The sequence below is a fragment of the Triplophysa dalaica genome, chromosome 22 (assembly GCF_015846415.1).
Source record: "Triplophysa dalaica isolate WHDGS20190420 chromosome 22, ASM1584641v1, whole genome shotgun sequence".
In the NCBI taxonomy this organism is placed as follows: domain Eukaryota; kingdom Metazoa; phylum Chordata; class Actinopteri; order Cypriniformes; family Nemacheilidae; genus Triplophysa; species Triplophysa dalaica.
Genome location: NC_079563.1, coordinates 8,774,700 through 8,898,276, shown reverse-complemented (window position 1 = coordinate 8,898,276; position 123,577 = coordinate 8,774,700). Strand labels below are relative to the sequence as shown.

At 38.5% G+C, this 123,577-nt stretch overlaps 4 protein-coding genes across 9 annotated transcripts; 2 read left to right on the top strand and 2 right to left on the bottom strand.

Moving 5' to 3' along the window:
• Positions 1-6,822: 6,822 nt before the first annotated feature.
• Positions 6,823-30,633, bottom strand: dmtn (dematin actin binding protein). Of its 5 annotated transcripts, none has more exons than XM_056737511.1 (15): positions 29,937-30,632; positions 22,406-22,464; positions 22,076-22,138; positions 21,700-21,849; positions 21,390-21,434; positions 20,490-20,622; positions 20,362-20,406; positions 20,093-20,236; positions 12,857-12,966; positions 10,682-10,787; positions 10,089-10,153; positions 9,648-9,709; positions 9,105-9,153; positions 8,159-8,239; positions 6,823-7,875 (listed from the first exon to the last, which is right to left on the bottom strand). In XM_056737511.1, exons 2-15 carry the CDS (start codon positions 22,412-22,414, stop codon positions 7,762-7,764), a joined length of 1,176 nt encoding a protein of 391 aa, XP_056593489.1. In that variant the 5' UTR covers positions 22,415-22,464; positions 29,937-30,632; the 3' UTR covers positions 6,823-7,761. The 5 variants fall into 5 exon arrangements, 1 of the variants encoding a protein (XP_056593489.1); XR_008905182.1 differs by having other exon boundaries at positions 7,818-7,875; positions 9,105-9,170; positions 9,661-9,709; XR_008905181.1 differs by having other exon boundaries at positions 7,808-7,875; positions 8,159-9,536; positions 9,661-9,709.
• Positions 30,634-30,670: 37 nt separating this feature from the next.
• On the top strand, positions 30,671-32,374 carry pbdc1 (polysaccharide biosynthesis domain containing 1). The gene is made up of 6 exons (XM_056737513.1): positions 30,671-30,768; positions 31,238-31,303; positions 31,390-31,449; positions 31,535-31,675; positions 31,753-31,864; positions 31,994-32,374. Exons 1-6 carry the CDS (start codon positions 30,700-30,702, stop codon positions 32,104-32,106), a joined length of 561 nt encoding a protein of 186 aa, XP_056593491.1. The 5' UTR covers positions 30,671-30,699; the 3' UTR covers positions 32,107-32,374.
• Positions 32,375-32,735: 361 nt separating this feature from the next.
• Positions 32,736-46,487, bottom strand: xpo7 (exportin 7). Of its 2 annotated transcripts, none has more exons than XM_056737509.1 (28): positions 46,366-46,487; positions 43,259-43,405; positions 42,978-43,071; positions 42,591-42,757; positions 42,045-42,110; positions 41,660-41,779; positions 41,382-41,547; positions 41,173-41,246; positions 40,958-41,077; positions 40,291-40,437; positions 39,932-40,104; positions 39,554-39,747; positions 39,371-39,476; positions 39,156-39,291; positions 38,621-38,694; positions 38,439-38,519; positions 38,261-38,324; positions 38,073-38,181; positions 37,789-37,895; positions 37,621-37,709; positions 37,206-37,313; positions 37,034-37,116; positions 36,590-36,804; positions 36,363-36,501; positions 36,082-36,242; positions 34,853-34,951; positions 34,609-34,736; positions 32,736-34,504 (listed from the first exon to the last, which is right to left on the bottom strand). In XM_056737509.1, the coding sequence occupies exons 1-28, from the start codon at positions 46,381-46,383 to the stop codon at positions 34,411-34,413; spliced, it is 3,279 nt and encodes a 1,092-aa protein (XP_056593487.1). In that variant the 5' UTR covers positions 46,384-46,487; the 3' UTR covers positions 32,736-34,410. The 2 variants fall into 2 exon arrangements, with proteins under 2 accessions (XP_056593487.1, XP_056593488.1); XM_056737510.1 differs by having other exon boundaries at positions 41,660-41,764; positions 46,366-46,486.
• Positions 46,488-48,550: 2,063 nt separating this feature from the next.
• LOC130411279 (docking protein 3) lies at positions 48,551-65,390 on the top strand. The gene is made up of 5 exons (XM_056735765.1): positions 48,551-48,828; positions 50,253-50,549; positions 50,643-50,751; positions 62,698-62,870; positions 63,108-65,390. Exons 1-5 carry the CDS (start codon positions 48,769-48,771, stop codon positions 63,969-63,971), a joined length of 1,503 nt encoding a protein of 500 aa, XP_056591743.1. The 5' UTR covers positions 48,551-48,768; the 3' UTR covers positions 63,972-65,390.
• Positions 65,391-123,577: the final 58,187 nt, after the last annotated feature.

Sequence of the window (123,577 nt, the reverse complement as noted above, 5' to 3'; positions counted from 1 at the left end):
CTGTCAGCCTGAACTAGAAAAACAACTACAAAGATGACAGGATCATGACAGCTTGGATTTTACATCTTGACAACCATTTTACGTCATTATTTCTGAAATGTGTTAAAGAAAGCTAAAACGTGTCTGAGCATGCTGGCTGGTTTAAACTGGTTTTGACAACATTTGTTGCTGGTTAGGCTGGACTTAAACACTAGCTTGGCCATGCTGGGAGGACCATCTTAAAACCAGCTGACCAGCCAACTTTTCTAACAGACTAGCAATGAAATGGGCATCTCATAGACTGAGAGGATGAATGTGATAAATAAAATATTTAAAAATGTGAAAAAAATGATTTTTTAAAGGGATAGTTCACCCAAAAATTAAAATTCTGTCGCCATTTACGCACTTACTTTTGTAATGTCATACCTGTATAAAGTACTTTGTTCCGTTGAAAGCGGAGAAAGATTTTTGGAAGAATGTTAGTAATTTCAGTTCCGGGGTATAATTGACTACCATAATAGGAAGAATTAAATGGTAGTCAAAGAAAAAAAGAAAAGAAAACTCTTTCTTTTCCTAAATTCCTTAAAATATCTCACCATGTGTTCAACAGAACAAATAAATACAATATTTTTTTACTATGGTAGTGGATGATGTCCCACAACTGAAAATTGCTAACATTCTTCCAAATATATCTTTCTCTGTGTTCATTGGAACAAACAAATGTATGTAAGTTTGAATAAACCTATAGGAGTGAGTAAATTATGACAGATTTATCATTTTCGGATGAACTATAAATTTAATCTGCATTATGCATGAGGTTGAAATTATAGGGGAGACCGTAGCTTGTCATCAGATGTTTACTTCATTTGTCATTGTTAGATTGTGAAGTCAATACTTGAAAGTCTTGGCTATGTAAATGGTTCCACCATTATTGACCAGGAGCAAAGGTTGATATTGTTGTCAAAATTATTAAAACAAACATGAGTATTGGTAATGATAACATGCACAAATATCACATCATTGTATTGGTTAATATAAATTAGAATCAGGGCTAGAAATCTGGGAATGTGGGGTACAGGGAGAAAAAATCAAAGGGGGTGGGGGCATGGGGCCCCCCTCAAAATGTATGATTTCAAAACCTCTAAGAATAAGAAATATGTCCCGCCATTGTTTTCAGCCATTTACAGTATTATTATCATCAATACTAATAATAAATATGTAAATACATATACGCAAAATGTCCTCTTGTTTAAACAAGAGTTTAAGCTAAAATGCTTAATATTTTGATTAGGAGGCTAGCAGTCGTTCAACAACTCTTTTTACCGAGATAGTCCCGCTTCCCTTTGTGACAGCTAGCCCCGCTATACCCTATAAACCACAGCATAATTACAACATGCATAATTATGAAGGAAATCAACACACACTAATTAAGTATGTCTAGATTGCCCAAACTCTTCAATTTCTAGGAAATATTATGCACGCTAGATGATAAACAAACTAAGAAGTGCACGCACCCAAACACAGTTTTCCCAATGGAGAAATGCGTTCAGAAGAACATCAACCACATTCAGTGTAAACAAGCTGGAGCTCTGGAGCTGTGGACGTAACAGCTACACCACCCAGCAAGTGATGGGCAAGGTCAGAGGTCCAGAAAACGCACATACTGATAAATGTACAAGTTGCTTTGAATAAAAGCATCTGGATAATACATAAATTCAAGTCACTGGCTTAAATGTAAAGAAACACACCATAGACGGTGTATAATTTACATGAGTTTAATTCCGCATCGCTTAGCAATAAGGAAAGAACAGCCTCCCAAATAATCAAGTTACTTTTTTGAGTGCTGCTCAAGGCCCTCTGCGGCCACTTCAGCCGGTCAGAACGTTGCCTTCCAAAACTAGATGTATGAATTCAAGTTTCTCACTTAAGGGTTTACCATCTGCTCTTCTGTCTGTATTCTACAACACTGCTCCATCGAAGTGACAGCTTCTACCTTCTGCTATATCCCTCCTGGGCGCTGATGACACCCTTAACTTTGCTTATCCTCAATCTAACAGCAGGAAGTCGAGATTTACAGGGGTTTTCTGCTTTCTGCTTGAATCATCCGAGCTATCGAGCTTTCACGCTAAATATGTTCACATTGCTCATTGCCTCCGAGCTGTGAATACTCAGATATTCCCGAACACCAGCTGAAGTTATCAGAAGAGGCGAAAGGCTTCCTGCTTTTTGGGTTTCGCAACATCATCAACATTTGCCTGGTGATGCAGTACTCAGTCGGGGTCATTTATGAAACAAAATTTCAGTGTAAATGATAGGTTACAAATTAAGTTTGGTTCCAAAATGAGATATCTCTGTTTTCATTCTTTTAATAAAAATCTTTTTCAAAAAGTTTGTATTATGTTAACATCTCTTTATTGTTTTATTGGTTTAGTTAGCTGTATTTTTAGTTTGTATGTCTTACATTAAAACAAACCAACTGCAGTTTGATTGATATTAATTGGACAAACAATAAAAAACATGATTTTTGATTTTTTTTTTGGAGTTATCTCATTTTGGAACCAAACTCTTCAAATCATCTCTAAGACTTTTGTATCCACAGATTTCGAAATGAATCAAGACCTGCCACCCGGATCACATGACCGTAAAAGGCAAAATTACGTTCTTAAATTGACCATATTATGTATAGTTATTATAGCTATAGTAGTATAGTTTTCCCTTTGTTAAGGGATTTGCATTGAGACATCCCCACAAAAAGAGTTTTGGAAAGAGTTTTAACTTTTTTTGTGTAAAAAAATCACTGAATACGTAACGGACAGATTTCTGGGAGTTGGGTCACACTCAGAGTAACATTACATGCACACATGCACTCACAAGTGAAGCTATTAGACTAATTGAAATGAGATCAAAGCAGAGGAGGATGAAACTTCAAAGTGGCATAGTACATGCTGCTTGGTGGAAAAGTACATTAGTCCTTGCTTCTGATATATTTGCATTGCTTGGGATCAAAGGGGCTCATATGGCCAGCTGAAGGTTTGTTAATTGTCATTCATTTTCAAAACTAATATAGTTTAGGTCCTGCAAAAACATGAATTGGAAATGTACGGATTGACAAACAGATCATCAGAAGGATTGTCAAACTAATTTAAAAAAAACTAAAATTTCGAGCATACTTAATGGAAATAAGATTGTTCAAATGAATTGCTGTAGCTTAAATCAATTAATAATTTTCAGTTTTTCTGAATTTACTGTTGAATATCTGGTAACAAAAAAACAGTTTCACGTTCTTAAATGAGCTGAATGTAGTTTATGAAAAAGAAACACATCTCAACGGCCTTGTCCTCCACTAATTTGAATGCAAGATATGTGTTGTAAGTGCAGTTAGTCCGTTTACATTTCACAGGTGTTACTGTAAATCATTTATAGATCGCCGTCTGCCTTAATACATCATCAGAGTAACATGTACTAAAAATAAATATATGTCGGCCTACAGCAAAATAACTGAAGATAGATATCCGACCTTGATCTGAATTCAATTTGTACATGTAACCTCACTGATATATAAATATAAAAAGGAATAAATTGTTTTAATTAGTCACTTACTCACCCTCATGTCATTCAAAATCTTTATGACATTCTTTCTTCTGCAGAACACAAAATAAGATATTTTGAAGAATGTTGGTAACCAAACAACCACTATTGACTTACATTGTATTAACACAAAACCATGTATTAACACAAAACCAATGAGGAGGGTGAATTAATGATGACAGAACAGTATTTTCATAGTACTTTATCTAGAATAAACGGTATATTTTATTCAGTCACAGAAAAAAATAAGGAGTAGTTCACTGAAAAATTTGCCCCCATTGACTTTAAATTGTAGGAATTTCAATGGGGGCAAATTTTTCAGTGAACTACTCCTTTATTTCAGAGACTGTTATTCTGATTTTAAAATGTACTATTTGTAGATATGTGTTTAGGTAAAATTATCATTTTTGTTTCATTCTGTGAACTAACAATTTTTTTACCAAATTTCTGATAAACAAATATTTGTATGTGATACCTTTGGTTTTTCAACACATACTGAAATGGCCACAATACATCTAGAAATACTGATCAGAAAATTTGTTCTGGTCTCTTATTTTTCTATAAGGCCATATATAAATTCAACCAAGGATGTCCACAATACCTGAAAATCATTTCCTTTGATCTTAGAGTCAGCTGCTCAGCTAGCATAGGAAGTACACTGGAATGTTAAAAACCAATGACAAAACTGACTGGATGATGAATACCCAAGTCCCCCACAAAGTCTGTAGAGCCCTTTTATAAGCCAAACTAAAAAAAAATGTGACAAAGCTATACCTGTGGACCTATAGAAATATTTGCGATGAAAAAAACATGTCTTATGCAAGGTATCAATGGAGAAAAATGCATTTTTGGTCCAGATGGTGTGGTTACACCATTCATCCACAAGGACCAGTGCAGCCTCTTCTAAAAGCAAAGTCCTTAAAATGATTCTGAAACAATGTATAAATATATCATGAATAACATACATCTCAAGCATTTCTGAAGGTACAGTGACCATAATGGATTACTGAGTGAAACAAGGCTCGAATGAAACAGGCTCACTGCCAGGTGTATAGACAAGGTGTTGCTGTTGCCGCACACTTTCATTCCCTGCGGTTATCTTTTGTCTTGAGATGAGTCATCGGCAGCCACATGACCCGTTTCCAGTAATTCTATTGTGGGAGTAAAACTACCAGAAGCCCATTTAGACCTCCAGAAAGTGAAAGACATGGCAGCAAAATCTAATGACCTGATGGACCACCTGAGGGTTTGCCACTCTTATCACACAATGGAGATCAGCAGTTGCACTCCTGCAAATTCAATTCAGTGTGACATTAAGGACAGGGTGTTTCATGAGGTGGGCACTTTGTGTGGAAGAAATAAGTAGAAGTAAAAGCGTGGTTGAAATGAACATATTTTATGTATGTGGAAATCTGGGACTCCTATGATACTGCAAGTTATTTATTTGTCAAGGCTTTTAATTCACAAATATTTAATTTTCTTTATTGTCTATTTGAACTGTTGTTCAGCTGCTAAAAGTGCTATATAGTATTAAAGATGACTTCACTTTTTAATTATTATAGAAGGCTATATTTGTAATATCACCAAACTTCATACCACTACAAATGCTACCTAATACCCATTTTAATTTTATCATAAAAGCAAGTGCATTCAAAAAAATGATACCTAACATTAACTCCAAAAAAAGGCCACATAACAGAAACATGTTATCTCTCCTTAAAAACGTAATGTATGATGAACTAAACTAAATTGAGTAAACTTGACCAGAAACTCTTTTACGAAAACACAAACATAAAAGAGTATTAAACATGAACAAATATATCTGTTTCATCGTTTTGATAAAAGATACTTAAAATAAAATTGCATTGCCACTTTTCCTTGATTTATTTAAGTAAATTGAACATGCATTAAATGCTTTTTTGATTTACTTGACTGAAACATGGTATTTTAAAATGTAAGCATTTATTTAAGGCAAAGCATTACTGTTTTAAGTTCATTTAACACAATTAAATTGTGTTTGAACATAAAACCTAATAAAATGGTGTTAAAACACAATTAACTGTTTAAATAGTGTACAGTATCGTAAAATATATATTTTTATAAATATGCTGAAGTATAGCCTACTGTTGTGTGGTCATGTGAAAGTAAGTAACAGCCTTAATATTTTAACCTATAGGCTTGTCATAACAATAAAGTCCTTATTATAATTACACTGCAAATTCAACAAGTGATTTTCAGTTATCATGATAGACATAAAAATATGTATAAAATGTTCGTTCAAATCAAATATTGAATGTTAAAATCACATAAAAATAACTTAACATCGCGTTAAAGAGAACATTAAAAGAATGTTAAAATCGCAACTCCAATCACAAATTTTAAACAGGATGGTGTATACAATACACCCAGTTCACCCAAAAATGATTTTTTTTCAGATGAACGCAGACGAATACATTTAAATTCGTATGACATAATTATAATATGTATCATTTTATCATATGCATAATAAGTTACCCTAACACCAGTCGGTTAATTGATGACCTCTGAAGCAAAACAATGGTTTTAGTTCTCTTTGCTTCTGAATTTTTTTTTTCCCCTTAGCCCCTCCATATTTGTATACATCAATACATTACAGAGAGATTTGTGCAGACAAAACCATACAATTTTTTTTTTTACAAAATACCGCAGCGATGATGTTTTCCTCTTTTATATTTGATCCATATCATGACATCCTGCATTTATTTAATATTTTGCGGTATCTACAATTTTAAAAAACGCTGATTAAAATCTTCTACGCGGTCTGACAGCATTATTGAGCACTACTGGCATCTTGTGTTGGACTATTGGAAAAACAGATCAGACAGGCAATATATCACAAAGCACAAACCTACCTGCCAGTGCTTGTTGTTATCTTAATAATGCAATTTGTGAAAGATAAATAGATCTGCATTAAAGTTCATCAATCTACTAAATAGCCTGTCTACAGTTTTTTAAAAAGAACTTTACAAATTGTCCTTAAATACTCCTACATTAAATACATCTTTTTCCAGAAACATGCACAGAAAAATAACTTACATTTACACTTTGTCATTTAATACATATGGTATCTCATGTTTGTGCCTACATGACATATATGATATATATATACAGCAATGAGTTATATAATAAACAACCACTCAATAAAGTTCTGGCACCTACTTACTTTTACCTGTAAGGTTTTTTTATATTTGCTTTCATATACAGTATGACACAAACTGCAACATGAAGGTTTTATTGTCAACATTGCAGAATAATGTTACAGAAAAATGTGGTGAGAAACACGGCCTGAACATACAGATGGCTGGACAGTCTCTGTTGTAAGCGTGTGATGTATTATTTGATAACCCAAGTAAATAGATTTGCTATTGGCTGCGTGTGGAACAAAGATCTTCTAATGTTGTTTTCAATATGCCAGTTAGTTACATCCTACAGTGTCAAGCGCCAACAGTGTACAAAGACCCAAAGCCTAAGTTTAGCACCAAGCCTGAGCTTAGATATTTCATACTATTTCACAATATAAACACTGTAGCTATGTGCACGAATATGTGTCATAGATCATAACTGAATAAATAATAGTGTCTAGACTCAGTGTCCATGCATTTTTTTTAATGAATGGTCAGGAAAGTTGTCCCCGAACATTTTGTAATTGTTAGAAATGTTATCGGAATGATTGCTGAAGCAAATTTTGTACATATAAACACCAATAAATAAAAACATGATATATGTACATCGCCCTTCGTACATTAGTAACACATTTAAGTGTGATATCAGTGACCATGTAAAAAAAAAAAAAAGATGGTTTAGAATTAAAACTTTGTGTTAATAAATATAGAGGCCTTTATTATAAATTTCTATGGGCACTTTGAGAATTGGAATAGTGATGTACGGCGTAAAAGCGAGTTTGCGTAGTTCATCACGGAATTCATATAAAATTCCATAACTATCCAACTTTTGCTGTGATTGTAGGGATGGCAAGAATCCTCATCCTGCTTTTTATGTACGCCAGCTACTGTTGTGAATATGATTGAAATAACATTTGGTATGTGGAATCATCTCGCTTGCTTATCTTTACATGTCTGCATAGCATCCGTATTAGATTAGCATGGATAGTATCGGTCTCTCCGTGGGGAGAGTTCGAGTGTCCGAGTCCAAATGTTAGAAAAGGGACACTTTTTTCTTCAGGTCGTTCCGTTTCCATAGTGACAGACGATCGAATTCTGAGATGGACATTCCGAATAAGTTCTGGAATTCCTCTGGAGACAGATGTCTCTTTAAAAGGAGGAAGGACAAATAAAACAACCAATGGGTTTTTATGTACAATAAGATTATGTATACAGTTTGTTAAAGTTTAAAATCATTATTATTATAAACAATGTACATTATATAACATTAAAGTGTAAACACTGTGGCATTCAATACATAGTTTTGTTTGTCAACTGTAAATTTCAGTTGAGGTTTCAATAAAAACGTTTGATAAAGCTAGTATCTCAGACGTTTAATTTTTAAAAAACGTCTCAAACACAACAAACTTTGTGCTTTTAAGTGGGTTTACCTCTAATCTGGTCCTGTCAACACCTGGTGGAAGCTTACTGCGCCCTCTGTGGGTCACTATCAGCATTTCATAAGGATATATCTGAAGTCAGAGACAACATTTTGTTATGTTTTAGGGTCATCGTATGCAAAATCATGTATTGTTTTGTTGTGCATGACACTAGACACTAAAAACAAGCTGGGCAATTCCATGCAAATGTCAACCTTAAAGTTTCAACCAAAGGTTTTCACCATACTGATAGGTCCATATTTGGTAGTTAAAACACCCATGTGTAAAGCACTTTTCATTTTGTTTTTAAAGCATGATTGTACATAGTCAAGTTAGTCTTTGTCACATCCATAACGGTCCATATTCCTCATAAATGGGCACATGTTTTGTGTTCTCTGAAGAGACATCCCTTGGTTATTTGTTTGGTATTATTGCTTCTGGTTTGTGCATTTTAATTGACAGAAATCCTAAAAATGTATGTTTTCGCTCAAAAACATATTTTTTTTGTCACATACATAAAGCGTTTTCACTCTTGTAAAATAGAAAAATCCTTTTTGGACTGATATTTTTCGGATGTGTGGACTCTATCATCGGGGGTTTAGAAAAACATATACAGACGATTGGGTATATTGGTAATAAATATATTCTCTGAGTATTTACATTTCCAGTTTTGATTGAAAGAGTCACATCCGTAACCTTGGAATTGCCCAGCTGCGCTCACATCAATTCCATGCTTACGGAAGAATACTTGAAACTAAACACAACAAATTCTACCTCCAGAGTTTCCATGTACATTTTAGTGACATTGCTTGATTCTACATTCAATGGATGCAAGGCTTTGAAGCAATATGGAATATGAGGGCATGTATGACATGGGGTTAGAACGGTGAGAGCATGAAAACTTTGGAGGAGCTTTAATTGTGAGAGTAACAGAATCACGTCACTACATCTACCTCACCTTCTGCTCCAGAATACTAGGAAGAGAGTTTCCTCGGTCCATTCGGCCACTCTCTGTTACACCGTTCTATGAACAGACATAACCCCAGTCCCAAAAAATCCCCACGGGGACAAAGGAGACAGTACATTTAAAGAGAGGGGCCTCCATTGCATCCATAATAATGAAAGTCATTTGATTCATTATTAATAATTTTACTCATTATGAATACATATGCAAACAGCGTGTGGAAATCAAATGAGTCGAAAGCCATGAAACAAGGGAGGGTAAGCTATTATCTGCCACTCAGGGCAAAGATACATTAGCAGGAAGTGGCAAACAGGAAAGGGTGTGGTTTCTATATAAAAGGCTTATAACAGAACTATCTGTTGTCATATTAGGATCAAACAGCCATGCTTGTTAAATGAAATAAGCAAAAGCATCTTACCTGTATGCCTGCAGAACATCCAAAAAAAAGACATAGTAATGTGTTTTAAAGTAGAAAATTATTTTGGTCGTATATTCTTAAATGTATGTGGGAAGACTTTGACTTTTATAAACGAGAACATTTTAATCTTACCTGTTTTTGCTTTTCCATTGTCTGTCAAGGTGAAGTCTGCTGACTGCAGCTTTAGGCGTGAAAACAAAATACAAATGAATTATAGCCACTCAATATTGCCAGAAAACGACAGGTGATCATCATGTTCCTCGAATTACTAAAACTTTCACGACTTCAAAGTTTCACTGTGAAAATGTCTTGACAGGTTGTGCTTTTGTGTTATCAGAGTCATGAACACATGAACAGATTGCCACCCACATGCACACACATTAACAGATGTCCACCCACACCACTGCAACCATTCTAAACCCAAAAACAAAACCCTGTTACTCATTTCACTTGAAAAGAGGTGAGCCAATCATATAAGAGCTTATTTGCAAATGGTCTGAATGGTGCTGCGGCACAAAAGGGGCTGTTATAAAGACATATACCCCAAGGCTGTCTCTTACCCTTGTGAGGCCTGTTCGACTGCACGGAGGTAAAGATGCTGATTTAGTCGCACTGGCTGATGAACCTGCAATGGACAAAAATTACACAAAAATTGTAACGACAAGCTTACACAACACACACAAGGATGGCTACGAATTGCAAGGAGATTGTGTCTGACACTGTGAAAAATTTTGTAACGTTTTAAGAAAAATAATGTAAAAATGCTACAGTGAACTGTATAAAACCTCCACATACAGTAAAAAAATAATACAGTAAAATGTGTTATTTAACGTATGAATTATACATTTTATGGTTACAAGTAATATCTATTTATATATAATTATAAATATTCTATATAATATATTGCATATAATTTCTAAGATGATGGTAAACAGTATATTATCTGTAATAACGCAATGCAAACATAATGACAATATGTTGATCATGCAATACCAGTCAACCTAAAGGACTTATTGAAGGTGTGAATTATTTCATTAAAACAAATAATATCTATTTTAAAAAAATGTATCTTACAGCTTTCTCTAACCACTTATTATGTAGTGTACGAAATTTCAAACACGCATACACACCCACATGTTCAAGAATCACATACCCAAGTTTATGTTGGTCCCATCTGGAAGTGAACGTGTTTTTCTGCGGATGAGCACTGATTTCTCGAGTTCCTCCTTCAGGATTATTTTGCCCATGTTGGACTGTATCTGTATAACAAACAGCGCAGTCATGATTATTAAGCTCCATTCGGCCTTGCCTTGCACGCCTCCATATTCATCCAGCACTTACTGAAATGTAATGGCTATAAAACGAAACACTTAATTATAAAAAATATTCCTGAGTCATTCAAGACAAACTGCAGACAGTGAATGATTTTAATCTTACCAGGGTGTATTGATGTGGGACTGTGATGCTGCTGTCAGGTGAAAGTATATTACAGTATATTTATTTTATGTGGATTGCTTCATCCCATTTGTATGATTGGTCTTGAGTTTTTGATATAGATATAGATTGTTATTCATTCTCATTAATAAAGTATTCAAAATATTCGGTGTATTTTGGACATTTTTGGTTCATTTTGTAGCTCTTAATTATGAATTATCACAACATTGTAAAGTACCATGATACTACTTGGTTTCGTGATGCTTTAGCGTGTATAGCATCGTAAAATGTTTATGGTATGGAGTGGCTCATCATTGGCCTATTTTTGTAGGCTAACCCAGAAGTAAGTTCCCTCAACCGAAACTATATAGATTTTTCCCATATAGGCTTTTTGACAATGATTTTAGACAGTGGTGCCAATTTTGCATTATTTGTGAGATTTAAATGCGCGATGACGTCTAACGTCCCCGCCAAAGGAAGTACTCTTTTAAAAACTTGTTGGCAACTGCTGTTTTTAAGGCAAAAAAAAGCTTAAAAAATTATGAGCGAGTTATGGTGTGTTTTATGCCATAGATTAAAACATGAAAATAATAACACGTTTTGTTAGCTGCAGACCTTATTTCAGGCGACTTACAAAAAAAACTTTCAAAAATCCATTTACTGGGACGATGGAACTGGGTATAATAGATTAGAAATAGATTATTCTTTTTAATCTAGATTAATCTAGATTAATTCCAAGATTAATCTAGATTAATCTAGATTAAAATGGCTCATTTGAATTCTGCCGAAGGCATTCAGAATATGTGTGCTACCCAAATAATGACTAAAAGTAAGTCTTTGAGAACGGGTTTCTCAAGCCAGGTGGCGCATTAGACCAGGGGCTCATCTCCTGTTTCCAAAATGCATCACAAACTGCTTGAGAAAGCTGTTCTACTATGATAATTGGTGATGAAAATTAAATTATGTTCAATAAGATGTACTTGTGTTTACTTCCGCATTAGCTAAGGGATGATTTGCGTTTAGGTGGTACTTGAGACTGGAAGAGCTCCTACAGTACATTTACATTTAGTCATTTAGCAGACGCTTTTATCCAAAGCGATTTACAAAGAGTGAGGGAGCAACAAGCGATATGTCATACAGGAGCCATAATACATTAGATCTCAATACAAAGTTACTGGTTTCAACTAAAGCTAGACCACTACCTGTTGAGAGAAAGTGTTTTTTTAAACCAATTCCGCATTGCACAAGGTGCAAACAACCTTCGTCTTGTCGATGTTTCTATTGGGAAGGTTCTTAAAAATTAATATTCCCTGAAGCAAACCCGGCGGCTTCATAGCTGCATCCATGTTAGTACGTCACGTTTGATGCGGTAATTTCACAGTAACGTTATGTTGTGTTCAGACCAAACGCGAATGGCGTGTCAAGCGCGATTGATTTATATGTTAATGCAAAGAGCCAATAGACCTACTTGCTGCGCGAATCGCGCGAATGAAGCCCTGGTTATGCGATGATGAGGCGGCGCTAAGGACGCGAATGAAGCCCTGGTTATGAGATGATGAGGCGGCTTCTGCTTCCGCGAATGACGCGAATCACACGAGTTGAAAAATCGCGTTCTCGCCCCGTACAGTGCAGTTAAGCTGGTATACATCCGCGCTAAAATATCAAGGTGAAAGTCATCATAGCTTGCGTAGTATAGACCCAGCTCCCAACCCAACTTTGAGAATAGATTAACGGCGACATTTTTGTAATCGCGCGATAAGAGTCTCACTGCGTTAACGGCATTAACGGCCCACCACTACTTAAAATGCTAACTCGCTTCCAGGGATAGCATGCAAAAATTCATCATCTCTGATACTCCATTGTGCGACAACCTGCGATACTCCATTGTGACAACCTTATGAAGTTCCTGCTCCTGGAGTTTCTTTGCTTCTTCTGTCAGGTCCTCAAAGTCCTCTTCCTCGATTGATTTTCCCTGCTCGACTGCTTTCTTCCTCCATTCGATTTCTGAGTGGAATAAACTGGTGTTAGTTACGAACGACAGGTTCCCTTTCTGTCGGTCTCTCGACGTTGTGTCGAGAACGACAGATGGGGTTCGCCCTTGAGAACCAATCAACTCTGACTACTATAGAAAAGGCCAATGAAATTTGGCGAATGCAATTTGCATGCCGGGCTCCGCCCCCGGAAATCCGGTATAAAAGGAGGCCGGCGTGCAGCATTCACTTACCTTTTGTTCTTCAGAGCCATCGCTCATGAGTACAACTCAGGATTCAATCCTCTACAACTACACGCTGGTGCTACGACGTGTTACAGCGGATCGTCCCTTCCTGCAGCGACCTTCCCTTGGGCGTCTCGGCGGTTCCGGAGGTGTTAGAGATTTTTTCTAAAAGTCCTTTTCAGGACTGACTGAGCATTCTCCAGCGCGGCATGTCCCGCTGTTCTCTTGGGTGCGGCACCCTCATCGAGGAGGGGGATGGACACGATCGCTGCATTAGGTGTCTGGGCGTCCAGCACACTGAAGCAGCGTTCGTTGACACATCTGCCTGCACTGCGGGCAGATTGTCATTCAGAAGTTGCGGTCACGGGTGGCTGTCTTCCTACGGGAACCAGCCACCATTTCGTCTGCTACCCGGGCTGTGACATCTGTGGCTACGGCCCCGATGACCACCCACGTTAGCAGCGTTAGTGATACGGGGAACTCTGCGAACGTAAACCCGCCAGCCAAGTGCTCACGGGCCGATCGCACCCCGATTCGCTCTTCTGAACGTTCCCCAACCGGCGGTGGCATACCGTCCGGATCCTCACGCACACACTCGGAAACGATGTGTGACGTAGATGAGATGTCGCTCGCAGCATCGGAGGGAGACTGGCATCCGACTCTGCCGAATCCAAACTCCACCCCCAGCGGTCGAGTTCAGGAGGAAGCAGAAGTGATGTCATCCGTGCTAACCCGGGGATACGTGGTTCCCGAGGTCGGTGCGCGGTGCAAACCGTGCCCACTCCGGGTGCCATGTTTTTCCCGGAGGTGCATGAGGAGCTGTGTAAAACTTGGAACGCTCCACTCACGGACCGTTCCAGTGAAACCAGCTCCGGCTCCCTTACTTCCCTCGATGGTGAGGCAGCCAAGGACTGCGTCGAGATCCCCCTGGTGGAACGTCCGCCTGCGGTGCGGGGGGATCGACCACTCCTACCGTCCAAAGCACGTAAGACTTCGGCATCACTGGTGTCGAAAGCTTGCGATGTTGCGGGCCAGGCTGCCTCCTCTCTCTATGCCTTGGCCATCCTGCAGGTCCGCCAGGCCAGGGCGTTGAGAGGGCTCCACGAGGGTAAGGCCGACCCGGGTATAATGCAGGATCTCCGTGCCACCGCTGACAGCGCTCTACGGGCGACTAAGGCGGCGGCACGGGCCCTGGGTCGGACGATGTCCACGGTAGTGGTCCAGGAGAGACACCCCCGGCTATACCTTGTGCAGAAGAGTGACAGCAAGGAAGTCCGCTTTCTTGATGCACTCATCTCGCAGGGTGGGTTGTTGGTAACACCGTCGAGGACTGCGCTCAGCAGTTTTTTGACGGCGAATCAGACAGTGGCAATTAACCACATTTTTTTTTCACGCCGCGACTCGGCCGCCTACAGGCCTCCGAGATCTCACGTGACGTCTGCTTCCCTGCAACCCAGGACCCTTTCGACATCGGCTCCGGTTCCTGTGCCCCCACAGGCGGCACCCCGGAAGCAGAGGTCGAGGGGGAAACCTCCACCCCGTCAGCAACCTCCTCGCGAGAAGGGACACTGACGGGAAGACCCCAGGAAGAACAACATCGGGCCCGAACCTTCACAGCCACGGCTCTGATCGGTCGGTACGGGACGACTCCTGCCTCGTCACCAAAGCCGGGCCCTTGTTAGGGCTTGGCGCCCACTTACTCACTGAGTTTTCTGTTCTCCCCGGGTTTACTTGCAGCCGATCGCACACTCCACTGGACTGTGCTCGGCGAACCGACCTCACACCCTGGCGAGGCGTGAGGTCGTACACATACGACAGCCGTCACCACTCTCAAACCGACAGTGCGTGCCGTTGTCCCGCCAGGCAGGTAAGCAGGCGGAGCAAAAACCTTCCCTCCGGGGACTCCCAGCGACATGGTTAGCTCCGCCAGCCGACGAACCACCCCCCGTGGGAATGATGAAGCAGACCGTCCCCTTGGTCACCCTGTCACAGTCCCTGGGAGCTCGAGAGCTGCCCACACTGTCTCGCTGGCTAATGAGGGCGGTCCGTCTTGGTTACTCGATCCAGTTCGCCAGAGACTCACCCAAGTTTCGGGGCATCATCTCTCCCTCTGTCAGAGGCAGGGACGCCTCCGTACTTCGGGTAGAGGTCACCACCCTTCTGGCAAAACAGGCATCGAGTTCGTCCCTCAAAACCAAGATGTTCAGTGGGTCACCACCCGCACTTCATCGTTCCCAAGAAAGACGGCGGGTTGCCCCCAAAGGCTGCGTACCCTGAACAGAGCACCTTCACAAGCTGCCATTCAGGGTGCTCACACAGAGGCTCGTCCTGACATCTATGAGGTGTCAGGATTGGTTCGTGGCAATCGACCTGAAGGACGCTTACTTTCATGTCTCGATCCTCCTCGACACCGGCCGTTCCCACGGTTCGCGTGCGAGAGGCGGGCATATCAGTACAGAGTCCTCCCTTTCGGTCTGTCCCTGACCGCCCTTTCTCCCTGAGAGGAGGAAGGCGAGCGGGTACTAAACTATCTCAGCGACTGGCCTATCTTGGCACACTCGCGAGATCTGTTATGTACACAAAGGGACCTGGTGCTCCGGCACCTAGGTCGATTGGGACTCCAGGTCAACCAAGAGAGGGGCAAGCTCTCCCCAGTGCAGAGCATCCTCTTTCTCGGTATGGAACTCAGCTCTGTCACCATGTCGGTACACCTGTCCGCAGTTGTGCCCAACCAGTGTTGAACTGTCTGAAATGAACATTTTAGGCAGACAGCGGTCCCCCTGAAACAATTCAGAGGCTCCTGGGACACATGGCGTCCTCGCGGGTTAATACCCCTCGAGTTGATGCACATGACACCGCTCCAACACTGGTTTCAGAGTCGAGTTCCGAGGAGAGCGTGGCACACCGGCAGCAGGCGCATGGTGATGCCGCCCTGCTGCCGACGCACCATAACCCCTAGTCTTTATGACTTTTTCGACGGACTCAGGTCCCTTTGAGCAGGTTATGAGGCAGGTCGTGGTGACGACTGAAGTCTCCCTGCAGGGGTGCGGTGTAGTGTGCGGTGTTGGACGAACCCCCGCCTGCGCTGGCATATCAATTGCCAAGAGTTGTGGGCTATGCTACTTGCACTGAGCAGGCTACGGCCTCTCGTGCGAGACATGCACGTGCTGTTCCGAGGACAGCACTATAGCTGTAGCGAATACAGATCGTCAGGGTGGCGTTCGCACACAGCAGCTAAACACAACTTGCTCGACGCCTCCTCCGGTGGAGTCAACAGGTGACTCGTTCCCTGCAGGCCACACACCCCGGGCAAACTGAACTAGACAGCCGACGTGCTTTCTCGCCAGTTTATGCCTCGTGGAGAGTGGCGACTCCACCCCCGTGCAGTCCAGCTCATTTGGAGGCTGTTCGGGTAGGCCCAGGTAAAACCTGTTCACCTCCCGTAACACCACCATTTGCCCGCTTGATAGTCCCTGCCCTCGGCACGGATATCCTTGCGCACAGCTGGCCGCGGGATGGGCGGAAGCACACCTTCCCCCCCCAGGAGCCTTCTTGTACAGACTCTGTGCAAGGTCAGGGAGCAGGAGCACCAAGTGTTATTGGTTACACCACACCGGTCTAACCGCACTTGGCCTCAGAGCCGATGCTCTGGACAGCGACTCCCCCTGAACCATTCCCCTGACAGAGGACCTGCTCTCTCAGGGGAAGGACACGTTCTGGCATCCCAGATCAGACCTCTGGAACACCCATGTCTGGTCTCTAGACGGGACGAGAAGATCCTAAGATGGCTACTCCCCCTATACGGCTGAGACCATCACCCAGGCTAGGGCCCCATCTACTAGGCGGTTACACGCCTCTAGACGGTGCCTCTTCTCGTCCTGGTGTCTTTCTCAACGAGAAAGACCCACTGAGGTGCTTGATCAGGATTGTGTTCCCCTTCTCACGAGACTGGAGACTAACATCTCCCTTCCACACTGAAAGTGTATGTAGTCGCTATTGCCACTCATCACGACTCAGTCGGTGGAAAGTTTCTAGGGCAACACGACCTGGTCACCAGGTTCCTAAGCAGCGAGAGGGCGGAATCCGCCTCATCTCCGCTCCATACCCTCTTGGGACCCTAAGTGGTCCTGGGGGGCCTCAGGGCCCCCCAAAGAGCCCCTCGGAGGTTCCGATCTTCCTCATAGAGTAAGACGGCCCTCCTGACGGCGCTCACTTCCTTCAAGAGGGTAGGGGACCACCGAGCATCCTCCGTGTCCCTGGATTGCCTTAAACTCGGCCCTGGAAACTCTCACGTTATCTTGACACCCAGGCCCCGATGCGTGCCCAAGAAGTTCCCACTACTCCCTCCGGGGCCAAGTGGTGAACTTGCAGGCGCTCCCCATAGGGGAGGAAGACCCAACCCGACTAGTGTTGTGTCCAGTACGTACTGGACCGCACGCAGAGCTCTGAAGCTCTGACCAGCTCCGTGTCTGTTGGAGGACAGCAGAAGGGGAAGGCTGTCTCCAAACAGAGGCTGGCGCACTGGGTCGTGGACGCCGTTACGACGGCATTCCGATCTCAGAATCTCCCATGCCCATTGGCAGTGAGGGCTCACTCCACACGGAGTTTAGCCACCTCCTGGACACTGGTAGAAGCGCCTCTCTAGCAGACATCTGTAGAGCTGCGGGTTGGGCTATGCCCAAACACCTTCGCAAGGGTTAACAACCTTCGCGTAAACCCGGTGTCAGCCCACGTCCTGCGTGGCGACATGTAGGACTGGCATCCGGGGGGGCGTATGCCTGCGAAAGCACCTTTCCACCCTCTAACAGGTTGGGTCAGTGTGCTATTTACCTTTTCTTCTTACCCGAACACATCGCTAAGAAACTGGTACCTCACCAGCCTCCCTTCTTACCCAGACACTGGTTAAGAATAGGCATTCCATCCATCACCAAACAAGCACCCCCTGGGGGCTGGCTGGGCAGAGCAGCCTTCCCCCTTAGGCCGGGATACCATGTGAGCTATCACAGATAGCTCTAACCGGACCTAGTGCTACCGGACGTCTGTAACACCCCCTCCGTGGGCTGTTCCGTCTGATGTATCCTCATGAGAATGGTTCCCACTCCTGGTAACCCATGAGCTTCCCCAGGTGGGCCTCCACCTCGCGGTTAACTACTCAGTCCGCACGTTCCATGCGTTCTCCTCCAAGGACGAGACCATACCTATATCCACCATATTCCTCCCCACGGGTAGGAGGTGGCCTCTGTAGCGCTTCCCTGATTAAGAGTCGCGCTTACCCGGTGTAAACTGATCTGGACGGCCTCTCGCCTATAGAGAGCTAAGGCCCCGTCCGTGAAAGTTACCGGTCAGGGCTGTACCCATCTTTCTCCAAGAAAGCTCTGGAACCCCCCGACCACCACACTGGAAGGTTACAGTCTCACGAAAGCTTCGAGATGACACGCCCAGGCTTGTTACCGTCGCTTCGCTAGAGATTGTGACGCGATACAGCGTTGTGGCGTTTTCCATAGGCAACCCCATCTGTCGTTCTCGACACAACGTCGAGAGACCGACAGAAAGGGAACGTCTTGGTTACGTATGTAACCTCAGTTCCCTGATGGAGGGAACGAGACGTTGTGTCCCTTATGCCACGAACACGTATCGTATTCTGCTGCAGTTTGAGAGGTCTCAGGCTCTTCAGAACAAAGGTAAGTGAATGCTGCACGCCGGCCTCCTTTTATACCGGATTTCCGGGGGCGGAGCCCGGCATGCAAATTGCATTCGCCAAATTTCATTGGCCTTTTCTATAGTAGTCAGAGTTGATTGGTTCTCAAGGGCGAACCCCATCTGTCGTTCTCGACACAACGTCTCGTTCCCTCCATCAGGGAACTGAGGTTACATACGTAACCAAGACGTTTTCTTCTCCGAGAAGAATATATACTAATATGCAGCCACAGAAAAAATTAAGAGACCATTTGTTTAAGAGACCAAATGTATATTTTATAGGCATTTCTAGATATATTGTGGCCATTCCAGTCCAGTGTCTGTTGAATTTCAATCAAATCAAACCTCAGGAGTGAGATAATGTCGTCCAACAGCTATGTGGAAGACGGACAGCATGACAAGACACATGAAAACTGTGGTAAAAATCGAGGTTATCACATAAAACATTATTTAAAAAATGTTCCCAAATACTGTACAAATATTCAAATATTATTGTTGTATTGCTTGAAAATGTTTCTAAACTCTGTTTTCTATGCAGTATTTGGGGTCTACAATAATACAAGCATCTTTCTGTTATGTTGAACTGCTTTTCCAGTTTTCATTCTCCGCAAATAAATGCAAATAGAAACAATATTTATATTTGAAATTAGAGAGAGATATTTTTAGTAGTTCACAGAATGAAAAAAAATATATAATTTTAACTCAACACACGTATGAAAAGTACATTTAAAATTCAGAAAAACTGATTTTGAAATGGTCTCATAATTTTTCTGCGGCTGTACACGGTGTCATTGCCAGACTAAAACTTTCTAAAAGTCGAAAGGTTTCTAGCGTTTAGTTTTGGGAGATGCAGAAAAGGTTATCTCACAATACAAATGTTGATTATAAATAAACTATAAACAATTAAAACCTTAACGTGTTACTAAAAAATTGTTCAAACAGATTCGTTATTGAATGTTTTTCCCAAAATTTGTGTATGCTTATGCTGTGTATTTGTGTAAGTTAATGGTTATGAGTACTACATTCCATTTATAACATGTATCAGTTCAAATAAATTGTTGGTCACTCGTCTACTTAATATGGTACATAGGCTGTCAGTTTCTAAGGCAAGTCACAAGATTTCAAAGCGAGCTTGAAGATTCATCTCCGTGTTAGGTGTGCAGACATGGTATAAAAAACAGAAACTGGACTTGTAAAAGCTGGTAAGTGTTCATTTACCCATAGAAGCTAGAGAAGGTGGACACGGCCAGTACTCAGTTTCTATCTTTGAGGGCAGGTTGGGATCAGGAGGTTGGGCTGCTGGGAATTTGGACGACTCGATGATGCTGCCATGTTTATTATGGGACGCTCCGGTATGTGTGTCTGAGGATCGACAAGAACCAACAAAACAATGTTAATTCATAATCTTTCTGTCTTCCTTTTAAAATCAATTGAATTTTGATGTACGCCTCTAAATAAAGGCTTTAGGAAACTAAGAGAACAATTACCATGCTTGTAATTTGGAGGCTTCTTATAGATGTTCATGCCAATGTCTAAAAAAACAACATGTGAACGATTATGTTCAAACGCATATCATTTTGTGATAGAAAAGACTAATTGTGAATTATATAATAACCTGGCCTGTGGAAATGCTGCATGGGGCCTTTGGAGGCGGGACTTATCTTGCGAGGCTGCGCCGTGGAGCCCATGTTGGACCCTCCTGGAGACCCATGCTCTGACGGTTCCTTGGACTCTTTTGAAGCAAATATCTGAAGAAAGATGTAAGAAGTCACGTACTATATAATATTATTAGGAAACGCTAATGCTTAACACTGCAGCTTAATGCTTTGACCCCGATTATAAAGAGTGGGAGTTCTGACAACTTAGCACATTTCAGCCTGTAATGGAAGCCAGACCATCGTATTTCAGCACCTGCATCAATAATATGACACTGCAAACCAATGCCTTACTGTAAACTATGCTAAAAGCTGCCAGGAGCAAAGAACATAATGTGATATTTATGGTCCATATCAGGTTTTGTTAAGTTTTGTTCATTTCGATCCAAACACTATTAATTATGATAAAGTTCTTGCAAAACTGCTTTAAAAACCTGTTATGTTCCATATAAAAATAATAACATTTAATCACAAACCCTTTTTCCTTAGATTAATTAATTTAACTCTTAATTGTTCTGTTTATCTAAAAATGACGTTAAAGAGAACGAAAGTTCATCCAAAAATGAAAAACTCTGACATATTAAGTCATTCCAAACCTGTATGATATTCTCTCTTCTGCGGAACACTAAATATGATATTTTTGAAGAAGGTTGAAAACAAAACATCAATGGAACCCATTGACGTCTAGACCACTGAGACATTTCTCAAAATATCTTCTTTTGTGTTCCACAGAAGAAAGGAACTCATACTGTTTTTGAACAACATGCGGGTGAATAAATCATTACAGAAATCAATTTTTGGGTGAACTATCTATCACTAATAATGAAAGTCCCATGATTGACAACGGCTTGATGTCTCACCTCAGGGGAAGGAGGAGGCGAGATTGAATGAGGTGACATTGATCTCTGGGGGAGACGGAAAGAGAAAACAGAAGACACACATTGAAATGCATCTTGTTTATGGCCTGTCATTTAAATGGCTCACATTTCCCACACACACAGAAACAGATTATCAATCATGCATAACAAAGTTCTGTATGAAAGAATAATACTATAGTGATTTCATTCAAAAAGAGCTATTGTAAAACATGCAATAAATAAATGTATCCTGATGGAACAATAAAAACAAAGAGCAATCTAAAGACAGACTCAATGTTTTTGGCTTTCTAACCTCTCTGCTTCTCGAGAGCAGATCCAGGGCTGAGATATTGAAATGTGGCTCGTACACCATCAGATCAGGCCGTTCCACCTCAAGTATAGCTTTGTCTTTGGGAATGGCTGCCAAGTCCTTATATCCAATAACCTGATTGTCCATTCTTGCCTTGGGGAGTGAGAAAAAGTGTGTAAAAAGTAAGTTCAGATTGTGGAGAAAGAAACAGTTGTCCTCTATTGCCTCATGGGGTTCCTGGGAACTGGGATATTAGGCATGTGCTTTATGACTGAATGGAACTTGTTTTCGTTGAAACTAATAGCTGTTAACCATTTAAATTTAGACTAGATCATAATTTAGTGCTCTCAAACAAATACAAATATATCTGGAGACTTACCACAATAGAGGTGGCTGGAGAGCTAGGTGTACTAGGACCCCGGGAAGACGGGGCCGTCCCTGTCTGCAGGCAGCAGGCCAAATCAAAGAGGTCATAGGTTATAACCTAACTGGTTGGATTTTATGACATCTTGTTAATGAAAAATAAAATCTGTATGCGATATCATCAATCAAGCTGATGAAATCTGTCACTCAGCCACGCCCCCTTTCAATTCCTTTTCATGCAGATCGAACAACACTTTATGGGTTTATTTTCGCAGGAAAATTTTGTAGAAAAGTTGAAAAAATGTCAAGGTATTGCATGACAAATTTTTACAAATGCATACATTACCTTCTGCATGGCTGGAGCAAACTATAAACCAAGGCTTTCGTTATTCCAGCTATACAGTTCTGAAATAAAGCACAAAAAGGCCGTGAAAGAATGAGGGGAAATAGGGTTATGGATCATAAGATGCACCAGTAAATTAATTGCAACCAGGACTTTTAGGTATTTCATGACAAGTTTAGGGTAAAAGCAATACTCAAGAATTAAATATTAAACTTTTAAAAAGTGATGTGCTCAATAAGTCATATTAACACCTTTTTTCAATACTTTACTCGTCAAAATAATCTTACCAATTTCAACTTCAACTTGAATTGCAATTGGTGAGTCAATTTAGTATCATTTACATTTATGTGCTTTGTAAAGCCAACTTGATTTAACCTCTAAAACTCTGACACCCCCCATATTGTCCAATATTGCATCATCAAATCTACAAGTTGTGGAGCACAAAACTAGACATATGAATCTTACATTTATTCTTAAGAACATAATAAAAGTAAAACACCAACCCCCCATCATAAATCATACGACTAATAGTTAGTTTCACATATCGCAGAAACTTACAAAAGATGTGTCGTAACATAACATAGAAAAGCAGTCACATTGTTTCAACTCGGAGGGTTTTTAAGTGGATTTTTTCACAGGGAGCATATAAATTGCCCACAGATATGAACATATGTATGTGTATTTAATATTGTAATATGCAATATTATATATAATAATGTGATTTCTTTTAAACAGTAACCAACCTTCCACTCTTTTATTCCACAAATAAAAATTTAAAACACTGTCCACTTCAAAACGTTAATTTCACCAAAAACTAGCGGTTTCTACATAAAACATCCCATCTCCCCACATTACATAAAGAGACTGTATCACCGGTCCAGAAATCCATTTAATTACACATCAAGTGTTTGACACCCCCGCTCATATCAAACACATCTATCTGTTATGTGAATAACAAGGTTGCGTGTTGTACTGCAGTCACTGTTATTACACCGTATTCAGAATTTTATATTCTTTGTTTACCCTTAAAAAGATTATAAGATATCCAGATAATTCCTTTTACCAGCTGCTGTCTGCTGGAAAAGCATGAGGTGCAGCAAAATTGCTTCCACTAAGGGGATAATGTCTTTCTTAACCAAGCAGTTAATTCATTGGATGCAGGGACATCCTGACATCCTGTTAGTGTGGGGGAGGAGAAGGGACATCACGATCGCTCACCTTCTTTTACCTTAAACAGCTTTTCAGTTCAATAGAAATATCTCATTTCAAATGTTAAAAGAGCAAGGGAACGTCCCATCCACTACAGCTCCATTCAAGGGACAGTTCATCCAAAAATCTAAAATTTTTCATCGCTTGTCATTTCAGCCCTGTATAATTTTCTTTCTTCCGCAGAACATAAAAGAAGATATTTTGAAGAACGTTGGTAACCAAACAACATTGGCCCCCCGCATTGACTTCCACTGCATGGAAACAAAACCAATGAGACGTTCCTAAAAATATCTTCTTTTGTGTTCCACAGAATGAAATCATCCACATGTTTGAATGAAATGAGGGTGAATAGATGATGACAGAATTGAGGTTTTTGGGCGGACTCTACCTAACATCAGAAAACAGTGTGATAAGTGTAGCACGGGTTATCAGATGGTTTTGGGTTGTAGTTCAAAACTGTGCTAACTAGCTTGAAAAGTAATTTCCATTGCATATAATTATGAGCCTTGAATATTTCATGACACGCTCACTATCCTACGAAACTGAGTACGTTATGAAAGCCTCGAGGCATTTTGAATCCATTTCCACTAAAACTGTGCACAAATATGCTCTTTTTGAAAGAAACAGCTTTTTGATTTGTCTCTGGGCTTTGATCTTTTCTCGCTCTGGCTTGTTTTGACCCCTCATGACTCTTACACATAAGGTGTCAGCTACGCTCTGCAATTTTTTTTCATTAGGTTTAGGGACAATTCACACAAAAATAAAAATCATGTCATCGGTTATTCACCCTCATGTTGTTCAAAACCTGTATTTGTCTCTCTTTCCTTCTTTCATTCATGAATGAATGAATGAGGTTATCCATATGGCTGCTGGTTCTTCTGTGGAACATAAAAAATATATATTTTGAGAAAATGTCTCGGTGGCTTTGTCTCCATAAAGTGGAGGTCAATGGGGTCAATGTTGTTTGGTTACTAAAGTTCTTCAAATTATATTTTCGTGTTTACCTGAAGAAAGAAAGTCATAAAGGTTTGAAGTGATGACAGAATTTGAGTGGACAAAATAATGTTGGCCTCAAAACAACATAAAAAATTCCCTCAATAGTTTAGCCAAGAACTAGCCAGCTGAAGCTTGACTTTCTTAAGAGTATTATACCAAAGGTAACAGGAACCCCGGTAGACCTTGGAGACAAAAGGCAACAGATCAGATTTCTATTTAAGCCCCTAACATCACTTTCCTCCTCTGTCTGATATCTGTCACACAAGGCTTTCTGTGCTGTTTAGAAAGGTTAGTGATCAACTCGGGTCGGGTCTACTCTGGCGTGAAGGACATTGTACCGAGACCATGTGTGCTGAAGAACCTCAAACCTCTTTACTGACATGATTAATCACGTGAGGCACAATGCAAAGGGTCTTTCATTTGTGAAGAGGGACCCATCTGCATCAAGCTGTCTTTAATTCAAGTTCAATCTGCTTAAAAACGCGTCCCTGAGCACAAAGCGCAAATAAAGTTTGATTTAGTGGTCATTTCACATGATTGAATTCCATTTAATACTTCACAAAATACTTAATGTATATGGGCTGCCCACATTTTCATTTGAAAGATAGGTTTCTTAATACCAGACAGGATTTTACTAAAGAACATTTTGCAAGACGTAAACAATGCTGGTCCAGAAGCACTTCCTGTTTCAGTTTTTTTTATCACTAGCGTACACAGGTGTTAAAATAAAATACAACAAAAAGTACATTTAAAACTGAACAATGTTATCTTCAAGACTTGTTTTTCATGTGAAATAAAAGAAAGAAAAAACACACTGAAAGAGGAAGTGTTTCTGGATCAGTGTTGTTTACATCTTGCCACATGGTCTCTTTAGAAATTCACAGACATTGAGAGACCCCTGACATTCAAATAAGTAAACGGTTACATCAAATTCCATAAAAATGCATGAAATTGAACTTTTGGACCCTCTGGTTAGGAAAACGTGTTTGCATATTTATGTGGAAATGCCTGAGTACGATTTCTTTTCTAATGCTGTAGTTTGCAAAAAACTGGAACATTCTGCTGGTGCACATTTCAGATAATCTCAAAACTGAACCATTACAGTTTCCTGCTGTCCAAGCTGCAACATGAACAAACAAAAATCGTTTCAAAAAGAAAATATGAGAAAAATAGAACACTAATACAGTCGCAATAATACAATGTCATCTAAATGTCTGTATCTGAATCAAATATAAAGGCAGAGCTTTAGACAGAATTTTAAGATTCAACTAACTTCAAACATATAACTAGAGACATTTAAATACAAATCAGATGGATCAAACTTAGAAAAGCAACATTTTCCCACCAAAGCACGGTATTGTTCCATGATGATATTTAATAGGCCTGTTTCGTTTGTTAATATGGAAGCAGGACAGACACTCATGAGATGAAAAGCATGCCTCTTATCTTCCATCTGAGAGGGACTCTTAGCGTGCATGAGTAAGCAATGAGGGAATAGGATTGTGATTCACTTCAAATATCATTTTCTGAATCAATATATTAAGTGTGGTGCGAATGTTAGATTAACTCTGTTTAAAACATAAACATCAGATTATCATTTATTCATTCAACATTCAAATTCTTTGAAACGTCTATTATATTTTCTTTCACAAATAAACAGATAAAATAGTAAATACGTAAAAAGATACATGTTTAACAGACTTATCGAGTAAAAGCACCATTTAAGAACCTCATCACTGACACACATCCAAGCATACCCCAATGTTTCAAGTTTCAAGCATCATTTGAGTTTTAAATCATATTTTATTTTTGTAGCTACAGACAATATCGCATTTTCCGTTGAAAAACATCTAGATCAGCCCCAAATGCAACGGTTTGATTCTGCACAGAAACTATTGATTTCATGGTATAAAATAACTCAAATCCTTAAAGGACTGAAAAGGTTTTAAGAAAGGGATAGATTTAGAACGACCAGAATAATTGAAAGAGCAAAGGGTCATATCTGGAGACGAAACAAACCACGATACACACCAGGATTTCAGCTTGGCTCCAGTTCTGTGACGAAGAGGAAATCCTATTCTGACAGATCCAGACTTCCTGTCATCTTTCTCCTGTTCTCCTCAGTTCTCAGTGTCTCTCTCGCTCTCGGCACGCTGCTCAGAACACCCCACCCACTTCTCTCTCCACCCAAACTGAAATGCACTTATCTCAGCAGAGCAAGAGGAGCCAACGCCCAATCAGACCCGTCGGTTGCGTCACCGGGGCAACGCTCCGCTCTGTCTTGAGAGACGTCTCCAAGCAGTGCTGATGGATACAGGATACATTACCACGGTAAGACCTTTCAGCCCCACTGGGAGAGCATGTGAGGAGCTGGGGAGCATCTGTGCCACCTTATTAGTGTTTCTATCTGGACATTAACAGCCCTCGTCTTTAATGTCACTGTCATATAGAGCAATAAAACCACAATAAAACAGCTAACTCCACCCCTTCTGAGCAGGTCCAGGATGCCTTTGTGTTTTCATGAATGTGATGTTTAGGCTAAAAGCTACAAGCCACAGCTGGGACTTAGGGATATAGATGGTCTTGTCAGTGTTGCTTAGTTTATTTAGCATATTGGTTTAGCCGTAACACACCAGAGAGCAGCGAGACTGACTGCTGGATTCGCAGATTACTGTTCTATTGATTAAACCAGTGATGAATCCCAGTTTCCTCCTGTAGTGAAGCACTTCACTGTGATCATGAGAGGAAGTGGCAACTGGCTAGTATCACATCACAACTCTATTAAGAATTGATCTCCAGGCAAAATTTAAGACAGCATTTCAGTTTCTTAAAGGGGTCATATGGAGCGAATACGTTTTTTTCTGTGTGGTGTGTTATAAGCTGCCCATGTGTGTATTAGACACGTAAAATTGCAAAAATACGTGTTGGAAATAAGATGCAGTCTATCGAAAAGCGAATGCTCACCCAGACCTGTCTGAAACACCTCGTTTAACCACACCCACACAAATCTAAGTCAGTTCATGGTATGATTTGACTGAGATCGACCAAATGTATGCGCAAGTGAGGCGGGCGTACCTTACAGTACAATTGCTCTGGAACCTGATGTTCCAAATATGGTAAGAGGCCGTTACATTTCCATCACACGTTTGCAGTATACGACCAATCACTATGCACCGGTTATCAGGCCAATTATAGCACACCTCGCTTTTCAGTGCGATGGGCTTTGTAAAAAAATCTGCAAAGCATTCAAACATGATCGGTGTGTGGAAAAAACAGCGTTTTTTAACCTTAAATCGTGTATACACATTGCATTACATCTAAAACAAATGATAATATTGTCATTTCACCCCTTTAAAGATTAAAATCTAGCCAATCTGGCAACAAATGCTGTAAAAACATATTCTTTATTATTTATTTCATGTTAATGCATCTGTAAAGTGTGACTATTTTTCCTTTCTGAATGACTGGAGACTGTCTGCTACTGTATATTGCAGGTAAACTTAATCTGTAATGCACTCTTCTTATGTGTTTCACAAAACAGATTATTTAAATTAAGCACTGATTTGTTATTTCATTTCGGCTCTAATCTTCTATGCAAATCTAGTCTTTATGAAACAGGTCACCTGCTGTCTTATTGAATTTATATCAAACAGTTGTTCAGCCAATAAAGTGCGTGCGCGTTCCATCTGCTTTAATGTTTCATTACGCTCCATCACTACATATCTTCACCGTTACATTAAAGGGACAATTCACCCGAAAACTGAAAATTCCTGTAATCATTTCCTTACCCTCAAGTTGTTCCAAATCTGTGTCAATTACTTTGTTCTGATGAACACAGAGAAGATGTTTGGAAGAACATTCGTCACCAAACAGTTCTTGGCCACCATTGACTACCATTGCAGGATAAAATACTTTTAATTCGATATTTTAAAGAATGTAGGAAAGCAAACAGTTCTGGGGAACTTTTGACTACTTTCATTTTTCCTACTAGTCAATGTTGGTGAATGAACTGTTTGGTAAAAAGCATTCTTTTAAATATCTTTCTCTGTGTTGATCACAACAACAACAAATTACACAGATTTGGAACAACTTGCGGGTGAGTACATGATGACAGAATGTTTATTTTAGGGTGAATTGTGCCTTTAACTGCTCTTCAATATAATGGATAATATGACAATATAATGCATAGCATATTTCAGCCGGCTCTCACTAAATCCATGTTTCGAGTCAGATCCGTGGGCGTTGCTTGTTGGTTTTGGCTAAATCCTTGGTGTATCAAGTCTTACAAAACCTTTACCATAAACCACAATCTAACCATCTAAACTACCTATGATTGTTAAACTTGCCAAAAAACTCAGTTGCGTGATGACGTCAGAGATCGACGAATGACAAGCGTGCAAAGGGTTACGTCGTTGTTAAAATGAAAATCACTGCAGCTGTCAATATGCAATAAAGTATCTGCTTGTGTCATTTGAACTGTTTGTTTAGTTCTTTATTTCATGTATAATTTTGCAAATGTGAATCAGAGAAATATCACATTTTCAAAAACCTTCAAACTTTTGTGCATTTAAGCAGGTAACCCCAACCTTTCAAAAAGTGTAATGCATATACAAATATATTAAAAATAAAATGTTGCACAAAATAAACATCAAGTAAAAGAAATCCAACAATGAAGAATTGCTGAAAGGAAGCAGCAGTTTCCTGTTGCTTTTGACAGGAAAGTGAACCAGCGGGTAACGCGCAGCTGGACGGGTCTTTTAAGTGCTTTAAAGTGTCGTATTTATTTATTTATTTGCTTGTTATTTCGTGACACTGCTAAAAAGGACGAGTACAAAAATAACTTATAAATTTAAAATCAGGTAATAATAAATACAGAAGAGACAACTGAAAGGCCTGCATAGAGCAAATTCTTCATAAGCTCCATAAACGTTGAAGGTTATTGCCGTACGCATGGCCTAACCATAAGACATTTGATTTTATATTATACCTCTTATACTATACTACTGAAATCCTTATTTCCATTATTTCCCCAAAATCCTAAATGTAAAGTTTGATTCTAGTGATGCTCTTATGTGTACATTGATGGCAGCTTGTGATAATGCGTTTGCACCAACCATTCGCATCAATACTGAGAGCGATGAATGTCATACAATGTTTGACTCATTTGAATGGTAACAAAAACACCCTCTCAGCACAACAAACCAAACACAATTCCCTTTATACCATAACGGCACGGAGTCCAAATCTGAGCATTTATAGATCGCAACATATTTCCATCCAATGCATCCCCAGTGGTATGATGAAGACATAAACGTATAGCTTATCTTACCTCTTAGATCCTTTAACAGTGATTTATATCCGTCCTTTGCGTCCTAAGATGCAGAATGTCAAATTTAGGCTACCCTAAACACTCACTCATAAATATCGCGTGTAGTGCGCGTCGATTAGCGCTTGCCACAACGGTTGTGTCTTAAAACCTCCCTTAAAGGCTCCCTATCTAGACAACACTATAGGCGTCACAGGCGCTATCTGAGTCACCTGATTTAGAAAGCGTCGAAGATGCCCCAAAATGCTGTCCGGGTATGGAGACACAGCCATTATGGGGGGAAATCTGTAGCATATTTTGCTGTAATGTTAGATGTGTATCAAATGAGCGAAATTAAAGGTAAATGAAGGGCAAATATTCTTCCCTCCCTCCCTATTTTCCCCATCTTGTATACGCCTTTAATAGATATCAGTTAAAAAAATGAGTTATAATATGTTATAAAAAGACCCTAAATTGAAATGTTCAGTTTGTGTTTCTTTACATATAGCAAATTTAAGGAAACTATACTAAACATCTGTATATAACGCATATTAAACTGAGTATTAACAGGTCTTGACCTAGAGAGCGCAGTGAAACAAACAGTCTACTTAATATTGGGGACTTTATTTAAAGGTATCTTTATAATATTAAATGAATGTATTGTTCGCAGATTATTCGAGATTTCTAGAATGTTCCTATTCTTGAGAAAATGAACGTCATCACATGTAAGGAAAAGAGGAAATAACGGACAACAACATGCCGCACTTAAATCACATGATTGTTTATCATGACGTGCTCGTGCACGTCCGGGTCAAACGGCGTCAGCATGGACACGGGGGATGTTCTTGCATCTCTGGTAGGCAGTTAGTTATTATGTTTATGGATTAAAACATCACTATTGAATAATGTGACAGGTAAACCTATCATTGTATAGAGGCGTGTTCACAAATAAGGATTTGATTTCTGTTAAGAGGCCAGATTAGTAAACCTACATGTCTCAGTTAGCATGCATGCTAACAAGCATGCTATGTTCATATGGCCAAAAACTGGAAAAACAAACACGATCAAATAATGAATACAAGTATTTGTTTGTACTATGTTCAATGATATAACGTGACTATTGTGATTTAGTAGTCGAGTCGTTTCGTGTCAAAATTACACCGCGATGCAAACAATGCAGTCTTTAATTGTTTTCCAATGGTATAAATGCCACATTTGATTTATTATTTCTCAGTAGTGTTTAATGTTGTGTTCAATTATTTCTCTGTAGTGTTTAATCTTGTGCTCAATCAGATTTAATATTATTTTTCCTTCAAATGAAATAGGGGGTCGAGGGAGCCACCGCTGCTGCGCATGCGCTCTCTCTCCCAGCAGAGGCTTATGGAAATGATGTGAGTGATGACGTCTTAATATTTGCAAAATTACTAGCATCAAATCCTCAACAGACTAACCTTACTTATAAAACATGTCCCAACAGACCCAATTGGAGGTAATGTGGGCTATGAAAGCCTACAATCATGCTGAAGTTTACTTTAATGTAAGTGCTGGAATGGATTAGGATCACGTTACCAGAACCCCTTGCATGTCCAGCTTTACAAACCATTTATTTCTTCCTTCTCCAGCTCATTTCTGCGGTTGATCCAAAATTTCTAAAGCTAACTAAATCGGACGACCAGATCTACACTAAATTCCGGGAAGCGTTTCCTGACTTTAGTATTCAGGTTCTGGACCCTGAGCTGCTGAAGTCGGCCGAGGCTAAAGAGGTGCGTAAAGTCCCAACGTACGTTAGAAGATACTGCCCACACACAATAATTCAAGTTTTTGCTCATTTGTTTTACAGACATGGAGGCCTTTTTGTAACCAGTTCGATGGCATCGTAGAGGACTTCAACTATGGCACATTATTACGCATAGACTGTCAGAAGGACTACACAGAAATAAACACAATATTTGGTATGTTATGTCAGACGTGAACTTCTTAGAAGGCAACAATGACAATCTTACTCCTGTTTTTAATGATCACACATTTAAAGCTATGGTTAGATTGCAGGTTTAAATATAAACTAATATTTTTTATTTCAGCCACCAGAATCCAGTTTTACGCCATTGAGATCGCAAGAAACAGGGAGGGCTATAATGAGTTTGTCCACAACGCCGGCTCAAAAGCCAAACAACAGAAAGAAGATCAGAGTTAATCAAGTCAACGTGTTATTTCAAGAGGCCTTCTTAGTGTTAAAAAGACTTCTTAGACATTATGTCAACATAAATCACCTTTAGGTCCTCAGATGATGACATTTGGAACATTGAAAGTTAACTGTTCCTCTATGTAAATGTTTGTAATAAATATTGTATTTCTCATCTGTACTCCATCACTTTGCTGCATGATGGATTATTATTTTGCTTTATTAGTCAAGTCTTGGATTTTTTTTGTATGAACACAAATAAAACAAAGTTCAGAAAATAGTGTTTGGTGTCCATTGATGATGTATTATCTGAAGGTTAGGTGCCTTGTGTAACCTCAAAAGTGAATATGTGCTACCTGTAAAGAACCTCAAAAGATTTAGTCGGATCTTAAAGCTCGGGAAATTTTGAATAGTTTGCTGATCTCAAATGAACAAAAGATGGAGATGTCTACAGACTCACGTCTTGAGACCTTTACCAAAATGCATATCACTGCTACTAAACAGTTTTAAAACGAAACTTTTCTTCAAGAGAACTCATACAAAACCAAGAATGTGCATTAATAAAATAAAGGTCAACTGAAGTCGGACAGACGTTCATTATTGTGCGCCACAGGGCTGCCAGTCACAAATTACGGACATGGTAGTACAAACCAATGATGTTTATTTTGCAGTCACAATGCTTACACTATATGTAGCAGACATCCAAACAAACAATTCAACCAGCTACCTTATCACTCGATGGACCCAACACACAGTCGCCAAAACACACATTCACGTCAGGGAACCAAGAGAAAAATAAAGAGAACTTAATAAACATCCATAAGTGTTGGACATGGTTAAGAGATGAGCTAATTCTTCACAAACAGTTAGCAGCAACATCCGTCGAGTAGCACAAGTTGCAAATACATTCCGTCCGGGTTCTGTTTTTAAATTTACTACGTTCTGTTTACGCTTCTCAGTTATTAAAAATAAAACGGGAATCCTTCTGAGGGGGAGTGAAAAAACGTGAGGGGTTAAAGCTAAAGACAACTGACCAGAGTGATCCGCTGCTGTTGCCCGTGAGACCTATCGGGGTCTTTTGTTAAGGACAAGGCTACATTCAAAAGGCTTCACTACCGAAGAACGCCAGATCGACAATAAAGCCACGAAAGACTGGAAGCATGTGAGTTCAAAAAGCAGGGAAACGGTTGACGAAAGCTCAGAGAGCAACTTCACCACAACCATAAGTCACTTTATCTAATCAAATCCACAAAAGACATGATCAAATCCTTTAGAGACAAAAGGGAGGGGAACAGTCGTGTTCTCAGAAAGATTGTAAAAAAGATCTATGGGTCGTTTTAGGGCTGTTCCCAGGTCAGCGACGAGCAGATCTCGGAACAAACTTGATGGTGACGCCGGTGGGATGTCACGACAGCTCTCACGTGGGAAGGGTTGACCCAAGATTGACTTGACACCATGCCCATAAACGTTATAAATGAGGGAAATGTTAAACCTTTTGAAGACGTAACTGCAATAAAGTGTATTTACAAACTCATCTGTGCACCAATGTTTGTTCCATAGATTTAATCTGAAGAAAAAAACAAATTGAACCTTTGACCCCGCCCATGTCCCGTCCCCCTCCACAGACGGGTGTCAATCCCAACACTCACGCCACCCGGATATAAACAAATCTCTCTCTCTCTCTCTCCATACAGACAAACCCACACTTCAGCACAGCTGCACTAACTTACTAGACTGTAAAAAGATTCAATCACACTCATTATTTTTCTTAAATCGTAATCATTATAAACATTGTTGAAAATGTTATGAAAAAAATGTACACTTTTTTCCTTATGTGTTTCTATACAAGGCAGGCAAAAGCAGAGTGCTATGTATTACAGCTCATCTTAACCCTTGCTTTCCACAGACACGCGCTCCAACACACTCACGCAAACACACAGACACTCAACGCCCGTTTTTCCATCATCCCTAAGAGCTTTTGGACTTCTGCCGGCCGCTCTAGATTCCACACAGGTGCTGTCCCACACCCCAAACCCATTCCCTACCATTCCCCTCCTCTCTCTTTGGACTTTGAGCCCCAAATGACAAGAGAATGGCCAAAGTGAATGACCTCTAGAAACTGGCTTTAAAATATGTATATATTTATATGTGTATATATATAAAAAGGGACGGTGGGGAGGTGTGAGGGATTTAGGGATTGGGGAGCGGGAGGTGCAGGCTTGCGCAGCGGTGGTCCCCCGGCATCCGGGCCAGGGGCGGGTGGGAGTACAGGGCGGGGCTGGGCCACGTGGGCGGGGCCTGGTTCTCTATGGAATGTCAGCTCATCATATCGTTGCTGTTTACCCCGTATGTGGAATTCTTCATGGAGTCATTGACTTCTCTTCTAAATACTGAAAGATTCTGTGTAAACCTGGAAGTACAGAGGGAAAATCTAAAATTGATGGAACTGGAATAAATAAAAAATACAAGGAATTCAGTGAAAAATACACAAAAACAAAACTGTATTGAAATTACCTGTCTCTGTTTTTTGTAAGCAAGTTTCTCTCTATGCCCTCCATGAGATTTTCAAAGCATAAGTGCATGGCTTGCTGCTTTTCCGGTGGCTGGCTGTTCACAATGCTGTTCCTTAGATCTGCAAAATACTTCACACACAAACATAACACTCTGATCAGACAACCCCTAATAATAAAATAACGGACAAAACCCAATAACTAATGGACATTTATACCAACAACATATACCCAACTGCATCACTCACCTTCTCATTGAGTAGAATCAAACCAAGAAGTGGCCGTGACATAGACCACTGATTCCTACAATCTTCGAAAATGATGATATTCAACACTGTGGACAGCATCTGGACAATAACAGTTACACAATGATTAACAATTAAACAAACAATTATTATCAGTTAGTTTTCTCAATGTCCATCTTGATGAAAAAAAAGCGATATATATCCTCTATTTGACATATTTCATAATTTCTTTACTCTTAAGTCTCTGCACTTTGTATTATTATTTATTTACTAACAACGCAATGTTGTGAAAAGAGTTATAAAATAATTCAAACTGAACAGATTACTCCGGTTATTATGGCTTAAGTTAAATAAAATAAAATATCAGTCTAATGCAATTTTTTTTTGAAAATGTTGCTTCAGAAATAAACATGTTTAAGGCACTAAAATTATTAAATGAAAACAAACAAAACCAGTATCAACCAAAAAACTTGAGCAGAAAGAAATAAAAACAAATTCTGTGTAAAAGTATGGAGAGAAAATCTAAAATTGCGGCAACGAAGAAATTATCATAAAATACAAACTACACTTACATTTCCTTCTAAAGGAATTAAATAATATATAATTACTTAATTGAAACTGAATTAAAAATAAATGTCTCTGTTTTTATTCATAATAATAAATACAACAACATAAAGATAATATTTACATAAATATACAGGCATGTGATTGGCCATGAACAAAAAAGAAGGAACATATGCTGTAGTGTCATCAGCATGAATATCAGTATTTGGAAAGCGCAAATTTTTTACATTTACATATTCATTAGAACCTTTATTGCAACATGACTTTTAAACGAGAAGTAATTGAACCATTATTATTAATATTTCAAGCCATTACATTTTGTATGGCCATTTCGCGATTTCAGAATATTGTCAAAGATGTTGCTGTAATGATATCAGACGAATCCGAATTCCAAAATGTTGAGGTTCATTTTGTTATTTAAACTGGCAAAACACTGTTCAGATCCCGACTGAAATGAAAACGAACCTTAATAAAAATAACAAAGTACTGACTCATTTTTTAAAGTACTGACTCATCTACAGTATATTTGGTTTCTTTCCACGGACTCTCTGGATGCGTTAGTGTTTTGGACTTGCGCCAGGCCGATAGTATAACATAAAAGTACTTCAAGAGCATTTTGAAACCATAGTCTACAGAACAGTATGTAAAAGTATGTTTCTGGATCTCACCTGCTGGATCATCTCAGGGTGCTGCTGCATTATATGAAGGAAGCGGTCACTCTCTTGGGCCATAGGCGCCGCTCTTTTCTTGGTGCTGCGTGAAAGCTGCTTGAACAGATAAGTAACTATGTGGTCCAGGCTGGAGCAGCAACCAGTGCACACCATTGTGTCTGTAAAGGAAGGGAAAAACATCACCACCCACCATATGATGACTTCAGCTATACATCTCTGAGGCAAACGTCTCCAGCCAGAGGTTTGCAAACACACGGTTCACAAAAGCTGTTCCTTACCAAGTGCTGTAAGCCCCTCTGATATGGAGGACAGGATGTACATGACTACATGAGGTTCCAGGCTGGCGATGAAGTTCATATGGTCTTGAGTTAGCACCTCCAGAAGAGAGTAGTAGGACTGACTGAGCTTTGGATAGTCCTGCAAGAAGAAGAGAACAAATCAACCAATGCAAATGGTAAAGGACACAACAATGCTACTTTAAATCACGTATGGAGAATGGTCTCACCAGCAGGTCACTGTGAGGGATGGATAGGAGCAGCTTTATGAAGGTCTGCAGGGCGTTGTCTAGGGCATCATCCCCGTATAGCCGGAAGACACCGAAGTTGACGTAGTTGCCGCTTAGTACGGCTTTCAGCATAGAGAAACAGATGGAGATTCCCTTTAGCTTCAGTGCGTATACCTGATCTTTTGGCACCTCACCCAGCGTCAGGATTCGATTCCCTTTAAAAAAAAACATAAAAAAATATTTAAAATTGCTAGTTCATGTTAGCTAATGCATGAACTAACGTTACCAAATACAACCTATTGTAAAGTGTTCTAACATTTATAAGTTCTCACAAGAAAAAAATGAAAAACTACAGTGTAGTATTTGTGGAATTGCATTAAACAATCTGTAGGAGAAATCGCTTTGTAAAGATGAAGAAGTCAAGCACAGAAGAGGAGGATGTACCATATGTTGTTATCATCTTGCTTGTCTCTCTGAACAGCAGGATTCCATTTGGTGAAGACACGTCAAATTGTAATCTTTGTGACCTACAAGGCAGAAAATGAATTTTATAAACCATGAACTACATACAGAATCATTATAAAACATGAACTACTACAGGATCATGTTTACGTACCTATTGTGGACGAGCTCGGCCATGAGTTTAAGGACCGGTGTGGTGCAGGCAGGTACATGATACCAGAGCTCTATTGCCCGCTGTAAAATGGGCATGTAGGTAGGGTAACTGTGCAGAAAAGAACTGTTAAGGAAAACGTTGATAATAGCATACAGCCACAACCTGAAATTTTTATTTTGACAAGAAGATGTTTGTTTGAATCATATACTGAAACTTTCAAAGTCTGTTTAAATGCAACTTTTCTATTTTAAATGACTCTCTCATGCCCTGGTTTAAATACAGATGTCACATGCTCAAAATGTATGATTTTCCTAATTGAATGGCTCTCCATAGCAAAACTGGCTCAACCAATGGCACAAGTTCGGGGCGGGCCAACCCGTTTGATTTTTGCATTTACATTTGGTCTAAAGGATACATCCAATCGAAAAGCATCATAAAGCTGGTCTTGGCATTGAAGGCGAAGGCAATTCCTCTCAGATCTCTCACCAGTCCCACTAAAGTCCTCTGAAAGAAACAAACATCTGTTCATCCACCATGTGAAAAACAAGATTTTAAGAGGTTTACAAAAAAGATGACATCTTACTTTAGCTTCTTGTTCATTGAAGGTGTTGGTGCTGAACATCTGAGCGACGGCTTCAAACGCAGCAGTAAGAGGAAGCATGAACTGCTCAAACTGGTCCTCATCCTCTCCTGTCAAAACACAGCGTATAACTACCGGTGTCTAGAAGTGCTAACTAACTGTTCCTGTTCTCTTGTTAAAAAGACAGCCTACAACAGAATGGAACACAATGCAATGATCCTTTTAATGTAAAATGCGAATTACGTAAACGTTAACCTACAATTTCTATAGTAGGTAGGTACCCTTACCCAAATCTACCATAAGAAGTCTCCCCAAGGCTGTGTAGAAAGTTGTCCGACACCTCATGTCGCTGAGGTTGGCCTGATTGTTCACGCCCAGGAAAGAAAAGTGCTCACTCTGTCACACAAAAGGAATTGCCAGTTTGTTACAGTGCAAAGTAACTGTAGAAGTAACTGATTTGAGGTTGGTGACTTACTGTATGGTTGTTTAGCATGAACTGGACAGCGCTGAGCTTCACTAGTTTTCTAACACTGCTGTAAGTGAGAACAGAGGTTAAGGAAATATTGCAAACCCTATTTGTCGTCTAGAACGTTTCAGATAGAATAATGACGACTCTGCAGTGTCATGAGCAAAGCTGATATTGTTAAGGATATCCAATAGAGAGGTCATTGAGAAGCTGTAGTGTCTTTGATGTGATTGGTTCGCACTGTCCCCAGTACTTCAAGTTGGTGATTCTACATCAAAACAGAAGTTTTAGTAACTTAACTAGCAACTTTTTTAACAAATAAACATTTACATGATGACAATAATTATTTGATGGTTGACATATACTCACATTTTCCCAATGAAAACACTAAGTACCATGGTCTCATCATTCAGCCCAAGAACTTCTGATAGTCTCCGATACAACTGGGGATCAAACAAAAAAATTTCTGTTATATTATATTTACGCAAAATGTATTTTCCCACTAAAACATGTAGTCCTGACATCTAAAGTATTGTTAATAGTTGGTTATGCAACACTGTCTCATGGAAATTTGTGACATTGTACATTTGTGACATCAGACTAGCAACCCTACAAGTGCGTTTACAAAGCCACCTTAAATAAAAACAGATAAAACAAAACCGCACAACACGGCATACTAAAGAACTGAGGTTTTACAAATCCCAGATGCAACACAATCACAAAAGTCGGCCAATCTGAGAGTTTCAAAAGTAAACTGCGCATGCTACGAGGGGTCAGTAATGAACTCCCTGCAAGCAAATTTTCCTGTGTTTGTTTTGTTGTTTACACAAACAAGCTAAGAAATTTCGTCTCTCGAAACCTTTCGTACAGTTCAGACTCGCACAAACAGACCAAACACGATTACCTTTGATGATTTTTGCACCTGGTCACCGATATAGATCTTGCGGAACTGTTCGAAGAAACTGAGCATGGCCAACTCGAGCTTTTCATTTCCAGCTTGTGCCAGTCGAGAGTCTGTGAGATTCATTAACTGCAAAACCCTGAAAAGGACAAAAGGCAAACATTCAGGAACTATCCACACGATTGACATTTCATTATTATGTGCAGACGATTCCTCACCGACACACAAGCTCCCCGTCCATGGCGTCCTGCTCATCTGTGCTTGCGAAAGAAACTCTTCCTCCGATCACTGCGCCAATGATGTACACCAGCCATGTCAAACGGCCTGAACAGAATCATACTGTAAGCCAAGTATAGTCTTTTACCATTTTATTACATGTCTGGACTTGTGTTTAATCTCACCCTCCTGTACTGCTATATCCATCGTGCTGGAGTTGGTGGACTGCAGAAGCTCTTGGTAGGACTGGGCCGACTGGTCGAAGAGCTGGACCAGCAGGGCACAGGTCTTCTCATATTCGCATCGCCCGATGGTCGACAGCTGGTCCAACTGTTGCTGCACCAAACCGGCATCATCCAAGGGGTCTTCAAGACCATCCCTTTGCAAACCAGAAATACCATGCTGTGACAACTCATTTGACATGTTTGATCATTTTAATATATTTATTATAAGATAACGTTCTACATAGCCTTCAATTTAATTGTGACTATTCATGTGAAGTGCATACCATGCCATTAACTACATACACAGGTACGTAGAGCAGTCTATTTTCATTATCTCACCTCAAAATGACGTGTACGGACTCCAGGCGAGATGTGATGTAGGCTTTGGTCACCTCAGGGGTGTAGGTCTCCAACATGTGGGGTTCTGTGGCCTTCACGTATGGGACAGAGGCGGCCAAACGCTGCCATAGACTCAGCAGATAGTGCACACTGTTGGGTGCAAACTCCCAGTGCTGCGAGACATCAAACATTTTATACATTTTAATAAAAAAAACACTCATCTTAATGCGATTTTGATTTCAGCAGCAACCTGGTCATTATTTGGCTTCTGGTTGACTTTATATTTGTTTTATGTGCTGTTGAGTTAAAGTTAATGTAGAATTTAGCTGTGGGTTTAGAATGCAGAGGCTTTGACTCACCTGTAGACTAGTTACGGTGAAGTTAGCGATCAGTCTGATGACCTCGGGGTAGTTTTCGACTTTTACCAGCTCTCCTAACTGATAGTTGCTCTTGAGTCGAGCCAGCAGACGGCAGAACTCATGGTAGTTGTTTGGATCTGACAAACTCTATAAAAAATGATTTCAAACAAATATTTGCACATTTAACAAAGCAGTTGTCTGAAAGCGAAAAAAAACATAGTCATATAGTTTTTTTATGGTCTATATACAGTATATGTATGACAGAAAATAATGACAAAAAGTTATTTACAAGTGGTTTACGTTAATCTGAATATGAAGAGTTTGGTTCCAAAACGAGATAACTCATTAAACAGATTTTCAATTTTTATCATGTTTTATTGTGTTAGCTAGCTGTATTATTTTAGTTATCATAGCTTGAATCCAAACAAACCAACTGCAGTTTGATATTAATTGAAATGCACATTAAAAAACAAGATTTTGGAACCAAACACTTCATCTATTTTCAAGTTTCATAACATTTCTACCACTGATTTTTATACTATTTGAGATTATACTATTTGATACCAAGTATATTTTGAACAATATTTCTCATTTAGGTACCTTTCCTTCTAAAATGACAAACGCTTATAAAGATGCTTATTAACAAGTAGAAAGATTGGTGTCATACCTGTGGGTTCTCCAATATTCTCTTGACACCATCCACTAAATGTGAAAGGAACTTTGCTCTTTCGGCGTTGTTGAAGAGAGACCTCCGGACAGATGCTATCTGAACTAGACAAGACAAAACCTGAAAGAAAGTTTAAAAAGCACATTTAACACAAGATTTAGAGGAATAGTTTGTTTATCTCCATGTGCGTCTCTAGCTGTTAATCTCACACTTACCAGGGGGGAAAGCGAGGGAGGGATGGAATGATACAGATCAAAAAACAGCTGCAAGGTCGAGGAATCCAAAAAGGCTACGAATGAGAAAAAACTCAAATGAGCAATTCATTTTTTTTAAACATTTAATACCTAATGGAGAAATAATAAGTCTTGAAAACACAGGCGTACAACACATTAAGACTGACATCATAGAGAATATGGAAGCTCACCTGATCTCCAGCTGGTGGGGATCTGGACGGTGCACAGATCATCTGAGGACTCATCGGTTGATGTACCGATGAAGTCAAAGTTGAGGCAGTTGTGGGCCAGTTTGAGCAGCTGCATGAGCAGCCCGTGCTGGCTCTCATCGTTTAGATTCAAGTTCTTCCCAGATGCCTGAACACATACAGAACAAGCCACTGAGCCTCATATATGAAATTTAAGTGTGCTGAACATACTACTGCTTTTCTATGAGAACGCTGAAGAGACTGATGAGTTTATCCCTTACCTGCTTGAGAAGGTTGCAGGAAAGTGTGAAGATGTCAAACAAAGAGGAATCTCGAAACGATGACGCGATCTTCCTGTGTTTTGTGAGCGGATGCGATGAATCTGCCTGGAGAAGCAAAAACTAGGCTTTATAAATCTTTAGTGTGACTTTCGCTTCCTGAACTTCCTATAAACATTTCAGATGTATATATATATATATATATATATTTATATCAAAATGTTTAGCTATCTCCTAAATTATGAACTGATATTCAAAAGTGTTAAATTAATGCCGTGAAGGAATTATAGTGGGATTGTCTTAATGTCAATAAACGTACAGCAATAATACAAGCTCACATACAGGAGAAAACATCATAACAGACACGATAGAGAGCAGAGAAACTTACTTGGTTAATCTCATTGGTTAACTGAGAAAGTATTGTTACTCCTATGATGCAGTGTTCCACACTATCCTGAAATAAAAAAAGAGGCATTTAAATACTTCAACTTAATGAATCCTAAAATAATTTAACCCTTTGTGGAACATTTGAAAAACTTGAAATTAATTTGCATTAAACCGCATCAATTCCACACATGATTTAATCCTCAAAGTGCATTAAAGCTATAAAACATTTTCTGGAAAAATCACACCAGCTTAGCGATAAAAAAAGACATTTGAATTTTCTAACATGCTCAAAATCATAATTTAAGCCTTCATTCAGAATACAAGTGTATGTCTGAAAAAAAAAAAAAAAAGAGTATGGTTGGCTAAAGCGATATAACCAAAATGAGACACTAGGTTGAAAAAAAACTTGACCGATCATTTGATTCGCAAATGTGTTTACATTTAACAAGAGGCTGACCAAGACATTGTTTTTTTCTTCTTAAAAATAGCATTACTGTGAACTCTTTATCTTAGTTATGAGCCATAATAACAGTGACAAAGATCTTACCTGCAAAAATCTTGTCACATCGACTATGACATTCCTGAAGACGTAATCTTCCTTTTGGCAGTCGAACCAGCCAAGCTTGGTGATTCTGGCGTACAGCTGGATCAGGGCTTGTGTCACAAAGGCAGCAAGCTTTGGCCGGGTTGCCAGATAATTAAGAACATAATTTCCTAAGGAACAATAGGTATATAAGTAATTTCAGTAAGGTTTAATGCTGTTAGATGAGGACCTTATAGGATTTTTTATTCTATACAACTTGTTTTTTTTAGTAAGGACAGAAGAAGCCCATCCACAAAACAGACAATAACAAGAACTTAATAGATCAGCGCCGTCAACAACACCACAACTATGACAACGGAGGAACAATGTGAAAGCATGTTTTAAACTTACGAATGTCAATGCGTTGTTCTAGGGGAAGCGGGTTACTCGTACGGGATACCAACTTGGAGAGACTCGTCGCAGCCAGCAACTGTGAGTATGACGACTGTAAAAAATGACATAAAAACACGATATCAGGTGACCCTCAGCAATACCGATCAGAAGGAAAACATGATGCTATTTCCAGTTGTTGCTTGACCTAGTACTTAGTAGAAAGAATTGGTATCTTTAACAATGATGTCAGATCACTTCGGTCATCCTGTTCTACAGCTTTGAAAAAGTTGAATTCTTACACTTCCTCTCTCCAGCAACAGCTGGCATTTACTCAGGCAGTCGGGATTGTTGGTGAACTCCACCAGCGCTTTCTCTGCCTGCACACGTGTGGTGGTGTCTGTGGTCTCATATAGCTGCTTGCACAGGATCTCTAGCTGGGCTAGGCTCTGAAAGAGACGGGCAAAAAAAACATACAGATATTAATGTAAAAATCCCAGTTTATCTTAAACCGTTTCGAAGAACACCTTAAGAACATGTCTTTCGTAAAGCATTACAAACTCCACCATGTAAATGTGTTTGTCCTGAAGGTCACAGAAAGTAAGATGACCTACTAGGAGATACAACTAAGTGTCATTATCCATTATGACAACCGCATGGCTGTAAAACCTACCAACCCAGTACTAAAGATCCAGAAAACACACCCATGCAGTGGCAAGTGACGTTATAACACCAGCTCAACTGTTCCATTAATGTCACAACATATTTTTTAAGACCTTGCATTAAGCGAACCGCCGGGCTGTCGAGTATTGCTTCATGCAGAATAAATGAGGGAAAAAAAACGTGCTTGTGCAAAAATCACCACCATGATATGATGACATGAGAGGTTGCCAGGGTGTTGCTATGCAGTTTCTAGGCTGTGGCGGGAGGTTGCCAGAGCACTGCTATATAGTCTAAAAGTGGTTATTGCTGGCCCAAAAGATAACAGAGCCCATCTCACAAATCTCTGATATCCAGGTTCACTGTAGATGAGATGTTGAGCAAATTCATGTTTATAAAACACCAGATCTTATATACATCTCATGCTAGGCATCCGCTATATTTTGACGTTTTTGTTCCGGGTCACTAGGATAGTATCTGGATTATGCACGAATGAAAAATTAGACTGTAACTGAGAAGTCACTGATAATGGCAAGCAAAGAGCTAACCCGTGTTATGCAGCAAAACAGAGCCTTTGACTCTAAACAGTTCTTTGTTCCCTAGTGGAGCAGAACCACACAAAAATCAACATCAGCAGAAAAAACAGCAACGACAACACATGCAGAGCTCCCTCTACAAAGTTCATGTCTAGTTTACAAAGACGCTATTGAGTGAATCCTGGGTTAAATGAACAGCAACGTAAACCTAACGTAAAGTTGGCGATTCATCGCACGATCACGTATGCTTACGCAACTTATTGCGACGTGAATCAAGGGCCCCGAAAAGAACAGGGAGTACCCAAAAAGTTATTGGAAACAGAGATATAATGCATTTTGCATCCGAACAGATAAATTTCATGTTGAATTGGAAGGAGCTGCGCAGTTGAGATAAGACAACTCAAGATAGACTGAAGGTGTGGGTTTGAAGAACCGACGAAACTGCAAAAATGGTTATGCCTACTTTAAATTTAGTAGTAAGTGGTTGAAAGCTAAATGAACATGTGGGTATTAAATAATTATATTTCACACGCATATACCACAAGGCAATAGCAATATTTTCAAGTCGCTGAGCATTTAAAAACGAAGCCTCAAATGCCGAGTCACTTTAACTGCCCTCCAAAAACGAGTTGACATTTACACAAATGTACGTCGACTAAAACATGCAGAACTTTAATTTCGGGTTCAAGACAAGCACACGGCTAAGACCAACAATGTGTGTCCTTTAACAAAGCAGCCCGATCATGTGATAATAAATAATATATTACTGCAAATAGAATGACTTCTTTATCACCTACTAGACACATGACAACAACAGGAAAGCTCATGTTTACTGTTGATCCCTCAGATGGGAAGCAGGCAAAAAAACACACACTATTTAACACTATATAACAAACAGTTATTTAACACCATTTTGGAGACCCCCTTAAACTTTGACCTCAAATATGACCTGTCAGCTGTCATAGACACGTTGTTTACAACAAGTGACTGTGAAATGCTAGTGTAGTGTTCATCTGTGATGCCCAGGCTGTCAAGAGCAGCAATGTCTGACATTATAACAACACAAAACTTGAGGTGTAGAACTAGAGAAACTATTTCTCCATGAGCGCGCATGAAAGGGGGTTGCCAAGTTTGTCTCACAAATCCCCACACGAACGTGAACAATATTGTGAAATACAATCGAGTTAGAAAAGAGTGGATCTGGATGTAACGCTAAAGGCAACCGGGCTGAATGTACAGCGCGTATTTCGTTAGCACGTTATAAAACATCGCGATAAACAACGAGACTTTTTGCACAATTATAAACGATAAAATAAAGTATATTGGACGTAAATATCACAAATAACACTTGTGGTGCAAACCTTTGCATTTAATCACTTCGTCGAAGTAATACCTTAAACTGTCCTGTTAACCAGTAAGTTAACCGTTACACTTATAAATCACAAGCAAAATGTGTATATTACTATTATTTTAACCGTGATGTGGTCATTTACAGACTATAAACATTTTTAAAGGATTTATTATTCTACGATTTAAACAAAATAAGTGAATTCTCGCTGGGCTTTTGCTTTGGCGAGGCGGCGCGCGGGAGAATCTCATGAGTTAGCAAGTGAGCTACAGGCTAACATCGCGAGGAGCTTGCAGAGCCGAGAAAACGGATCACATTTGGTTACCGCAACACTATGACAGATAACTGAATGCATATGTGCCCTCGAGCTCACCGAAAAGCTTAACTCTTCAACTAAATCTCGCTGAGCTCGATTTACTGTTGGCTTTATATACGAGGCCAGTGCATTCAATGCATTGTAAGCGGCTGAATGAGAGATGCTGCCTTGTTTACAGTGTAAAACATTACTGTCGCTATGGAGTTGCATGCGAATAATATAAATGATCTCTCAGGCGCCGCCGATCCGCGTTGCTTCAAATAAAACTCTTTGCATTTTGCTTTCAGGCAACTTTCATCAATGCCGCACACTGCACAGTTCTGTCTTATCATGGACCACAGAGTTAAAATCAACATGATGACAGGCCACAAGTCAACACTTGGTAATCGCATCCAATAAACCATGCTAGTCAGCGTCTCCCGCAACGCGATGCATGCATTTAAAACAAACACGTCTGCATCGCCGAAATGAGCCTCGGAATCCATCAGCTGACTGCAGTGGATCAGAAGTGATCAATATAATAATAGCAAAACAAAATCATTTACTTACCTGCACATGATCCGCCATTTTGCTCCATTCATGCTCCTCTCACTCCCCCTGACAATGAGCATGCGCGCATCTGCCCACAATCACCGAAACATTTACGCAATTGGCGCACGTAGTAATAAAGCCAGATGTTCGCCGAATGCTTCGTGAATAGCTCTACGACAGATCCAGCGCCGAATCCAACGCCGAAAAGAGCCTTTGTTTACATGCTTCTTAAAGTGAAACTGCAAATTCAAATATTAGAGGTCACGTGGAATTGTATCTAATAATAGCAAAGCCTCTTCGACGGTGCTTAGTTGCAAGTTAAGAAATAATGATGTCAAAGTTTCGAAAAGGTTTTATGAGTTGTATTACTTCTGTTTTAAATGTTATTCTCGTTGCTACCATAGGTGAAGGTCATGCTATTTTTGTCAGAATCATGAAGGTGTATTTCTGCGCACAAACTCTTGAATTAATAATAATATAGTGACATATGTTTAAATAACATCAAGAGTTTGAATGTCAATGTACATTTTGAGAATATTGTACAACGTATTTATTTTCGTATTAAAAAAATGAAATGTGCAATATACATAGGATTTCTGTATTTGTGAAGACATAAGAGACCAAAATACAGCAATTGGATGTGAATGAAATAACCAATAATAATGGTTAAGACGGTGAAAAATGCATAGATTTAGCAAATGCAAACCATCTGTGAAAACATGCGTCTCATTATTTAACTGATATCATAATCATTATGAAAAGCCCACACAACATACATAATTCAGTAAAATTTAATATATTTATATATATATACATATAGCCAAACTTTTTTTTTTTTTAATTTTAAATAAGTTTTTACAATCATTAATTCAAAATGTCATTTATTGACATGAGATCCATTCATAAATAATTCATAATGAAGAACAAACGAGAGAGGATCACAGTAGTATATTTTTTCCAAAGGCATTATAAGAGACCTGTGTGATCTGTGTTTAAATATATATAGCATTATTACAAACATACAGAAATAAGTACTTATGGGAACCGTTTGTGATGCTGTGAGGTTGGTGACATCTGATGTGCATCTAAACAAAGAACAATTTGAGTTATAGAGGTTTTAAGATGCGGAAACTGACAGGTTTTACACTCTCCAGCAAACCTTGAAAGATCCAAGGCTTACTTTGGAAGTTTCACTCTGAATGAGCTGAGCCATGAACAGCTCATTTAAAATGTTCACTGAAGTGAAAGAGAGTTGGGCAGGATTAGGTGCTTTTTCACTCACAGAGTTTATGTTCCTTATTATTGTAATGGTTTTATCACACTGACTCAGACTCTTATCAGTTTTGAAACTACCATTGAGGAACTTCTTATACATGGATACAAAGTCATACCTTTCAAAATAGAAAGAGATGTGTCTTGAACTCCTCTAATAGACGGACCGATTAGTTAGATTGGTCAAGTTTATTTAACACAGTGCACCTTTGCAACATAGCCGATAACATGTTGTTACACAATAGGGGTAGGTTGTCAAAATCAGATCAGATCAGATCTGTCAGATCCTTCTTTTAAATAAAAGCTATAAATAAGCTATATTAAGCTTTCTGACAGCACAACATTTACTTAACAAGAGTTATTTTAACATCTAGCCTAAATGTATATTTAAAGACTTATTTATAATCTAATTGCCCGTTGGTAAGTGCTGTAATAACCCCTAATGGTCACAAAGGGGCACTAGATGCATGCTCAAAATCTTGTTCCTACTGTGTGCAGTTGACATCCACTTCACATCAGACAGTTTCCTGACTGTCTTTCACACAACTAGTGTCTACAGACCTACATTTGATAAACAGGTCTGCAGGATCTCTCCTGTATAATAAACTAAATAAAGAATATCATCAGATATGACATACGCACACTTTGCATGCTCCTAGAAGCATTCATAACATCCTGGAAAAAGGTTAACGTTTCAATGGTCATTTGCATGTTAAACTAATTTTAGGCTGATGCAATGTTATGCAATGATGCACCTTCTTCTGCACAATATTCAGTATTCACCACTGTAAGACACGAGGACTATATCCTCCTGATGTAATGGATTCTGTGGAGATAGTAGGATGTTAAAACATTCACACATTGTACAGACGAGATGCAGCCTAAACCTGTAAATAGTGTCAAACAGGAAGAATCATACAAATAGGAAACCGAGCCTACCACAGCCATGTAGACACACACCCACTCATCTGAGTTCTCCAAGTGACAGATTTAGACTTCATTTGAGACAGGAAGTAAGACTGACAGAAGTTGCTTATAGGCCATTCAAAACAAGTGCCGCAGCAATGCATCTTAGCAAGCAAACAGGTTAAAAGCAAAAACCAAAGACAAAAAGTGAGATATATCGAAAGAAAGTCCAGCTGACGAACTATGGAGGAGGACATCAGGAGAAATGGGAAGCTTTACCTCCACCAGAAGCGCTTCGGAAAGGTGAGACTCCTTTGAGTTTCAGAATGTACAGGTTTTTACACAATTAACAATTTTGTATTGTTACCAGTTTTGTAATAAAAAATATTTTAAAAGTTAGTCAAAATTCCACTTTATTTTCTTGACTGGTTGATAATTTGGCACGCAACGATGCACTGAGGGCACAAAGTGCGAGGCTGCCGTTGCTGTAACTGTCGTAGCATTTACTGACCACAGTCAACACTAAATAGAAAGTAAATACGTAAAATGATGTCCAATGAAGGCTTGGTTGAAGAAGTAAAACGTAATTGAGGGTCAAGCAACTGTTTTCAATTTATCTTTATTAATCAAGTCTCTTATGTTACGCTTTGCAAAAGAAATTAAAGTGTGCTGATGCAACAAATAATAAGAAACAATTTTCAAACAAAAATTGAGGATATGGGTCTTATCGAAGCCGTGATGTTTCTTTTACAAAAGTGTTTTTAAAGATGAAGAAGAATACAAGATGTCAAGGTAAAGCCTTGCTTATGCTCTGCATATTTATGTGTATTATTATATCAATTTTATCTCATGCTAGACCGTTTCTAAGATTTTATTTTACTTTTAGTATAACTTAACTGAGAGAAGGTCATTTACAATGGCAGCTGTACAAAGTGAACTTCAAACTTCAAAAGTCTTAGAAGAGTAATTAAGTTAGGGACATTTTCCACTATGGTTGTATAATGAAACGTATAACTATCTATCTATTGATATTTATTTTAAAATCTTAAACAGTGTGCAAGAAGTATTTGAACACTGAAGTTCCACTTTATAATGTGAATGCCATGCCATTAGAGAACAAAAAATAAAGCCGAGTGACATTTAATTGAATGAAACACAGTACAAGCATAAAAGATGTCACAAAATAAGTTGGTTTGGTTTATTATACAATAAACTACATGAAAACAAACACATTTGGACACTTTTAGGCAAATGTGTCAACTGTTAGTCTATACACTAGTTACTGTAATATCATACACTTGTGGTTACTTCATCTGTGTGTGCGAATTGACCTCATACTACACTGTACATTCACTAAAAAGGACCTTAGATCCACTTAGTAACCACAACAATTACACAAATGTTTTCAATTATTTTGATTCTGCACACCCCATTTGGTTTGCAACTTGTTTTTAAAAGCCATTCATACATGTTTCTTTCTTGTGGCTCAGTGGTAAGAGCATGGCGCTAGCAACGACAAGGTCAGGGGTTAAAGCCCAGGGGATGAACATATTCAAAAATAAAAAATGTATAGTACAATGAAATGTAAGTCGCTTTGGATAAAAGCGTCTACCAAATGCATAAATGTACATTATATAAGTTATACTTTCATACATTATATGAGTTATACCTTTCCTGTAGCCTTTGTTACACACATAACAGACTATAACATGCATGCAATCTCTCAGAGGTGGAGGAAGGTGTGGTGCGTGTTGGTGGCGGAGGGCAGGCGCAGTGTGGCGCGGCTGGAGCTCTACGAGAACAAACACATGTCTGTTAAAGAAGGATCCAGCAGACGTAAACCCGACTACAAACAGGTGATCAGGCTGAGAGAATGTATCAGGATATCAGAAAACGAGATGGACGACTGCCCCAAAGACTGTGCCACTTTCTTTCTGGAAACCACAGACAAACTGTACGTGTTTGCAGCCCACCAATCAGAAGCAGAGGAGTGGATCAAGTGCCTCTGCGAGCAGGCGTTCCCCGTAGGTCACATTCAGTTACTACATGACATGATGAACGTGATGATCATTAGTGGGTTTTGCTGATATTAAAAAAAAACACTGTATGCTTTTCAGGACACACAGATTGAGCTAGGAATTCAAAGAAAGAGTGGAAACCTCTCTGAACCTGTTAGCGGTTGCGTAGAAATGCAGGAAAACTCCCTCTATGACACAGCAGACAGTGGTAAGGTGCCAGTCATGCTAACATAAGGAAATCTCATTCTTTTGTTATTTTACAATGTTTTCACTCTGAACCGGATAGTAAAAAATGAATAATTGTCAATCCTTGATTCTTGGAACTAATTTCAAAAGCTTGCCCTCACTGTTAGATGCCGCTAAATGTATATTCTTGAATCACTTAACTAATCAAGGTTGATGTAGAATATAGAAAGTAATTAGAAATGAGTAACTAAATACTTTTTGGACAGAGTAATTTGGACAGTATTCTAATTACACTATTGAATATGTAATGAGTTACTAGTAATTAATTACTTTTTCAGAGTAACTTACCCAACACTGGCGACAAATGACAGTTCAGGGGAGTGGTCCATTTGTGTTTCTGTGTTTTGAGTGGCAGAGGAATCATTATAAATAATATAATAAAATAAATAAAAATAGTATAGTAAATAAATAAAATAAAGTAGTAAAATAAAAACATAAATAGAATAAATAAATACAATAGTAAAATTAACAATTAAAAAATTTTTTAAATATCCTGAAATGAAAATAAAACAGACACCCAAAAAGAACATTTCTATCATCATTTACCCTCAAGTTGTTCCAAACCTGTATACATTTCTTTGTTCTGTTGAACACAAAAGAAGACATTTTGAAAAATGTGGGAAACCAAACAGCTCTACTGACTACAACAGTAGTTTTTCCTACCTTGGAAATCATTTCTCTTTTATCGATTCTTTGCTCAGCTCCTCTTTTAACATTTTTCCTGATTCTTTGGTGTTGTTGACTGAGCATTTTGTTTTGTTTTGTTCAAATTTTTTAAAGATAAAATTGTTCAACTGAGATCAAACCTGTACCTGGGGAATTTTGTTTAATTTAAGTCATCAACTTAAATGGAAATGGATGCTATGGAATGATTTTCAGCCTGTTTCATTTGAATCTTGTAAAGACATTATAGAAATCAACTTCATCTTTACGAGATATCATTCGACCTAGATATCAGATTTATAATACCATATAATTTATAATACAAAATAATATAATAATGATCTTTTATCATTCCTTAATCTTAGTTGAACTAACAGGGTTGTTCCGGACTGCTTAAAATCAGCTACAGTTACTTCCTTAAAGAAGTCCAAGCTTGACTTTTCAAATCTGAATCACTTCGAATCTGCCATTTCTCTCTAAGATTCTTGAGAAAATTGTGTTGACTCAGTTGCAATCACATATGATATCAGATAATATTTTTGAAAAATTCCAATAAGGTTTTAAGTCTAAATACAGCAAGGAAACTGCACTTTTAAAAGTTGTAAATTATATTCTATTAGAAACATATAAAGGGAATACTGTCACTTAAGCGCTTTTAGACCTTATTCCTGCATTGAAAATAGTTGACGACAAAATCATGATTTCTATACTGGAGAGTTGTATGGGGCTAGGGGACACAGTGTTAAAATCATTTACATTTACGCATTTGGCAGACGCTATTATCCAAAGCAACTTACATTGCTTTATTCTATACATTTTGCATAGCGATTTGCAGCCCCCTGGCCTCGAACCCACAACCTTGCGTTGTTAAGGCAATGCTCTTACCTCTGAGCTACAGGAAAGCTGGTTTCCTGTGGTTTCTTCTAAAATGGTTTCTTTTTTTAACAAATTGGTGTTTTTGTGTCTGCATTGGCCAATGCAGTTCATCCTCACACCCACTCGCTTGTGGGGTGCATCAGGGTTCAATCATAAGCCCCGTTTTGTTTGTATATTTATGCTTCCGATGGGTGCTATCTTCGAGAAATACAGAGTTTCTTTCCACCTGTACGTGGATGATACTCTGCTTTATTTTACCTTGCAACATAAAAGCAAGTAATCCTTAGGACCTCTGCTGCATTGTTTGAACTAACTACAAACATGGTTAAAGCTGAATTTCTTAGTGCTTCATGAAAATAAAACCGAAATCAATTTGTTTGGTGTAAAGTCACATGAAGACTATGCCCCTCCATTTGGCCATCTCTCCTCTTATTTTACATATTGTGCTAAAAATCTTGGTGTTCACAATCAAGCTTCTTTCACTTGCGGCCTCAATGAAAAATCAAATCTCTACTTTCTAACAATCAGTTTGAACAGATTATTCACATCCTAGTTTTATCTCGTTTCAATTACTATAACTCAATTTACTATAGTATAAATCAGTCTTCTATAATGCGCTTACAGGGGGTGCAGATTGCTGCTGCTAGGGTGCTGACAGGCAGACGGAGGTTCGATCATATCTCCCCTACCCTTATTTCATTAAACTGGTTACCGATCAAATATAGAATTGTTTTCAAAATTTTAACCTTTGTTTGGTAACCAACATTCTTCCAAATAACAATCTTATTCCAAAATAAATAAATAAAAAATTGTGTGTGGTATTTAGCAAGGATTAGGATGGTATGGATATATACATTACATGTAATGTAATTTAAATGAATTCTCCTCCTAGTTTATTCATATTGTTGAATATCACTTTGAATCCTCTCACGGTCACAAGTAATATTAGTGACAGTGGAGGGACAGAGAGAGAGATGCTATTTTAGTTTGTCCTATTGCAAGGTCGAACAGGCTCTTTTTCAAGCGAAACCTCGGGCCTGAGTCAAACTGCCATTTGGGCCACAGGTGGCCAACCTTGATTCCATTAAAGGACAGATACGAGGGGACACTGTTTTCAGGTGTATGTATAGAGAGAGTGCATTCAGGGGCGACGACAAATCAAATAAAGCAGACGGATGCAAGCTGTCCTCAGATTCACCCAAGGCGACTTCCTATTGACTTCCTGCTTTTTCCTTTTCATCTCACTGAAGACATTTTATTGCCCAATGTGTATCATTGAAGGGGCACAACTTTTTATAAGGGACGTTTTTAGAGTGGTAAGGACCCTCGTATGCATCCTCTATTTGAGGATTGGAAAGTTTTTAGTGACGGTTGCTTAGGCAAGTAAACAAATGTCAACACGAGAAATGAAAGTGCACTTTGTGACTTATACCTCAAAAGGATAGACGGTTAAAGCGGCAACAACATAAACAAACATTATGTGGTCCAAACGTAACTTCCGGAAGATCTTTGCAAAAAACCATAACTTACATATGATTTAAACATGAAAAAATGTAATATTCAGTTTTCCCCACATTCCATTTTTTTTTTTAATTAATCCAGCATCACTTTGCTAACTTTTCAACACAATCTAAAATCAAAAACGAAACTATTAGAAGATGTGGCTAAATTTGTCTAATTAATATGAATTTGTACATTCTCATTCATACATTTAAGTACGATTTGCTTTCGTGCCAGTGACTTTACGATTAGGGGCGGGGTTAGAGGTTAGGATTCAGTATTACTTTTTACTAGCAATTATACGTTTTTTTACAATTCACGACGCACAAATTCATACGAAAATGACACCTCGTAAAATAGTTATGATTCTCATTAGATAAGGTTGAACTTTCTACTTGGCTCTCAAATAAAAAATAGGCACTTTTAAGATGAAAGCCAACGTGTGAAATTTGGATCTTTGATGGTCAAAGTTTTACTGCTTTATGAAGTTGCAGATCCACAGGTTTTTTTAATACACATACAAACTTTCCATGAGCTTACATTTACACTTTCAGGCATTTGCATGTATACAAATATAAGCACAAGGAAAACCACAGGCTTACGTGGAACGGACTGGGGGCTATATCATACAAAACTTGAGGACAGGTTTGCAAAGCTCTATTGTTTGTGTGCAGTGGCCTGCAGAGGAGCTTCAACTTCTGCTTTGTGGGTGAAATACCCAAGCAGAGTGTTAAAAGCATTTTAAAGCTTCACATACAGACAAAGTGGCAGTTTTGTTTGACTGAAAACCAGCTCTTGAACTGTAAAGTTCATAGCAACTCTATATTTGAGCGGTGACACATCACATCCTCATTTTGCAAGTAGTGCCAGACTTCTTCATGAAAACGAACTGGTCACTGTTGCAGTCTGTGAGACCAAGTTACCCATTCAATGCAATCCTTCATCCAAGAATATGTTAATGACTTTGCACAACACTATAAAAAATAAAAAGGTTGCAATGTCCTTGTAGTTGTGAATTAATTGCACATCATGCTGTGAATATGAAGTGATTATATATCCTCATCTCTTCATGTGCACTCAACAAAATGTCTGTTTTTCTTTGGCAATACAAGTTCTTTCTTTCGTTTCTTTTTTTGGGTGGGGGAGCTCAATATAGTTGTCAACAAACTTGAAATGCATTTCAGTCTAGCTGCCTCTCTCCTAAATCCAATGTGATGGTGAGTTTAAAGATACCAGCCAGAGGTCAGGCTCGCAGCAGTTTAGGGATAATTGGATTGCAACCACTCTCTGACAGATTTGATTGGACGAGCAAGAATGTTTTGAGTGGTTTGGTTTTGGGTGGTGTATGATGTGCGTGGAAAAAGCTCGACTTCAGAAAACATTTACAAAGTTCTTCTTTTTAACATTTACAAAGCATCTTCTATTAGCCACCGAATTTCTTTCAGGCAGTTTTTTCTGCTTGTACGGTTTATGGTCTACATAACCTTAATTATTTATTCGTCTTCAACTTTAAATGTTTGGAAGTGGTTTGGAACATTTTTGAATGGTGCATGGTTACCAGTTTATGCGAAGTATGAGGTGGCTGTCGTTTGGTAAAGATCACTATCATGATACTGCATGGCTCTCCTGTTTTTGCCAAGTAGTTGATATCCTTGTGACAACATCATGTGGACCCTGGAACAACATTTAAATCAACCAATCAACTTTCAGAAATAAGTTTACAGTTTATTTTAAGTTTAATCTTCCATCCAGGATTGCGTGCTTCTAGACCATTTTAATCACTTATCATTTCACTCTGATTTTAGGGGTAAGTTATGGTTAGTTTTGGGGTTTGGTGTGGGTTTAGGTTTTATTTATAAAAATGTTGTCCTTAGGTCAACAAAATATGTTGCCCATGGCAAAATCAGGTTGAGATATACTGCATACTGTGCAGTAGACTAGACATGACTTATTATATTGAAACAAGTATAGAAAACAACACATAATATTAAATATCTCTTGCCAGTCCAATCAACTTAGGTCACATGATGTTACAAATGAGAAACATATTTCCACAGTATTGTCACAGTAAAAATGGTAGTAAAGAAAAAAAGTTGTGAAGAGATTTTATTCTTGGTTTGTGTACATGGGTAAAAGACAAAGATTTAAAACAGATTCATCAGATGAGGAGGGTTTGATACAAAACGTGCTGTTATGGGGTATCAAAACAAGTTTAGTAGTTCCTCTGGTCTATTTCCAGCCTAGAGATGCTTGCTATGTGAACATATGCGCCAGATAGGAAGGAAGTAGTTGCTTGATCTAGTTTGAGAGTAGAGATAGTATCAGCCGCTTGCAGGAATGCATTTATCTTGCCTTACCTTAGCGAGACGCTCCAGACTCATCTGCAGAATTCAATGTGCAGTCCCCACCTGGAATCTCAAAGCATCTTATTAATGCATGTATTGTCACATCAAGGTAAACTTCACACTGGCCTTGTGTAATACCACTGGTGCTGCTTTGGTTTCTAGCGCTTCTTTGATAGCGCTGTGGGCTTAAAACATGAAACACAAACAGAAAACAAATTAGTGCAGTTTTTTAACCGTGCATTGTTTGAAATTAGCTTACTGATTGTTTGGTGTGGAATAAAGACAGAAATGTAAAGACCATTATACACAGGAAATTTCTATTTTGAAAAGAAAATAAATATATTGAATAAACAGCATTGTGCCAAATAAAGCTACATAAATATAAATGTTTCCTTCTTTTTAGTCTTTTCTTAACTTGTTTTTCTGAATGTTTGGGGGGGTGTAGGGGTGTTCAACAGTATGCATAGTCTAGAATCAACAATATGATTTTCTGTAGATAATAAAAAATAACACATTGTTACATAACAGAGTACATTTACAGTCTCTTTAATATGGTCAACTTAATAAATCTTGTCACGCATAAATACAACAACAAATTAGAAATAGGAGATGAATACAACTGATCAAGATTAATAGGAAATATCAATAGAACTAACAGAAAATCTATTTTTAGAAAGACTGACAACTCATTTTTATAATCTTATTGACATATATATTTTAAGTTCATAAACATGTGTTGTCATGTACCTGTTTGTGGATTGTGGTCATGTCCTTTATTTTGTATATCAACAGGAAATATTAATACGAAGTATATGTTTTAGAAATATTGACACATAATCTTTTTCGTTATTTTTCATATGAAAAAGGTAAAAACATGTAATAGGATCAGCATATGTTTGTCATGCGCCTGCATGTCTTTTATTTTGTAACTGGTATTTGGTATTAAGTCATTTCCTGTTGTAGTCCGATCCATGTTCTTTTGTATTTCTGATTATCGTTGACCTGCTCTAGTGTTTCCGATGTTCCTTATTTTCCTGATTCCCAAATGTGTATAAATAGGCTTTCCCTATGTAGCCGTTGTTAAGTGTTGGTTATTGTTGGAAATTGGAATGTGATTTTTTTTGTTATGAGTTGCTCCTGTTCAGTGTTTCATCTTGTTGGATTATCGTTTTTATTAATTCCCCTGCAAACACATTCTTTGCTGCATGTTTTAGAAAATCATGTTGCATACATAGTGTAAAAAATACACCATCAAATCAAACATTATTTTAATTAAATAACCGTAGGAATTCATTTTGAACGAATATCCTTAAGCTGCAAAACACTCCAAAGCAATTTTTTCATGTAGTGCACTTAATCAGTTGTCGAGCCCAAATAGTACGGTTTTCATTGCATGACTCATGCACAATTTTGCTTCCCTACAAAACATGCAGCTAATTATTGTATCATCGTTTTTGATCTGCATGATGTTCTGATGAACAGAGGTCATTAAGACTTTTTTTTACCATTGACCCGACAATCAGTGACCCGCTGCTGATTAACAGTCGCAAGATCTCTTCAGACACCCTTGAAAGTCAATTTACCAGAAATGAACACATAAAAGGAATTATTTTGTCCTCCTGTGTACGGATCAAATGTGGAAATAAAACAGAAGGGGCATGTTCAAGACGCTATTTTTCCGCAAAGTAAAAGCACTGACAACAGCGTCATTAAAATCAAGAGTGTTCTAGATGATTAAAATGCTGCCTATGTTGGCAGCTCAAAGCATTTTTGAAAATAGCTTTACATTTAAATTGATGCATTTGGCAGAACGCTAAATTCAATGTATACATTTTATCAGAATGTGGGTTCCCTGGGACTCGACACCCACAACTTCATCTACAATAACATCGTAACAAAAAGCAAATACTACTAAAAATAAAAAATCCATGAATGGATGAAATTGTGATGAAAGTGCACACTACAATAATAATCATCATAAAGTCTCTCCCTCTAAATTAAAAATTTCACACGTGACACTCACAATAGCACAATAGCGTCCAGTGAGTCATCCAGGTTAAGCGAGTCGTGCCTCGTACTGCCGGTATCTCCAGATAGCAGGAGAAGCGTGCACGGCTACGTATGAGCATGAGTGGGAGAAACAAATAAATCTGACATCCGCGGTCACGGATGAGACTTCCCAGGGCAGCAAGCCAGCAGTCTGAGAGCTTGTTTCATCCTGGAAGATGTAGCGCGAGGAGGAAGAGGCTCGGAAAATGACAGCTGTGAACAATTTGCCAAGGAACAAAGGCTGAAGTTAGACAGGACTGCCTTCTCTGACTTTCCTCTGCTACTGTGGACATCCAGTTTTGAATTTCAAAGCGATCTACAGAGAAAAAGCAGTGGATCGTGTTCCCTGCTGACTTTCGGTGCAACTCCACTGTATGTTTCAGTGACAAAAATTATAAAACGTATTGCCGATTCTGTTCTGGCTGATGGAACGTTCATAAGTTGGGATATTGGAAGCAGATGCAAATATTTAAAAGAGCCCTATTGACTTCGTGCTGCGTTCAAGTCATGTCAGAATAATCAGATATATGAATTGAGAGCACATGAATGCCAACATTAAGTCATTCAGTAATTACTAGTAGGAAACCCAAGACTTTCTTTAGTCAAGGATAGTTCACCCAACAACACATTTCTGTCATTTTTTCACCCTGGTGTCGTTTAAAACCTGTATATGATTCTTTCTTCTGTAGAACACAAAAGGACTACATTTCCCAGAATTCACTTTGGCACACCCCAAATGCAATTTTTTTCTCATCATTTTGTTAAGGCAGCACTAAAAATCTTACTGGCTTTGTTAAGAAGTTAAATAAAGAGTTATTAAATTGCCCACAAGGTCTATTTTATTCAGCCCAAAATCACATCTATGCTTACTGCATTATAAGTATTACTTCTAAACTTTATTTCAATTTGTAATCTTATTTTATTTCTTATTTAATTATTTTCCAAGTGCACTGTTGCAAAACACTTTTACAGAGAATATGATTAATGAAATAAAAAAATGAATGCAAAATATTACTCAGCAAAATAACAGCAACTGTAGCAAAGAATAAAAACTACATGGGGTGCTTATATTTCCCTGCTGTCCTTTGAAGCCTTGTATCTCCATATTTCCTGCTTTTATGTTTTGCCTGCACCGAGGGTGGACAGGCTAGTTACCCTAACCACATGTCAGCGAAGTCGGAACCCACACACACTCCCTACGTAACCATAAGCGGATTAAAGAAAAAAACAGCCCGGCGGTCCACTGAGAGGCGGGATGGAAGATGGACCAAACAGGACAGACAACATGAAAGTTACAACTTACAATAGCAAAATGCTAGAACAACACCCAGGTGCAAGCTTGCACTGCAACAGCAGGTCAGACAAGGAGAAACTTTAGCCAGTATGAGCACCATAGTGTTACGGAGCCCACCATTGCACCCAGGGGAAAGGAGCAAGAGCAGCCCCTACAAGTGGAGTCACATCTTTTCTTAACCCTGCAACTTGCTCTTTCCAGAGCAACAGCGAGGAGGTAACCCACAAGACCCTCAACTGAGATGCCAAGCCAGGATGCCAGCTAATAAAGGAACGCCACTGCCTCTGTAATTTGTGGAGGAAAGCTAAAGACCACGAAAAGAAGGGCCTGATAAACCTGAGGAACCAGATTAGAGATATGATTTCTCATATGAGGAGAGCAGAGATAATCAAGAAATGGAGAAGCCGAAAAAAAAGCAAGGGCAAGCTTTCTCCGGGACCGTTCAAGTATGTTAGTAGAGAAGAAAACCGGGACACTGCATACAACCAAGCAGGAGCTCAAATTTTTATCAAAACCCAGACAAGCAACAGCGTCCGAGAAAGACCTCTCAGTTCACAAGGGTACATCCCTCACCCACCAAAGCCATCCTCACAGCTTGATAGATAGCCGGACCAAATGGCATTCCGTACAAAGTCTACAAGAACTGCCCCACAGTCCTGAAGCTGCTGTTGAGGCTTACTGTATGTGTGTTGCCTGGAAAACCAAATCCATTCCTTCAGCATGGTGTAGGGTAGTCACTGTATTTATACCAAAAGAGAAAGACTCCTGTTACATCAGCAATTTTAGAGGCATTTCTCTTCTGAATGTGGAAGGGTAGATATTTTTTTCTGTGATGGCAAAATTGCCACTTAGGAACCAAATATATTATTGACACCAGTTGACAGAAGGCGTCACAGGATTTTCCAGGCTGCGTGGAGCACTCTGTGATGATTTGGGATCAGATTTAGATAGCAAAGCTTCATAAATCAGATCTCCATATCATTGGCTAGACCTCGCAACCATGTATTCAGACCCTCATAACCAACAATTTTGACAGCCTTCAAGTCTGCTACACAACCTCCGAAGTTAAAACTGGGTGGTATCAAGTGGAGAAAGAAATAGGCATGAGATGCTCCATCTTTCCCATATTCTTTACAACAGCGTTTGAGGTCATACTTATCTGAGGAAGACAGACAGTTAGAGGGGACAGGTCTCGTCATGTCAGCAGCTTCCTGCTCTGCAGAGCTTTATGGATGATGTCACCACACTCCTTCAGACAGCGGCATGCACCAACAGGCTTCTGAAAAGACTTGAAGATCTATTCACATGGGCTAGGATGAAGAGAAAATCATCCAAGTCAAGCAGTCTCTAAATCAGAAAAGGAGCCAGGAGGGACATTATCTTGTTCTCAGTGAGTAATGAGAAGATTCCATGCTTGAAAGACCAACCAGTGAAATGCTTGGAAAGACTCTTAAACGCTGACTTTTCAGACAAACGCATGGCTTTCTCTGTAATCACACAACTTACTGATGGTCTAAAAAATAGATGAAAGTCTGCTTCCAGGCAAATTCAAGGTCTGGGGTTACCAGTTCACCCTATTTCATCTTCCGTTGCGGCCCCTGAAGTTATGTATTATCGCCTCATCGACAGTCCTGAAGATGGACACATAGGCAAATAACTATATCCGGAAGTGGCTTGGCCTTCCCCGATGCCTGTCCACCTCAGTTCTGTTTGGGAAGAACACCCTGAGGCTTTCGATGAAAACCATCTGCTACAAACTGGAAAAGGTGAGGCTGCTGCTCGATCTGAAAGACTCTCCCAATCCGGTGATACAAATTGCTAATGCCCATGTTCGTTCCGGTAGAAAATGTGAAGCACCACAATCGGTGCATCAGGCCATAACTTGTCTGAAACACCAAGAGGTTATGGGACTAATCTAGCATGACAGGACAGCCTTCGGATGGACAACAGCAACCACCATGTGGTCCAAAGCCACAAAGACAGAGAGGAAAAGGGTTTATTGTCTAGGAGGTCACAAAGGAGGAGGAGGAAAGCTACAGGGTGAGAGCAGTGAGCCAATACCAGCAAAGGAAAAGGACAACCTGGTAGGCAGTAATCAAGAGGACCATAACATGGGCCGTTCTGTGTAAACTGAAATTTGTAGCTGTGTGGCCACCAGAGTCCCAGCCTACAACACATCTTCTCCGGCTACAAGACGGCTTTGACCCAGGGCTGGTACGGGTGGTGTCACGACCGTATCCTGCGAAGCTAGCACAGGTCATTGAAGGCACTGAGCGGCTTTGTATGGTAGAAGTCCCTGTTGTTACTGGAAGGCGTTGGGACATGAGAGCCGATCTTGGTGCCAACTGAAGTTCCCAAAGAAGACTGTCATAACATCTCTTTGACATTGTAATCTGGTCCACCATCACGAAGACTGTGATCATGGCCGAACGAACTGTGCCATGGGAAGATGGGATGGAGGCAGTGTTCTAGAGGAAAAGGGAGAAGTATGCAGAGCTTGCATCTGCATGCCAGCAAGATGGGAGGAGGGCATATACCATTCCAGAAACGCAGAAAAGTTAAGGTTTGGGGGATAGACCGATCCTAGGGTATCTGCATGGGGCGGCAGTGAGACGTCTGCTGCTCCAACACCTACAGATGTGGAAGTGCGTCTGGCAGAAATGCCTAGCAGTCAGTTTTACCTGTGCTTATATCTGTCAAGGTTTTGGAAAGACAGCGATGACATGTTACATTTCAGGCTGATATTTCATTAATCACCCTTTTGACTTAGGTTTTTATGTATTGCACTTTTCTCAATGCTTTTTATTTAAAGGTTAAACGGATAGTTCACCCAAAATGAGAATTTTGTCATCCATTACCCTCTTGTCATGTCTAACCTGTATGACTTTCTTATGCACAAAAGCAATATTTTGAAGAAAGCTGGCAACAGCGCTTGCACCCATTCACTTCTAATGTATGGACACAAAATCAATCCAAGTGAATGGGGGCCAGTTACCAACATTTTTCAAAATATCTTCTTCGGTGTTTTGAAGAAGAGAGAAAACAATACAGGTTTGAAATGACAAGAGGGTGAGTAAATAATGACATGATTTTCATTTTTGGGTGACCTATCCTTTTAAAGTATTAAGAAATTATCTGATATTTTTTGTCTCTAACACTCCTGATTTTTTTTTTTCTGCAGTTCGAGAGTTTGTGGTCATAGCAGTGAGTACAGAGGCTGCTGTACGTTGCAATCTTTATGGAGAATATATTCTGACAGCCCAGCCTCTCTGTTTACTTCTGAAGGACTCCAACACAAGGAAAGTGCTCCTTAAATGGCCGTACTGCTACGTCAGAAAGTTTGGTCGAGACACGGTAAGCATCTTAAAAATATTTTGAGATAAATCATGTTTGTGAGAGTCACAGTATGGACCTTGTGCAGGTGTACATTATCTGTAAACGTCTCTTAATGTAGCCGTATTGAATTTAATTTGCATGCTTTCCTCATGGGAAATAAGCATCCTGTCTTCATCACCGCTTGAGTAATTGTGGAAAAACATCTCTGGTCTCAAAAAAGATCTCATAAGTTTCTCTTCTCCTTTTTCTTCTCAGCTGTCTTTCAATTTTGAGGCGGGCCGCAGATGCGAGTCCGGTGAGGGGAATTTTGAGTTTGCGACCCATAGGGGTGAACAGATATTTTGCATTGTCAGCGAAGCCATCCAGCATCTCCCCAAAACCCCAGCAGTAAAACAGATCGGCAGCACCCATGAGGTTCAAAGCAGAGAAATCAGTGATGACATCAATCCATCAGATCGTTTTTGTGCTTCACAGCGACCGGTTCAGCATCCATCGAAAATGCTCAGCGCTTCCACAAGGAGCATGTCTTTGAATGCGATACAATCTTTGTGTCAAGTGACAAGTATCAAAACCAACAGCGAGACGGAGGAACCGGTATACGCCATAGTGTCAAAAGCTCAGCCAAAAGCCACAGACCCTCACGCGCACTGGCAAAACCTGAGAAAAGCTGTCCATCAGTTTGAACCTCCTCAAGACTCTTGTACGTCCGACACCGATTTTTCGCAGTCTGCTTTCGTGGCTTCCCGGGAAGATGAAGAAAATGATGAAACTGTGACCGGACAAGATTCCACTGACTTGCTGAGTGATTCTATCCACCAATTAGCAATTAACGATGCATTAAAGAACATCGGCGCAGAAGTAATTTACGAAGATCCACAGGACCTCGAGCCCATAGCTGAGAACGACGTCGATGCTGTTTACGATAATCCAGAGGAGGTCATCAAGAGTAATCAAAGCATTCAAGATGGGGCGGAACGCTTAGCCGAGTGTGATTTCTTCTCTATCCCTGACACACGACACTCGACACACGTCATGGCTGCCCGATCCAGCCCTTGCCAAACTTTAGATGACATATCCTCAGAATATGACAATTTGCTGTTAAAGGGAAGGCGAATGTAAAACGAAATGATATTATCTTTGAAATCATAAAAATATGGGCGACATTCACTAAGAATGAATTGTGCCTGCATCGATAATATAGTTTTCTTGCACAAGATATTTAACTCAAAGAATCAAAGTAAACAAATCCAGTCATGACACAAAAATGCAGTTTGCAAAGTGCAATTCACCAAGCAGTCTCTCCATGTAGCATATGGCACACTGTGGAAGTGCGCTTGGTTACAGCATGCATATGAATTAATTATCATTTGAAGGAATAGTTCACCAAATTATAAAAACTGTCATGTCATCCAAGATGTACGCAAAAAATGTTAATATAAACTAGATGCGCCATTAATACAGTATTACTATAAATCGAGAGTAAATGCAACCCTAGATTTGACCGCTCTCAAAGGAAGGATATCGAATGCACAGCATGTCGCTTGTTAGTTTGCTCAAACTATGATGCACGTAAGTGTACATGGCATAATAAAAAGGAACTATGCTTCAAACCACAGCTCAAGACTCGTAGTTCCAACCACGCAATGCTGCTTGCTATTAATCGTTGGAACGATTGTTTCGGGAAACACTTGAATCGTTGAAATATGCTGGAACGAGGGAACTTGCGACCATACTTGTCTAACAATGGTTTTGGGAAACGCACCCCAGACCATGGGGTGATGACATGTTGATAAAAACATATTCAATTGTATTCAGCTGAAGAAACCGAGTCATGTACATCTGAAAAGTCAGTAATTAAAAAAAAGACATATTTGGGTGAACTATTCCTTTAAAGAACTACTGCAGTCATGATCACAAAAAAAAGAGTTTTGTTAATAAGTTTCAAGCTATAACCCATCTAACCAAATAAATGCACAACGTACACACATGCGGCTGGGGAATAAGTGGCACCCGAAAGTGGCACTGTTTAGGGAATTCACCCATGTGCCATATTTTCTTCGGAAAGAAAAAAACCCAAAAGAAGCACTCCCGAACTCATCTTTTATGGCTTTTACTTCAATGCCTCTTCCAGGAACTCTTTGATTGCTAGCTAGAGAAATGTTGAAGAAATCTGCTCGCCTGTAATGGAAGGGTAATAATTACTATCGGTGGTAGATGCATTGGCAGTGGAATGAACTGGAGGGGCTCTTTCCTGTGTAGACTGATTTAATTAACAGTGCCGGGGGACCCACGGCTTGAAACTTGATTGGGATCCCGACCTGCCTGAGAATGAAGATGTCACAGCAGCCCATTCATCTGCTGTCTGTCACTCTTTCTGCAGAGATGGACGCCTGCTGTAGCAGACAAAATGATGGTGAAGTGTGCGGGGACTTAATGTAGTTTATACTCTACTAAAAATGTGTGTTGCTTAATCTGATGATGATTAATAAAGATAATTGTAAATGATGTGGTTAAAATAAAATAAGATTCTTTCACATGCATCATTTATGGTTTAGTCATTTATGTTAAATGACTAAATTTAAAATGTTATGGTGGGGGGATGCTTTTTGCCGATACCCAACTTGTTCTTTTAACTTTATAAAATGAAAGTTTGTGTCATGAATGTGCCCCCATGTAGTAAAATTTGCATGTCATTGAAAATGACAACACAGTTGGATATACAATTTTGACTATATTACAGGTAAGATATATGGATCAATATTTCAAATAGACTTTGTTTGATCAAAACAAACGTTGCATAAATTGTGATTAACTCAATCTATAATAATTAGCTCAAAAGTGTTTATCAATTTTGTGTTTTCATAAGTGAGATGCTTTAGAAATAGTTCAGTGGGAAAGATCCATTTCACATTGTAGTGTCACAAGACATCACACATTTGATCAGAATTTCACAGGTCTGCATTTTTGTAACATTTTATCAATTTTTTGCTGCACTTTGTAATGTAATAACTGACTGACACTAGGGGGCAATCTCCCTCTCTCTGACTATGATGACAAGGAGAAATCAGAATGCTGTTTTTCAGATATAAAACGTGAAATGATCAATTTAACATGAGTTTCCAGAGGAACCAGTGATATCCATCGCTCTGATTTGATTTGCATTCGGAAAGATTGCAATGAAAACTAGTCAACTTGAAGTGTGATGCTGTGTGTTCTCCTGAGAGTATTGGGTCAGGCAAAAACACAGTTGTGTAAGTGTGAAAAGACAATATTTGGGTTATTTTGTTATATGAAGAGTACAAGCAAACTGAAATTACATTAGTTATTATTTAAAACATAGCAGTTTAGGATTTATTTATTAAAATGTTGTCTTTAGGTCAACAAAATATGTTGTCCTCGGCACATCAACCACTTGGCAAAATCAGGTCGAGCTCATGCTGTGCACATTGATTGAAATTCAAAGTGAAGATGAATAAACAATGTTTGTTTCGTGTGACACTCTACAAGTGTACTGAAAATGAGAGCAAAACATCCCGCAGGATAACTACATGCAGTTACAACCAGTGGGTACATTACAAAACATGACCATGACATAACATCAAAGCTTCATTCAGCATTAGAAAATCAAGATCTTCTAATAAAAACAGTGTAAGACAGTGTAAACATGTTAATGTGTCACCCTGAAAATATATTAACTCCGCTGAGTTAATAAATGTCTTCTGACGTGAAAACATAGGCTACATTCGTGAGAGAAAAGGATTAGTATTTCGAGCTATGAACTAAATCTTAATATTTTAAATAATAACCTGGTCACCTTAACCAGAATACAGGGTGAAGATTTCAAAACTGCCCTAATATTAAGTTTTGCACTCCTTTGCTAAGTTGTGAGCTGGACAAGGGCAAGATCTTATACATTTTTCAATAGTTTTACCTGAAGCAATGTTTTTAAATGGAGAGCAAACGGAGATCTGCTGTGTACGGTTTCCAAGCCTCAACTCCTAAGAAAAAAACTTCAGCTTTCAATTCAATCTTTAACATCATCAAAGCCTTGCAAGGCCACATTATATACGGTTTCAGCAGCAACAACATAAACAAACATTATGTGACCAAACTTTAATTCTAGTAGACCTGTGCAAAGAATCAATAACTGTTGTGTAGTTTTAATTTCATTTAATATACAATATATCATATTTAAATAAGATAATAAGATAAATTGTTAAATTAGGACCAAACACGGACTGGAAGTTAACTTCAGGCCATTGACGACCATAGTAAGAAAAATGACAATGGTAGTCAAAAGTGCCCCAGAACTATTTGCTGTTCTACATTTTTCAAAATATCTTCTTTTGCGTTCATTGAATGAAGAAGTTTCTAAAGCGATTCTACTACTGTAGTAGTCAATGGTGGCCTCAGGGTCTGTCAGTACAATTCGCTGTGTACTCTCACAGCTGTCTGCAGTTAAAAGTTTCCCGAAATGTCTCAGACCCCGCTTCGACTGCGGCCGTAATTAGAAATCAGATCGGCGGGAGCTCCACCACCTCTGTCATCCGACTGCTTCAGAGGGATCTCACTGGTAAAACCAGCTGGAAGTTTAATGAGCCTTTTCTGTCGATCCCCAGTTGTCGCTGTCACACCGAGTCTCCATACATCTTTTATAGCACTTACTAAAAGCAAACCCCCCCCTCGGCGTAACCCTCCCTTTCCCAAGTTTTCTTGGTGAAGTGCAAAGGCATCTGGGAAGTGTTCAGAGGCTGCTGTGGTCTGTGGGTGGTAAGTAATCTGATTAGCCCGTTTGTTCACCCCCAACCTACACTTACACCGGGGGGGGGGGGTGGAGATGAGAGGTGATGGATGTTTTTTACAGGTTTCATTGGAAAGAGGATGATAATGTATACACGGCGCGTTGCTTATTTTGTATTGCCGGATTGCATACATAGATATGCAAATGAGTACAAGTTGTATAATCATGTCTTAATCTCAGATTTCCCTTGATGGATAATGCAGACGGTGATAGCAATTAACAGTCCATTATGTGCCAAAAATCCACAACCCCGTCCACCCACAATGCACAGAAAGGTGAACAGAGAGGTGTTCCAACCTGATCTGACGGGATAACGTAACTGTTTATTAGGTAACGATTTCATAGTACAATGTGAATCGTGCGAAAATGTATATTTGTTAGAAAAAAGAATGAAGCCTGGCCCCTAAACCTAAACACAGTTAAACACTAATAAGATACAGAGTACAAATGCATACAAATGAGCAACTTCGGAAAATACTTACGAGCTGCCATGATGAGATTGTGTTAGGTGCTTTTTTTTGTTCCGTTCATAATAGAGAATTTCTAAAAGAGACGTTATCTTAAATGAGCACATTTCTAATATCAACTATTAAAACAACTCTAAACAACAGATCTAACCTTCACTTGACATTCTGTATCCAGCAGAATCATTAATTCATTTGATCATTAATTCCCAATATAATATATATTTCCATTTTGTTTGATTAAATCCATAATTCCCGATATGATGCATATTTTTATGTTTGTTTCCAATACCTTAAAAGTATAGCGTTTTGTCCATTTGTATCATATATCTTATATTCTAATGGTTTATATAAACCTGAGAGGGCATTAAAAGCCATTTTTCTGCAAACAAACCGCTACAGTGTTAAAAAAATAAAGGGGCTTCACAAACATTTTTTTGTCAAAATGGTTCCATAAAGAACCTTAAATATCTGAAAAACCTTTCCATTTCACAAAAGATTCTTTGTGGTGAAAGGGAAAGGTTCCTCAGATTATAAAAAAGTTAAGAAGGAGATGGATCTTTAAGGAATTTCTGACTGAATAGCTCTTTGTGGAACCAAAAATGGTTCATCTATGGCATCGCTTTAAGCACTTTTTTTAAAGAGTGCAGTACATCACTTTTGACCACTACTGTACACTATCTTCCCTCTTCTTGCTTACATGTAGTTTGACTTCGATTTCCTTAAAGGCCGTTTACAAATTAGCACGTGAAATATATTTGGAAGCGTGAAAATGGAAGATAAAGCAAACAAGGTATTCTCTTCTGACACACATTGATTTTCACTGCAGGATAGACATACAGTATAATGATGATTGTATTGATGCCACACCTGGATTTCCAAATCGATGACATTGTTTACTATGTGTTTTCATCTCAAGTATGTCTGAGGAAGAAACAAAAAATCGGCTTTTGTTTGCATGCACCTGCAGAGAAACATTTGCAGGGAATCCAGAAGTGTACATATCATGACATCCTCAAGGGCGGCATTAAATGTCTTCGATGGTGTTTTGGCAAAACAATCTCTCTAAGATCTGTCTGTGAAAACATTGTTACCGTGCAATTTGAGCTTGTCACTTGTCTACACTCTTTGCTATCTCTCTCAGCTTTACACCAGGACTGTTGCCAGTTTAACCTTCAGTAAGTGAGGGAGGCACAGGATTTAAACCACGTGATGTAAGGAGAGGTCATTGGAGACAATGGATGCTGAGTAAAGCAGGTGGCCCGTGAAAAGATGAGACCCTTTGCCCACACTTGCTGCTCGATGGCATATGCTGGCACAAAGTCCAGCGATGACTGGCATTCCAGCGAGGGAACGAAAAAAAGTGGAAAGAATTCCATAGGATCCTTTAATGTGTGAAGGAATAAAGTATTTCAAAGGACATTTGATGCATGTAGAGAAACTTTTTCATTGGATTCTTTGATGTATGGACGCTTGAGAATCAATTGCAAAGAAACATTTGATGTCCAATATAATTGATTGAGAAAAATAATTGAAACTGTTATTTTAATATACCATCTGCATCACTCGATGAATACATAAAAAAGCCTGATCATCACTACCCAATTACACATATTTGTATCATATTACTATTATGAGTCAATTTTGGATTTTGACTGGTCATGATCTGTCCCCCCTGGTGAAAAAAACGGGTGATGAAAAGTGTGTGAACTCTTTAATGTGCCTTTCCTCTGAACGGTGTGTCAACTCTGCTCTGTATCAACTGGTGGGGACCGGGATCCACAGAGGCTTTATCACATGTGGCCAGGCCAGAAGAGAGCTGACAGTAAAGCGAAATGACGACTTCATCGCTGGCCACATGACAGCAGCCTACCCGTAACTGATGAGGCGTCGAATCGTTCCTGACAGTGACTTGTGGAGCAGGGCACGGGGCTAAACATGACGGCTTTAATATAATTCTGTCCCTCTTTAAAACAAGACGTCTTCAAAAATGTCAGGACCTCGAAACAAATGACTGCAAAACAAATCAAAGATTTTAGAGGTTAACAGAGAGGAATGTCATCGAAGGATGAGAAACAAGTGGCGGTTGACGTGTCTATGAAAAAGATGCGCATCGACTGTTAACGATTATTTACTCTACTTCATGTTTAGCGAAACAGATTTTAAATTAAGAGCTTACGTTAAAATGTTTAAATTCAACCGATTTACACAATTTACTGTGTTGTCTTAGCAAGATAAAAAACATCCAAGATGTTATTTCTAGTCTTCATTTCTATGGTAACAGGGCTCGATGTTGTATTTCGTTCTTATTTGTATTTAAATGAGCATATTTTTAATCATAAATCATGCATGTCGGCACTGAATGAGCCGCACAGCGATAATCAGATTAAGAGATAGCACAATGAATCTGTAAAACAGAATTATCCTGATCCATTCTGCGATCTGCTGGCTACCCTGAAAAAGAAAGGAAGGGATGTATTCAGCCCTGGAAACATTTCTCTCTGTCTGCATATTGAAAATGCTATTAAAAATCCAGTTAAACAGAAAAGACTCAAGTGCAGTAGAAATGTATGCTTGATAATAATTGAATCATACAATTTTCCTTATCTTGTGACCCTCATCTTCTTCCTTAAAAAAGAGCAAAATCAAAATGGCATGGAAAAACTTCAGGGACTATTTCAAAGTTTTTCTTGAGTTACTATTTATAGTGTTTATGTAAAATCGAAACTGACCTGTACAACATAATGAACAACGAGCAACAAATAATAGCATAAGAAAATAATACTGTATAATCAACATCTAGGAAAACATAAAAAAGTAACGGAATAAGTAAGTAAATATACACTATATGGACAAAAGTATTGGGACGCCTCCTTTTAATGACCAGGTTTGACTACTTTAGTAATTTCGTATGTACAGATCTTCATGCTACAACATACAATGATATTCTTTGCTTGTGATTTAGCAACAGTTTGGTCAGGGCTCTTTTCTATTCCAACATGACAAAGCAAGTGCAAAAAGCAAGATTGAAAAAGAAATGACTGATTTAGTCTAGTGTGCAAGAACTTGACTGGTCCCAGAACTGAACCTAGCGGAACACCTTCGAGTCAAACACTCATCGCTCAAACCCATCAATGACTTATTCAAATTACTGCAATAGACAAACATGTTTATTAGAAGGCGGCGTCCCAATACATTTGTCTATATAGTGGTTCTTAACTCTGGCCAGCGAGATCCACTTTCCTACCGAGTTTAGCCCCAACTCTAATGAAACACCTGATGAGGCTAATCATTGACTTCAGGAACAGATTGGTTCAATTTATTGTTTGGCTGCGCAGATTGTTTGGCATATCACATGAACGTGCCGCGAGAGCGATTCAAATGTGTACCGAGCAATCTGCACTTGAATCGCTATCGCGGTACTTAAATCTCATACGCTGATAGATTTGCGCAGCGCTGCATGAAGCATCTATTCCTAAAGACGCTGATTAGCTTGTTCAGGTGTTTTATCTCAGAGTTGGGGCTAAACTCAGCAGGAAAATGGATCTCGCGGGCCAGAGTTGAGAACCACTCATATAGTGTATAAACTTTATGTGTTCTGTAATAAATTGAGAGGCTGGACACACACTGAAGCCACTAGCTCATGAAGTGCTTGTGGTTTATCAGTAGTGAAAAGCTTCTTTCAGTCTAGAATCTGAAGGCTTTAGGACACAGTGAAATACATGAACACTAGAGCTGAATATCAGTATCAGGGATATCGTTGTGTGCATTAAGCTCATTGACAAAGGACAGACAACTACCTGTGCCTGAGGCTCCATGATAACCCTGGACTTCGGGGCAATGCCAAAATTCTCTTTACTATACACAAAGACACTGTTCATACGACACATACCAGATACAAGCAAGTAATACTGCTGAGACTGCTGTGGTTACCTCCGTCCTGAATACCAACAGAGGGATAAATATTGTTTCCTGTGGTAGATAAATACTTCATCCTTACAGGCTTGTAAATCCTTTGCCGACTGAGATGTTTTTATTGGTGTGTTTGTTTGCTGTTATTGGAATTGAAGTTATTCTTCTCACCCAACATGTGTAAGGGTTGACAGATACATACCAAAATCCCTAGAAAATGATTCTGCACATCGAATATAGGTATAGATAATTATATATTCCATTTGGCATCTATACAAAAGCAAATAATAACACGTGTAGATGAATATAAAGACTACTGGGTGAATGTTGTAATAGACTTGGGGAAGTCATCTCTCGCTGGCAGATATGACACTAATAAATATGAGTGCATTCCTTTGGCATAAAGCATAAATCCATAATCGAATAGAAGAAGCAGCAATTACTGTAAAACCCTGTTGATTTCTCCAATAAAAAATGTGATGTAATTACCATAACTGTGTAATGTTTTCTACTTTAATTGACTAAACTACTTTAATGGCACAACTGCTGCACAGAACTGTGTCAATATTGCCCAATTGGATGAGGGAGGATCATTCCTATTCAAAACGACTCAATGGTAGTCCTAACAAATTGATCAAACCCAGTATTATCATTATTATCAGATTAAAGAATTTTCTTTCAGAGTGAGTTAACAGGGATGTTTAACTCCAACCATACAAAACATCTTAAGGCTAAGAAGCTCCTAAAGAGATGGTTCATCCAAAACTGAAAATGATTTCATCAATTACTCACTTTCTTTCGTCTGCAGAACACAAAAGAATACGTTTGAACATTTCAATGTCAACATTTTTGGAGAGTAGATGAACCCGAATGCAGAAATTCTGCACTTTATGGTAAACTTGTGTGGATAATTCTCAAATACCGGGCAGCAGCGAGTGAGGTTTTTATGCTGTTTCAGGACATTTTTGATCGTGATTTTGCTGCATCCACTCACAAAAACAATGTTTTGGTATATTTACAGTAGGAATTTCATTTTCACAAACAGTGAAACAAGCTGATAATTCCATGCAGATCTGATCATAATTAAGTTCCACTATACAATGGCTGGAAATAACATTTATTTTCTTAATTTTTAAGTCTCAAGTGATTTGGTTAATAAATAAATAAGCCATTTAGAAGGATTTTCACTGACGTGTTGTAATAATTGAGATTCTGGCTACAAGACTTCTGTGTGTTGCAGACTGGCTTTATGGGATTTGGGAGACTTCAAATCCAAGTGTATTGTTGTGTCTCAATGTGCCTCCTTATGATAGTATGCACTAAATATATATACTTTTTTATGATGGGAAAGAACATAGATTTGAATGTGTAACATACTAACAGATAATGAAAGTGTTGTTGATGCACATTGATGCACATTATTGTTAACAATCGCACACATCAAAATACAACTCCTTGCATTTCAGTGTTTCTTCATTCATTATTTCTTAGGTTTAAAAGTTTTAAACTTTTCACAAATGTTTTAATTGAAGTTGAATTATTTTGTGTATGAATGCTGATCACTGCAAAGACACATATGCATGCAAGGTATTTGTCACATTATTTGTAAAGCATTACCAAAATAACAACCATGTTGAAGCCAAATCAGGAAGTTAGGGGGTGCTCATTGTTTGTTTGTTTTTGCCCAAAAAAGCATGAAAATCCATTATATTACAATATTCTTTTCATAGCTACTGTTTTAAAGCAGATCGAAAGCCATTTTCTGTGTGCCCTTTCTCGCCACTCAAGATAGCTATAATAATCGAGCGATGAGATGTGTGAAGTTTTATCAGCCTGAAGTTCCACAGCGACACTTTATCAGCTGCACCATTCAAGCTCTCAGTCCATTAGGAACTGACTATAAAACAGCATTACTGATGAGATACAAATCTAAATAATCCAAGCAGATTTCATTGGAAACATAAATGAAAGCAATGTTTTCTCTGTGACATTTCATAAAAATGGAGTTATATCAACAGAACAATAGGATAAGATTGAAAAGTTTGTTTTGAACTACGCATTTTTGAAACTATGCATTTATGTGGCCATTTAAATATGCAAATGGATGAAGTTCATGAAAGTCTTTTTAAGAAGTATGAACGTTATAACAAGTCATACATTGTGTGAAACCAGAACTGACAGCTTGATTTAAGTTGTAAATTATTATTTTAAGCTTACCTCTGCAATTCGAGTTTTGAAAACTGATTGCTCTTGTACTTGTTTAAGTTTACCCAAAAAGGTTACATATATCGTGGCTGTCTTTAAGAAACATCGGATGTCCAATTTCACAGTTTGAAAAGTCACTGTACTTTTTAAAAGTGTAATATGATTGGATTTTACGTTTTGCTTGTGATGTAGTGTGTTATACGGTATAACTGTTTATGCACAAACGTTTTGAAAAAAAAAAGGATTTACAGTACAGTACAGTAAATAAAAGAGAAGTCTAATCCAGATCTGCCTAAAACGCCTCCATCAGTCAAACACCCACAATTCTATGTAATTATATGGTAATGTTTGCATGACGGCACCCAAACGTACATGCAAAGAAGAAGGCGTAGCTTCGGTTATTGCAGCTATGGTGCTGCAACTTTGACAAACACTTTTTAATACTTTTTATTGGTTAGATATTTGCAAAACCCAGTGACAAACATAAAGAGTGACTAATAATAATGATTTATGGCACAAAATAAAAATCACAAAATATGGAGATACAAGTTTCAGAAGGACAGCATTGGAGCTTTAAGTAAATTAAGTTGTTTTTAATGACATGTAAATAAATAAAGAGATTTTCACAGCAAATATCAAATATGTCAGCATTTGCAATTTACAGAATTTAAAAAATATTTAGTGAATATGAAAACCCAGCTAATGTAATTTTTGTGATTTACTGTTCTCTACATAAAACAGTAGTTTAAAGAACCTTCTATATAAATTAAACCTTGTTATATTTAATAATGATGCTAAAAATCATGCCAGAGATTGAAATATGGTGAAGTTGATGATTGAAATCAAACTTGATGAGACTTTGGGCTGCATGGTTTTCACAAATATATTCTGCAACCAGTCTATTTAGATCATAGATGCCAATCCAGAGTATTCACAGAAATTCACGAGATATGTCCTCCTTGAGCATCTTCTTCAATTATCATCACAAACAAATCTGGTAACGATGGGACATAAATCTACACCTGTTAGATGGCTTTGTCTTAAAAAATAACGTCAATCTCAAACTAAAGATCTCAGTTGCACAAGACTGCGAGACTCATATGAAATCACCAAAGCCATCTACTGTATATATTTGACTCTACACATCATGAAATAATTCAGCTGTTCTGCAATGGTCTCCTTCCTGTAGAAAATGATGATTGCTTTCGACTCATATATCTGAGCCTCAAACAATTGAGTCTAAAACATTTCCAATTTCTTTCACTCTTAATCATGGTCCATCAGAAGCATCAGTATGATTGTAGTCTGCTTCTGAGTGTCTAGAGACACAAATAAACAATTCAAATGAGCAGGAAGACTGAATGTGAATCCGCTCACTGATCCTCATGTAATTACACTGGCTCAGAGTCTACACAAGCCTTTATCCGAGCGCTCCAACAGGGAATGATGCTTCTCTCTATACTAGATTGCTGGTTGTCTCCAAAATCAGCAGAAATTGCCGCTCCAGGAACTGGGTGACAGATAGACATCTTTTTACTGCAATCTTTTGAGAGAACTGAGGAAGACTCCCCGTTTCGTCTAAACCACACATTCGGCTAATAGCTACGGCACATACAGGCAGTAACTGTCAGTTGTACTGGGAGAGACCGAAGTGGACTGGCAATAGACTAAATAGCAACAGACTCAAGCCAAGGAGACGTTTTGTGAGAAATAAACTTAATCTACTGAATGTGTATTTATATTATTTTAGATGCTGATTTTAGAGATGTTTTAGATGTAGGGATGAAAGCTTGAAAGCGTATCACTTGGGCAAGCTTTTATTAGACGGACGTTTCGGCATTAGATCTCACAACATTTTCAATAACCGTGATATTGATAACTGTGATTTGTTTACAATTTCCTGTATTCCTGTAGTCCAAATGGTAGAGCATTGCGTTACCAACGCAGGGATGGGCTCGATCCCACGGGTTCGATCCCTAGACAACACTGGTAAAAGATGTACAAGCTGAGAAGTCATTATGGAATAATCGTGATATTGATAACTGTGATTTTTTTTACAATTCCTGTATTCCTGTAGTCCAAATGGAAGAGCATTGCGTTACCAACGCAGGGATGGGCTCGATCCCATGGGTTCGATCCCAAGGCAACACTGGTAAAAATGTACTAGCCGAGAAGTCATTGTGGAATAAATGCATCTGCATAAATCCATACATGTAAATGTTTTCTTTAGAAGTAACCAGCTGTGTTTACATTATACCCCTCAGCTCAAATGAATCTAACAGAGCAGCTAAACCAGCAACATAGCAGCTTGGCCAGGCTTGGAGACTAGCTAGACAATTTGGTCTAAACAGCTTTTATCAGCAGGGGAGTGTTTAGATTAAGAACAAAGTTACCAGAGCATTTGGAGAACAGTGCAGCGGGCGGACAGCTGCATTGTTTGTTTACGGGTTGAATGCGAGTCAATTAAAGCAAACCTGGCTGAGAGCCCCAAGCGCTTCCCGCTCCTCGCGTTCTGCAGCCAAGCTCTCCTCAGAAGAATTTCCTCCTATCCTTTCTTGAGATAGTGGAAATCAAAAAGGCTTGCTTGAGGTGCCGCAGGTCTGTCTATAAGAGAGCATCTTCAGTTTATACCAAGCAAAGGTTGTGCCGGCGGTTTTACTGCTGGGGAAATTTATTTGGCAGGAGAACGGCATCTGGATCTCGTAAAGTTGTTTAAAATTGCATAGGTCTATCGCCCTGAGTTACAGCGCACTGCAAAGTAATGAGGTCGTATGGGAGGGCTCTATTGATTCACATTCCCTTATTGCCAGCCACTCAGCCCTGCCTTGAAGCCAACAATGCAGTGAGAACACCGCACCGCCAGATGGCCGCCCTCAGCCTACAAAGCTATTGAGCCCTTAATGAGACCTTTTAAATCAAAGTAGAGTCACATCTAATTGACCGACCAACTCCTGCCACCATACGAGGAGTTAAAAACATTTCCTTCCAAATGCAAACAAAACTATCGTCTTGAATGTTGAATGGCGCAGGAATCAGTGTCTGAATTTTTCAAACACCTCATCCCAAACAACGATTATGCATGCATGCTAGAGAACAGAAATGAGATGCCAACTACGGCAAGAGGCAAGCGTGTATGAGGACCAATGTTAGCATCTCCAGAGCTTTAATGAGACCCTGTGCGGCACACGATGCTCCTCTGGGCATGTCCTATATCTAAGAATTATAAGGTTCCATCTGCATTCTCAGCAGTTTTGAGATATTGAGCTTCAAAGGTTTTGCATTCCACTTGACTTACAATGCACAGAACGTCAAGAAAAAAGATCACGTAATGTAAATACGTTGTGGTAGAATAAGAATATGTGTCAATTTAGAATAAAGTTTGTGTTTACATAATATGTACTGTGCATATTAATTTTGTATTTATAAACAAATACACATACATGCATATTTAATCAGATATAAAATCTACAAATTAATAAACAATTATGTTTGTTTCATTTAAATGATTGGTAAATATAAATTGATACAGTTGAATATTTTCTGAATATGTATACATGTATGTGGTTTTGTGTTTATAAACACAAACTTAATATGCACAGTACACAGACATATATTTTGCAAACACAAACTTTTGGATGTGGTTAATTGCGATTAACTGCTTGACAGCCCTACTCAGTTTTGACATAAATGTCCAAAATGACAATATTACAGATAACCAATGCAGACATGTCATAGATATGGCCGAATGGATTATATGCATACTGATCGATGACTTGCTTCTGCTAAAATCTGTTACATCCGGCGCCATAGGGAACAAATACTAATTATTCAAACACTTCGCCAGACGTCGACAACCAAAAAGGAGAAGCACTTCAGGCTATTTCTTTCAAGGAACAGCACCTAATATGAAAATAGCAAAGTGAACTTTTGCACTTACTAGAGGCTTGATCACAGACGCACTTAACAATGTTAGTTAACCCTTAGTGCTGTCGCTTCGCTGAAATTTGAACATTTTCTTACTAAACACATCTTTATCACTTGGTGAAAAATCCCCTTAGTGCTATGAGAGCGGAAGTGAGATTTTGGCGATAAGTACGTCATCATCCCGCGTGCACATACCCCTTTGACAATACACACATTCCACATTTGACATGATGTCATCTCGTGACGTAAAGTGATAGTTCACCCAAAATCAATGCGATGACGTATTGCATGCTCGTGCTAAAGTTCACCCCCCCTGCACGTCTCCAGAAGCTCGTCTTTTTCCTGAAATAATTGTCCGGCTGTAACCGTCTTTTATAAATTTGATCAAACTAAAGACTCTTCGAAGTATGCAATACTTCTCTGTATGTACTTAAGATTAACATGAGATTGTCAGAAACTGTGTGTGTTACCTCATCTTCAATGCTCCCATCACGTCCCATGGATTCCACTATCATCCTTCCCAACTATACTAGCACAATGGCATCAAAGTGAATTTTAAAACCAACATCCCATAAAAGACTCTAGTCATGTGAGCAATAATACTTTCCCATCTCCGAAAAAACCTGCTTCCCTTTAGTTTTTCCCTCACCGTGGTTTCACTTCTTTTTAAGACGTCAGCTTTGGCAGATAACAAACTGTTATCAGCTGGGGTACGGGCCCTTTTGTAATTGCCTTTCACTCACAGGCGGGACCTGCCGGTAACGCCGGCCCCATGTTTGGCCTTCGTTTTTTCATTCCTGCAGCCCGATCACCCGCCCCGCCCCACCGGCAGCGACAAAAACAGCTGATGCCTGATGTCATGCCTCACGGGGTCATGATTGAATGTGTGATTGCGGCGCACTGCTGCCTGGCTGGTGCTACACTCTGCAGGCCCCAAACAAACACAGTAACAGAGGCGAGGAATACACAAAAGTTGGTAAGTATGGATTACAAACATGTACCTGTGGGGGTAAAGGCATATCTGCTTATGCACGGTTCTGTCAGACACTGTTGGTAAAGCTGTACTACATTACAGCACATGGTTTCAGATAGCATTCTTCCAAAACAATCATGTGTTCCAACTAAATTGCTTATTATAAACACACACATTTGTTTTTTTACGTTGTTGGGAATGTCATTAACATAGTGATTTATAAGATACAAACTATATTTGGGTAGTGCAAAAATAAACTGTACTAGTGTCCTATCGTGTGACAGCAAAATGTTGATAATAAAAAAACTTTCAATAATACATAATTTTATATTAATATTTATAATTTAAAACAGCATAATGGGTCGATCAGACAGAACGCCTTTTTTGCAGTAAGACGCGCCACTTTTGAATTGTTTTCAGTTGGCAGGGAGCGTTTTGCACGCTGCTTATGCGCACGGGCACCTTGTGTTTTTGCCGCCTCGCGTTTTTGCTCTGAGCACCTGAAGTTGAAAAAAAACTCAACTTTGTCAATGATGTCATGCACCTTTTTCCTATCGTCCAATTGCATGAAAGGAGAGGCGGACCTTCTGATGTGGTGACGTAACTTGTGTTGCTTGAAACGTCCCGAGACTGCAATGATGAAGAGAAACTTGTGTCGGCTGATGCGGGTTAACCGAGCAAGACCAGAGCAAGTGCCCACTGCTTGTGACATCTCAGGGTGTGACCCGTGAAACTAGCTGATAAAATGACAATTCTGCAAATTCAAGGCACAATGGTAGCTATAAAAGAAACTAACATATAGTCTAGCTTTGATTTGTTTTAGTTTGTTTCAGTCACAACAACATTCTCATCATTACATTATAATTTAGATGAGTTTTATACACTCTCTACACTCTCTATAGAAAAATATTTATAAGGAATGAATAGGTGATCCGTAACACGAATAGTACATATTTTATTTTATATCATATCTAAAGTTTATTCATACATCAATAGACATATTAACTGTGCACAATTCAGTCGGAGGTCTTATGAAAGCATTACATTTATTTTATATTTATTATCAAAGATTCTGATTCTATATATTTTGTAGCAATCTTTAAGAATCGGCTGAAAACACATCTGTAAACGTAAATGTAAATATTCATATTATTCCTGCCTTTAACATCACAGCTCTGAACTGTGTGAGGTCTTATGGTGCCATCAGCCAATCAGCATCGTCATGACATCATTTTCCTGTAAGTTCAGAGTGATCAGTCACATGACATTTAATTGGTTCAACTCAAACTGCCTAAAAATGCTCGATACTTATCCAGCCCTCCATAAACACTACAACATTTCCATTGGCACCGATACGAGAAACCACTTACAAGAGAGACAGTGTTAAAAGTCATGTGTGTCTGTGTATCACATTACATCTGACTGCATGGTCGGCTCGCAAACGATTATTCCTATAATTACCAACTGAAAGCGAAACCACAAGGGTTGTAATTGATTTGGACCCAGCAGGTACCTTCTTCAAACAATGATCTCATTCTCTCTCACCCCACGCGTGATGCTGCACGGGCTCTTTTATGTATCGTGAAGAAGCTGCGACTCTCAAGGTTAAAGATAACAATGTTTTCCTGATATTAAATTCCTTCGAGGTAAGTATGAACATTTGCCCTGCTGGAACAAAGCAGCAGACTTTGGGCTTTACGTCTCGGGCATAATTAAAATTCATATTTCTCGACAGACTCTATATCAACAAACTGACACAATACAGCTTTGGTACAATGGAAGGTGAGCATGAAAATTAAACGGAATTTATGAAAGCATATGTGACCCTGGATAACAAAAATTCTCTTTTGGGTTAACTTTTAATAATTGAGATTTATACATCACCTGAAAGGTGAATAAATAAGCTTTCTATTGATGTATGGTTTGTTAGGATCAGACAACATTTGGCTGAGGTATTTAAAACTCTGGAATCTGAGGGTGTAAAAAAACAAAACATGGAGAAAATCCCCTTTAAAGAAGTCCTTAGGATAGCATGTTACTAACTAAAATTGATATATGATAGTAGGATTTAGGACAGTTTACTCAAAAATCAAATGGATTATTTACTAACCCTCATGTCATTTTAAACCTGTATGACTTTCTTTTTTCTGCAGAACACAAAAGGAAACATTTTGAGGATTGTTGTATGGTAACCAAACAACTTCGGCCATTGACTTCCAATGTATGGACACAAAACCAATGACAATGACACATTTCTCAAAATATCTTCTTTTGTGTTCTACGAAACAGTCTTATAAAGGCCTTCTAAGGCAAATAAATGATGACAGATTTTTTATATTTAGGTGAACTTTCACTTTAACATTGAATTGCCTAGTTGATATTCCTTATATGAGGCTTATGAGTAATGATTACAAACTGAATTTAATTCATGTCATCATTCGTAATATAATTAGCATGACTTCTATTTGAGGTCTCAAAAATTTCACTATAAAGCATATTAATGCAGTTTCTTCACTACATAGATAATGCACACTAATAAACTACTCCTGTGTCTGATGAACACAATAGAAGACGAATTTATATTGTAACACCTATGTAAATCAGTAGCTGTTTTGGGTCACCATTTACTCCCAAAGCAGTCTTTTGTCCTTCCATGGGAGTCAATGGTGACCCAAAATGGCTTAGTTACAAACTTTCAAAGAATGTAAACAAGTTTGTAACTGCGGGTGATAAAATGATGACAGAATTTATATTTCTTTAATGACCTCCAAACATTAAGATAGTAAAGTTGTTTTATTATGGTTATTTTTATTATTACTGCAACATTAGGATGATAAATGAAGATACTGTGGAGAATTGTGGTGATGCTTTACAAAGTTACAGAACAGAGCTTTAAATATTGGCTGAAGTTCAGGTACCGTTTCAATCTTCATTCTTAAAAAACTGTTAAATTAAATGTCTGTTATTATGCAGCCACATACACTGACATCTTAATCCATATCCTGTATTGCTGGGGTGGCAACAGCATTTTTTCTCTCTCCTTTTATCCTGTTATGGTTGTCGTACTGCCACCGTGAGGGTCTGCCAGTGTCCTTTTCAGAAGCTATTCATGCTGCACATCCATCATCCAAACTCATTGTGCCATGCTTGTTATTTTCCAATTTTCAGCTGGAGAAAGAAATTATTTACTCATAATCATGGCCCGCGCTCTAAATTAAACTGCACACACTGGAAAACGATGTCATTTCAGTGACTGCCATGTGAAGAGGCGATCCAAATAATTTACAACCCAGTTACAAAACCTGAAATGTCTTCGTAGAATAATGGGATGTAGACCTGAGTGCTTCCTACCAGAGAGAATCTAAATGAATGATATTTTTATACAGTACATTTGAATCAAGCGTTTTTTTTTTGTTATTTCAAATTCATAAAGTAACTGACTTGAAAACATGTTTTGTTTCATGTTTTTGAGTTTTAATCCCTATTTTATGTGGAGATTATAGTAAAAATATATTGCGGTGTAACAGTCCAGAAAGTGAAAAATGCTGAAGGAAGTCATGTTGTTGTCATAACAAATATCTTAAATTTATTTTATATTTATATTATTTATATAAATAAGTAGGCAAGTTAACATCATATCAAATATTCCACTATTTTAATGTTAACAGTAAAATAATATATAAACACTTTTACAATAAAAAAATCTGTTTTTGAAAGAATGTAAACTTCTTATGTCCCCTTGTCTAACAATATTCTACGGTTGAAGAGTCTAGTCGACGGAACACACAGAGTTTCAGGATCCAGGAGACAAAGTTTGACACAGACACAAGTGCTTGTTCAATCAGAGTCCAATGTTTATTGTTTTAGGACTAATACTTATAATTTTCTCTTAGGAGGCGTCATATAAAACCACCTAAACAGTGGAAAATCACCAGACTTTCTGTTTAGTCTTTCCTCCTGAACAATCAGATATGATTACATATTCATTATTACAATAACAGAACAATCGTCCATAGGCATCATTAGGAACCTTGATATGGAGAACAACAGATACTTATATCAACATAAGACAGCATGACATGATAGAACTTTCAACTAGGGATGCACCGATACTACTTTTTCCTTTCCGATCCGATTCCGATACCTGAATTCTGCGTATCGGCCGATTCCGATTCTGATCCGATACTAGCACTGTTTTTCATGATCAAAGTAGACTTGCATATTTTAACTTTTATTGCCAGAGGTGGATAGTTAAGCATGTTTACTTTCAAGTACATTTTAATATATCTGTACTTTATCAGAGTACTTTGGACAAAAAATGCTTTCCCACAGTATGAAGCACATCATACTTATTCCACTACAGTCCATAAATAAATGTTTGTTTTTTTACTTTATATCCATGAGTCAATTAAAATCTACCATTTTCCTTTACTTAAGTATTTTTACTTAAAAGTATGATTTTTTTAAATGTAATTAAGTGCTGTATTAAACTTAAAAATATATACAAAACAAAAATGTGGTCTCATAAAGCACAGATACTTACAAAATGTTTAACAAATAAATCTCTGTTTATTACACAAAACTATCACAGTATAAAATTCTCCAAACTCGCTCATGCACATCCTGGACACAAAATGATGCGCTTAATACATTCGCTTCTACGTTATTTAAAGTCATGCGCATTGAACGCAGAATGATGCGCTTAATGCACCCGCTTCACTCACGAGCATCCCGGATTGAGATGATCCTGTTGTCGCGGGGATCTTTGCTTCCCAAGTTCAAAACAGTTATAACACAAAGAGAAGAGATATGTTATGTCTTTAAATCATAGAACATTGAATCCATCCTAAAGTTAAAAGTTATGTATGAATGACGCATAACATAGACCGCTTCCAGTGCTTGAATCTAATAACGTTACACTCAGAGAGTACAGTCTCCGGCAAAATGCATTTTAAACAAAACCAAAGTCTATTATCTAGTGATTATGAAGTATATTGAAAACTTTGGAACGAGTAACGTCCTGACTGTTCCCGGACACGCGCATGCTGGATTGAGATTGACAGATGACCGCACCAGCGGAGGTCAGAGTTTTTTAATTATGCTATATTGGTTTATTCCTCGCATAAAGCTATCGAAATACATGACATCGAAAACAGTGCATGACAACGTTTATGGTAATTTCCTGATAGTTAGTCCTTTATGAAGCTTTAGAGTAACATCCACGGGTATCGCAACGGATCGGACTGAAGAGAACCCGTCAGTCCGATACCCGATCCAGCAAAAAAGACCCGGATCGGCCCCAATTCCGATCCAGAGTATCGGATCGGTGCATCCCTACTTTCAACGAGGTTAAACAACAAGAATGAAAGGCACATCTTATATGAATAGAAGCTAATATTAATAGAAATGAATACATATGATACATGAACTTTGTATTAAACACAGATGCAATATTTGTAGAGGACAGGACGAAATCCAGATTCTCACAATGGCCACTTTCAGACCAACGGTCTTACAAGCAGTCCTGTGTCCCTTTAAAGAACAAATATATATAGAGTAGTACAAAAGGTTAATCAAAAGGTTAACACATGCCGCTACAGCACGAAGACATGCTGGCATACCTGTGACTATGTTATCTAACTTTTTAGACAGATATGCAACTGGCCTATATGTTGAGCCATGAAGTTGCAATAAGACCCCTAAGGCGGCACCCGCTGTCTCCCTCACATGCAAGTGAAAAGCCTTGGTGTAGTCCGGCAGGCCCAATGCTGGTGCGGTTGTGACGGCTGCTTTCAAAGCATTGAAATGTTCATCAGCTTCCGCAGTCCACTCCAATGATGTGTTTGGCGGAGCTTTGTGATCTATCAGACCCCTCAGGTGCCTATCGTGAATCGCACAGTCAGGTATCCACTGTCTACAATAGTTAATTAGTCCCAGAAAGCTTTGTAGCTCCTTTATTGTTCGTGGGGACTTAACCTTTCTGATCAGCTGGACCCTATCTGTAGATATTGCTCTGAGACCTTGCATCAACACATGTCCCAGATAGGTTACCTTGGATTGAACCCATTGCAGTTTCTCTTTCGAGGCTTTAAAACCTGTTTCGGCAAGTACATTGCAAACAATTATAGATGCTTTTTCAGTCCTCCTCCGTCTCCCCCGACACGAGTATGTCATCTGCAAACTGAAGCACACACACTGTTGAAGGCAAATCAGTCATTTTGGCCAAAGTTCTGTGTACTGCTGCAGAAAAGACAGCGGGTGAGTCCACATAGCCCTGAGCAAGGCGTTTCCATGCATATCGCTGCCCCTTAAATGTAAATGCTAACAAAGGCTGAGTATCTGGGTGTACAGGCACAGAGAAAAAGGCTGCACACAAATCAATTACTGTAAAATACTTGTGCGAATGTGGCACTGAATTCATAACAGTCAAAACATCAGATACAATTGGTGCGAGTGGTATGATTAACTGATTAACTGCTTTTAAATCTTGAGTTAATCTCCAAGTTTTCCCATCCGCTTTCAAAACAGGATTAATTGGTGTGTTATATGGTGAGTGTGTTTGTTCGAGGACACCCTGCTTGACAAAGTTTTCAATCACATGTTGAATGCCTTGTTCCTTATCTTTAGACAAAGGGTATTGTTTAATGTAGACAGGTTTGTTTGTTTTAAGTTTAGCCCGATGAGGACCCATGTCAATGAAACCAGTTTCATCCCTGAACTGAGACCATAACAAAGGGTTAATCATGGTGTCCGCCCCTATAGATATGCTGCTACCGGAGGGAGTTACCCTTGAGCCGCTTATCAGTCCACTCGTAGGCAGAGGATCGACGGATGCCTGTAAACTAGACAGAAAGGAAAAACAACCTTGTTATCAGTAAACTTAATGTCCATGCCTAATTTATGCATCATATCACGACCTAAAAGATTAAGTGGAGCACCTGTAATAATTGTGGATTTGTGGAAGAATGGTTTAATGCCATTGGCCTCCACATTACTCGAAAATGTTAGGGTTATCTCACATAAATTAGAACCGACATCTCTCTGTGAGTATCCCTATGCTTGATTTAAATGCCACTCAGTAGGATATGAAGCACCGGTGTTCTCATGTCTGCTCTGTGGTGTGTGTGTGCGAAACTTGTGCAACTCTCTGCACTCTCGTTTGTAATGGCCCCTCCTTCGCAATGAAAGCAAATGACCTCAGACTTCTTCCTTTGGCTAGGGTTTACAGCTGTTAGTTCAATGTTCCTTTTTCCTAGATAGCCTGTAAACATGGCATTCTCTAAAGTCATATCATGCAAGTTATTCTGATCAATTGCACTTGTTTATGATTCATGTTATTTAACAGAGTATTGACAAATAGAGGCTTTATATCATTTTTCATAGGCAATTTAGAATCTTCGACCCATGCTTTCTTAAAAAGTACAAAAAATTGAGCAGCTGAGTCTCTTGCTGCCTGTTTCAAAAGATAAGACCTGTTGACTCTCTAAAAATTTATCAAGAACCACTCTTATCTGTCAAAAAAAAATATTTCAACATCTGTAAAAGTTTCCCAAACAACGCATGTGGGTTTGCCCCCGTATCGCTGTTTGTGATTTTATCATTTTCAATTGATATTGTGGGGAGGGCAAACTTTTCTCAACGGTCTATCATTTAGCGTGTTTCCAGCTCTTACCCAAACCATTGAATTTTGAGGGTTTGTAGTTACATTAGGTTTATCAATTAATTTTTCCGGTTTCATCTCTATTGGTTTTATCGACAGTGATGGTGAAGAGGGAGAAGTCTGTGTTTGGCAAGGGGCAGTTTTGATTTGCATACGCAACAATTTCATGTCTTTCCATACTGCATGAGCTTTAAACATGTATTGATAATCCCATATTGGGTCTCATGCCCTTTGCCAATAACATACACTCATCAGAAAAGGACCCTTCCCTCGGATAGGGATTATAACATTTTCGGTTTTATTCCCTCCAACCATCCTGCAAGATTGCTAACATACTGGATCTGTATAAAATCCCTGATTATTTCTGTACATACAGGCGACTGGCGTTTCACCCGGCAGTGGCCTCGAAACAGAATTTTCCATCTTACACTTTCAAACCCGGCGGTGATAAGACAGTACAGTACAGAGTTTTATTTTACATCTAACTGACTAATTAATTTACCAATTTTTTAATTTAGTTATTAAGGTTATATATAAATGAACAAGCAATATGACTATTTCAAATATTCCACTATTTTAACAGTAAAATTTATGTTTACAGTTTAACAAAAAAACTGTAATACAACGGATATTAACTTGTCAAATATATTTGAAATATGTATCTTTACAAGTGTAAGGTCAATGTCTCATTACATTTAACACCTCTTAATACACCATGACATTTTTAGAATTCAACATCAAAAATGCATGAATCCACCATCCAATGCAATGATATTATTTCCTGCAGTTTTTACAAAACATCTCCTTTTCACATCCTTCTCATTCTTCTTTCTCACTGATCCAGAACCCTAAAAGAAGCTGGTAGCATCTAAATCAAAGAAGCAGCGGCCCATGCATGGTAAAAGAAATGTTTAGTTTGTCTGTGTCTCCTCCGGTTGCAGACGTCTCTACTCCTGCACTGGCTGACTAAATAGGCATGAAAAGAGACGATGGCCCTTGCATGAAGGTAGTTGCCGTCAGCGGGATATCTCTATAACGCTTAAAGTATATTCACTCAGCTAGTGCAAATCTCTCTCTGCACACAAGCAACCGACGGTGCCCCAGCGAGAACACACCATAGATGTGAAGAGGGAAACACACATCATCATTAGCTCTCTCGACTTCTTCTCTGCTTGACTGCTGCGACGAGCAGCCCTCCGGTTGTTCTACAATATTCTGTCAGCTAGAGTTGTCCTGGAAGGGGGTCTGCATAACAGGGTTGACAGAAAGCACACTTCTCTAAGAAGCTAAGAAGAAGAATACTGTAACCACATGCCGGAAGGGAAAATCACAGCATACATGGCACCAAAAATATCTGTTAGATTTAAGGCAGGCTTGTTGGTTGTCTAGTATTTCTATTGCAATAAATGTAAGATTGTAGTGTATATACTTACTTGTATCTATAATATTATTTTAAACTGGAGATTAAATACATACACTGTATAATGGCACTTATAAACTGTTATATGCATGACATTTTAATTTAAGATTTATCTTCTATTTAAATCATGACACCTATGTAAAATCATTCTCACAGATGTTTCACATGCAGATAGGTGCACATGCATGAATAAGACCCCTTGTTACCAAACGCAGACTCTGAATTATCAGGACGGAAAAGCAATTCGGCAGTTGAAATGATGGGAGTGTGCTTGCGTTTTATTTCTGCCCCGGTGGACTAATGCAAACCAGCCTCATGTTTCAACAGCTGATAATGGCAATTTGAGAGAATTGTATGTTCTTATCTATGGCCACATGAGCCGGTTTTAATAGCAGACATAATTTGATTCAATCAATACTGAGTTCTGCTCGGCATTTAAGAGCTTATTGTGGTTGTGATGTGCTCATTGGAGTGGCAGTGCTATTAGTTAGGCGAGGGCAGGAGGGTCAAACGCATTCAGCCAATCATTCTTGAATGTAACAATAAGGGGACACGAAAAACCCTCTGTCCAATTGCAGAAAGACATGACATTAATGGCACACAGGGCCAGAAAAGGTTATTTCCATGTATTGTGGATTCTGTTGTTGTAACAGTTTGGAATAATCATTAAAAACTTATTCAATTATAAAGGGCTGAAAATATAGCCAGAACCTTCTTTACGTCATTTAAGGTTTGTGCACTTCGTAAACGAAACAAAGTTTGAAACTACCATACACAGTATATTGTGCTGTGTGTATTATTTTTGATGATTTATTGACAGAAATGCAATATAACAGCCCATTTGCACCAATTACGTATAAATAACAAGCGCTGTGCATTATCGTATAATACGGATGCCAAATTGCGATTTTGCGTGCATAAATAAGCCTTTTTTTGTGTGCATATGATACGCCAATTAGCGTGTTTGCATATTAAACAGAAATTTGTCTCATTACCCTGTCCCCTAACCCAAACCCTAAACCTAATGTTAGCGTCCGTGCATATTATAACCTCTATCCTAACCCAAACCTTAAACCTAACAGTATTATTTTAATTATTTCAGTGTTTCCACTTCATGTACGTTTTAAAATGGCTGCTCTCCACCCAGGTACAAGCAAACATTGGCATATAATATGCACGCAAAATCGCAATTTAGCGTACGTATTAGACGATAGTGCAACAGCGTGTTATTTATACGCAATTGTGTGCGACCAGGTTGAATATAATATACATACCTATAATACCCTACGAGGTGTATAAAGACCTAACATAATATTGCGTTATGTTTTTATCACCTTATGTCGAGCTATTTCATATCTACATACACCGCGGGTCCCCTTTCAGGGAATTCGTCATGTTGTTTCAACAGTAGCCCTAAACGGACATAATGCTCTACAGATTGCGATTTGGAAATATGTTATCTCCTCGGGCAAAGAAGCGAAAATGTGCTGTGTCAGCCACCGTAGTGCTTACGAAAGGCAGGGGCGAGCAGTGATGTGAGCCGTTGGTTGCAATTCGCAAAATCACCGCTAGATGTCGCTAAATTTCACTGACTGGTTTTTTATGCTCAATAATATTTTATTGGGAGAAATTGTGAGTGGGGGGTTTCGATATAGTTATAAACAATGGGGGGCTTGAAGTCAAAAATCCTGAGAATGACTAGATTATATAGATATTTATATGTTATATTATATTATATAGACTTTATACATCATACATATTTTTTTAACCATACCAACTTCTAGTAACACTCTGAAAACCATTCCAAAGCACCCTAGTATCATGAACACCATGCATGGATAAGCATCACTCACCTTGTCTACTTAATGTATAAATGTACTGTACTGTAGGTTTTTTAATGTTTGGTTTGACCTACAGGCGAGCTCTTATTATGGGCGTTTCATCTGTGTAACAGTAAAACAATAACAACCTGAACATCCCAAATCTTTAAAAGAAATGATACAAGCGTTCATGTGTGTTGTTACTACTCGCCTGGCCAGGAAAAAGCAATTCAGTATACAGTGTGTTTATCAGAAGTATAAAGGATGAAAATGTGTGTAAGTGTGTGTGTGTGTTGCCTTGATCCTCCTATGGCTTATCTCTTATCTTGACCAATACCTTTATATCATCCCTGTGCAGCTGCACACATCAGTTGAAGCTCTTGCTATCAATAAACGGCCCCATACAGTTTCATTAACCTGCAGGCGGTAACAACGCAATTAATTTTTTCCATCATCTCGAGTCTTACTCAAACCTTTCCAGGGCATGAGGAGGACAGGGGCGGAAAGCTCAACGCTTGTTGAAATGAAACCTAAACCAAGGTGTTTCTGGAATTAAGGCATGAGGAATGGGCTGTGGGCGTTGGATTGGGAAAAAATCTTTTGAGGATCCGATTCTTCGCTTCTAGTGCAGATATTTCACCAAGAGGTGCTCCTCACACCAAACATCACATTCAAGAAATCCCGCCTATTGAAATATTCAACAAATCTGTTATTTTCAATGCCAGGAGTTTGGCTGAAAGGTGCACATGTAACTTAACCATGCAGCGCTTGTCAAAAATCCACCTTGAATACTGAATTCTCAGGATTTTTTTTTCTAATCTGGTGAATTAATAAAAGCAAGAGTGTCTTAGGCCACCCTGATGCTGAAAGCCGTTTGACTTCGGGCTCTCTGGTTGAAGTCAACTGAAGTGGATCCAAACATGAATTCTAAGCTCAAGCGAAAAGGAAAAGGGAGTGATGTGGTGCCACGGGTTTTTCGTCTGATCTATGGCAAAAGGGAAATGAGCTCAGATCTCCCTGATATTCATGCCCATCTGGAAAATGAAGACGAATGTCCCGGTTCCACATTTTGCCTCCGTTCTTTATGAGAAAATGTTGATTTGTGCTCCTAAGAAAACCCAACCTAAAACAAGCAACCTATTTACTCTTCTTAACCGAGCAGCGAAACTATCTCATAATCGCCGGCAATAATTTGTGCACCACCTGGTTTTTGTTTTTCCCTTACAGGATGTAGCGCTATAAAGATATCAGCTTTTATGCGGGTGTGGCGTTTAGCCGCTTACCGTCAATCTTTTACAATACGTGGGAAAGTGCAAATGGGTATGGGCGAGAGAACGAAAATAACTTTCTATTATGATCGTGTATTATGCAAATTACCTGCACCCTTCTCTTCACGTTGCGTGATTGGGCTGAATATGTGCATGTCTTCACTAATTTCCACTACAATAATCCTCTCACTTTATGCTCTCCGTAATTACAATCATCTGCCGCATAATTACAATTTTAAAGCATTGTATTGGGGACCATCAGAGTGTCAGAAGAATAATAGATGAGAGAAAACTGAAATCTGGTTATTTCGGGCAGAGCGGCGCGTAGAAAGGAAAGGCCAGTCAGCAGCTGGGCTTAGTGGGAGTGGAGTGAGCAGATGTTGGGCTTTGGCGGATAATGAACAAGTTGACAAACTTAACCTCAAACAATCCTGTTCTGTTCTGAGGTATCCACAGATGCTTGAAACAGAAGGCTTAACCCCAGATCGCATTAGTGAGGAGTGCGCATGACGTCTCGGAATAGAAACGTGCTGTAGTGTTTTGCTGCCTGACTACGTTTAATTAAATTGTTATAATTGTTTATGATCTGTCAGATGGTGGTTGGTTGGAGTCTTGGTTGACTGAGACTGTGTGTAGTTTAGGTGAATGTGTAAAGATGCTGATATTTGCATGAGGTGCATTTTTTTTTTTTGCGCCGAGTGACACGAACAATTAGGGAAATTCGTGTACATAAACATCCATCCATCCATTTTCTACCGTTTACCCGAACTACCTCGGGTCACGGGGAGCCTGTGCCTATCTCAGGAGTCATCGGGCATCAAGGCAGGATACACCCTAGATGGAGTGCCAACCCATCGCAGGGCACACACACTCACTCATTCACTCACGCACTCACACCCTACGGACAATTTTTCCAGAGATGCCAATCAACCTACCATGCATGTCTTTGGACCAGGGGAGGAAACCGGAGTACCCAGAGGAAACCCCCGAGGCACGGGGAGAACATGCAAACTCCACACACACAAGTCGGAAGCGGGAATCGAACCCCCAACCCTGGAGGTGTGAGGCGAACGTGCTAACCACTAAGCCACCGTGCCCCCACATAAACATGAATCAATAAATAAAAAAATCTGTGATTATGACACAAATGCTTCAGAGATCATTTTAAATTTGCATACTACTGAATTTTAGAAACTATCCAAGATTAAAAACATGGTGTATAAAAACAGAACAGATGTGACAGATTCAAGTGTGTGTTTGTGTATTTTGGCTAATGCTGCCCATTCTGCAAAACAAAAAAGTTTGTGATGGATTCCTTTTGACCTTTTCAGCTGCTGAAAAGAGGCGAGGAAAACAAGCCCGAAGCTGCCGCAGCAGTTTTTTAAATGTATGAACCTACATTCATGAATAATAATGAATTTAAATACATTGAGTTGCAAGCCAACACTTACATGCAAACTAATACAGTGCAGGACGAGGGTGTCTGTTGTACCAAGATGAAATAATATTAGATATCATAAAAAAGAAATACCTTAAGACAAGTATAATGTTGTTTACAAAGTTTAATATGGTCTATAGATGATCCTTCAGCCTGACCAAGCCAGTGCTCAGCTGGTTTATCTGTCAGCCAGCTGGTCTCTACAACATTAATAGTGCAGGATGGCTACAAGCTTATGGATTTAACATTTATACACAGTAAGCTGTTCCTTCTCACACATCTTTAAGCATTCGGAAGCAGAGAAATAGTTGATCTTAATGAGATTCATTTAGTTTACATTTACATTTATTCATTAAGCATATGCAAATCCAAGGTGACTTAACATTTCTAAAGCATTTAACATTTATCTAAGGATTCAACGAGTATTTTTTTTTGTTGATAAAACTATTGACAACATGTTAAAAAGTATACTTTCAGTTATCGACATGCTTTTTAATTGAATCACTTAAAAAATATTCAAAAATTACTGTCCAGATGTCAAAGTTTCAGTGTTCCCCAAAATATATTTAAAAGTACAACTAAATATAAATATATAGTACACATATTTATAACAAGAAAAACAAGAGATAAGGGCTGTCGCATTATCAGATTTTCATTACACCACTATTAACTAATAACTATAACTAATATCTAAATGATTGGTTTAAAAAAAGATATACATATTTAGTCAAATTCATCTTTCATTTTGTGTTTTGAATCATGATATTACAATGACAATAAGAAAGAGAGAGAGTTCTTTTAAGAGCCATTGTGACTCTTAAAGATACAGTGAATTAAATTTAGCAGCATCAAACTTTTGGAGGATCTATTGACAGAAATCTAATATAATATACATAACTATGTCTTCCTTCGGAAAATAAGCGGAAACGTGACGACATCTTACCCCTTTGTCAGCTGCCATAGTGTGCGAAAGAGGTGAAGTGAGCCGTTGGTTGCAATTTACAACCTCACCACTAGATGACCTCTCTACATTGCATACACTGGACCTTTAATGAAATTTTGTTTATTATGTATAGATTTCAATTATGAACATGGCACAGCGTTGTGACACTGTTTGGTATCGTGATTTCAGCTGGTGTAGTATCATAAGAAACGTTTATTTTGCCTTGACAACCCAACATAAGACCTGAGAAAACGTCTAGCATCGTTCATCTGTAAGATGCCAGCTGCTTTGATATTTTAATGGACCTCTATCACAATGGCATATAAGGACACCCGAGCAGATGTGCTGTGTACATAAATATGCAATAACAATCATATGCCTTAACACTCAGCATATCGTCGCAGTCATGAGGTCAATGCATTAATCTAGCATTTGTTTTGCTTTCCGTCTTCAGTCATCAACAACGCCGGGAAATGATCATTAATAACGCACTACGCCACGTTTAGCCATCTGCGGTGAATGACAGCATTCAACAAGCCATAAAAGAAGTTTGCCAACCATCAAATAGCATAATAAACCAGGGGGGAATGCGAAAGGAGAAAACACTATTTTTTTTAGAGAAGCTTTAAAGAGAAGATAAAACACATTAGCTATGCAATCAACATTTCAGCGCAATTTCGGGGCTCACATTCCCTGCAGCGGTAAAGCCTTGATCCAGATAGTGCACAACAGGACATAACATCAGGGAGCACATGAGAGTATCCTGCTACATGCGAGTGTTTTGCCATAAGAGTATCAGCTAATGTTTGTCTGTGGGGTGTCAAGAGCCACTATGAGGAAAGCTACTGGAAACGACACATTGCTTTAGTCACCCAAACGCCTCAACTATCTCCAGACTCCAATACATATGAATTGCTTTTGATGCTGTTGGGTTGACGGTCAGTCTTGAGTGTTGCTATCAGCAATAACAGATGGCTGGGAGATGCCTGCTAACCTTTCTTAGAAATCGAGAAAACCTTTATCTAACTCGCGTTTAGTGCCGTAATGGCCTTCCGAGAGCTAAATACAATCCACACAAAGGGTCCATGGCAAAGCCATCACAAAATCTTATCAGGGGTGGGATTTCAAGAGAAAACGCTTAGGCCGTACAATCAGGGTTGTTCAAAAGAATATTAGCTCGGCGGTTTCTGTGTCTGTTATTTCAGATGAAATTTTATAGGTAAAATCTGACATCTAAATGGCAAATGACACCCTCGCCGGCCCGCTGATGTGTCGAGTTACTCGAGCATATCCGCAGTAAATGTGCCCATCGACTCCGTAATATTAAAGCAATTCGCCAGCTAATTCAACAGCTCTAAACTGCTGTGATGGTGTTAATGGTGACTATAAAATACGGAGCCATGTGAAACATTAGCATGCAGAATCTGAAATTTTTGCAAGCGAAAGCATTTACACAAATAGATCAGAGACTGCATAGAAAAAAGTGTCTTAAATGATAAATTATCACATGAAGTTTACACAGGGATGTCTACAAGGGCGGTAATGGGTTGTATTTTCATGTCCTCAAGTGACTTTAATGGCTCTGAACAGATTTAGAGAGTTCAATCCAGTGAAGTGCATCACTGTTTGGTGTTTGTTATACAGTATGTGTTTGTGTGTTATATAAAAAATGAAGAGACCACACCAGTTTTGTTTTCCAGATCAACATTTCTACATGTTATGGGACAACTCCAGTTGAATTTCAACAGGAACGAACCTCAGCAATGTCAAAGTCTGAGAGAATGCATAGTCAAAAAATCCGGCTTTTCCCATCATATACATATTTTGAACTGATACTTAAAAAATAATTAAATAAAATTTATAAAAAAGCTAATTTGCTTTTTTAAATAAATATTAAATGAGTGAAAAACTTGTTTTTCGTCTTTTCATTAAAAAAGGGTCCCGACACAAACAACACACAAGGGGTAAAAATGCATCCCACTCACTCAGAAATTTCCAAATCCTTCGTTTGAATTTATTAAAATGTAACATTATTTTAATTAATGTCTAAAATTGTGATAAACAAGTCATAAGAGGACACTCAGAGTCATGCACAAACAAAAGCAATCAGTCTAATCAGCATACCTCTGAAGACCCACTGAGCTTTGAAGTAATTATCTCATCACGCTCGACTGCACATAACCTCAGGCATGCCCGAGTGTAAAACATTATTGATCTCAGCGTTTAAAAGAGAAACATAAAAAAACAAAATTGATGAAATTATCCTCCGAGCCTTCGCCTGCACGTTTCCATTTGTTTCTGGAACAATGAATCAAAGCATTCATAAATTAAACTCTTTTAGATAAATGTATTATGTGCAGCTGAATGGAGCACACAAAGCCTTACAGCAGGGCTTAAGAAAAGAGGTCATTTTAATGGACATCTGCACTTTCTGTCTATATGTGTTCATTTTGTTTTTTTAGTATGCTTTGTGGATGAAAGTAAGTAAGTAAGTAAAATGGATTTATATAATTAATTTGACAGACAAGGAATCACAAAGTGCTTTACCACACTATCATTTTTTTAAGGCAAATAAAAACAAAAAATGAATAATCAAAACTATTAGGACAGTTGTTTCACTCAAAGATGTTTTTTTTTGCTGCTGTTCAATTTACTTAACATGCTTAAGTTAAATCAACACAACTTTTGAAAAATGTGGTCACAGCATGTTATGTTTAGTCATTTAACTGAATCCATTCATGTTGGGACAACATAAAAGAGTTGTGTTGTCTTAACTAAAATAGTTGTAATTGGACAGAGGACTTATATTTCCCAGCATGCTTTGCATATAACTGCATTTTGAGAGTAATTTTCTTAAATAAGTGTTATTTTATGCGTTTTTCAGTAAAAATAAACACTTGTTAGTGTTTAATGTTCATTTATCTTCAAGATTTTGAAGGGTTTGTTATGTTTTTTCGTTTTGTGGTTACCATTGTTCAGAAAAGCGTTGCCTTTGGTTATGTTGTGGGCGGTTACAGTCCATTATTTGCAATTCTGTTGAGTTATATTGACTCAATATCTCCTTATTGAAGTTAAATGTAATAATGTCTAAAAAATGTTAAAAATGTAAAATATAAAAAAATGTTGAACACATCATTTTATTTTAGTGTAGGTAAGACACAAATTAATTGATTCAAGACTACTAAAAACGTTCATATAACAAGATTATAATGAAGTGTTTCAAACAAATTATATTTTGATGGAGAAATGTAATTCAACTTCAAGTTATCCTTAATTTAATTAAGTTTGTTCAACAACTTTCTTTTTGAGTGATGCTTCTAATGCAAATTGTGCTTTGTAACCTTTTAACCATTTGAATGGAGCTAAACGGTCAAGTTCTATTGGACATAAGCTAAAGACAAAGAGAACATGTTTAATTAATGTCCAAAACAAGATGCTACATAATCTATACTGGCATCTCTGAACATAAAATTGCAGGTTTTACAACAACATGCAACGTTAATGAATGACTTTTCCTGCAATGTATTAAAAAACCTGTAATTTTCAAAGTAAAATAAAAAACTGTCATTTTACCGAATTTTAATGTTCTTTTTACAGGTTTTTCACATGTTTTTGGAATACAGAACCATTAAATTAGAGGGGAACATGAAGAACATGAAAAACATGTAATTTCACACGAAAGACCTGTTATTTTAAATTTATTTTTTTACTGGTGCCCCAGCTGCTGGAAAATTACTATTTTTTACAGGATTTTTTACAGTGATACTTCACAGTTCAATTTATACTATTACGATTACTATAAGCTACCATCGGGTAAGATAAGAAGACAACAACTTGTTCTGTTTGCACAATAACAAGCAGATACAGCCAGACTTTTTCAGGGTGTGGAAAAATAAAAAACAAATTCAAAATAATACATTTAATCCCAAATGGATTCCTGATCCCTGATCTGAAATACACTTCTCTGCATCTTATTTTTGAATGTTGGGCATTACACATAAATAGATGTCATGTTCGCCTATTTACTGCAGTCAATTCATGTTGAAATAACACCCACAATTAGATGATTTAGCATGCATCGCAATGTCCTCTCAACAAAGAGAGATTTCTCTGTTATTATGTAACGGGGGACTGAGGCTATGCATTTTCTCCAGACTGAGTAAAACACGCCACAGTAGAAAAAGGAACTCTGAGGGCTATCAATGGAAAGGCATCCGAAGAAGGTTTTGACATAATATTTTAACCTCTGCGCTTGAGTGTGATCTTGCCTTAGGTGCTACGATTTGTCTGTTCTACTGCAGGAGAAGTGAGAACAGCACAATGAATTTGGTGACGTCAGTGAAGTGACCTATATTGACATTAGTGGTAGCCAAATATATCCCACATACATTATGTACATTTACAGTCCCCGGGAATTGGCACTGTCGTACTTCAGTATTCTGACATATTTCCGAGTGAAATGGAACAACGAATGATACAAATGGAGGAAGTATCTTATAGAGTTACATGATGTTCCTCCCAAGCTGTCTAAACTGATGTCAACAAAGAAGGATAAAGTAATTTCTCAACATTCTGTTGTTTTGACATGTACTGTATAAACAGTTAAAATAAGAAGAACTGAACAACAGTGGTACCCTTTGAATTGCATTGGTTTTGTGTCTATATAATAGAAGTGACTGGGTACTGTCGTTGTTTGGTTACCGACAATCTTCAAAATATCTTCTTTTGTGTTTTGCAGCCTAAAGAAAGTCATACATATTTGAATTGACAAGAGGACATAAATGATGACAGAGATTACTGTAGAGCCATTCATAAGTTCTATACTATAGATGGTTACGCATGGATCTACTGTTAATAACCTCTCTATTTATACACATTTTGAAAGTTTAAACATTTCCTATTCTTAAACTTTGCGATTTGATTAATGCCTATACAGTACACTGAAGAGGCAGATTGTGTTTTTGTTTTTTACGCCTCCAGGCTGAGTAGAAAAATGTTGTGGTTTTAGATGAGAATATGAATACGATTTTTGTAGGGCTTCTTATAACTGTTGCAAGGACACTTCAAAATCCATTGTGCATAAAACATCATGATATTTTGCTACAGGGCAGCAAACAAAAAATGATTTTGTTTTCAAAAAAAATTACTTATGTAATCTTTTATCATAATGTAGTAACCTGCTTTGCCTCAGGAACAACCTGATCACCAAGCCAGTTCTCTGCAACCATTAGACTTAAATGAATAATTCACCACAAGAACAAAACATTCTCTCAATTTGCTCATCCTCATGCCATCCCAGGTGTATATTTCATGGGGTCTACGATTTTGAAGCTCCAAAAAGCTCATCCATTAGTTTAAATAATGCATAGTAGGACCAGTAAGAGATCTCATATTTTTGTGAACTATTCTTTTAAGGATTAAAGACACTGAAGACTCAGATACCTGTCCCATTCTACTGTCCAAAAAATGCTATCTAGAATAAAAAATGTCATCCCCTAATACCACCTGTGAAGCAGGTATTTGTATTTTATAGCAAATCAGGTGATGTAAACTTAAGACTGCTGGGTATTTGAAATCCTGCGTAACTGGATTCAATCCACATCCACGACGAAAATGGACTTTATCCCGCGAGCCACATTTAGAGTTTAATACTTCATAACTTGCACACACGTATCAGCCGCAACTGTAACTGTGATGCATTTTGAAAGATGTTTAATCCTGTTGAATCTGTCACATCCGGTACATCGATGTGCCCTCTGGAAAAACCAAGCAGGTTTTTCCTGAATTGTGTCTGTGCTCAAAAGACAGCCTTGGAAATCTGGGCTTGCGCTGCCTTGGCAAAGATAACCCAAACACTCCAAGGCCTTCACGGGAGATTATGGTGTGTCAGTGCCTGGCAGCTTTGACCAGGAGACCTCACCTTGAGAGAAGAATGCTCAGTGGGGATTCACATGCTGTATCTGGGCCACCGCGGGATTAGCATGTGAGATAGGACCAGCAACTGTGAAAAGATTCAAAATACCTCGGAACAACCTTTTCAACAATACGGCTTCCCTGAATGCGACTGAATGCTGGATGAGCGAGTATTGTGACAGGATGGTATTACTAGTCTGACATCTACATCAACATACATGCATGTTATCTTTGAAGTATTGTTCAATGAAATGAAAAACGTGATATATGAAGTGCAGATGTGAAAGATGAAAAGGTCAGCGGGAAATATCCTCAGATGTTGATGTGAATGTGTCAAAGAATTTTCCAATGAATGTGCTTACAGATAAGATGCAGGAGGGAGACATTCGCTGAACTCCTTGTAGCTTTATCTCGTTGTTTTCATCACTCTCCGATTTTTATATTTTGATGTGGGTCATTTCAGGCACTCTGAGAGAAAGAGAGAGAGAGAGAGAGAGAGAGAGAGAGAGAGAGAGAGAGAGAGAGAGAGAGAGAGAGAAAGAGAGAGATAGAGAGAGAGAGATGGGATGAGTTGACATTTAAGAAAATCTATAAAACTTCACAATTTTGTATAAAAAAATCTAACAGATTAAAACAAAGTTTTAAGATTTCAGAGATAATACTTGTGAAAGATATAAGAGACTGTAATATTTTGTTATTCATGGGATATTTACCTGCTAATACTTTTAAATAAATAACATTTCAGTCAGCTTCAGATGTGATCACTTAGAAGTTCTTCTTTTTATTTCATCAAAATTATGACAGTATACTGTACTACTGTACCCATAACACAAGCTGTTCTCTGATAACAACTCATCCATTTAAATAATGTGGTGGCATTTTTCTTTAATTGTATTTCTTCTGCTTTATCCGTCTACTCACAAATCAGTTAACTGAAATTATTTTTATAAAATAAGTTTTGTAAAGGTCCAGTGTATGAAATTTGGGGGTATTTAGCATTGAGGTTGCAAATTGCAACCAACGGCTCACTCCCTGTTAGCGCTGTGCTGTAGAACAGTTAAACAGGGACAGAAAATTCCTCTATTATTAAAAATTGATTTCATAGCCTTCCGTTGGAAAAAAAAACTATTCTTACACTCATGGGCAAATCACTTCATTCTCACTGACAGAAGCCTCAAGATATATAACCTAAAAATATAAAATATGAACCCACTAGAATTGATCCGTGTTTGTTTAAATCCATGTTTTCGCTTTAAGGCATGAGGAATTATATTTTGAGAAAATTACATTGCATTTGTGTCAATAGCCATTGATTTGTATAAACATGTTACAATACAAGACAAATCTGACAATATATGAGTTGCATGTTCAATACCATGTGACCAATATATCTGTGGAATAGGACACTTTATTGACCACCATCTAACCCTAAGACGTTTGACTTTGAGTTTAAACGTTTGATTTTTAATTGATTATTAAATCATTAAAAAAACCTTCCCTGTCTTTGATTGGTCAGCCAAACCGACAGTCGTGTCGCAAAGCCAAACGTTTTGGTTGAGGCAATGTCGCAATGCCAGGGTGCTCAAAAAATTGTTATGTACTTGTTTAATAACAGTTCATTTTTTACCAAGAAAGTTATAGATTTCATCCTTAAACAGAGTAATAGTTTTAAAAGCACCATCGATCAGCCTTCACACTTTTGAAGTAAATTAGCCCATAAACGCGTCACTTACAGTTTTCTGAACATTAAGCTGTTAAACGTGAACCACTTCCAGTATGACCCTCCAAGCGCTTGACAGATTCATCCACAAGCTGCACTTCACGCACAATTCGCAGTCCTTAAATTAAAAGTCAAGCCTTTTAGTCATTATTCAGAATCACACTTGACAGAAATGGATAAGAATAGGTGGTAGGTAAGGCGTGATTCGCTTCTGATTCGCCACTGATTCGACAAGAAAGGCATTTTTTGCAGTTACAGCCGGGGGTGGGAAGCGATCAGTCTTTACTTTGACATTCTTGGTAAAAGCATCGATTGGCTGGGGGTGTGAGATGCAGGAGTGTGTAAGAACCATATCATATGTCCGCCGTATCACTCCCACACCAAATCAGACCTATTGCCATCCCAATTATTTGGAGGGGGAGTCGAAAATCAATGGCCATTACAAAGCATTGCAATTATCTGACCCGGGGCCATTATTTTTTGTTTGTTCAGCAAATTCCTGTCATGGGGTTTGGGAATCTGATAGGCTTTACTGGATGTTCCTGTCTTTTTGTATTTTGTTTTATTTTTGCACGTTGTGTTCTCTCTTTTTGCTGTTTCATGAACTGTGTTCCATAATTGTTTAATGTTCAGAAAAAAAACAGGCTGTCTAGGTTTTGTTATGCCAACTTACCTCATAAAGTTTAAAGACAAGTTTATATTGTTATAAAAGGTCAATGTGTGCTGTGTAGTGATCGCTTTTTTCTTTTCCAGCCAAAACTTAAGCTATGGGATGTGCTAGTTAGAAATAAACTTAAGCTATGAGATGTGCAATTCTGAAAGAAACCAGAAAGAAACCTGACCAAATAAAAGAAATGACAACAATCTCTGTCCATCCTTCAGATTTTTTTTGCCAAACCAACGAGTCCTTTGACTCTACAAATCATCAGCATCATATTGAACAATTGAAACCCTGTCCACAAAGAAAGCAATATGCATATATTAACTAAAAAGTCAAGAAGAAGACATCTTTTTTAAATAGTTTTTGAAGTTATGACAATGTGACATTAGGTTAGTCAAGACATTTACTTAAGATGATAAAATAAATATGTTTAATTCAAACAAAACATATGTTAGGCAAGGTAAGGCAAGTGTATTTATATAGCACATTTCATACACAAGGGCAATTCAAAGAAACATATCTTTAAAATGCAAATGATCACAAATACAACTTTAGATTTTAAGAAACAATAAAACAGCAGTAAAATTGTGCATATATATAAAAAGAATAAGACATTATAGAAATAGAAACAAATAAAGAAATTAGAAATAGAAATGCAGTTGATGTAAACAAGAACAGTGCTCAGGTTGTGAATGCACAGCTTAACAAGTGTGTTTTTAATCTGGATTTAAAAGTAGCTACTGTTGGTGAACGTATGATGTCTTCTGGAAGAAGATTCCAGGAACGGGTGGCGTAAGGGCTAGACGCTGACTTGCCCTGTTTTGAGTGAACCTTTTTATCTCTTACTGACTTGATCCTGATGATCTGAGAAGTCTGTTTGTTTTATATTCAATAAGCATATCTGAAATGTATTTAGGTGCCAGACCATTAAGAGATTTTTAGACAAGTAAGAATACTTTGAAGTTGTTTCAAAAGTAACTGGTAACCAGTGTAAGGACCTGAGGATTGGAGTGACATGCATTGCCTTAATGTCCAACCACTTCATTATCTGCCATGTATTGTTGGGAGGATTTACAAAGTTAGAAAGAGAAATGTGGGGAATTGAAGTTGTTCAAACCAGTGTTTAAATAAATCTTTTATGAGTAAGCCAAGATAGAGTCTCATTAGTTATAATCTATCAAAAGATAAAGTTTCATTAAACATAATTTATCATACAATATTGCCTAATTTGAATGAAAACACCAGGATATTTTAAATGAAAAGAAATGCATTCTTATGATTTATTATGATTTATTTTGACGCTGGTTTGTAAATAAATTTTAACTGGTTAGATTTACAGATCTACTGCTTCACGTTGCAGAAACATGACAATGACATTGAACTTGAGCTGAGAAAATTAAAAAGTCAAAAAGGAATGAGTGATACTTTATCGGTTAAAATATTCATCATACTTATCAGCCCTCAAAAAAGTCCAAAATCACAATTGAATGAAGAGGGAAAAGAAAAAACAGAACAGTAGTGAATCGTAAAACTGACTGAAGAAATTTCCTAGGGGACGTGTCAATTTAAGATAGGATTTGTCCCGTTTAGTGCAGAATGAGTCTGATTTGGTGGGCAGATTAGTATGAATTACTATAATCTTCCTCTAGGGAACGCAGCGGAGCAAAGTTGGCTCACAAAGCGACACAGTTTTGAAGGCTTAACGATTTTTTCAAAGAACCAAGGAATGACAGTAAAATACCTTGCGTGTGAGTGCCAATAGATAGAGTGACCAAGCAAACCTGGACAAAACAGGCCTGTCAGGATGGAATAGCATATGAAAAAACTAATGGACAGTTTGTATTGATCTAAAAATATTTTAAATTCCAAGGATGCAATTGCCTCTCCAAAACTGATTTCTGTCCTTTCAGAATTTTTTTTTGCCTTTGACCCCTTTTCAAAAATAAATAAATACACCAAATAAATCGCAGAAAAATTCAATACAACTCAGTAAAAAAATACATCTCAGAGAAAAATAAAACACAAAACATAAAAAATAATAGAATGAAAATTATTTCACATCATCACACTTTATTTGTACTTTATTCTCATTTTAAATAAACAGTAAAGCAAAAATGTAATTCTCTCCTTTCATTCCACCCTTGCATGACATTCAGATTTTTTATCCTTTAAACGCAAAATTAAAATTTCCAATAAAGTGTAACTGCTCTTTTCCATACAATAAGATAGAAATGTTCACAAGTCTTTCAGCTAGAGTCCGAGTCAAGTCTGTAGTCTTTCAGGTTGAGTCCAGGTCAAGTCTGGAGTCTTTATCGCTGCATTCTGAGTCAAGTCTGGAGTCTTTCAAGTAGAGTCTGAGTCAAGTCTTGAGTCTTTCAGCTAGAGTCCGAGTCAAGTCTGAAGTCTTTCAGCTAGAGTCCAAGTCAAATCTTGAGTCTTTCAACTAGAGTCAGAGTCAAGTCTGGAGTCTTTATTGCTGCAGGCTGAGTCACGTCTGGAGTCTTTCAGCTAGAGTCCGAGTCAAGTCTGGAGACTTTCAGGTTGAGTCCAGGTCAAGTCTGGAGTCTTTATCGCTGCATTCTGAGTCAAGTCTGGAGTCTTTCAAGTAGAGTCTGAGTCAAGTCTTGAGTCTTTCAACTAGAGTCAGAGTCAAGTCTGGAGTCTTTATTGCTGCAGGCTGAGTCACGTCTGGAGTCTTTCAGCTAGAGTCCGAGTCAAGTCTGGAGACTTTCAGCTAGAGTCTGAGTCAAGTCTTGAGTCTTTCAGCTAGAGTCCGAGTCAAGTCTGTAGTCTTTCAGCTAGAGTTTAGGTCAAGTCTGGAGTCTTTATCACTGTAGTCCGAGTCAAGTCTTGAGTCTTTCAGCTAGAGTCCGAGTCAAGTCTTGAGTCTTTCAGCTAGAGACCGAGTCAAGTCTGAAGTCTTTCAGCTAGAGACCGAGTCAAGTCTGAAGTCTTTCAGCTAGAGTCTGAGTCAAGTCTGAAGTCTTTCAACTAGAGTCCAAGTCAAATCTTGAGTCTTTCAACTAGAGTCAGAGTCAAGTCTGGAGTCTTTATTGCTGCAGGCTGAGTCACGTCTGGAGTCTTTCAGCTAGAGTCCGAGTCAAGTCTGAAGTCTTTCAACTAGAGTCCAAGTCAAATCTTGAGTCTTTCAACTAGAGTCAGAGTCAAGTCTGGAGTCTTTATTGCTGCAGGCTGAATCACGTCTGGAGTCTTTCAGCTAGAGTCCGAGTCAAGTCTGGAGTCTTTCTAGCTAGAGTCTGAATCAAATCTGGAGTCTTTCACCTAGAGTCCGAGTCAAGTCTTGGGTCTTTCAGCTAGAGTCCGAGTCAAGTCTGTAGTCTTTCAGCTAGAGTCCAGGTCAAGTCTGGAGTCTTTCTAGCTAGAGTCCGACAAGCATAAAATACTATTTTTTTTTCAATCCTTTTTGTCGCGTCGAGTCAAGTCTGAAGTCATTTCAGGTCGAGTCTGAAGTCGAGTCTGAAGTCTTTGAAAATGGTTTGTAACTCGATTGCCCGTCTCTGCAAAGAGAGTTAATACAGAGCACGGATAGCACAACTGCATTTTATTTGGTTAAAATCTGTGAAGTTCCTGCAAGCTGCTCAATGAAACGTGTCAAACTATCTTTCAACTAGAGTCAGAGTCAAGTCTGGAGTCTTTATTGCTGCAGGCTGAGTCACATCTGGAGTCTTTCAGCTAGGGTCTGAGTCAAGTCTGAAGTCTTTCAACTAGAGTCCAAGTCAAATCTTGAGTCTTTCAACTAGAGTCAGAGTCAAGTCTGGAGTCTTTATTGCTGCAGGCTGAGTCACGTCTGGAGTCTTTCAGCTAGAGTCCGAGTCAAGTCTGTAGTCTTTCAGCTAGAGTCTGAGTCAAGTCTGGAGTCTTTATCGCTGCAGTCTGAGTCAAGTCTGGAGTCTTTCAAGTAGAGTCCGAGTCAAGTCTGAAGTCTTTCAGCTAAAGTCCGAGTCAAGTCTGAAGTCTTTCAACTAGAGTCCAAGTCAAATCTTGAGTCTTTCAACTAGAGTCAGAGTCAAGTCTGGATTCTTTATTGCTACGGGCTGAGTCACGTCTGGAGTCTTTCAGCTAGAGTCCGAGTCAAGTCTGGAGTCTTTCTAGCTAGAGTCTGAGTCAAGTTTGGAGTCTTTCAGCTAGAGTCCGAGTCAAGTCTTGAATCTTTCAGCTAGAGTCCAAGTCAAGTCTGGAGTCTTTATCACTGCAGTCTGAGTCAAGTCTGGAGTCTTTCAAGTAGAGTCCGAGTCAAGTCTGGAGTCTTTCAGCTAGAGTCAGAGTCAAGTCTTGAGTCTTTCAGCTAGAGTCCGAGTCAAGTCTGAAGTCTTTCAGCTAGAGTCCAAGTCAAATCTTGAGTGTTTCAACTAGAGTCAGAGTCACGTCTGGAGTCTTTCAGCTAGAGTCCGAGTCAAGTCTGGAGACTTTCAGCTAGAGTCAGAGTCAAGTCTGGAGTCTTTCAGCTAGAGTCCGAGTCAAGTCTGGAGTCTTTCAGCTAGAGTCCGAGTCAAGTCTGGAGTCTTTCAGCTAGAGTCAGAGTCAAGTCTTGAGTCTTTCAGCTAGAGTCCGAGTCAAGTCTGAAGTCTTTCAGCTAGAGTCAGAGTCACGTCTGGAGTCTTTCAGCTAGAGTCCGAGTCAAGTCTGGAGTCTTTCAGCTAGAGTCCGAGTCAAGTCTGAAGTCTTTCAGCTAGAGTCCAAGTCAAATCTTGAGTGTTTCAACTAGAGTCAGAGTCACGTCTGGAGTCTTTCAGCTAGAGTCCGAGTCAAGTCTGGAGACTTTCAGCTAGAGTCCGAGTCAAGTCTGGAGACTTTCAGCTAGAGTCCGAGTCAAGTCTGGAGTCTTTCTAGCTAGAGTCCGACAAGCATAAAATACTATTTTTTTTTCAATCCTTTTTGTCGCGTCGAGTCAAGTCTGAAGTCATTTCAGGTCGAGTCTGAAGTCGAGTCTGAAGTCTTTGAAAATGGTTTGTAACTCGATTGCCCGTCTCTGCAAAGAGAGTTAATACAGAGCACGGATAGCACAACTGCATTTTATTTGGTTAAAATCTGTGAAGTTCCTGCAAGCTGCTCAATGAAACGTGTCAAACTATCTTGATCTGCAAGCCACAAAAGTTTCAAAGACAGTCCGTTCTCCTGCTACTGAACATATGCAAGTCAATGTAATGTTTTGCACCATCAAAACCAAGAACTGTAAGATCCATTTAAATGTTCATAAATGGCCATTAAAGGTGTATTATCTAACCAAATGTGCTTATTAATTAATGGTTTGTTCCTTATTTATGCCCCCAAAAAAACTGAATGAAAGATGTTTTTGAATAGTTGATGTCTATTTTTATCATCCTCGAATTGCAGAGTGAGAAATTGTTTCAACAGTTCACAATGACTTTGACACTGTCTCTTGAGATTAATATCTTCTGCGCACACAAGCATGAAAAAGCTCTTTGGCGTGTTCCTGAACGTTGGAGACACAAATATGACACAGGTTTTAAAGAGCACTTCACTTTCATAACCCATTCTCTTAAAGATCACACAACATGCTGAACTACATCAAAAACACTTTTTTGTTGCAAGGAACGTAACAGAAAACTAGAAATGTTTTTTTATTGCTTGCGTTTCATTCAAAAATCCCTTCACTCTGCCTGTACCCACTGGTTTCATCCAATAATGTTTTGTCAAGTCCTCAATTAAGCTGGCACTTGACATCTACAACAGCATAGTTTTTTTGAGAGGCCTCATCTACATGAATTGAATAACGGAGCTAATTGTCCAAGCTTTCAGGCGGAGATTGATTTGTCTGTTTCAACTCTGATAACATGAGTAATTATCGGCACTCTTTGAAGCTTCGTCTCTGTGGTGACTTCTGCTTTGTAGCAACACTTATATTCAAAATGATGCAAAGGTACCGCTGGAAGCATGGTGGTCTAAGATGAGATTCATAAAAGGAGGAATTATAATGAGGGATTAGCAGTAAAGAAAGAATTATGGATTAATTTAAAGCTCAATTTGAGGTTTGCAAAGCATAAACATTCACTGTACATATTGAATAAATTTCATCAGTCATAATTTACTCTCAAGTTTTCCCAAACATGTGTAAATGTTGTTGCTCTCCTAAACACCAAACAGTTCTGGGGTACTATTGACTCCCACAGTACAGAAAAAAAGTACTTTAGTCAAAAGTGCACAACAACTGTTTAGTTTCCCAAATTCTTGAAAATGTCTTCAACAAAACCAATAATTTTATAACAATTTTGGAACAACAAGATGTGTTTTGATATAATGGACATCGTATTAAATTCACAATTTTCAGACGAGTCAAACTATTTCAATTTCTTTTTTGGAAGGAAGCAAACAGGTTCCTTTTTAAAATATTCATTACATTAAATTGTTCTTAAAGCTGCAGTATGTAACCTTGGTATTTGACCACAAGAGGGCGCATTTCCAACAATAACAAAGGCGAAGCTTGATGACGCTATGAAGCAGGTGACGATGGGAGATGTCGTTTTAAATGCGTTTTCGCCATAGCGATGTATCTAAATTGGATAAACGAATCATGATCACGGATGAGGTAATTTATTTGTTTTTGTATTACCTGTATATCTGATCGTATTATTTTATGTCATCATAATTAATGAACTGCAAGGAACGTGAAATGTTATGCTATATTATCCCGTTACAACTTACAGCTATTTGTTAAATGATTTGTTGGGTTAATGTTGTGCAGTGTTACGTGTTTATGGTTAATGCCGTGTTGTTTAACGTGCTCAAACCAATCGTTCTAAAATAAATAATTGATTTGCTTACCTGTCTATCAATACACTCGCGAGAGCAGAGTCTCTGTCAAGTCCAAGATTGTCGCGCAGCTCTCTCCATCTCGAAAACGCCTGGCCGATATTTATCCTGGTTTTATTCCTCCGTTTGTCACACAGTCTGCGTGTATCCAAATATGGACGCTTCCGTTTTACTGGCACTTCAATACTCGCCAAAGAGTAATCGTGATCCATAACAACCACTTCCGCATTTGACCATGTGATATTCTGGTCTACACCGGAACAAAGTATAGAGCGGACATTGCGTCACTGAGAGGCGACATTTCTTTTCCGGGACGGCCAGTTATTTAAAATCGGAATTTCTCTGAAATAAAAAATCTTTAGAGACTTTTGAAATATTGTAAGTACACAACTGGAGGAAATATATCACACTGTGCAAGTTATTTTCTGAAATTTTATTACAAAATTATTACATACTGGAGCTTTAAGTAAATTTCAATGCATAATGACATTTTTCGGTGGACTAGAGAAGAAGTCGTTGATATTCTTCTGTGGATGCAGTGTTCAACCTATTTATCATAGATAGATGCATTCCAGGACCTGGTGTTCGCTGGGCCTCGTGTCAATAACAGTTGTAATTCAGTAACAAGGGCGTTTTCAGTTCTGACACTTACAGGATGTTTGCTTAAATACGACTCCCTCTTATATGACAAAAGCTTGGGTAACAATTGATGTCTAAATTCATGACTCCTTTAAGTAAACTATAATAACCTTGGTTTTAATTGGTACAATATTTTTAGGTATTTCCCAGCAATACTTTTCATCCTGTTGATGAAATAAACTGACCAAATCCAGTTTCTTAGTGAAATCAAAGCCACTAGATTGGAACCCTGTAACCTTTAACCAAAAACAGCTAATTCTAACACTGCAGCTTCAGTGGAACGCAGGAATGGAGACCAGATGCCGATAATGGATATCAAAGAAAACATTTACTACACTGTCAATGGGGTTAATGGAAAATGTTACTAATATTTCCAATTGGAGAACCCAAAATGGCTAACAAAACCCATTTACCTCCATTCAAAAACTAGCATCCGGTCTCCTTTGTGTTTGGTTGAAGCCAGGGCCTTTATGCTTTTTTGCCTAATGGTCCCTCATGAAATGGTCTGTAATATCAAAGCCCTTTTAAAAGACAATCTTCCATAAAGTCATCCTTCAGGAAGTGAGATCATTATAGTGAATTGACAATAGCACAGAAATGAGCAATTAGCAATAATAAATCCTGGCATGTTGTGTTATTAGTTAATTTGTCTCATTCTCTAAGATTTCATTCATTGAGTTAATGATATAGTTTATACCTAATTAGATTAGAACAGGTACATAATATAGATCATTAGGTTTAATTTAAGGCATTAAGTAACAATTTGCCTTTGAAAAATAATCTGTTCTTATCCACAAGGGTTACAACAAGGATTCAAAAGCAAGGTTTTAATGTTGAAACAACGTCAGTGCGCAAGCTGTTTTTGATCTTTTGGTTTGCATGAGCCCGTCTGCAACACAGTACGACACATCACAGCAGCGAGAGCGTAAACATTTTGCCAGTTTCTCGGCTGCGGGGAAAAGCAGGAACATTTTCTTTCATGTGCGGCCTCCGACGGCGATTCCTCTGCTAACAATCAATGATCAAAAAAAACCCGACGATGAGCTGATGGAACTTCTGAAATCTCATTTTGACACATACGAAACACATTTCGGTTAGGCTGGATCCCCTTTCCGTATCTTCTGTTTGTCAGCTCTGGCTGATGTTGTTTACTCTCAGGGCTGCGTTTTCACTGTGACATCTGAAATAAGCTTCATCCCTGGTCTGCTGTGTTACTTGTTGCTGATAAAGCAACACGGTGAGACGAGTAATTCAAAGAGGTGTGTGAAGACGAGGTAAAACAAATTCTGGGAAAGGAGCCTTTTCCAAGCGTCCCTGCAGGCGGATAAGTGACAAGGAAAAGATGCACTTGGCTCCAACGCACACGAACACATACCGAACATAAAACGGTGACTTGTGTTTGTTTTAATGGACTAGTTTAAGTTTCACTTCTGTGTAAATATAACTTCATTAGAAAATATAAAGGTTATCCAGCGAATAAGTGGTTAGAGCATGGCGCTAGGAACGCCAAGGTCATGGGTTCGATCCCAGGGTATTACACATAGTCCGAAACAAATGTATAATACAATGCAATGCAAGTCGCTTGGGATTAAAGTGTCTGCCAAATGCATGAAAAAAAATCTCATCTGGATAGCTTACAAGCACATATGCATAATCACGTACACATATTGACCAACACACCGTCGTGCAACTCAACGACCACCGCAGGACTGCTTTAACAAGCATTAAATGAATGTTTATCTGTACTGTGAAATTTATTGACACCATTTCAGATGAATGCCAGGAATTGATCACGAAACAAGGAACCTTGATGCTTAGCAATAGCGGAGATCTAATAATTATCTCTCTCCTGGCGCTTATCTCTATCATGGCAGGAATACACACTTGCAAGCAGGCAAAAATCATTATGGCACCCCACTTGAATTTAATCATGCACACTACGGCATAAACAGCTTACATTTCTCATTAACCTAAGTTGAATATCTAATCAGGGGAATACTTACACAAACAAGGCCAACAGTTAGAGACATTACACTGCTGCATTGCACAACACTACAATGATCAAAATTGGTGCTCTGGCTGTAAATACAAAAATCCTTTGTGATTTTAATAGCATGCACAACCATAATTTGGGAATATGGCACCCATGATCAAACTGTAAAAACTCTGAGCTGCCCAAAGAACAAACTGATTAAATACAATGTCAAAAATCCCATCAAGCATGTGTTTTAGCAACACCGCATCAATAAGACTGGAACTAATGGTGGTGAATGAAGTCACCTTCTAACGTGATTAAAATATCAATTAAGCATGACATCAACACCGAGGACAGGAGAGGAAAAGGTTATGCGATTTAACAGGTCATGTCTTATTGCATCTGTGAAGTGTTTTCAAATGTGGGCTGCAATGTATTCTGACAAAACTTTAAGATTTAAGCATGTTTGTCTTAAAGTGGTCATATGACACGGCTCAAACTAATAGTATAGTTTGTTTTAGATGTAATGCAATGTGTACACACGATTTAAAGGCGAGGTGCCGGATTTCTCTTCAAATCACCAAAACATACACACCCCTACCCCCATCTTTCGCGCTAATGTCCGTGCTGTGCATCTTTCTGCTGATTGGCAACAAGGTTGTTTTTCTTTTTCTAAACAAGCGTAATTCGAAAATCAGACACAGCGCCTTTAAGGTTAAAAAACGCTGTGTTTTCCACATACCGTGCATGTTTGTATCTTCTATTTCCCCCGCAACTCTCAGAAATGTGCAGATTTATACTTATAAAGTATAAACTTATAAAACACAAAAGACACAGAAAAACACATATTCGCGCCATATGAACCCCTTAATCAGAGGTGCGGACAAGAATTATTGTTTTGCCTCAGAGGGGGACAGGTGTTAAAACTGATAACAAATGATTTTGAGTAAAACTATCAAAAATCATGTATTTACTTGACAAGGAAAATGTCTTTGTCTTGTTATGAAAGAAAATATTAGAACTATTTAGATTTCTTGTTTAAAACAAGCAAAAAAAATCTGACATTGGTATGAGAATTCACATGAGTACCTAAACAAACTTATTTAATTCTTATGTTTTCTTTCATTAAACAAGACTTACAATCTTAAAAAACCTTTCTCTTTTCTAAAAAAATCCCCAAAAGTACTCAACTTAAAGAAGAAACTTCAGACAATGTACATAAGTCACAGAATAAGAATGTATGAATAACTCAAATTTGACAGAAATTTTGAATTACATTTCCAAGGCAACATAATTTATCTTGAATTAAGATTGTTTTATATTTATACAAGAAAACAAGACAAACATGATAATAAGACATTACTGAATTATATTTTAATAGAATATTATACACAATTTATTTTTTTAAATGTGGAAAATTACGGAGCTCTTTAAGGGACATGGTAGTGGGAAAAATATGAGAGGGAAGAGAACACTGTTTTTTAAAGGTTATCTCGCAAAACTTTTGCGTTGACGAGAAACATTGCGTTCCCTCACAAAGATATATGCAAAACATTCAAACATCCTGTTGTCCCGCTCCATACGTCAATGGAGCGGTTCACAATAGATTCCCGGACCAACAACTCTTAAGCTAAATGTTGTTATAACACAAATAACACATAATTCCTTAGACAAGGATCTACAACATAGTCGATATTGGTCCGGGAATCTGCAATTATTGACCAATGTTTATGTAAGGAGCCAATCTCAAATTCTGCTTGAGGGACATTAGACCTGAAGATGACGCAAACATATTTGCGAGAGAGCACACAAGTTTTGCGAGATAATGCAAACATGTTTGTGAGAAAGAGAATGCAAAAGTTTTGCGAAATAACGCAAAAGCTTTAAAAAATATTTTATCTCTTACCTCTCATTTTTTTCTAACACCATGCCGCTAAAAGGGCTCCGTAGAATACTACCTGTATCGGAAAACATAAATTTGCAACATATAATGCACTTTCTTTCATGATCCTGCCACAAGACCTGAGAATCATGACAAGGAGAGGCAGGATCATGACAGAAAGTGCATTATATGTTGCAAATTTATGTTTTCCGATACAGGTAGTATTCTACGGAGCCCTTTTAGCGACATGCTGTTAGAAAAAAATGACATACCCATGTGTTTTATGTGGAAAAAGGGCATGGCATTGTTTTGTTTTTGTAATGTCATGCTCTCTATCCGGTGTCGTGTCCTCTAGCCCCGCCCATCGTTATCCTTTAGCGCCCCATAAGTGTTTTATTCCGTTCACCTGTCCAGTAAATTCCCATCAGTGTTTCATCCTTGTCATCTGCCCGTCACTGTCCCTGTCCAATATTCCTTGTAAGTGATCCTATATTGTTCTGTTGTGTCGGTTCATTGTATACATTTCTCATGTCCCTGTGTTATGTCGTGTATGGGTTAACCTGTTCCTGTTTGCCATTCCCTAGTCATCTTTGGATTTTTTATTTGGTTTTGAACATTGTTTGTTTTGTCCCCCTTGTGTGAAGTTGTTGGTTTGCTTTCTTGTTTTGTTATTCGTGTTTTGCCCCATTGGGGTTTTTCTTTATTTATTAAAGTGTATTTTTGTTAAAACCTACATTGCCTTGAAATTGGGTTCGACCACATCCTGTTTTCTGACACTTTCATCCGGTTATGAAAATATCCGCAGAAAGAGCAATAAAATAAATAAATAATCTATTCCTTTGTCAAAGTTATTTTTGTCCAAGGTAGAGAACACAATAATCTTTATCGAACGGTATGTTTCAAATCTTTACTGCCATGATGTTTCAGCGGTTTCGTGAGAAATACCCAACCAGACAATAATCCAGCAATGTAAAATCAGTTCAACCGAGCGTACAAGACCACATAAGAGAGCAATAACCAATAACCAACATTACTTCTGACATTACAGGGTTTGCGCGTGACGTCACATGAAGTTAGGCAAGTCGCCCACTGAGTTGCAGAAAGACTAAATGGAGCAGTGTTTATTCTGTTCTAATATAGAACGGGATAAAGTTGTTGTGCGATTGATTGTACAAACAGATTGAGAAGGGAATCTGAGATTTATTTTTCAAGACTGCCGAAAGACATTACAAAGCAAATGAATCGCTGCAATTAGCTAAACAAATGGAATAGTGAAACACGGACATTGCTAGACATTTCATATCAGAATCAACTAAGGTAAGTTGTTTACGTTATACCATACTATAATAGTGTTACCTACCTACTTACTACACCTTTATGTGTTGCGTAAAATATATACAAATTTAGAGGTTAAAGTATTGTCAATACTGTAAACATTTAGAAGAGTAATGTAAATCTTTTAACATGTTTCGCTTGAGTAGAATATTTTTTGCATTGTGTATCCAACCCGGTGTTGAAATCACGTACAAAATAAATTTCCAACTGCTTTTAATTTAGTCCCGGTTTCTTTGTTTCTCCTTATGTAAGACGACATTTTGTTGAGTGTGTCTGGGAAAGTGACCGCAATGCATACCCTCTAAACATGAATGGACATGGCAATTTATATAGATGGCAAACAGGAAGTTGAGAGAGAACAAACTGTACATGATCAGTCTTTGGGGGAGAGCTCCCTCTGGTGGCTGGATGAATGATCCCATTCACCCCATTCATTAAAATATTCAACATAGTTAATAGATTAAAATATTTATTGCCGCTTTTATTTTACGTCTTGAGTAATACTGTTATTCATTATAAAAGTGTACTTTGTTTTTGGAACTATCAATGGTCCTACATTCTCCTTCGCAAAGCTTAATCTTGTATTTCAACATCTCTGAGTGTACGTCTTTTATCTCTAAAGTGGCTTGGTACCAAAAGCTATCCTTGTGCTACTTTTACTGATTGGTTGTACTTTTTCAATACTAACAATTAAAGCCATTCATAGAGCCATAAAATGCAGCCTCTTTCACAGTTGCTAGGTAACACCTCTGTCCATATTCAGAAAGAAGTACAAAAAGACATAGAAATGTATGAGAGACATTCTGAAATGTGACAATTACCGATTGATTTTTTTTCCTTCACAGGAAATATATTACATTCTCCCGTATGAACAAACATGACAATTCACAGTTTTACCTGTACCATGTAAGTCAACCTCTTTAAAATCAAGTCTAACTGTTCCTCCTCTTACAAACATCTATCATAAAGACCATATAGATTCTGTATTTAGACTGAAGCCATACAATTTAAGAGCAAAATGTGTGATCTTAAATAGTCCTTTATAGTTGTTGATAGTCAAACTACAGTATATGAACATGATCTCAGCTAAAAGCCATTTCACAGATCACGATTCTCTTTAAAGGGATAGTTCACCAAAAAACATTAATTCTGTCATTAATTACTTACCCTCGAGTATGTTCAAATCTGTATAAATTTCTTTGTTCTGATGAACACAGCGAAAGGGGGAAGAACGTTATGAAAAATGACCATGGTAGTCAAGTGTCCCAGAATATTTAGCTTTCCATTCTTGAAAGGCCTTCTGGAGTTCAAGAACAAAGAAAATTGCAGTAAACCATTTTTCGTCCAGAGTTTTTACACTTCAAAGGCTGATTTACACTGATTCAACAAACACAAACAAACAAAAAAAAAACACCAATAACATCCACAAACTCCAACACCAACAAACTCCACAATCTACAACACTCCAACAAACTCCCACAAACTCCAACACCATCAATCTCATTTACCATGGTTTCAGTAGAGTAGACGGTAACTGTGATTTTTGGGAGGTGTTGTGGTGAGTACATTGTGGTTACTATGAAATTATTTGATACAGCTTTCCTGTAGCTCAGTGGCAAGAGCATTGTGTTAACAACGCATGGTTGTGGGTTCGCTCCCAGGGGATTGCACATACCTAAGTATAAATGTATAGGTTAATGCAATGTAAATCGTTTTGGGTAAAAGTGTCTGCCAAATGCATAAATGTAAATGTTAATGTATTACAAATTAACAAAACGTGGTGATATTCCTATGCATGGGCAATGTTATTTATGTTTAGGGTTATATAACAACTAACAATTATTTACATTTTTCTTTTAAGGATGTAGGTGCACCACTGAATCTGTGAGCTTTGCACTACACAAAGGCAGGACAAATGCCAGGCATATGATGTTCATTTGTGTCTTCAGTTGCACAGAACAATTGACACAAAGATGTTTGCTTATGTTGATTATAGTGTGCACTGTTTGAAAAGTACCAATAAAACATGTATTATTTAAGTCTTCTCGCATTCTTTGTTTTAGCAGCTTCATAAAATTCCATCTTGATAGTCCCTTAGGGTTGGGTCTTTATAGACTCAGATGTAAAACAATTCAATATTCATTGCCATTGCCACTCCCTCGCATATGGCCTTTCCACAGCAAGAGCTGTCTTGCAAAAGTTAAACCCCTATTGTTTTATCTGAAAAAGTGAGCAGAAGGATTTCCAAAAAAATGTGTAGCAAACTCTACAGACTAGTACTCAAAAGTATTGGGAACATAAGTTAAGTATGTGTTTTTTGGCCTTATTTCAGTAACTTAAAAATATATATTTTTACCTAACCAGGCATAGACCGTATTTTCTCAAAAATACAGGCATGTATGTAGATGTTGCTTGCATGTTATTGTATCACCGTTTATGCTAAATGCAGTGATACAAGACTTTATGTCAAAACTTCTCCAGGGCCTCAAAACACCCTGAACCCCAGAGGGTTAAGTAAACGTGCAACATTGACATCATGGCTGTGATGAGGTTTGCAAAGCCACTGTGGGAACTCAGCAAAAGACAAAGGATCGATCAAACCGGGACAGCGGGTCCCACGAGACCCCTCTTATTAAAGGTGGTGAACAGCCAAATGTGTTCAATGCAAATGTGTTTGAGACAATTACGCCCTGCCGACGCTAGCATTCTCCTATGTTTATTCATGCTCCTCATCTTCCCAACTTCTGACCACATAATTAAAAACAAGCTGCCTGCAGCAAAGCATTTAGCGCGTCCTTACAGAGCCGGGTAGCTCGATCGTCCCCCTCGTTCATCAGATTGCGTCCCGCATTCAGCAGACAGGCACTGTAAATGGAAAAGGAGCTTCAGTATTGACCTTCCTCATTTAATAAAGCTCACAGAAAAGATACAGCGGACGCGTTTTAATTACCCTGCCCTCTGATTACATATCATCATCTTGGGCAGCTGTTATTGCAACGTGATGGAGTTACAGGCTAATGCAATTTGTCGGAGCATCGATGATGCGGCCTCAAGACGGAATGATGATGTGCGTTTCGGTAAAGGGGTTGTGAATTGGGTTGTGAATTGTGTTTTAAGGGACAGAAAATTGATTAAGCTGTGTCTTCACGTAGGTGACATTTAAAATTTGTTTTCAGAGAATAATCTTATCTGGAGGAAAAGTAAAGTTCACTGTTGTGTTTCGGTAAACATTCTCGTCAAGAGGTCTGATAATGCCGTCTAATGTAATGGACGCATTAAAAAGACTTGTAATTGTAATAAGCCCTGGTTGTTCCTTGTGGCTATGGAAACTAATTTCCCTCTGGCATATCTCTGTATGTAGACTTGAGGACTATAAAAATATGCAGTTGCCAAAATAATGTGAGGATAAAATAACTTTATGGTTCTAATTCACATTGGGGAAAGCGGAGCGCAATGGATTATGAGATATGACTGAAGTTAAAGTACACATAAAAATCTTTACTGTGGTGTTTATTGGGTTTTGAACTGAAAAATGAACAATTACCATTAGAAAAAACTATAGTGGAATAATTCAGTCATTAGGGCAAAAGAAGGATGTCTTGTGGTGTCATCCCAAAAAGTCTCACTCTCTAACGTACCTTCTCGGGATTGGTTCCACATTTATGGAATGATCTGCCCGCTGCTTCAAGATCAGCAGATTCGGCAGCCAACTTAAAAAAAGTCTGAAAACACATCTCTTCCGTCAACACCTGACTGATCAGTTCTGAGTTCTATCTCTTTTCTATTCTTTCAAAAAGAAAATACTTAGCTCTGTATACTGTGGTAGGCTATGTGAGACCACATTTTATTGCACCTATGCTTATTGTTGTCTTTACGTTGTTCCAATTGCTTCCATTGTTTCCCTCATCTGTAAGTCACTTTGGACAAAAGCGTCTGCTAAATGACTAAATGTAAATGTAAAAGATACCGGGTGATCATAACCTTATGTGTAACATAACAGTGCTTGACTGCTGAATGCCATCATGATTTGTCATGATTCTGCCTTATCATTTCATGTCTTTCTTGGTCTTGTGGCAGGATCATGGCAGAGCCTCATGTTTAGTGTAGAGAGACATTGCATTGTTTGTTTTGACATGTCATGCACTCTCTCTGGTCTCGTCTTTGTCCCCGCCCCAGCCCCCTTGTTTCCTAACTATTGCTTGTTAATTATTCCATGCCCAACACCTGTTCCCCTCTTGATTGAATCCCTTATATAATGCCCTTGTGAATTCTGTCTTGTGCTGGTTCATTTTGATTTGTGTGGTGTAGTTCCTGTGTCTTGTTCAGTCTAGTCTAGTCTAGTCTAGTCTAGTCACTTGTAATATATTTAGTTACTTGTTAAGTGTTGTCTTAGTTTTGTCTAGTGTAGTTAGTCCATATTCCTGTTTACCCGTCATGTTTTAAACCCTTGTTATTAGTATTTTACCCCCTCGTGGGTTTTTGCTTTGTCTGTTAATTAAAAGTCTAGTGCAAACCCCATACCCGCGGTCTGCGCCTGGGTCCTCTGTCCTTGTCTCACCTCGTTCGTGACATGAGTATTCCTGAGAGCCGTGTGGTATTTCCATCTAACCAAGTTGTACATATTTTAGGAGGTAGCTAACCAACACCTTTCCTCAACCCAAACCCTAAAATCAAAGCCACAAAGGCTAAGTTAGCTAAAAACTCGAGTTTCACGAGTTGGATAAATGGCTCCCTTAACCCCGCCCCTAAACCTCACACGAATGAGCCACCTTGTAAATCAGGTATGAATTCCCATCAGATTGCATTGATATATATTTGTACTAGGTCTGTCAACGTTAATGCATGAGATAAAAAAAATCTGATAAATGGGTTAAACATTTTGATATATATATATATATATATTAACACAGCATCCATTATTTTTGTCATAGAGTTACATTATACAGCCTCATCACACTCTTATTCATGTAAAGGTTTTTAAACCATTTAAGCCCGATTTGAAAGAGTTGCTTTGCCACGTTTAGTAAAGATAGACAGCTTCAAGCTGTGGGACACGGCACAACACAACGCGACAGGGGTCCTAGGTCCTGTCTGGTGTATACAGTTCACGGGCTAAAGGAAGTATCAATGATTCTGTGTCAGACAGCGCATCAGTATTAAGATCTCTTTCCCGCTTGAATGAAAAAAAACAAGATTAACCCATGAAAGCCTGTTTGTTTAGCATTTCCGTAAACACAGATTTAAAATCCCAAATTAATGCAAAGAGTTGAGAAATTGGGAAGGGGCGTCAGATCTGCATAGATCGGCAGCTCTTAAAGGGGCCGCATTCTTAAATGAACAATAATGTTTGTTTTAGTTGTGTCACGTGACCTATTTAAAGACCTATTCCGTTTATATTAAATGTTAGAGAAACACTGCAGGATGTTAACTTCATGAAACTTCATCTGAGAGAAAAACAATCTGAGCCTCCTGTCTGCAGGGAGGTTGCTTCTTAAAAGTCGAAGCATATATAAATGTATATCTAATTATAAAAGTGGTGAAAAAGGTGCAACCTTGAAAGCCCACAGTTGCAATTTTTCAACCCTATTCCAAAAAAATCACAGAAGCATAAGTACCATGGAATGTACAGTACAACCAATAGCTTTGGACTCTGTAGGCCATCACATGATACAAACTTTTGATTCTTTTCAAATCAAGATATTTATGAACGAACTAATGAAGTCAAAGTCACATCTATCTAGCACTTTGAAAAGTGGCACGTGTCCAACACGTAGACGTCACGTGTGTCATATGGACACCAGGTGCACTCCAGCGAACAGAGCTAGTGTTCCTGAATGATTGTTGCAGTAATTATGATATTATTCAGAAACTCCCCGCCGCCACACTCCCGCTTTTCAACAGGCCCGGTATGTCAGATCAGCTTTCATTGTGTGCCACAGATTGCGGTAAATGTACCCTAGGAGTCAAAAAATGGCTTTCGCCATGAAAGAACGCCTAAATAACTCTATCAAATTGGCTGGCTGAAAACTTTTCAAACTGAATTCAGATGAAAGAGTTTGAGAGAAGGCTTCGATTGGCTGGGGTCGGAACCTTGAGAAGAGTGGGGATTTATTTTTAAGACCCGCTGTAAACTGGGCTAAAAAGCACGGCGTGTAAGAGGAACCAGGTCTTTTGAAGTCGGGCCCGGTGGTGTGGGGTGTTCCGCTGGAGTGTGTGTCTGTGTTGATTTTCAAGCTTATCTGAGAGAGATCTCCTCTGGATTTCAGGTGTTGATTAATAACCTGACATCTGAGTTCAAGTGTGGACCAGACAGCTCAGACACAGAATCTTTAAAAAAACAGTGAGTCGAAGGCTCTGGCTTCTTTGGTTCCTGTCCATTTGGCTTTGTTTCGATTCGAAGCAAGCTAAAATCATAAAAAGGCAGTTTTTCATGTCCCTGCGGTAGGTTTGCCTGCAGTTACGCTTTTAAGTATCAAGACGTTCAAACGTGCGCGGCCCCCCACTAAGAAAGTAACTACATTATTGACATCGGACCCCTTTGAAGTCGGCGCTCTCCCTGCAGCTCGACTTCATTATAATTTCAAACACTTGATGGCTACATTGGAGTCAACCAGGAGGACATGACCCCCCTCCTTTTTGGTATGTGTGCACCTTATTCGCAGAAGTAATCCATTGTTTGCCATGATGTGCGTATGTAAACCACAGAAAAGCAAAGACGGACCCTCTGGCAGTATCTTTTGTGCATCTTTTCTTCCAAAACTGGCTATCGTTTCAAAGGCAGTTCAGCAGGGATGTGCAATTACGCCCCCAGGCAATCAGATGCTTATCTTTTCGCTAGATGCTCTCTCACGCTAATTGTGACTCAGCTTTTTGATGCACCATAACAGTGGCCTTTACCATGTTTGGTCTTTAAAGGAACAGTACATCCCAAAATAAACAGCACTTTGCAGTTTACGTTCATTCATTCTTGACTTTCTTTTTAGAAACACAAGACGAGAGGTTTTATATAGAAATGCCAGGATTGCTCATATAATGATGATAAATGAGGCTGTCAAGCTTCAAAGTTACACAAAAAAAATCTCTTAAAGCATCATAAAATGCCCTTTGAGTGCAATAGATTGATTCAGGAATGAGTCATATCGATCAGTTTTGTGAGCCCTCATCTATCAATTCATTGAAAAAATTCTGGACTCAAACAAATCTTTAGTTTCAGTATCTAACATTATATCAATTGTCAGTACAAGAAAAAGAATGTCAAGTTGGGTGAATTTCAAGTTTGTTGACATTTTACCTCAAAGAGACAGTTCCCCGAAAATTCTGTCATCACTTTTTCACCTTGATGTCATTCAAAAACTTTATAGGACTCTTTCTTATGTGGAACACAAAAGAAGATATTTTGAGAAATGTCTTTTTTTTTCAGCACCCAATGGGAGTCAATGGGGTCAGTGTTGTTTGATAACCAGCATTCTTCAAAAAATCTTCTTTTGTGTTCTGCAGGTGAAAGAACATCATGCATGTTTAATATGACATGATTGTGAATACATGAAGAAAGAATTTTCGTTTTTGGGTGAACCGTCCCTTTAAGAGCCAGAAACGCCACAAACTCCTTGCCTTTACACTAACATTTTGAATGTGATTCATCAGCCAAAATTACATAAAATAAACATTAAACTACACAAAATAAAAAATAAATTAGACTGAAGGCATTGTTCATTTACTTTAAATGTAATTGATATAACGATTGTGGTTCATTTTAGCCACAATAACCGTGTAGTGAAAAGCTGATATTCTGTCAGCCTGAATTCAAAAATATGTGTTCATGAGACCTAAATCTGTCTACTTTTATAACACGTTACTTGCTGTTTTGGTCATTTTGCAACTCAATGGGATTTGAGTGTCTCTTTAATGTTTACTACCCAGAGTTTATGTCTTGTACCCGTGAATCTTTAAATCTTTCAACTACTGTGGAGCTGTTAGTCACTGTAGGTGCTTTCCAAGCTGCGAGGGGATGATTTACCCCTCTTATGTAACAGTTTCATTACCCTCAAAATGACTGCAGCGTGACGCTTTATCAAACTAGTGGAAGATCACTTTAACCCAGATCGTACCCTGAGGCTTTCAGTTTGAAAACACACGACCAGAGTCAAATAAAGAGCCTGTTCAGAGGCAATTGTTTGTTGCACTGGTAGGGACAACATCTTCACAAGGACCCAGAATTTCACAAGAAACTGATTAAAACATGTGACCTAAAAACTATGACCATTCAAACTTTTAATTTAATCAGCATTTCTAGATGTATTGTGTTTATTTTGAGTCCAGTTTCTGTTTAATTTCAACAAAATCAAACCTCAGGAGTGACAATTAATCCAACAGCAATGTGAAAGACTGACATCATGACAAAGCACGTGAAATGTGTTATAAAAATCAAGGTTATCACTTTTTTTCTTTTTAAATACATGTACAAATGTCAATTTTGTATTGCTTAAAAGTGAATATGAACTTGTTTTCCTTGAAGTCTGTTCACATGTTTCTCCAGTTTTCATTTTCTGCAAATATATATTGTTAGTAGTTCACAGAATGAAACAAAAAGTATAATTTTACCTAAACACATAGCCTAGTGCTTGATTTGGAAAGGTGCTAACTTTAGCCTGCTAGCACTAAATTTATAATCCCACCCTCTACACGTTCCGTCGTCCAAAGCCGAACATCCGCCAAAGACTTGAATGTATTTCGTAAATCCACGTAACAAGTTAAAAGTAAATCCATTAAATTCTTCTCCAAGCATGTACAAACCTGTCCAAAAGAAAGAGAGCAAACATGGTTTCGTCTTTCAGGCCCTTTGCCTGCCGGAGATATCTACATAAACTGAAATGATGTTAATTGAGTTTTTCCTCTTTCATGATACATTAAAACTGTAGTCATTCAATTTGTTCTAAAACCCATGTGGAATTTTGCAGAAGTTTGGAACAATGTTGTTATT

Coding starts and splice junctions, on each gene's coding strand:
- LOC130411279 (XM_056735765.1), top strand. CDS start 48,769: ATGGAGGAGGACATCAGGAGAAATGGGAAGCTTTACCTCCACCAGAAG. Junction 48,829..50,252: donor ACCAGAAGCGCTTCGGAAAG/GTGAGACTCCTT, acceptor GCAATCTCTCAG/AGGTGGAGGAAGGTGTGGTG. Junction 62,871..63,107: donor GAAAGTTTGGTCGAGACACG/GTAAGCATCTTA, acceptor TTTTCTTCTCAG/CTGTCTTTCAATTTTGAGGC.
- xpo7 (XM_056737509.1), bottom strand. Junction 42,758..42,977: donor AGAACAACGCATTGACATTC/GTAAGTTTAAAA, acceptor ATTGTTCCTTAG/GAAATTATGTTCTTAATTAT. Junction 40,105..40,290: donor TCACCGTAACTAGTCTACAG/GTGAGTCAAAGC, acceptor GATGTCTCGCAG/CACTGGGAGTTTGCACCCAA.
- pbdc1 (XM_056737513.1), top strand. CDS start 30,700: ATGACGTGCTCGTGCACGTCCGGGTCAAACGGCGTCAGCATGGACACG. Junction 31,676..31,752: donor AGTCGGCCGAGGCTAAAGAG/GTGCGTAAAGTC, acceptor TTTGTTTTACAG/ACATGGAGGCCTTTTTGTAA. Junction 31,865..31,993: donor AGAAATAAACACAATATTTG/GTATGTTATGTC, acceptor TTTTTATTTCAG/CCACCAGAATCCAGTTTTAC.
- dmtn (XM_056737511.1), bottom strand. Junction 20,407..20,489: donor GCAGCATTTCCACAGGCCAG/GTTATTATATAA, acceptor TTGTTTTTTTAG/ACATTGGCATGAACATCTAT. Junction 20,237..20,361: donor GCCTCCAAATTACAAGCATG/GTAATTGTTCTC, acceptor GTCGATCCTCAG/ACACACATACCGGAGCGTCC.